General features: G+C 45.9%; 1 protein-coding gene across 2 annotated transcripts; it reads right to left on the reverse strand.

Moving 5' to 3' along the window:
* Positions 1-24,962: 24,962 nt before the first annotated feature.
* On the reverse strand, positions 24,963-91,552 carry BTBD16 (BTB (POZ) domain containing 16). Of its 2 annotated transcripts, none has more exons than XM_011930238.1 (16): positions 91,328-91,552; positions 87,737-87,796; positions 85,878-86,026; positions 78,275-78,348; positions 75,953-76,096; positions 73,741-73,830; positions 72,438-72,552; positions 65,812-65,881; positions 63,915-64,045; positions 55,709-55,828; positions 33,456-33,547; positions 31,748-31,830; positions 30,495-30,572; positions 28,122-28,220; positions 26,424-26,612; positions 24,963-25,105 (listed from the first exon to the last, which is right to left on the reverse strand). In XM_011930238.1, the coding sequence occupies exons 2-16, from the start codon at positions 87,746-87,748 to the stop codon at positions 25,037-25,039; spliced, it is 1,515 nt and encodes a 504-aa protein (XP_011785628.1). In that variant the 5' UTR covers positions 87,749-87,796; positions 91,328-91,552; the 3' UTR covers positions 24,963-25,036. The 2 variants fall into 2 exon arrangements, with proteins under 2 accessions (XP_011785628.1, XP_011785627.1); XM_011930237.1 differs by having other exon boundaries at positions 85,878-86,029; positions 91,328-91,522.
* Between the last annotated feature and the right edge of the window lie 16,933 nt (positions 91,553-108,485).

Genomic DNA, 108,485 nt, shown 5'->3' on the forward strand with positions numbered 1-108,485 from the left:
AAGCTCCGCCTCCCGGGTTTATGCCATTCTCCTGCCTCAGTCTCCTGAGAAGCTGGGACTACAGGCGCCCGCCACTGCGCCCGGCTAATTTTTTTGTATTTTCAGTAGAGACGGGGTTTCACCGTGTTTGCCAGGATGGTCTCCATCTCCTGACTTCGCCTCGGCCTCCCAAAGTGCTGGGATTATAGGCTTGAGCCACCGCGCCCGGCCAAAAAAATTCTTAAGACCCTACCCCAGACCAAGCTGAATCTCTGGTCACGTGGGACTGGAATTACTATTATTTTTTCCTTCTTTTCTTTTTGCTTTGTTTTGAGGTATAACTTAAATATAGTAAAGTCTACAACACTTAAGTGTAAAGCTCAATCAACTGTGTGTCCATCATCCAGGGTAAGATACAGCTCCAACACCCCAGAAGGCTTCCTGTAGCTCTAGCAGCCAGAGGTAACCACTATTCTGATTTCTATCTACATGGATTAGTTCTGTCTGTTCTTGAACTTCATATAATTGTCATTACACAGTATGTATTATACTCTTTCGGGTCTAACTTCTTTTGCTCAACATTGTGTCTATAAAATTTATCTTCGTCAATGTGTGTTGTATTGCTGTGTAATATTCTCTTTTGCACACAAAGCACAATTTGTCTATTTTCCAGTTGATGGACATTTAAATTTCCAGTTTTGGGCTATTATGAATAAAACTGCTATGAACATTTTTATGCAAGTCTTTGGTGGACAATTGTACTCTTTTCTCTTGGATATTGGGTGGAGTCACTGGGCTATATAGTAAGAGTACATTTAGCTTTATAAGAAGCAGTGAAACTGTTTTCCAGATTGGTCCACCAGTTTTACTCCAGCCAGCAGTGTGTGAGAGTTCCAGTTGTTCCATATTCTCGCCAGCTCTTGATACTGTCAACCTTTTTATTTTAACCTTTCTAGTAGATGTGTAATGGAATCTTACTGTGGCATCAGTTGTTTTAAAAGACCTTCAGATGATTCTAATGCACAGCCAGGGCTGGGACCCAAGGATCTTATCTGCCTCAGTTTACAGACAGGAAACTGAAGATAAGAGGAGAAAGAGTCAAAGTCAAACTCAGAGCTCCCCACTTCTGGTCCAGGAATCTTCCCATGATACCTCTCCCTGGATGCTTAGTATTCGTCTGCCTTCCTGTCAGAACAAGGACAGATCTGGGCCAGAAACCGAGCATGACTTAAGCATCTTAGCACCACTGAGGGGGAGAAGGAATTGGCAAAGCGCCTCAAGTTGGCTCCAGGGAGAGCATGTATGTGGTCTGAAGCACCACAGCCCAAAAGCAGAGAAACTCCAAGCCGCTGTCAGTACCTGGAGAAGCCTTGGAGACAGCAGTCAGCGTCCTAAGGGCAGCACCTGGCAAAGCCGAGCCCCTTATGAGTTCTCATCTCAGTCCTGCCAGCTCCTAGTCACCCAAACAGAAGCCTGATCACCACCTTTGACTCCTTCCAGTCTTCCTTCTCCATGTCCAGTGAGAGACCAAGTCCTGCCAATTCTGACTCCTAAACATCTTTTGAATCCATCAATCCTCTCTGTCTCCCTGTTCCTAACCTAGTCCAGGTCCTCCCATCTGTGCCTGGACTCCTGACCAGCCTCTTTCCAGAACAATCATTTTCCCATACAAACCTGACAGCGCCATCATCTTGCTTAAAAGCCTTCAGTGGCTCCCAGTTGCCTCGGAATAAAATCCGAGCTTCTCGCCACAACTCTCCCTGGGCCTCTAAGCCTTCAGACACTTTGTTTAAGCCTAACCCAACTGCCTGGGGCTCCCCACACCCCAGCTATTCCAGGTTCCCTGCCTTAAAAAAGAAAACAGTTTTATTGAAATATACTTGATATGCAATAAACTGGTGGACACATGGAAAGAGCATAGTTTGGTAAGATTTGACCTATAAATACACCTGTGAAAACATTGCCACACTCAAGACAATGAACAAGGCCAGGCGTGGTGGCTCACGCCTGTAATCCCAGCCCTTTGGAGGCCGAGGCAGATGGATCACTTGAGGTCAGGAGTTCGAGACCAGCCTGGCCAACATGATGAAACCCATCTCTACTAAAAATACAAAAATTAGCCAGACGTGGTGGTACACGCTTGTAATCCCAGCTACTTTCCTGGCCAACATGATGAAACCCCATCTCTACTAAAAATACAAAAATTAACCAGACCTGGTGGCATACGCTTGTAATCCCAGCTACTTGGGAGGCTGAGGCAGGAGGATCGCTTGAACCCAGGAGGTGGAAGTGGCAATGAGCCAAGATTGTGGCACTGCTCTCCAGCCTGGGTAACAGAGCAGGGCTCTGTCTCAAAAAAAAAAAAAAAAAGACAGTGAACACATCTGTCACCCCCAGAACTGCTCTCTGCCCCTTTATCATTCCCCCCGACTACCTCCTCCACCCCAACCACAACCACTGGTCTGCTTTTTGTTACTACAGTTTGCATGTTCTACAACTTTCTGTAAATGGACTCATACAGTACGTACTCTTTTATGTGTGGCTTCCTTGGCTCAGCCTAAGTATTTTGAGATTCCTCTGTGTTGCGTGTATGAGTTCATTCTTCTCTGTTGCTGGATAGTACTCCCTTGTGTGGATACACCACAGTTTGTTTATCCATTCACCTGCTGAAGGATATTGAGTTGTTTCCTCTCCTGTGTCTTTTTTCATGTTGCTTCCTCTGCGCAGAATGGGTTTTTCCTTCAGCGCCACCCCACCCCCTAACCTCCCACAAATAAAATCTGCCTACATTGGAACACAAACATTAACTCCAATCAAAACTCATTGACTCTAAGACATCTTTCTGAGCTTACAGAAGTGGCCCTCTGTCCTCTGCAACCCCACTGCTCCCCATTTTTAGACTGTAGTGTTATTTTCCCCAGGGGATCATGATTTCCTCAAGAGCAGGGACCATGTCTTAATTACCTCAATAGCATCAGCCCCTAGTACAGTGTCCAGGATGAGAGATGGGGCAGTAGGGGCGGGGGTCATCAAGGGATAGTGGTGTGGTGGATGAGCCTGGGGGCAAATCTGGCTTTCAGAAGGGAGGTTGGCAGAAATAAGGCAAGCCCCAGGCCTGGAAAAGGGCTAGAGACCCCTATGGACAGTCTGACAGGAAATCCAGTGGAACAAACTCAGCTTGAATGTGATGTGCAGTTGCCCAGGGCTCACTCCTGGTAGCAGCTCCAGGTGACTTAATTCCAAGCCCCTAGGCCTCACATCAGATGCTGAGCCCCATATGGCCCTGTGGAGATGGGCTTAAGAACCTGGGAGAATGGCGACCCTAGGTGGGGCATAAGTGAGCCCACCTACAAGGGACTGGCGGCTGGAGTCCTGGCATGGCCCTGAGCTCCATCGTGGGCACTGCTACATGGCCTTGATCTCTCCATTTCTGCCCGCTTTCCACTGGGGAATGTGGAGCTGCCCAGGAAGCTGATCAGAGGAGACCATTCTGGGATTCACTGTGGGATTCCTTCTCTGATTCCTCTTGTCCTTTCTCTTGTCAATTACATAAGCCCGTCAGTATAGTTCCCACTCCAGTATGGCAACCCAGCAGCACCACTCAGAAAACCTAATGTCCTGGTTCAATAGTTCTCCATCCATTTAGGCTTTTTGTCCCAAAGAGATGACTAGCACGTTGTTTAGGAAAACTGCTCTAAAAATATGAAAATGATTGATTTTTTTGCAAAGACCTAAATGATCACATCTCTGCAATCTAAGCTTTTTGACCCATGCTGCTGTTGTAAAGGGTGCTGTTGGTGCTGGACAAACCCGAGTTCAAATCTACTGCTTGCTGGCTTGTGGAACTTTGAGCCACTGGCTAAAGGGTTCCGAGCTTCAGTTTCCTCCTTGGGCAAATGATCCCTCTGCTGCATAGAAGTTGTGAAGATGGGACTTAGAACACAGTAAGTTCTCAATAAGTGGCTTTTATTATGGTGTCTGTTGGGCCATTAGAGAAGTCACACACCCACGCTTACCCAGGCCTATTCCTGGGTTCATCATCTTTACTTCCTAACAACAAATGAGCTTTTCTCTGGAAGCTCTCCTGGTTATCCTGAAATGCCCTTCTCTTAATTCTGGGGCCCACATGCTGCCTGCCAGACTGTTTGTTTTGGATGGAAGAGGCCAGCCAGGGAGTGGCGGGCCTGCCCATACGGTTCCTTGAAACAAAAGTTGCTCCCTGAGTCACTGCCGGGAGAAGCCACTGCATCCAGGCACCTACACAGACATGTTAGAGGTAGGATGGCCTGTGGGCAGGGCTGCTGGGTGTTGGCCAGGTGCACAGGCAGAGGGACAGGGACAGAGGGCAAAGGGTGCGGGTTTTATCCTGAAGAAATGGAGAGGGGATATTGAAGAGTTTTAACTAAGAGAGAGACACAGTCAGATTTGTGGATTACTTAAGTCCTCTGGACTCTTTGAGCCGTCTTTCTGGAAGGGAAGGCCCCACCTACATTCCATCTTCCTTTGCCCAACACAGGTGTCCTGCTCTAGCCAAACCCCTAAACAGATTCTGCACCTCTGCTTCATTCGGAGTGCTCTCCAGCTGGCAACATTCCCTAGTCCTTCAAGCCTGGCTTGGCTCTCCCTCCTTTATAAATCCTCCCCTGCCCCCCAGCACATGATCATCACCCCCTCCCCAGAACCCAGGGTTCCTTCCCATATACCCAGTGAACAGAGCCACTCAGAGCTTGCTACTCCAAGTGGCTAATTCTTGGAGCACACAATGCTGTGGAAAGAACAAAACCTTTGCATTCAGAAGACCTGAGTTCAAGTTCTAATTTTGTCCTTAGCCACCGTGTGGCCTCCAGCATCTCACAACCTCCCTGAGCCACACTCTCCTCATTTGCACAGTGGGGCAATATGATGCATCTCCCAGGATTGTGGTTTCACAGGAATACCAAAGCACTTTGTAAGTAGTGATGATAAACAGAAACTGGAAAAGACAGGGGCTAAAGAGTTAGGAGGCCCTGGGTTGGAACCTTAGCTCTGTCTCCTACTGGTTGACTGTCTCTAGACAGGTCATCCAGTTTCTCTGGCCTTACTTTCCTCTTCTGTAGGTGGGAAGCATAATACTTGCCTCTGGAATTAATGTGAAAATCAAATATGTTAAGAGGTTGGCACTGTACCTGGCACATAGTAATCTGGCAATGGATGTTAGTGCCCTTCCGTCCTTGCTCCCAAAAGACAGTGCTTTGGATATTGGAGTACATATGTGTCTATTGATTGCCTGGCTAGTTTAATTCCTGACTGACCAAATGAAAGGATGGATGGGTGGGTGGATGGAGGAATGGGGAGATGGGTGGATGGAGGGATGGATGAATGAGAAGATTGGTGGACAAATGAATGTCTAACTGAATAACTGAATGAATCAATGGATGGATGACCAAACTGATAGTTGAATAAAACCAAGGAGCAAAGTAGTACCTGAATGAATGAACAGTGAATGGAGAGAATGAGTCACTGAATGCAGGACAGGATAGACATGGTGGTAAATGACTGTGGCCCTGAGGCCGAGCCCCTCCGGCCTGGCCTTTGTGGTGTTTGTAAAGCACTAGTTACTGTCAAGGACCTCCTCCTGTGGCAGACAGATGTCCCTGCCAGGTAACCAGGGTAACGAAGTTCCTGAAGAGAAGCAGCTTCTGGTTTCTTTGAAAGTGCATCCGGGCCTATCTTGGTAACAAAGGCAAATATTCTGGGGCTATATGCACCAGAGGAAGTGCCCACTCCAAGCTGCCACTGGAGAAGAACATCAGCCCAGGTGCCCTCCCATCCTGAGATGGGGCTGTCCCTTTTGCAGCCACCAACCTCCTCTGGGAAAGAAAGGGCACCATTTGCTTCATTAGTGAAGATGCAACTAACATCAGCAAGCCAAGGAAGCACATTAGAATCCCAGGAAGAGGGAGTCTGGAGGTAGGGCATGGCCCTCATCCTACTGTCTGTGAGCCTGTGGGTTGGAGATGGCTCTGACAGACAGTTGGCATGTCTGCCAACTGAGGAGCCATTCCCAAGTGCTGTCTCTCATAGCCATGCTAGAAGGGAGGCAGCAAGGGAGTGCCAGCTTCTCTTTCCACCCCTATACATATAGGGAGCCCCCTCCATGGGAAAAGGTGTGCTCAAGCTTAGAGAGTGACAGCAGAGACTGGGCAATCCCCTTGAGTCTCCTGATGCCCCCATCTTCTCTACCGGCTCACAGGATAAAGCTGAGACCCAGTTCCAGTTCAATTAGAGCTTCCTATCAACTCATTGAACAGTCAGTCAGTTCTGCAAGCCTTGCACCTGCACCTGTTGCCTGATTCTCTCATCTAGATCCTTTTGCATCTTTGCACCTAGACTTTTACCACTTCTTTAAGGCAATGAGGACACTATGGACTTGTTATCTCTTCTTTGATGATGGACCCTCAGACAAGTGGAGCAAAACCAAAGTACTGTGTGGGCCACACTATTTTAGGTTCAGTTTTGCACATGTAGTTTCATTTAGAGCTTGGTACAACCCTGCCAGGTGTGTCCCATTTTACAGAGGAGGAAAGAGGAGCATATTATGCACCTAGGAAATGGAAGAGCTGGGACTCAAGATCTAGCATTTCCTGCCATGTCTACCATGACAATCTTAAAAGACACATAAGAGTGCTGGGCTTAACAGACACACACACACACACCACAGTTCAACTTAACATCATAATCCTGCACACACAAATTCCCCACTGGGAAAATCAAACAAATCCTTGCTCATCAAAATGAAGAAAAATGCCATCGAATTTGCATATGTTTATCTAATTAACCTGCATGAAAGGATCCTTCTATAATGTATTAAGAGTTGGTGATAACATTATGTAGCACGCTGGGGCTCAAAAAATTATGATTACATTATTAGTGTTGTTACTAGTTGGGAGTGTTAATATCCACCAGTCTAAAGAAATAGGAGGATCTCTATTGCCTGTTTTAAATTTGGGTTTTAAACTAAATTTAAGAATTGCTGGCTCAAGTGGGAGTTAGAAATTATCTGAGTTAATTAACTGAGGCATTCTCAACGGCATAGTAAAGAGGGGTGAGGGGACGATGCAGGTTAATTGCCTAAGAAATTAGTGGCCCTGATCAGTGACCAGGAAAGCAATTGGTGCTGTACTGGGCTCTTCAGAAAGGCTACCCCATAATGAAGGTGGCACATATAATGGCCCAAAGGGCAAATTGATGGTGACTTTTGAAGATACAACATAGACAATTTCAACAACACTCTATGCGCATGGGGGACAGAGTAAGTCTAGGAAAGTGCACTTCATGAAGACTCCAGGAGTATGTTCCAGAAGTATGACTCCCTTTGTTACCTCCTTGCCATCTGGCCATCAGAGGCAATTAGGCCATCTAGGTCAAGGAGGCACCAGATGACATTTACATGGATTGGACTTCCCTGCACCCAACTAAAGCCATCCTGCCTGCACAACCCCAGTTTTGAGTTCAAGCTCTGGCAGTTAGGGCACTGAAACAACATCCAGACCTTCCTCACCCTCCAGGTAAAGCTTGGCCAACAGCTTTCCTAGATATTATTATACAAGAGAAGGTTCTGTCTCCTTCCTTGGCTTTGGGCACATAAGGAAAAGCCCCCATTTAGTATCTTGACCCCTAGCTGCAATTAGATGTGCACTTCTACCCAACAAATATATTAAGTTCCAGGCATGTTTCTAGGTACTTGGGATAAAAACAAAGCCCTGAGTCCTCTTGCAGCTTCTGTTCTATCTGAATGGAGTAGGTGGGGCTGGGCTGGGAGGAACAGATAGTAAACAGTACACATGATAAGTGAGTACATGTCATGAACCATTGAAGGTGGCAAAGGCAAGAAGAGTAAAGCGGATTGGGGAGGCCAAGGAAGGGAGAGTGTGGCCAGGGCCGGCCTCATGGTGAAGGTGATGCTCATGCTCACAACTGGTGGAGCGGAGGGAATGAGCTTCACAAATGTCCACAGGAGAGCGCCCAGGCCGAGGCGTTTGCAGAAGAGCACCCCACCTGTGGCAGGAATATTTTAACCTCTAGGCACTAAAAAGCCAGTGCCTGGTCCTATGAGCCTTTCGACATGATTAAACGCTGAAGGAAAAAAAAAAAAATCTATTCGCTCCAAAATAAGAAATAACAACATTGGAATTAATACATATTTAATTAAATATTCACGCATAATTTTTTTTTTTTTTTTTTGAGATGGAGTTATGCTCCTGTTGCCCAGGCTGAAGTGCAGTGGTGCAATCTCAGCTCACTGCAACCTCCGCCTCCTGGGTTCAAGCAATTCTCCTGCCTCAGACTCCTGAGTAGCTGGGATTACAGGTGTCCACCATAATGCCTGGCTTCTGTTTTGCATTTTTAGTAGAGACTGGGTTTCACCATGTTGGCCAGGCTGCTCTCGAACTCCTGACCTCAGGCAATCCACCTGCCTTGGCCTCCCAAAGTGCTGGGATTACAGGCATGAGCCACCGTGCCCAGCCTAGATTTATTTCAATTCACAAAAAGTTCCCAAATATACAAGACTGCTAAGAAATCATGGCCACTTATACATTAAATATTTTTATGGCTAAATAATTCCAAAAGCAAAATTATAAAACATCCTTTCAAAATCAACAAGAGAATAGGTTAGCTGTAACATGGAAGGGGCTGAGTTTTCACATGTTTGCTGTGATATGAAGTGGATCCTCTGAAAAGCAACACCAGGTCCAAGAGGGTCCTGAAATAATAGTCCCATCTGTCAAGTCTGATGTTGCTTTGTTGACCAGAGTGATTCACTTTTCAGGCAGAAGTCACAACACAGTGTCACCCACCATGTGCAGGTTGGATTCTAGTGCACTGAGAGCCTGCCTGCCTGGGCTGTGGGAGTGCTGGGTTGATTTATTCCTTCTTTTGCATAAAATGTCAATTTCCCTGTGGAATCTCATTTTCCATTGCCTTCCCATGTGTCTTAGTCTGTTTTGTGTTGCTATAAGGGAATACCTGAGTATGGGTAATTTATTTTTAAAACAAGGTTTATTTGGCTCATGGTTCTGGAGGCCATACAAGGATCATGGTGCTGGCATCTGCTTGGCTTATTGTGGGGGCCTAGGAAGCTTCCAATCATGGTGGAAGGCAAAGGGGAAACAGGTATGTCACATGGTGAGAGAGGGAGCAAGAGGAAGGAGGAGAAGCCAGGCTCTGTTTAACAACCAGCTCTCACATGAGCTAAGAGAGCAATAACTCACTCATTACCATGGGGAGGGCACCAAGCCATTCACAAGGGATCTGCCCCCCTGACCCATACACCTCCCACTAGGCTCCATGTCCAACACTGGGATCACATTTCAACATGGAATTTGGAGGGGACAATATCCACACCATATCACCTTGTCATTTCTGAGCTGAGTCAGTACATCTCCAATTTTAAAAGTAAGTAAAATAATGTGGGGAGGAAGAAAAGTATCAGCTCTTTCTCCCACCCAGGGGATATCTAGGAATTCACAGGATTTGCTAATCGAAGAGAATCTACCTGGGCACTTGGTAAACACCTAATTTGCACCTGGCACGGGGCTAGCAACATAGTCCAAGAGGTATCAGAGCATTTGCTTTTGAGTCCTCATGCCGCAAAGCTGAGTATGGCTGTGTTGCATTTAGAGAGACTGGCCCTTTGCAAAGGGGTGATGGGAGGATGTCTGGAGTGGACAGTGGAGCTATCAGCAGGCTTTTCATCCACACCCCCTCAGGGCCGCCTCACCCAGGGAGTAACAATCCTATTCAGAGCACAGTCCTGCCTGTCTCTCCACCAGGGACTCCCAAAGTGTGAGCCAGGGACCAGCAGCCTGGACAACACCTGCTGCTCTGCTGAATGCAAATTCTCCCATCTCACCCAGACCTACTGAGTCAGAATTGCTGAGGTTGAGAGCCAGCAGTCTGTGTGATTACAAGCCCTCCAGGTAATTCTGATGCATGTTCAAGTCTGAGAACTATTGCTCTACATGACTTCTGTGGCTGAATTCTTGCTCTTACATAGTTTCAATGCACAGAGATTGCCTTTGACTCCAGGGAGCCCTGTGCCAGGGAATATTTTTCCAAAGCGTCCTGAATAGCCCCTTTTACGAACCTGGGAGGTGGCCTGATGCAGCAGATAAGGGTGCCCTGAAGCCAGATGGTCCCTGTTCAGATTCCAGCTGCCATGCACAAGTCTCACCTTATTGGCCGTGCCCTCTGGCTCTTTGAGGCCGGTTGCCTTATCTCTGAAGTGACAATGATAACAATGGCAACAACCAAATAGGGTAGCTGAAGATGACACCTTGGGAGCCAACCACATAGTAAACACGCAAGCTATCCTAGGTACCAATGACCTTTTTTTTTTTTTTTTTTTTGAGACGCTCTTGTCACCCAGGCTGGAGTGCAATGGTGCTATCTCAGCTCACTGCAACCTCCACCTCCCGGGTTCAAGTGATACTCCTGCCTCAGCCTCCCAAGTAGCTGGGATTACAGGCATGAGCCATCATGCCAAGCTAATTTTTGTATTTTTAGTAGAGATATGGTTTTGCCATGTTAGCCAGGGTGGTCTCAAACTCCTGACCTCAGGTGATCCACCTGCCTCAGCCTCCCAAAGTGTTGGGATTGCAGGCGTGAGCCACCATTCCTGGCCCTCCAATACCGTTTCTCAAATGGAGTCATCACGACTTTGAAGTCATGGCACAAGATTCATGCTAATCCTCGGAACTAATGTGGCAGTAACCACTCCTCTCACATGGGCCAGCTTCCCTGACAGGACTGGTGGAGGTTCCCACCCAACATGACCTCTGGTGTTCCCTCATGGCAGAAGTGTGGCTTCTCCCTTTTCTGACAGTCCTGGACAACCAAACAAGGCCTTCTCTGTCTGCTGCCAAGGAGACAGTGGCTTAGTGACCCTCTGTTTATTGGAGCTCGCTTTTTCCCTGTAGCAAGACCAGGGTGAATGGTAAAGCATCAGAGTGGCTTTTCTTTTTCCTTCTCTACTGAGAAAGTCTTTGGCTGCAGATTCATATACTAAAGAATAACTAACATTTGCAGGACTCTAGCCTTAAACAGGCAGTCTGTCCATGAATCTACACTGTGAGCTCCAAGTGTGTTCGCAGACTGGTACCAGTGCACAGACAGTTATTGTCCATGCTCAATGGGATAGCTGCAGAAATGGGGAGTAAGCATTTAGAAACCTTTACAGCATTGGGGTGTTGCCACACACAAATGCACCATGAATGAGGTTGTATTTTGTAAATCTTTGAGTTACTCATTTTTCTTTGTACGTTATACAAGTGTCCATCTAAGATGAACTAGGGGGAAGAAAATTGTTTCCTATCACACACAAGCATTACCCATGTAGGGCTTTGAGAGTCTCAGAGATCAAGAACAGTTGGGATTTTGTGGACTGACTTCCAGAAGAAGAAAACCTTGAATCAATGAAGACGTTCTCTGTCTTTTTCTTTCCCCTTTTCTTCCTCCTCCCACCTTGGTACCACAAATTTTATATCAGAATGATTCAAGATGGAAAACACAGTGGTGCTAAGATCTTCTTGTGAGATTTTCTTAAGCACTGGGTGACCCAGAAGGAACTTTCCAGAACACTCTTAACACTTGACTGCAGGAGTCAGGCCTGAGAAGGGAGGACAGGCAGGGCGGTGGCGGGGACAGAAGATGCAGTCTGTAACGATGCTACAAAAATGAGGCCAAGGAGGAGAAGGCAGGAAGAGAAAGACCCCAAAGGAGAAATCCCACTTGCTTCCTCCTCCCTCCCCCATCCCCAGTCTCTCCCACACCCTCAGGGAAGAGGAAGCTGTCACGTGGCAGAGGACCAGGTCAGTTTCTCCCATAGCTTTCCACTGAGCCTCCCTCAGGCCACTGCAATGGAAGAAGTGCTCTGTGGGCTTCCTGTGCTCTTTCCACATGGCTCATTTCTGAAATCTTCCAGCTCAGTGCACAGTGGACCTGGAGATGTGCCACATGTCTTTCAAGTCCCAGGCACCCGCCCTCCACCCTCAGTATGCTTGGGGCATCGACTAATTAATTCACTGAGATATGAGTGCTGTGACACCTTGTGCAGCCGTGTCAGAGCCAGGCGTTCCACAGGGGAAAAGGCAAAGTCCACGCTCTCCTGGAGTCATGATGAACAAGCCAGAAATGAGCAAGATCAATCTAGAGAGTGGCAAGAAGCAAGAAAATAAGATAGAGCAAAGACACAGGGCCAGAAGGAGAAGCCTCGTGGCATCTGACCTGCCACTTGCCATCAAGTTTCATGGCTCTCCAGGTGGATTCAGAATATGTGTTGCAGGTAGGGAGGAGTGATGAGAACTGGAAAGTATTTTTCCCAGAGAATCATACATGATTTCCTTACATAATGGGAGGTGTGGTCATGTCTGTGCTGGGGACTCAGGTCACTGGGTCCACTAGGGAACAGGTGTCCCGGAGAGAAACCTCGGTGGATGCCAAAGGCAGGCCCTGCAGTGGCCTGGGGGTCCCAAGGCCTTATCTGTGGGTGGGCACCAACACACATTAATCCAAATGCCAGTGGCTTTTGCTTAACCACCTGCAATGGTATCTTCAGGGGAGCACCGTATCTCTGGCTCAAACCTCTTGGTGATGCCTGCTGCCTGCAAGAGGATATTTCTTCACTGCCACCTGGACAGTGATCAAGATTGAGGTCTGCTAGTGGTCTTGAGATGTCTGTAGCCTTCAGGGTGTCAGAATACATCAGGTAGTGTCTATCCAGCTGTAGCCATGCCGTAAAGTGTGTAACAGAAATAGAACAAATGTCCCTGCCCCCTTCCACACCTCACCTGTCACTGGGCCCCAAAGCAGCACAGCTTGTACCCACAAGCTGTCAGAGTCCTTTGGAGAACTGTTCCTTAACCTCTGTCTATGCAGTGTCTCCTCACTGGGCTTGAGCTCATATCTGGGTGACCAGGCAGGGTCAGGCAGCAGGCATAGTCCTGCCTCACAGGCAGCACCCTGCAAATAAGCTCATGCAAATAGACACCTGCAGGCTGACAGGTTCCTGGCTTATCAGGCACACCCACCCCTTTGGGCCTCACCTGGCTCTGGCTACATTACAGGAGATTCTGCCATTTTCACAGGAGGACTTTACAAATCAGCCTGCATTCGTTTCCTGCAGCTGCTGTAACAAATCACAAACTTGATGGCTTAAAATAATACCAATGTATTCTCTTACAGTTCTGGAGGTCAGAAGTCTGAAATCAGTTTCACTTGGCTAAAGTCAAGGTCAGCAGGGCTGGTGCCTTCCAAGACTCCAGGGAAGAGTCTGTTCCTCTAGGGCCTGCGTGCATCCCCCAGCTTGTGACCACATCACTCCCGTCTCTGCTTCGGTAGTCTCATTGCCTTCTGCCTCTGTGAGGGCGTGCCTTCCTCTTATCGAGACCCCTTCAGTATACTGGGCCCACCTGGATAACCTAGGCTAATTTTCCCATCTTCAAATCCTTAACTTCATCACATTTGCAGCGCTCCATCTGTCACATAAGCTAACTTTCACAGGTTCTGGGGATTGGGGCATGGATGTCTTTGGGGCCATTATTCTGCCTATCACATGTCCCCATTCTGCCCCTCATTTAGTATTCACAATGGTTCTGTGAGGATGAGAAACTGAGGCTCAGAAAAAATAGACAATTTGCCAAAAGTCACCCAGCCAGAGAGTGGTAGGGAAGGAGGGGGTGGAATCTAGAGCTATAGGGTCTTAACTAAGTTGAACAGATTGTATAATAGAGTAAGAGAGAGTAAGGCAGCCACCATGTGAAAAGGGCCTGCCGCTTTTCCCTCCACAATTTCTGTGTCTCCAACATGCCCGAACAGGCCTTTGTTCCTACTTCTTTCTTTCAAGGGTTAAGAGTTGAGTGTTTGTCTGAGCACAGTGGGAACACCTGCAGACTGTCCTAGTTCAAGGAGTGACCCACATTGGAAGAAAAGAGCTAAGCAGGCCACAGCTGGGTCCAATTTTCCCTCCCTATCCCTGGCCTCTATGGCAGTCCAAGGGTTGCTTGCACAGTACACACTCATGTGGTTTCGTCAATGATTTTCTCAATTAACCCATGAGTTAATATACTTCCTGTTACTTACAGAGATGCCCCACATCCCAGGGACCGTCAGTCGTGACCCAACAGCCAGGAAAAGAAATAGGAACCTATCTCCCTGGCACTGAACCAGCAAAACAAAAGAGTCTTAGTGCAATATTCACTTGTTATTATACTAGCAAACCATTGATTCAATATTTAGTTGGTGTTGGAGGAGGACAACAAGCATTATTCATTTCGTGGGTATCTCAGAGGTACATACAGGAACAGTTGCACCTGCTTGGAATAAAATGTGCTCAGGCCACAGTAAGACATCGAGTGACTCATGTCTCTTCTTGGTGGAGCCAAGCAATTGGCTGTGCTGTGCAGTGATGCATAGATTCAAGAGAAGTTAATCACTGTGTTCAAGACTCACTGAACCCTTTCCGGTGGCTCAGGGCAGACAAATGACAAGCCCCCTGCTCCCGGCTGCAGTTCCATCTGTCTCTCAGAAGCCTGGCTTCCTGCTTACAATTCATGATGCTGCACCCAAAGTTTCTCTCTCCTTAAAGGAGTCCAGGAGTACATGATGCCCCTTTGGTTGGGTGAGAAATAAGTCCTGAGAAGGTGTCTCTGAGTGACCAAGAAACCAGGAAATTCTGCTAAGTGAAATAAAGGTTGAAGCTTCCTTTGCCTTAACTCACATCAGCTCTGTGCATGGATTGACCAGCCTCTCAAATGTATCAGTCAAGCATCCTTTACCACCTGCAACAGGGACAGAAAGCAGCAGCAAGGTTCCTCAGTGTTGGGAGGAAGATGAATTATCACACCCACATTAGAGACCAATTTTATACTATCAAATCAAAGCTGTATATGCTTTTAGACCCATCAATTTCATTAAAATATATTTAGAATATGCATATTTTAATAGATCATATTTGCATACTTAAAAAGAATTGTCTTAGTTTTCCAGTTAACAGTATATTCTGGAAATCTTGCCACTAAGTTGCTTCAACAAAAACTTTCTAATGATTGTCTAGTGTACAGATCTACCCTATTCTGTTTAATTCCTGCTGCTGGGGAACTAAAATCATGCTGATGCTTTGTATTACAAACAATGCTATAAGGAATGCCGCTGTACCTAAATCATGGGCTATTTTCTGGATTTTTATTTTATAAGTATAAATTACTAAAGTGGATTTGCTTAATTCAAAGGGTATGTATTGCAGTTAGCTCTTGCAGGGTAATAAAGCACCCCCAAACTTAGTGATTTAAAACAACAATTAACTACTTATGATGCTGAGGGTTGGCTGAAGAAATCCTTTGCAGAGTTTCTTCTGGAGTCACTCATGAGGCTGCATTCCACAGCAGGGCCGACTAGGCTGGAAGGTTTCCGATGGCCTTACTCACATGTGTGGCAACTGGGGCTGGTGGTTGGGTTGAGGTTCTCCTCCACATGGCCACGTACCCTCCAGCAGGTTAGCAGCGACCTGCACTACACGGTCCCAGGTCTCCAAGCGGCCAGAGCAGAAGCTGCAAGGCACATTGAGCTCCAAACTACTGAATGCTACCATGTTACTTCTGCCACACTCTATTGGCCAAAGCAAGCCGCAGGGCCAACCAGACTCAAAAGGACGTAGAAATAGACTCCATCTGTTGGTGGGTGGCACCACAAAGCCAAGGGGTGTGGACACTGGGAGGTGTGACTCACCGGGGCCATCATTATCATGATCTACCACAGTAATTAACATCCTAAGCTCTTTTCCAATATACTGCCACACTGACCTCAGAAAGGCAGTGCCAACTTCTACGGCCACCAGCCAGTGTCCTTTGGGAATGTGTTTCTTTAAACAAACTGGTACAACCACTTTGTGATATGTGATAGCAGAGGAGCTTTCTGCCCCAAGGGGCCAAAGGCACACCCCTCAATGGTAACTCAGGACCAGGGCAAGTTAAGGAATCATGCAGGGAAGTTAAGGGATTCTCCCTCCCTCTCTGGGATGGGGCAGGGGCTGAGCTCTACGTCTCCCCCAGCCTGTCCTCCTTGTGGAGTCCTGGTTAGGGAAAAGGAGTCAGGCTGTGGGAGCAGGGGAAAGCTCCCACCAGGGGATGTGGGGCATCTCCGTAAGCTGCAAATCTGCCTTTCTTCATGGCCCAGAACAGGTACCTATTGTGCACCCAACTTATCACCAGACACCTGCAAGTTGGCTCCCTGCAACCTTGCATTATCAGTATTGCACAAAGCCCTCTTCGGCACACAGCATAAGCATTATTCTATAAAATCTCCAGCCAGCCTTTGTTTCCTTGCAGTCAGCTCTTCTTCTGCTGGCCTGCCCATTGCCTTCTCACAACATAGTTTCATACTTTCTCTAGTAAATTTGCCTTTCATTCTCTACAACTGTCTTGGTAAATTCTTTTACCCCTGCACCACTGGCCCAGCTAGTCATTGCTCACCCACAACACATCTCACACCATGTTGACACCTGGCATTTTTGCCCAAGCTCCCCTTACCTCTGCTTGCAAACAGCATCTAGAATAACTTTTTCAAAACCCAGGTTTCATCGGGGTAGCCTCAGACTTGAAACTCTTGAATACTAGGTGCTCTTGAGAAACATACCAAAACCCAGGGATGTCCCAGCTGCCCACACCTCCAGCCTCTGCTGCTGGCTCTGCTGGTTCTGACCACTGGGGCCTTCTTCCATGTTTTTTAAAGGCACGAGGCTCACTTGCACACATTGTCTGGGCTTAAATCTTCTCCTGAGCCCCTAATTCCTCTTCTTTTTTTTTTCCCAAATAAACCCCAGTTTTATTGAGATAGAATTAATGTATCACACAATTCGTCCACTTAAGTGTACAGTTTAGTGGTTTTCAACATATTCACAGAGTTGTCTAATCATCACCATCGTTCCATTTTAAAACATTCTCATCACCTGAAATGGAAACCCTGTGCCCTTTAGTGACCATCCTCTTATCTTCCAGCCCTGAGCAACCACGAATCTACTTTCTGTCTGTAGACGTTCCTTCTCTGGACATTTCGTATGAATGGAGTTACATAATACGTGTTTTTTTGTGACTGCCTTCTTTCACTTAGCATGATCTTTTTAGGGTTTATCCACGTAGCACGTGCCAGTCCTACATTCCTTTTTAGGGCTGAGTAGTGTTCTATTGCATGGATAGACCACATTTTGTTTATCCATGCATCCACTGATGGACATTTATGTTGTTTCCACTTCTCTTTTTTTCTTTTTCTTTTTTTTTAATTTAAAAAAATTTATTAAAAACATGGTACATTTCACAAATTTGTATGTCATCCTTGTGCAGGCGTGATGCTAATCTCTATATCATTCCAATTTTAGTATATCTGCTACCAAAGTAAGAACTTTTTTTTTCTTTTTTTGTAAAGGGCGGTCTCATTCTGTCACCCAGGCTGGAGTCCAGTAGTGCGATCACGGGTCACTGCAGACTCCACTTCCTGGGCTCAAGTGATCCTCCCACCTCAGCCTCCCAAGCAGCTGGGACTATAGGCATGTGCCAACCCCCTTTCTACAGGCACCTCACCCTTTTTGCAGGCGCACGCCATTTCCCCTGGCTAATTTCCACTGTTTTGCCCATTGTGAATAACCCTGCTATGAACATTCATGTTCACGTTTCTGGGTGGGCATACGTGTTCATTTTCTCGGGGGTATGTAACTAGTGGTGAGAATTGCTGGGTCACATGGTACTGTACGTTAATTGTTTGAGGAGCCACCAGTCTTCCAAAGCAACTGCACCATTTCACCCTCCCACTAGCAGCATATGAGTAGTCGTTTCTCTACATCCTCACCTAAACCTGTTTCAATTCCCACTCCTACTTCAGCTCTCCGTGTAAGCATTGCTTCCCCTGGGAGGGCTTTCCTTGGGCCTGACCCCCACACCAGGATCCAGGTCAGCTTTCTTTGCTTTATGCTCTCTGGAAACTGTGCTCTTCAGGGCACCCAGGCATTCTTTAGTGCATATTCCACTAATAACTGTCTTTCCCCACACACTGTAGGCTCCAAGATGGCAGAGACTGTGTGTTTTGTTCGCCTTCGCAACCTCACCCAAAGCCTGGCCTGCAGCAGCTCCCTGTAAATCTATGGCGTGAGTAAAGTCAAGGAACAAAAGCACAAAGGTCACATGACTGATTCAAAGTCACAAAGCTCAAAGTCATGAGGGGCAGCCATAGGAGCCCTTTGTCCCACATCTGCCATGCCCACAGGGCAGCCACTAGCCATTGAGTCCGCTGAGCACTTGAAGGGTGGCTTGGCAGACTCTGGGCACACAGCCTGTGAGTTAGCGCTCCTCTGCAAGGAGGAGTTAAGAAACAACAAAAAGAAACATGACTAGAGTGACTAAGAGTGAAATATTAAATTTTATTCATTTTAATTTATTTAAATTTAAGTTGTTAGCGCAAGTAGAAGGAGCAAGATAAGAATAATATCAATACAGAGCTGAGCTCCACTTCCCCAGCATGGGAACCTTCTTTTTCTGCAGCACAGCTTTCTCCAGAAAGAAGTCTGAGGTGGCCTCAGGCTGAGCCTCAGGCATGGGCACGGCCTGCCACTGAGGCTCCACTCGTGGGGGGGCCTGGGAAGAGACTGAGAGGCTTGGAACCCTAGAGAGAGTCTGCAAAGCCAGGAAGCATCCAGTTCTGGTTTCATGTTGGGTGTTGTTGTTACCTTGCTTCTTCTACTTAAGCTTATGGCAATTTAAATTTAAATGAATTAAAATGAAATAAAATTGAAAACTCAGTTTCTCAGTTTGCTCCAGCCACATTTGAAGTGCTCAAAGGCCACGCATGGCTAATGGCTACCACATCAGATACCACATCGGATGCCACATTGGTTGCCACATCGGATGCCACATTGGATGCCACATCGGATGCCACGTTGGATGGAGCGGATATGGGACATTTCCATCGTTGTGGAAAGTTCTGTTGGCTGGTGCTGCCCTCAGGGTCTGTCTCACTGAGGTTTCTTCTGTCTCTCTCTCCTCCACAAGAACCTCTTTCCCCAGCTCTCAAGGCCTCAGGGCCCAGAGGCCCAATCCCTCACATCCTACACCTACCCCCATGTTCAAGCAGGGCCTGGGACTTCTGGTATCCAGGTCATCCCTGGGAAGCTCACTCGTCTCCCCAACAGCTTGGCCAACCCCAATCAGTAGCCTAGGCTTACAAGAGCAAGAACAAACTCTCTCCTCCCCGGAATTACAAGACACACTAGTCTCCAGGATGCAAAACCCTCTAAAGAGGGCAAGGAAAAAACCCTCTCTTACTCTTTCCAATTCATTCCCATTTTGATGAGCCCACAGGAAAATAAGACAGTTCCCTTCTCCAAATCCTCCTTCTTCTGGTTCACAGGCTCAACCACTCACATCTGTTTTTCCATATTCACAGAATTCGAGAATCTGCTGATTGCAGCCGGAAAAGACTGCAGAGAGCACCTGAGTCAACCTTTTCATTTTGCATGAAGGGAAGTAGGCCCAGAGAAAGAAAAGGAACTGGCCCAAGATCGCACAGCAACCATTTTGGCCTTCAACAAGTACTACCTGACTCCAAGCAATAAGGGTGAAACAATAAGGAACAAATTGCACAAAGCATGTATTATGTGGTAGGTGCTTTACAAATCACATCAACTTATTTAATTCTTATCATGAGTTTGATTGCCTATCTCAGATCAGTCTCTGAGGCTCAGAGAGGTTAGATGGCTTGCCTAAGACCACACAGCTGGTAAGGAGCAGGGCTGAGACTCGAACACAGGTCAGTTGTACTCTAAAACCCAAAATATTTGGTGTGTGTGCACCAAATGAGTCCAGGGCCATCTCCCCCTTTGAAGGGGAGGGACTAGGAGGTGAGCCAGAAAGGTGGGCATCGGGAGAGGTGAACAAGACATTTCAGACATGGTACATAAGATGTTTCGTTAACCACTGCTCATGGCCACTGCTTTGGGCATTGGGACTTTGGGCTTTAAAATTCAAATTCTCCCTTGAATCTCCACGAATTTCTCCCTTGTAAGAAAAGCTTGTAAAATTATCTTAGGAATTTTTGTCTCCAAACTAACACCTCTCAAGTTCAGAGATTTTATGATGTGCATACTGTGGATGTTTGGATAAACAGAGCCTCTCCCAGGATGTACAACTCACTTTCAACCACAAAGCAAGGGGACTCCCTGCTGTAAAATGAGTTTTTAGGTTGCAAATTTTTGCCACTAAAATTTTTGAGGTGGACCATGCCCCCTAGTGGAAAGGGGTGAACTGTGACTTGAATTATGGCTCACCCACAGGAGGGGCCTCATTACTAAGTTTTGTTTATTTCATATTCTAGGAAATTTGTTTTGCTTTGTTTCGAATCAGCCAGTGTGGTGAAGTCGATTCACAGGTTTTTTGTTATTGTTTGGATTTTGTTTTGGCACTGGGTAAGGAAGACAATTGGGTGTGTGGAGCACAGTAAGAAACCCTGCTGTGGAATTGACACACAGATCAGTTTCTGGGTGTGATCCACAGACACCCTGCATCAGCATCCCCCAGGAGGCCTGTTATAGTGCAGATTTCTGAGTGTCTCTCAGACTTCAAAATCAGCCTCTCTCAGCCGGGGCCCAGGATCTGCACGTGCACAAGGTCCCAGGTAATTCAGATGCATATTCAGTCCTAGAGCCATGGGGCTGGAACACCATCTGTGTACTGTTTCCCTCCATTACCACCTGCAAGGACACCTCCCCTCCATCCTTCCAGGCCTAGGTATGTGCCACTCTCCCACCCTCGCCCCCGCTCAAGGCCCCATCATAATCAAATGAGATATCATATGGGGCACACCCTGCACATCGCGGCCTGGCGTGCAGCAGATGCTCTGTGCACATTGCTTTTGAACAGATAGATGTTCAAGAAATATTTGAATTAAACACCCTAAAACATTTCCACTCTTCTCAGTGGGCCATCAGAGGAACTAGAAACAGACAGGCCTGTGGCCAGGCCTGAGCTGGACTCCCAGTTCTGCCACGCTGAGGAGCCTTGGATGAATAAATTTACTTTACTTTATCTGGGCCCAGACTGGAGTGCAGCGGCACAATCTTGGGTCACTGCAACCTCCAACTTCCTGGTTCAAGCGATCCTCCCACCTCAGCCTCCCAAGTAGCCAGGATCACAGGCACACATCACCACCCTCAGCTAATTTTTGTATTTTTAGTACAGTCAGGGTTTCACCATGTTGGCCAGGCTAGTCTTGAACTCCTAACCTCAAGTGATCCACCCACCTCAGCCTCCCAAAGTACTGGGATTACAGGTGTGAGCCACCATGGCCTGGCCTCAGTTTCCTTCTTATCAGACATGGAAAATACACCTACCTCATAGGGTTGGGAGGATTCAGCGAGATGGTGCTTAGTAAGCATTTTCCCACCAGAATCATTACTCCAGCTTGCTGGGGCTCCATTTCCCTCCTTGTACAATTAGGAGGTGGAAATGACATCACAGGGCCCCTCCCTGACACCCCAAGTCCTACTGCTTCTGGTACCTTCCTGTTGCCAGGTCAAGAGGAGGGGGAGGCAGCCCAAGCCTTCAGTCCTTCCCTGTCTTTTTGGGGTTGCCTTCCTCCTGCCACCCCAGCCCCGCCCCAGGTTTTAGGGCTGCCTTTCTCCTGCCCACCCCAGCCCCTCCCTAACATTCCCTGCTCTGCTTTACTGCTCACCTTACAGACACATTTTTGGCATCACTGCTTTGCAAGTTTCTCCCACTCTTGCAAACTCCTGGCGAATGAGTTTACATATTTCAAATACCTAACAGTTGTTTCCCCTAGAGACTGGGCAATCATTCATGTTTCAGAGACACTTCCAAACAACCTCTCCTCTCTTAGATATCTGCAGATTTGCTTGTCAGTGTTTTCAGTTCTTGTCATCCCTGTTATCCTAGAGAACTGTGGTAAAATGCCACAAGGTTGCATTTTTGCTTGAGCCCGTAACACCAAGCCCCCAGGCATCTGCACAGGGGCTGGTCCATAAAGGGGCCTTACGTACAGTGCTGCCTGCGGGGCTCACAGCCCTGAGAAGGAGGCAGAGGGGACAGTTTATGTCTCTCTTACAGATAAGAAAGTGACAGTCATGGAAGATAAGTGACAAGTGACTTTTCTGATGCCCCACAATTTGAAGGTGAAACAAAAACACCATCTCCTTCCTCCGCAAACACTGTGCTCCCTATTAAAGAAATCATCCTGTTATCCCGTTCAACCTCCCCCGCCTTCCCCGTTTTGTTTTGTTTTGTTTTGTTTTTAATTGAGACAGTGTTTTGCTCTGTTGCCCAGGCTGGAGTGCAGTGGCACAGCCACAGCTCACTGCAGCCTCAACTGCCTGGGCTCAAATGATCCTCCCACCTCAGCCTCCCAAGTAGCTGGGATTACAGCTGCGCACCACTATGCCTGGCTAAGTTTTGTATCTTTTGTAGAGATGGGGTTTCGCCATGTTGCCCAAGCTGGTCTTGAACTCCTGGGCTCAAGGGATCCACCTACCTCAGCATCCCAAAGTGTTGGGATTACAGGCATGAGCCACTACACCCTGCCATACTGTTTAGCTCTCTCAAGAGAATAACGAGGCTCTGAACTGCAAATCCCATTTTAAATGGAAAGAAAACCGTAAATGCACCTAAAATTCCTCCTGGAAAGTCGCCTGCCAAACATCTCAGTGACGGCAATCCCAGGCCGTTTGATTTTCTTCTTTGTATTTTCTCACTTTTCTGTGACATGTATTATTTCATTGAAGTAACATTTAGTTTTTAAAAAGTAAAAAAGTGAAACTATCATGTTATTTGAAAACAGACTACAGCTCCTGGTGAAAACCTGGATGAATCTCTTAAATGCGATGCTGAACAAAAGCATGCAGGCATGAAAGAGTGTGTGCTGTCAGATTGTTTGTAAGATATTCAAACTAAAGGGCCAAACTAATTCATGGAGATGGAAGTTGGTGTTGTATTCACCTTGGGGGGTCCACTGGGGGTGTCTGGGGTGCTGGTTATGTTTTTTTGTTTTTGATCTGGGTGCTGGTTACATGGGTGTGTTCACCTTATGACATTTCACCAAGCTGTGTCATAGATTTGTGTGTGTTGATTTTGGTCTTTTAAAACATTGAATTAAAATACTACTTATCTATATTACTGAGTATTTCGGTACCCCCTTGGGTTATATGCCCAAGCAAGTGCCTCACTTGCCTCATCCTAGACCCCGCCCCGCAGGGATGGGAAGAATCACTGAGGCCGTGTTATCCAATCATCCACCCCACTGAACCGCATCTGCCAACTCACCAAAACCCTTCACATTAGGGACTAACCTGGAAACATAAACTACTCTAGGGGTTTCAAACAGTATCAATATAATACAGAGAACTGGTTCCCAGATGAAGTAAAACTCAAGAAGCTAAACAGGGAATGAGGCGACCCAGGGACTGCAGCGAAGGAAGTCCCCACTGCCCCAAACTCTGGAGGGACACAGGGGTGAGGTGTTATCAGAACCAGAAGCAGGGACCTTTGATGGGTGCTGGAACCCTGGCAGGAGGCTGCAGGCACGAGCTGGGGCACGAGCTGGGCAGCGGAGGAAGGAGACACAGTTACTGCTGGAAAACGTCCTCTGAGCCCAGAGGGTACAAACTACCCAGGCCTCTCCTGTTCTCTGTCTTCCAAGCTCCCATCCCCACCTCCCGTTGACTGAACCAGGCCAGAAGCAAGCTGGTGAGGCAGCCTGGGAAACAGGGCTTGGGGAAGGGCGGGGAGAACCTGCCAACAGGCTCCCAACACCCAGTTCCTTTGCGCCTCCCTGCCAGGTCACACTGCACAGGTTTCTCTGCTGGGAAGGAGGCTCCCCCAGCTGTGTCTGACTCTAAGGTGATTATTAGACTAAACTTATCCACCTAATTGTCTGCATAGCGTCATCGACTCTCCATCACTTTTCCAAAGACAATGGGTAATACAGTGTGGTGGACACACCCTCAGGTGACCCCTTGTATAATTCTCTCCCCTTGGGTGTGGGTAGAACATGTGACTTACTTCTAGTCCAGAAAGTAGGGCAGAGGGGAGGGGCTGCCACTCCTATGAGTACCTTACGTTATATTAGATGCTGTCTTAGCAGACTAGAGTGAGAGATTCTTCTGCTGGCCTTGAAGAAGCAAATAGCCATGATTTGAAATGTCTATAGAGAGTCACACGGCAGGGAACTGCAGGGGGCCACTAGGGCCTGCGCAGCCTTCTCTCTACCCTGGTAGCAGCCGGGGCCCTTGGTCATACAGCTGCAAGAAAATGAATCTGCGAACAACCTGAACGCACTTGGACATGAATTCCCCTGGCCATCTCTTCAGATGAGAAGACAGCCTGCCTGCCACTAAACCGTAGTCTTATGAGGCCCTGAGTATAAGACCCAGTAAAGCTACGCCTGAATTCCTCAACCATGAAAACTGTGAAGTAATCAATGTGTTGTTTTAAGTCACTAAATTTGTGGTTCTTTGTGACACTGCAATAGAAAACAAATAAAGTGGGAAGGAAGGCTGTCTACTTCCCTCCTTCCAAACTGCAGAGCTTCAGTTTAAAAGGTGGGATAATAAATAAGTCACTCTGTACTTAAGAATCACTTCCGTCCCCTCCTACCTCTTATTCTGTCTGAGCCCAAACTGCCAGGGACAATTGGCAGGCATGTTGTTCTGTGTAGCAGACAGAGCTGCATCTAAGGGAAGTCCTCCACGCTCCTAGCTGCAGTCTGTTGCCGCCGCTGGTGCTTCCATGGTGCTGGGAGAGGGCAGAAAGTTAGGGCTGGACTCAGGGTGCTGTGGGGGCAGGGCTGGTAAATGCACTCTTGGGTCTGGCACGTTCCACCCTCAAATGATACAAATGTGGACAAAAGTTCGAATGAGACCATCACCAACTAGGAAAGGCAACGGAATGCTTGAGTGCTCCCTTTTATGTCATTTTATTTTCTTTTATGCAGACCAATGAGGGGGAAATCCCACAGATTCTTCTGGAAACTGTCAGGATGGTGGGAAGATGAATGCAAAACTTACATAGATTGGGATGCCCACAGTTTGGATTTTCAAGATCTAAAACATGAAACAAAACCAAGCGAATGTGACTTTTAGGATAAACACAATGGCCCCCCAGAAGGGGAAAGAGGAAGGCCTAACAGTTGTAGAAAATGCTGGCTCTCAACGATGGCTGCACATCAGAATAACTTGCAGAGGGTATTGGAAATAAACTGCCAATAAATTAGGAATAACTTAAACACAATAACGTGCACAAATCTGAAGAGGACAGCTTGATGGATTCTCACAAAGTAAATACTCCTGTGTAACCATCACCCTGATCAAGACAAATATTTCATCCCAGCACTTTGGGAGGCTGAGGCGGGCGGACCACGAGGTCAGGAGATCGAGACCATCCTGGCTAACAGGGTGAAACCCCGTCTCTACTAAAAAATACAAAAAATTAGCTGAGCGTGGTGGCGGGCGCCTGTAATCCCAGCTAATCAGGAGGCTGAGGCAGGAGAATGGTGTGAACCTAGGAGGCGGAGCTTGCAGTGAGCCGAGATCGTGCCACTGCACTCCAGCCTGGGTGACAGAGTGAGACTCCGTCTCAAAAAAAAAAAAACAAAGACAAATATTTCCAGCCCCACAGAAATCTCCTTCATGTTCTCTGTCAGTTAATTTCCCAGCTCCTCTCCCTTGCCCCTACAAAGAAAATTGTTACTGTGATTTCTAACATCATAGAAAATAACCTGGAAGCTTTTAAAAATACTGATACCCAGGCCCGACCCATGGAGTATCTATCTAGTCTGGTGATCTGGGTGGGGCTCTGGCCTTGGTAGTTATAAAGCCCCTAGGTGATTCTGATGTGCAGTCAGGACTGGGAATTACTCACTGGCTTGTAGCAAAGTCTTATTCTGGTGAGAAGCCAGGCGAGGCAGTGGATCTGCCTAGATGCTGGCAACCACCTACCGAGGTAGATGGGCCCTGTCCTTCCCCAGTGGGCCAGAGTGAGGCAGGTGAGTCTGGGCTGTGGATTTCAGGGAAATTAATGTGTCACTCACAGGCATCAGTGGAGGTAGTGATGGCAAATACGCTCCACGGAGCCTCCTCACTTAAAAAAAAGTACCCTTTGATGCTTATAAAATAGATCTAGTGTGACCCAAGTCAGGCAGTCTGATTTGGGTTATAGTTATCTATATCCATGATTTTTCATTCTAGAAGAGATTTCTCTTTAGCATTATTTGAGGCTGTGATAATCCTTAAGAAACTGAGCCAGATTTTCCAGGGATCTTCAGTGTAGAGCACTGGAGATTAGAAGCCAGTGATCCCCAAAAGGATGGGGGAGAGAAAGAGCAAAAAGGAAATAAAAGAAAAGGACAACATGAACACTTGCATGGCTTTTGCAGGATAGCTTGGTCAACCCAAACTTCTGTATGATCTGGTTTGTCCTGAACTCCTGCCACTTGCCGTCAACCAGGGCCTGGGCTCTGATCTCATACTTCACGAGGCGTGCCGCGCGCAGGCTGACGGGCTTGTGCTCATAGGCCACGAAGGGGGATTCCAGATCTGTGTGCTTTATTCTCTGCAAAGACAGTGACCCACCTCAGGTGGAACTGCAATCGGGGTGGTCCAGAGCGAGCGAAAGCCGGTGCCTGGCACATAGACACTGGTATATAATGTGTGCAGGCAGCAAGCGGGCATTTCCCAATTGGCACCATCTCCTAAAAGTTGCTGCTGCTGAGTGGGTTGTTATTTGAGCCCCTACCATACATAAACCAGTGGCTGATGGCCTGGGCTTTGGCCAATCTAGAAAAACACCATAAATCAAGCTTTATGATGGCTTTGCCAGAATTAAAAAACCAACATAGTACTCAATAAGGGCATTTGGACTGTTGTTGTCACATAATTCGTCTCTTCCACCCAGAAGAATTCATTGTGTAGGGAGATGCCTGAGTCAGTGGAGACCACTGAGGAGACCAAGAGCTGAGGCCCAAGAAAGAGAAATGACTTGCTCCAGGGCACATATGAGGTACTGGCAAAGCTGAGACTAAAACTCTGGTTTCTTCATTCATGCATTAATTCACTCATTTATCCATTCATTCATTCAGCCAGCCATTTAAAGCCCCTTTATATGGAAGCTGCAGTGAGCTGAGATTGCACCATTGCACTCCGGCCTGGGTGACAGAGCAAGACTCCATCTCAAAAAATAAAGAAAAATAAAAAAAAATGAAGCTCCTCTATGTTCTCGGTACTGTGATTGGCAGTAGTAATAAAAAGATTAATAAGGTATGGCCTCTCAAAAGCTTGCAGTTTAGAGAAGAGAGACTTGTAAGCAAATCTTAAGTGGAACACAGCGATCTTTCATCATAGTTGTCATTGTCATCATCATCATCTTCCTCATCTTCCCTAATGCACATGGTGCTTTGTGTGTCAAGCTTGCTCCAAGCCACCCTGCACAGATTAACACATTTGAACTCACAACAATCCGGTGAGGTATGTCCTGTTACCTTCTGTGTCTTAAAGGTAAGGAAACTGCACAGAGGAGAGTTCCTGGCACTTGCCCAGGTCCTATAGCACACAGGCCATTTGCCTGCGGACTCTCCATTCCTAAACATGACATTCTCCTGCCTCTCCTAAAGTCCAGCAGGAGCACTACGGAGAAGTCAAGCACCTTTCTGGGGTCCTGTCCATAGCCCACTTTGCAGCTAAACAAAATTACCCCCTCTCCCAGTTGGGGACACTACCGGTTATCTTCATGGGAGAATAACTGAATTGTTTGTATAAATTGAAGATGAAGTGAGCCCCAGTGTGGAGACAGAAGACTAGAATCTAATCCTGGCTTTACCAGTAGAGGCCATATAAACACAAAGACGCTCAGTTTTCAGATCCTCATCTGCTACATGGGCTACCAATACCTACTTCCCAAGGTGGTTGTAAAAATCAAATGACATCACATATACGAGCATGGTTAGCACTTACATTTCATGTCAATTAGTAATTAATGATGAATCAATTATTATTAATTCAACATGGATTGACTCTAACTCTAAAAGACTTTCAGAGACATAACTTTCGTGCACTCTATCCTTACCTGCATGTAAAAACTATAAGAGGTAGTATCATGTTTGAGTCCCGTTATCTTAAAGAAGAATCCATATACAGCAATCATTTTCGAATAAGTTGTGTTCTCCTAAATTGGGAAAGAGAAACAACAAAGTGAAGGGGGAAAAATACATAGTGTTCAAAGTGCCTCAGCCAGGTGCGGTGGCACACACCTGTAATCCCAGCACTTTGGGAGGCTGAGGCAGGCAGATTGTCTGAGGTCAGGAGTTCAAGACCAGCCTGGCCAATGTGGCAAAACCCCATCTCTACCAAAAATACCAAAAAAAAAAAAAAATTAGCTAGATGTGGTGGTGTGTGCCTGTAGTCCCAGCTACTCAGGAGGCTGAGGCAAGAGAATTGCTTGAATAGGGGAGGCAGAGGTTTCAGGGAGCGGAGATTGTATCACTGCACTCCAGCCTGGGTGATAGAGTAAGACTCTGTCTCCAAAAAAAAAAAGTCAAGAGGACATGGTAAAACAAAGTAAAGCAACAACAACAAACGTCACTCATTCAGCAACTGATTTGAAAGTGAAAATACAACGGCAATTTTAACGTAGAAAACGTGGAGAAAGTGAAACTGAAATCCTTGGTAGTAGTAATTACTGCTAACAATTTGGAATAAATTCACTCCAAACTGGATGGCAATTTCAACCTGAGTTTAAAAAAAATTATATACTACATATTAATGCTTTTAAGTGTAACTTATATTATTTTGAATGAAATATACATTTAACAACCATGCAAGAAGATACCACTGCCCAGTGAACCCTGGAGGCTACCTCTAGAACTATTGTTAAAGGAAAAGCCATCAGTGGCCCTTGAAGGTCAGCTTTGACTGATTCGTCTTATTCTTTAAAAATATTTCAGGTCTCCAATGAGATCACTTGGACTCGGGAAGGGGAATATCACAGACCGGGGCCTATTATGGGGAGGGGGGAGGGGAGAGGGATGGCATTGGGAGTTATACCTGATGTTAATGACGAGTTGATTGGTGCAGCACACCAACATGGCACAAGTATACATATGTAACAAACCTGCACATTGTGCACATGTACCATAGAACTTAAAGTATAATAAAAAAAAATTTCAGTTCTCACAATACTACAGAAAAAAATCACAAAGCAAAAAGGAAGAAGATACTTAGGCTGCACACAGCTCCAATTTAAAATTTCTTCTATTTTTATGTTTTTCCTCATATTTTTCCCTATATCTCCCTTTTCAGGTCCCTGGGAACCCATCAAGTTTGCAAAAGTTACAGTGTACCCCCAAAACCATGCCTCACCCCAACATTCACAGTCCCCTGGCTGCAATCCTGCTTGGCAAAAAAGGTTTGAGATCAGGTAATCAGTGTTTCTGGAGGGTTTAGACCCTCCTCTCCTTGGTCTCACTACAAACAGTTGGTACAGTTAGTAGAAGTTAGTAGTAGCCTTAGTAGTAACTACTGAACAGTGACAATATGATTTACTCTTCATGTTCCTTAGTGAGGTAAAGAATAGGTTAGGTATGTTCTTAGATGACCTGTGGTCTATAGACCTTTGAAACAGAGCATGTTGTTTCAATTTGACGGACCCAAGAGCCACTCATAGCACTTGCAGGAAGTCCTGGCTCTGTGATCTCCATCTGCCCACTTAGGCACGACATCTCTGCAACCAAAAGGCTGAGCCAGCCTCTCCAGGGATGACTCAGAGGGGACTCTCTGATGATACATTCAGCACCCCTTAGTTCTTGAAACATGAATTCTTTTGAGATCACTGCGGGGGTGCCTTGAAATAATCAAAGGAGATCAGCGATTTCTTGGAAAATTGTTTCCATCACAGGGAACCCAGCACGGAGCACAGCTACCAACCCCAACGCTCCCCTGGTCACTAAGTGCCAAGATGCCTTGCAATCAAGCTCCTGGACCCACTGCAGTTTTATTCTGAGATCTATCAAAATAGCTGCCCAGACTGAGTTCACCCCTATAAGCTGAAACATGGACTTGGCGTGGAGTCTCTTGTTGAGCCAGTTTGCAACTGTTGGTGTTTGTGGGAAATAGGATGACCAACCTTTCCCAGTTTGCCTTGGCCTTTCCTGGTTTTAGAATTAAAGTCCTACGTCCCAGGGCAACTCCTCCATCCCAGTACCACCAGGATCGTTGGTCCCCTTAGTGGGGTAATTATTAAACGGCCTGTCCCAGGCCCCTGCCTTGTGAATTTTATTTCCTGGGAGCTGATGACCATGCAGGAGAGACACCTGTGATTCTCTCTTCTGGTCCCCTGACCTTCCTACCAGGAGCCAGAAGTGATCGTGGCTGCCCTCCAAAGGTTCTTAACTAAGCACGAGAGAGACAGTTCTTCCCCTTGTTTGGGTGCAGTTCTCAGTACCTGGTTAAAAAGCAGCCCAAATCTCACAGCCTGGGTGTTAAGATCTTTCAGTTGGTCCATGTCGCCCCCATTCTCCAGCTGAAAGGAAAACGCACACAACTGACCACAGAGGGATCCTCTGGACGCGAGTGCCTGTCTTCATCTTCATGCCTCTTTCTTGATGCCTGCACCCCTCACCATATTTGAAAAAGAGTTTTGCCTCTAGACTTACATCCAGCCATTCATTCAGTTCACAGACATTTACTGAAAACCTACTGTGTCGGGTGCTGTGCCCAGTGCTTTCAGAGGATGCAAGGAGAAGACAGAAAAGTACCTGAGCAGTCTCACTGGGAAATAAAATGTGTACATGGGGCAGAGATGATCACGGTCACAAAATCAAGAGCAAGCAAGGCCCCTCATGGGAGGCTCCAAGGTGAGGGCTGGGGCGGCGAGGGGGTGGAATTCGAGAGGATGGCATTAGGAGCAGGGGACAAAAGGAAGGAGGTGGGCAGAGTCAGAGGACCAAGAGCGAGGTGGGGACTTCCCAAAATGTCTGCACAGACTGTCCCCTCTCTGTCACTCCTCTGCTGCCTTGTTAGAGCACGGTCCTGAGTTATGTCCCATAAAAGCACCTCCTTCCACTGAGTCAAGATCTATGGTGCGGGGAGCGCTGAGCACTGTGGCCTGCATATTACAATAGGTATTTGTTGAGCAGGATTGAATTTTAACTAGTGACTCATACTTCTTCAGAACTCACACACTGCCCCTCTTCATCTCTGAAAACGCGAGATTGAAAACACGTAAGAACTACAACAGTTTGCATGGACAATTCACAAAGGGGAAATGCCGCATAGAAAAACATTCATAGTCACCAGTAATAAAGGAAATGCATGTTAAAAAATGAGATGCCGTTGTTCCCTTCTCAATTAAGAAAAGTGATTAGCGATGTAAATGCTCTGTGTTGCTGAGGGTGCACAGAGAGACATGCTCATTTATTACTGGAGGAAGAGTAATTTGGTCCCAACATTGGTTCATCTGCACCAAGAACAAAAATGCGTATGAGGGGAGCTCAAACTACCCGGATTCCAAAGCTGGGTCTCCTCCCTTCTCTCCTTCCCAGGCCCTGCGCTCCCCTACTTTCCCTGGAGGACAATCCAGATATGTCCTGACCTCAGAGATCTAGAGGTTTCAAAAGTGAAACCCATCTCCAGAAAAGCAAAGTCAGAGAGGCAACATATTTCGACAACTGTGTTCTTGCAGAGCAGGCAACTCACTGCGTGGTAGTGGTTGGCTGTAATCCGGTTCAGCCACGACTCTGGGAAGAAGTTAATGTACCGCAGCACCTCCAGATCATTGCCTGGGAAGAAACACAAAGAGAATGGTTTTTAGTGTTATTCACACCAGAGCCTCAGAAGTCTCATTTACAGAAAGGAAAAGGAAGAAGTCAGGAGCTGAGGGAAGGGAAAGGGGTGGATGGTCTCCTTTAAGGTTTGACTGACAAAGTAGAAATAAAACATCTCAGAGTCACTGTGGTTATGTTCAGAGTCAATTACTTTTCTATTCCAAGTCAATTCTCTTTTAAAAACTTACAGAAATACCAGCCTGGCCAACATGGCGAAACTCCGTCACTACTAAAAGTGCAAAAATTAGCTGGGTGTGGCGACGCACGTCTTTAATCCCAGTTACTTGGGAGCCTGAGGCAGGAGAATCGCCTGAACCCAGGAGGCAGAGGTTGTAGTGAGCCGAGATTGCACCAGTGCACTCTAGCCTTGGGGGACAGAGTGAGACTCCATCACAAAAAAAAAAAAAAAAAAAAAAAAACCCACCTTATACAAATAATCATCCAAAAGAAACAACACATTCACTCCAAATTGGATGGCCATTTCAACTTCAGTTTATAAAAATGTCTATACTACACATTAATGTACAACTTAAGTGTAACTTATATTATTTTGAATGAAATATACTCTCAACAATCCTGCACGAAGATATTGCTGCCCAGTGAACCCTGGAAGGTACCTTGAGAACTATTGTTAAAGGAAAAGCCATCAGTGGCCCTCAAAGGTCAGCTTTGACTAGTCCTCCTTATTCTTTAAAGATATTTCAGTTCTCACAATATTATCGAAAAAATTACAAAGCAAAAAGGAAGAAGATATTTAAGTTGCACATAGCTCCAATTTAAAATTTCTATTTTTATTTTTTTCCCCATACTTTTCCCTAGATCTCCCTTCCCAGGTCCCTGGGGAAGAGTTAGTGTTCCCCCACAACCACGCCTCACCCCAACATTCACAGTCCCCTGACTGCAATCCTGCCTGGGAAATGAGGTTTGAGATCAGGTAATCAGTGCTTCTGGAGTGTTTAGAAGCAACTTGGACAAAAACTACCTAGCCCCATCAACCATTCCTGAATTCTAGAGCCACTTATTGTATCTGGGTAGCTGGAAATGGCTTTGAAAATGTTCTCAGATGTCCTTTCAGATGCAAAGATCTCACTGGGTGGCCTCCTGGACTGCCAAAAACATATTCCCCCACATTTCTTTCCTCTTTCCGAGTTACAGGTACCATCCCCTGTGCCCAGAGCATGAGGTTGAGGGAGCACAAATCCAGAGTTTTCTCCCAAACTGCAGAACAAGGGGCCTAGAAGTGAAGCATGTGAAGAGGTAGGACATACAATTAGATGCCAATAAAACAGCTCTTGGCAGCTGTACACTGCTTCACAATATATAAGCCCCTTTTAGCCATCATTGCATTTCATCAGAGCTCCAATTACCCTCATTTTACAGACAGGGAAAGTGAGACCAAGAAGCTACATGACTTTCGAGGCTGCATGACTTTCCCGACGTCACATAGCTTGGAAGTGACAATGCCACATTTCAGGTGATTCCCTTGGAAACATCAGGTGAGGTTCCCCCAGCAGTGGCTACGGGGTGGGCAGGTGGCCAGCAGCTTTCCTGTGGATGTGCTCCCCGGGACTGGGGCTTACCTTTGGTGATGCCGTGCAGACGCAAGCAGAGGAAGAGTGGCCTCAAGCTCTGTCCTATATCCCGGTCCAGAAAGCAACAGTTCTCGGGAAAGCTTAGCAGAGGCATAAAGAAGAATAACAGTCCTTCAGCAAACTGCTTTCTGGAATTAGCTTGGGCTAGGGAAAGCCATGTTGTAGAGACTAGTGGCTTCACCAGCCAGGGGGAGATGGAGCCTCAGTCTCTCTGGAGGGGTCAGGTATATGGAAGCAGATGGTGGCTTAGATGACATTTTATAAAGTCCAGCCCCAGAGATGGTAATGGAGACAAATGCTTATATTCTCCTCAGCATCTACCACAGAGTTCTGCGCATAGCAGGCACTCAATAAAAGTGTATTAAGTGACTGATGGGAACACATGTTACTTTACAGTTCTTACTTGAGTCTCACCAACTTCCTGTGGGGCAGACGGGGCAAGGATCGTGAGCTCCATTTTACAGATGGGAAAAAGAAGCTCAGCTCGGACTGGAACCCGGGACTCCTGACTCCCCCTGTACATACGCTGCCCTTCCAGTAAGCGACCAAATTAGGCGCTTCGTAAGTGCTTTCTGGTAAAATTTAAAAGAAGAGAATGGCTGTGTGGGGAACTAGTTTTAGCAGCTGGTTTCAGGATCAGTTCTGCTATACTCAGCGTTAATACCAAGCTCCAATTAACTTCCTCATGGAGCTGAAGGTCAGCGCCGGGTTGAGAAGATCCAGTTCTTTTTGAGAAGACACACACACACACAGACACACATTCCCTGCCCTTGTTTTGAAATAACTTACTTCACAAAAATGGTCACTTTTCATAAATGGGGACAACGGGAAACAATGTTTCCAAGTCCCTTTGGAAATGCAGTCACTCCCTCAAGGCAGAGCCTGCATAGGACCCACCCAGGGTACTTGTAGATTATTTTTCCGTAAATCAAGAGTGATGTCCAAGTCACATCCTGTCTCAGCTGGACAGAAGGCACCACTGACCCTGTGGTCCCCTCTGTCAGAGATGCCCGCCAGCTTTCCCGGAACCGTTTATTTTTATAAGATCTGGGAATTTCTGGGACCGCCCAACCGCTCCACGCCAGAGGTCCCAGAAGATAGGCCTAGGGGTGCAGAAAAGTTGTAGGCATAAAGACAAGTGAGTTCTGATTCGATTCAAGGGTTATTTACCAGCATCTACCCTGTGCCTGTCTCCGGAGGAGGACAGAGCAGCCATAAATAAAGTCAGACAGATGCTTTCAGGAGTGCAGAACTACTGGTTCTGGAGCCAGCCCTCCATTACCCAGGGTAAGTGGAGCCGGGCTGGTGGGTGCGGTGCCTGTGCCCTGAAAACACTGACATCTTCGTGAGATAAATAACACTGGCTCACTTCCTTTCCTCAGATGATCTGAGCCTCCTCCTTCTTCTGCTTCTTTTTCATCATGTCATGGAGGAACAGCTGAGGCGTCATCATGGCTGGGCAGCAGGTGCCAAGTGGCAAGAAGGGGCCAAGCTGACGCCATTCTCCTTAGCCCTGCCCAGTGCTCTGGGGACAAGCCAGCACCTATGGCCAGGGCTCCACAGCCGGGTGCTGCCCTAAGCAGTGGGCCCCTGCTGGAGCTGCAGCTTAGAAAACAGATTCAGCCCCAGAAAGGAAAGGACCCATCTGGAGGAAAGCATTGCCCCCCACCAGGAAGCTCCAGACGCCGGTTCTGCTGACGTGCTTGGCATGGCAAGGCTGCTGGCAGGGGCGAGAGGAACCGAGACCCTGATCCTCCCTTTCAGAGGCACTCAGACCCGCAGGCCATTCAGCCAGGGCCTCTCTGGACAGCCATCCTGTCCCAGAGGATTTGGAAACAGCTTTGTTGAGACAGCTGGTTGGACTTGATGACCCCTTGGGGCCTCTGGGAAGTGGCAAGGATACCCACTTTTGTGGCTGACATGGAAAGGCCATGAGTCATCTCATCACCCAACCAAGTTGGAGTCCCTGAGGCAGGCAGACCAGGGTCCAGTCCCAACCCAGCCAGTCACAGTCCTGTGACCGGGCCTCTCAGAGCGTCACTCTCCTCTATCAAGTGGGAGCAGCAGCCACAGGTGTTGCCTTGGGGAGGAGGGAGGAGTAAAGCTGACAGTGGGAAGGGCTTGGGCCAGCTGCTGGCACCCAGTGAGTCCTCAACGCCCATAAGCGCCACCATTGTCCTCCTGCCCCAGGGAAAGTGAATGGACTTAAGCAGGGTCAAATGCAGGGAATTGTTCTTGGCGGTATTCATCATCATTGCCACCCTCCAAATCACCCAAGTTATGGGCCACCTCAAAGAAAGAAAGTGGTGTCCTCAGCTTCTGATTTCCTGAAATCTCAAAGGATCTAAGGGTTGTGGTCCACCCTCAGAACTGATCAATATAACCTGGCTCTGGGAGCCTAGCAAGGTCCATTGTCTTGGAGCCAGTGTCCTACACAGGCCACTCAGGGCCAGTCCAGCACATTTTCCATTTTACTTGGCGCCACTTAACTGTCTGGGAGGAGGCACCTGTTCCTCTCTGGCCCAGTGGTGAGTGCCTTCACACGGTGTCATATAAGATGGGAGGGAGCAAGCAGCTGCTAAGTCTGGGGACTACTGTGCTTGGCTACGCTGGTGAACTCAAAGACTGGCATGATTTCTCTGGTACTGCGCTCTGTTTGTGCAAAGACCTCTTTCGGTTTAGTGCTTACTTTTTTGAGACAACTTCAGGCGATGGTCTATGCCTCCCAAAGTTCACTGAGAAACCCTGGGGCACAGTTCACAGTTCCTTGCTACTGAAGGACACATCCAGGTTGGCCCTGGGTTCTACTTGCCAGACCTTGGGGACAAATCTCCCATAGACTCAGAAAGACAGTGCCTGGGGACAAGTCTCCCTCTGATGGGTACATAATGTAATTTTAGAGGTGCTCTTAGCCACAACTTTCTCACTTCCTCTACCATGTCATCTGCTGGAGCCTTCCACCCTTCCTGTGAGTATCAGACCCACAGCCCTGATATTCCCAGCACTTCAGATTTTTAGCCTTAACATACATATATGCTACAGCATGATGAACCTGGGAGCAGTAAGCCAGGCGCAAGGGTGAATGCTGGATGATTCTACTCTATGAGGTATCTAGAGTCATCAAATTCATAGAGACAGAAAGTAGAACGGTAGCTGCCAGAGACTGGGGAAGGGGAATGGGAGTTGTTTCATGGGTGGAGTTTCAGTTTGGGAAGATGGAAAAGTTCTGGAGATGGCTGCATAACAATGTGAATAAACTTAATGCCACTGAACTGAACACGTAAGAATGGTTCAAATGGGAAAAATTTATGCTATGCATATTTTGCCCACTTTAAAAAAGACACGAGGGTTAAAAATGACTTTGCTTATTTGAGAAACACTTGAACTAACATATTAAATTTTAAGACGTTTGAAAAAAATACACATTTTAGGGCAATAACTCACAATGAGAAGAGAAAATGGCTTTTTTCCCCCTGCCCAAAATACAACTCAGCATAGAAGACTTGGGACTCTTCTGAAATCAAAGAACCAGGAAATGGAGGCTGGTAGCAGTGGCTCACGCCTGTAATCCCAGCACTTTGGGAGGCTGAGGTGGGCGAATCATCTGAGGTCAGGAGTTGGAGACCAGCCTGACCAACATGGTAAAACCCCGTCTCTACTAAAAACACAAAAATTAGCCAGGCGTGGTGGCAGACGCCTGCAATTCCAGCTACTTGGGAGGCTGAGGCAGGAGAACTGCTTGAACCTAGGAGGCAGAGGTTGCAGTGAGCTGAGACCGTGCCACTGCACTCCAGCCTGGGCGACACAGCGAGACTCCATCTCAAAAAAAAATATCTATCTATCTATCTATCTATCTATCTATCACCAGGAAATGGTCCTCTTGGCTCCTGACACTCAACTGTGGTAAATGAAACAATAATTCCTGCTGCCACCCCCACATCATAACCTACCAAAGGTCACCACATTTTAGGACCCCTGTCACATGCTGTCCTGGGCCTTTTCTTTGAGTCAGGGCTGACCCACCCATCAGTCCCTGTGAGTGCGTGTCATTACCTCCATGCACAGTGCTTACAGTGCTTGCCCAAAGTCTACAGGCAGTGAACGGCAGAGGTGGGGCTAAGACTCGGGGCTGACTTCTCCTAACATACATCTCATTTATTGCTTGTCTCTGCTCCTAGATTGCAAGCTCCATGATGACAGGGTTTGTGTCTGCATTGTTCATTGTTGTACTCTTGGTGTCTTTTACAGTGCCTGACACTTAGCTTGCAATATTTTGGGTGAATTAATTGGATGAACGACCTGGTCCCTGCCAAATCTCCAGCCTCATTTCCACCATCCCATCCCTCCATTCACCCACAACTTGCCTGCTAGGAATGCTAGTAGGGCCAGCCCTGGTGCACATACTCACACACACTTGCTGCACATACAGGTGTCTATGCTGCTATCTCAATGCCCATGTGGTCCTGTCTGCTGTCACTATGACCTACCAGCTTTTCACTGAGACTGAGTTCAATGTCCTTCTGTCTGTCAAGATGGTCCTGACCCTAGCACAAAGGGAAATCCTGTCTACTCACAACCACAGCTGCCCTTTTTGAGAACCTCCTACACTCAGACTCTTATACTTCTTCCATTCCTCCATGCTTATTGTTGAAGGTATGTTTTGGTGCTTCTGCTTCTCAATATGTCTGGAAAGCCAAGAAGCAATGTGGCAAAGGGGGAAAATTAGTAAGAACTAAGCATAATATTTAGGGACCCTGAGAACAATAGACACTCAGGTTCCAGAGATCCAAATTAAAGGGGAATAGAGTCATCACCTCTCAGAGCAAGAGAAGACACAAACAAGGCAAGAAGCACGAACGTCAGATAATGAGAAATCCTCTTGACCCAGAATACATCAACCTCCCTGCACAAGGCTTGGTTGAGCTATTCTAAAAGAGAACAATTTAATGGCCCTAATGTCCGTGACTCATGGGATATTTCAAAATTAATGTGCTGGTAAAGAGATCAGTGTTGACACACCAGGGTTGCCCAGTTTTATGCTAACTCTGGCTACACCTGCAAATGCCATTCATGAATCACAAGAGGCACATGGCCTCGCCCTCCCTGGGGACACAGCATCATAGCACATTTCCCTCAAGAAATCAGTGGGCTCAGGGCACCCAGGGTACAGGGCATGGCAGGGAAGCTCTCCTTGAAAGTTTCCCCCTGCGGTTCCCTTGGGAATGGTATATGGGGGAATGGGTGGGGGAAGGTGCTGTTGGGTTCGGCAGTGCACACCCATGCAGCCAGCACATGCTCTTGTTCTCTCCGCAAAGAGGAGCTAAGAGGAGGAATTCATCCAGTGCACAAGTGAGATCAGAGAAGGCTTTCTGGAACTGGCTTTGTCCAGCTCTGTAAAGGCTGGGTCAGCTTTGGGTAAGGTACAGGAAAGAACAGACTCAGCTGGAGAATCAGGGGAATCTAGAAGTTTGGATCATATGGGAATTGGCTTCATTGGCTACATTCAAATTAATTCCTCCTTCTGGTAAGGTGGAAGCTCATTGCCAGAATCTACCCTGCAGTGTCTGAGAGATACCTGTTTAGTGACTAATAAATCAGCTAAGGATTAGAATTACATGTCTGCTGATTTGCCCTTGACCCTAAGAGCTAAGAGTGTCAGAAGACCTTGAAGACCAAGGTCAACCCCAGCACCACCATCCGTTTGCAAAAGGAGCCTAAGTAAGCTCCTCATTATGCCTGGGCCTTAGCTTATTCAACTGCAAAATGAAAGGGTGAGACCAGGTGACTTCTAAGGGACCTTCCAGCATCAACCTTCTTTGAATTAATAAAGTGAGTAATTTACAAACTGACATGAACTGAATGCATTTTGTTGTCCTGTAGCTCCCAAACTGCCACTCATTTCAATTAGTACAATCATAAGAAGAGTTCCACACTATTCTCCTGCAGAAAGGTTTTTGGAGGTGGGAAGACATTTTCTACTTCTAATTATAGTGACCAATTTCACCTGATTGAGGACTGAATTCTCCACCCTTCTAGCAGTCATTCAGATCCAGCCCTGCCCCACATACCATAAAAGGACACATAAGAAGCAACAAGAAGCTACTTGTCAATCTCCTGCTGAACCTGAGCATACACAAAGCAACTGGAGAGTCATCCCTAGGCCCTGAGAAGACAGTTCCACTTGAAATGTAGCATACACACTGTAATGCCTAAGGCTGGAGGGAGAAAGTTGCAAACCAAGGTCAAATCCATACCCAGCAGGACTGAAACCATCCCATGTTTCGTGCACTTCAAGCTGTCACTCTGCAAACAGGACACTGTTTCAATTAAACACTGAAAAGCTGGCCAGAAAGTCACTATATTCCTTCTTACGGTGTGTACCTGACATGCAATGCAGAGTAGTTTTCAGAGTTAAAGTGAAATATTTCAGAGGTGAAAACCACCATTAAAGAACATTCAAAGCACCATTCATTCAGTACTTAGTCAACAGCTACTAACTACTAAAGATTGAGGACTGGGAGGGTAAAGTGAGTGAGACACAGTCCTTGCTGCAAATGGCCAGTGTGGGAGCCATGCTTAGGAATAGATAATCCCAATAATTATTTTATTCACAAGTGAGAAAGCTTACAGAGATGGGCATGCAATACTATGGAGCCCAGAGACTGGACATCTGAATCAGACCGTGGGGAGAGAGGGTGCTCCTGGCGGGTTTCCTTGGGGATAACTGAGCCAAGTGTGGAGGCACAGCAGATCCCTCTAGCAAGATGGCTTTTGAAATACACCATACACCTGAGCTCCTGATAAAGAACTGATCTCTTTAAATTCACCATAATTAATCCAAAATAAGATCATCTTCCACAGGTGCCATATTTTTGTATAAATCACCATGGATTCCAAACTGCAATGGGCTGCTTCTCCCATCTTCTCTCATCTCCCTTTCTAGCCAGGTGAACCAGATGAATGAATTAATTCTCTTGCTACCATATTTGTTCTTACAGACACTCTTTCCACTCCATCTTCTTGATATCACCAGAGCTCAGACCCTTTGCCCCTCATGGAGAGAGTGGCAACTGTTTCCAAGGCCTCCTCACTTTCTCCACCCACCTGTCCCCTACTAGAATGTCTGATAAAGCCGCCCCCACTCCTGACCCAATACACTATACACATGCAGATTATATCAAAATGCCTGGGATGCAGTTAAAGGAAACGTATAGCTCTAAATCAGAAAAGAAGACAGCCTGGAAATCAGATATCTAAACACCTATCTCAAGAGGTTAGAAAAAGAATATCAAATAATTCTTGAAGAAAGTAGAGGCCGGGCGGGGTGGCTCAAGCCTGTAATCCCAGCACTTTGGGAGGCCGAGATGGGCGGATCATGAGGTCAGGAGATCGAGACCATCCTGGCTAACACGGTGAAACCCCGTCTCTACTAAAAAATACAAAAAACTAGCTGGGTGAGGTGACGGGCGCCTGTAGTCCCAGCTACTCAGAAGGCTGAGGCAGGAGAACAGCGTAAACCCGGGAGGCGGAGCTTGCAGTGAGCTGAGATCCAGCCACTGCACTCCAGCCTGGGCGACAGAGTGAGACTCCGTCTCAAAAAAAAAAAAAAAAAAAAAGAAAGTAGAAGGAAAGAATGAAGAGAAAAATTAATGAAATAGAAAATATACAATTGAAAAATGTCAACAGGTGTGTCAAGTCAAAAGGTGTTTTTAAAAAAAAAATTAATAAAATAAACCTCTATCAATGCTGATCAAAGAAAGAAAGAAGAGAAATATACAAATTATCAATATCTGATAGGAAAAGAGGGCTATCACAACAAATTCTACAGACACTAAAAACATGATAAACATTTACCAAGTGGATTAAAGACTTAAATGTAAGGCCTAAAACTATAAAAATCCTAGAAGAAACCTACAAAATGTCTTTCTGGATATCAGTCTTTTCAGAGAATTTGTGATTGTCCTCAAAAGCAATTGCAATAAAAACAAAAATTGACAAGTGGGACCTAATTAAACTTAAGAGCTTCTGCCCAGCAAAAGAAATCATCAGCAGAGTAAACATAAAACCTATGCATCCAACAAAGGTGTAATACCCCAAATCTATAAGGAACTTAAACAAATCAACAAGCAAAAAACAACCCCATTAAAAAGTAGAAAAAGGACACGAGCAAATACTTTTCAAAAGGAGACATACAAGTGACCAAGAAACATATGCTAAAAGGCTTAACATCTCTGATCATCAGAAAAAGGCAAATCAAAACCACAATGAGATACCATCTTATACTAGCCAGAATGGCTATTATTAAAAAGTCAAAAAATAACAAATGTTCCCAAGGTTGTGGAGAAAAGGGAACACTTATACACTTTTGGTGGAATGTAAATTAGTTCAGCCACTGTGGAAAGCAGTTTGGAGATTTCTCAAGAACTGAAAATTGCACTATACCATTTGACCCAACAAGCCCATCACTGGGTATATACCCAAAGGAAAATAAATCATTCTACCAAGAAGACACATGCATACGTATGTTCATCACAGCACTATTCACAATAGCAAAGACATGGAATCCACCTAGGTGTTCACCAATAGTGGATTGGACAAAGAAAATGTAGTGCATGTACACCATGGAATCCCACACAGCCATTAAAAATATATATATTATGTTATTTGCAGCAACATGAATGCAGATAGAGACCATTATCCTAAGTGAATTAATGCAGAAACAGAAAACCAAATACCATATGTTCTCACTTATAAGTGAAAGCTAAACATTGGGTACACATGAACATAAATACGGGAATAATAGAAACTAAGGACTACTAGAGTGGGGAGCGAAGGAGACAAGGGCTGGAAAACTACCTATTGAATACTATGCTCAGTACTTGGGTGACAGGGTCAATTGTACCACACCTGAGCATCATGTAATATATCCATGTAACAGACTTGTACATGTACCCCCTAAATCTGAAATAAAAGTTGAAATTTTAAAAAATATACATAAAATACAATCATAAAGAATTTTAAAAATTTTTTACCAAGAGAGATCATATTGTGAGCCATGAAACAGGTCTCAATAATTTAAAAGAACTAAAATCATACGAAGTATTTTCTCTGATAACAATGAAATTAAGTTAGAAATCAGTAACAGGAAGATATCTTAAAAAATCCTCAAATATTTGCAAAACAAAGAACACAGTTCTAAATAATCCATAGATCAAAGAAGAACTCAAAGGGGAAATTAGAAAGTATTTTGAACTGAAGTTTAAAACACAACATATCAAAATTTCTGAGATACAGCTAAAGCAATAATTAGAGGGAAATTTATAGCACTAAACACTTAGAAAAAAGGTCTTAAACCAATGACTTAAGTTGCCACCTAGGAAACTAGGAAAAGAAGAGCAAACTAAACATTTGACAAAATAAAACATCTATTTCTGATAAAATTAATCACCAAACTAGAAATAAAAGGAACCTCCTCAACACGATAAAGGGTAATTATAAAAAACCTCTAGTTAAAATTTTATTTAATAATGAAAGATTAAATTCTTTCCTCCTGTAATCTAGAACAAGGCAAGAAGGTCCACTCTCACCACTTCTGTTCAACAATGTACTGAATATTCTATTCAGTGTAATAAGGCAAGAACAAAAACAGGCATATAGATACAAAGGAAGAAATAAAATTATCTTTGTTTACAGGTGACACCATTGCCTATGTAGATTCCTAAGGAATCTATAAAAAAAAGTTTCTAGAACTACAGTTGAGTTCTACTAAGGTTGCATAATACAAAGTCAATGTAAAAAATTAATTTTATATTTCTGCATATTAGCAAAGAACAATCAGAAATCAAAGTTAAAATAATACCTTTTACAATAGTGTTAATATGAAAGCCTTAGAGATAAATTTTCTAAACAATGTGCAAAACTACACGAAACATTTATGAAAGAAATTTAAAAGGACCTAAATGAATGGAAAGATACACCACATTCACGAATCAGAAGACTCAATCTTACTAAGATGTAAATTCTTCCCAAATTGGCCTGTACATTGAAGACAATCCTTATCAAAATTCCATGAGATTTTTCTACAAAAACTGTCAAGCTGACTTTAAAATTAATATGAAAGTTCAAAGAAGCTAGAGTAGTCAAAACAGCTTTGAAAACAATGAACAAAGCTAGAGAACTTACATTACCTTATGTCAAGACTTAGTAAAAATGAATTATCTAATCAAGATAATATATTAGTATAAAATAGGAATATGGTTTAAAGGAACAGAATATTGAGTCCCAAAATAAACACACACATATGGTTGATGTTTGACAAAGGTGCCAAAAGCAATTCAAAGGAAATAGGATAATTTTTCAACACATCGTTCTGAATAATTGGATATCTATATGCAAAACATGAACATTAACCCTTACCTCACATATATATATAACTTAATTCAAAAGTAATCATAAATATAAATGTGAGAGCTAAAACAATAAACCTCCCAGAAGAAAACAGAGGAAAAATCATAGTCATCTTGCTTTGGCAAGATTATTAAGTAGGACACAAAAGGAATGAACTGAAAAGAAAAAAAAGAGTCAACACATTAAACATCAAAATAAAAAACTTCTGATATTCAAACTACACTATTTTGAAAGTGAAAATATAAGTAAGAGATTTGGAGAAAATATCTATGAAATATATATCTGACAAAGGACTTGTATCCAGAATATATAAAGAATACTTACAATTCAATAATAAACAACCCGGTTTTAAAAATATGGGCCAAAGGTTTGAACAGATTTTTCATTAAAGAAGATAAATGAAGGACAAATAACCATATGAAACGATGCTCACCATCATTAGTCATTGGGGAAATGTAAATTAAAATCACAATGAGATACCATTACAAATGCATTAAATTGGCAAAAATTAAAAAGGTTGACCAAATGTTAGCAAGGATGTGGAGCAAATGAAATGCCCCCCTTTGGGAGGCCAAGGCAGGTGGATCTCCTGAGACCAGCCTAGCCAACATGGCAAACCCTGTCTCTACTAAATATACAAAAATTAGCTGGGCGTGTTGGCATGTGCCTGTAATCCCAGCTACTCAGAAGGCTGAGGCAGGAGAATCACTTGAACCTGGGAGGCAGAGGTTGCAGTGAGCTAAGATCATGCCACTGCACTCCAGCCTGGGCAACAGAGTGAGACTCTGTCTCAAAAACATAAAACAAAAACAAAAACAAAAAATAGTGCAACCACATTGGAAAACAGTTTGGCAGATTCTTAACAAGTTAAACATACACCTACCATTTTACCTAATCATTCTATTCCTAGGTATTTATTTACATAAAAGAAATGGAAGCATACTCTCCCATAAAGACTTGTACAGGAATATTTATAGCAACTTTATTTATGAAGTTACTGAAAACAACCCAAATGTCTATGAAAAGATGAACAGAAAAACAAATTTTGGTAATCCATGAATGGAATATCGCTCAGCAATAAACAAAAAGACCTACTGATACATGCAACAGCATGGACGAATCTCTGAATAATTATGATGCGTAAAAGAATCCAGAAAAAAAGGAGTACAGACTCCATGATTTATTTACATAACATTCTAGATACACAGTCAGACACCACTTAACAACATTTCAGTCAACAACAGACCACATGTAAGAGAGTGGTCCCAAAAGATTATAGTGGAACTGAAAGACAGGACTGAAAAAGTTCTATTGTCTAGTGATTCCATAGCACAACACATGTGTTTGTGGTGAGGCTGGTATAAAAAACACCCTATTGTGCTGCCTGTTGGACAAAAGTATAGTACATGCAATTATGTTTAGTACATAATACTTAATCATGAATAATAAATGACTGTTACTGGCTTATGTACTTACTATTAGATACTTTTAATCTTTATTGTGTAGTGTTCTCCTTCTATTTACATAAAAAAAAAAAAGTTCACAGCCTCAAGCAGGACCTTCAGGAGGTATTCCAGAAGAAGCCATTGTTATCATAGGCAATGACAGCTTCATAGGTGTCATTGTCCCTGAAGGCCTTCCAGTGGGACAAGATGTGGAGGTGGAAGACAGTGACATTAATGGTCCTGACCCCGTGTGGGCCTAGACCAATGCATGTGTTTGTGGCTTAGTTTTTAACAAAAAGTTTTAAAAAGTAAAAAATAAACATAAAATTTTAAAAAACAGGATAAGAGTTTATAGAACAGATTATCAAGAAAATATTTTTGTACAATTGTATAATGTGTTTGTGTTTTAAGCTAAGTGTTATTATGAAACAGTCAAGTTTTAAAAATTAAAAAAATTATAAAGTAAACACTTGTAGTAAGCTAAAGCTTATTCGTTATTGAAGAAATAACATTTCAGTGTAGCCTAAGTGCACAGCGTTTATAAAGTCTACAGCAGTCCAGGCGCGGTGGCTCACACCTTTAATCCCAGCACGCTGGGAGGCCAAGGCAGGTGGATCACCTGAGGTTGGGAGTTCGAGACCAGCCTGACCAACATGGAGAAACCCTGTCTCTACTAAAAATACAAAAAATTAGCCGGGCGTGCTAGCACATGCCTGTAATCCCAGCTACTCAGGAGGCTGAGGCAGGAGAATCACTTGAACCCGGGAGGCAGAGGTTGTGGTGAGCCGAGATTGTGCCGTTGCACTCCAGTCTAGGCAAAAAGAGTGAAACTCCGTTTCGGGGAAAAAAAAAAAAAAAAAAGTCTACAGTACTGCCCAGTAATGTCCTAGGCCTTCACATTCATGCACCACTCACTCACTCACTGACTCACCAGAGCAACTTCTAGTTCTGCAAGCTCCATGCATGGTAAGTGCCCTGTACGGGTGTACCTTTTTTTAATCTTTTACATCCTATTTTTACTGTACCTTTTCTATGTTTAGATACACGAATACTTACCATTGTGTTACAACTGCCTATGATATTCAGTACAGGAATATGCTGTGCAGGTTTGTAGTCCAGGAATGATACACTATACCATGTAGCCCAGGTGTGTAGTAGGCTATGCCATCTAGGTTTGTGTAAGCACACCCTGTGGTGTTTGCACAAGGATGAAATAGCCTAACAACGCGTGTCTCAGAACACATCCTAGCTGTTCAGTGACGCATGACTGTACAACATTCTAGAAAATGCAAACAAATCAAGAGTGATAGAAGCAGATCTGTGTTTGCCCACCAAGGGTGGTGGTGGGGCTGAAGCAAAGAGGACTAGCGGATTGTTTTGTTTTGTTTTGTTTTGTTTTTGAGTTGGAGTCTCACTCAGTCACCCAGGCTGGAGTGCAATGGTGTGATCTCGGCTCATTGCAACCTCCGTCTCTCAGGTTCAAAGTGATTCTCATGCCTCAGCCTCCCAAGTAGGTGGGATGACAGATGTGCGCCACCACGCCTGGCTAATTTTTGTATTTTTAGCAGACACAGGGTTTCACCATGTTGGGCAAGCTGGTCTGGAACTCCCAACCTCAGGGGATCCACCTGCCTCGGCCTCCCAAAGTGCTGGGATTACAGGGGTGAGCCACTGCACCCGGCCTACGAGCGGATCATTAAGTGTCATAAGGAAACCTTTAAGTGAGATGGATATTTTCATTATTTTGATGGTAATAATCATTTTTTGGGTACTTATGTACATCAGAACTCATCAAATTGAAACCTTAGCTATGTGCAGTTTATTGAACTCCAATTATTCCTCAAAAAATCTCTAAAAAGATAAAGTTTGTTAATTACTGGTGTCAATAAATTTAAAACAATTTAGATGAAAAGTACACATTCCTTGAAAAACAGACCATAACTAAAATTGACACAAAAAGACCCATAAAATCTGAATAATACTATATATATAAAGAAAATTCTATCTGTAAGTAAAAGTCTTCCAAACTCTGAAACCCAAACGGCTTCACTGATAAATTCTTCCAAATATTCAGGGAGACAAAACAGCAGTCTCTCCCAAACTCTTCCAGAAACCAGAAAAAGAGGGACTGCTTTGAAATTTATTTGATGAAACTAGCATAACCTCAATATTAATTAAAAGCTGGCAAGGATAAACCAAGAAAGGAAAATTTCAAGCTAATATCTCTCATGAATATAGAGGCGAAAATTCTAAACTGTCAGCAAATAGAATTCAGTGACACAAAAGAGGATAACATTGCTTAACCTAGTTGGTTTCATTCTAGGAATACACAGTTGGTTTACCATTAAAAAATAAATGAACAGTTCTATATCTTGATTGCAGTGCTGGTTATACAGGCATATCTATTTATCAAAGTCATCAAACTGTACGTTTAAAATGTACTTATTTTCCTGTAATTAAATCACACCTCAAAGTTTATTGCTTTGAAAAATCAATATATTTTACCACATTCACAGCAAAAAGGGAGAAAACTATACATCATTTTGAGAGAATCTGAAAACCATTTGGTAAAGTTGGTAAGATTCACTCATGATTTAAAAACTCTAGAAATAGAAGGGAATTTTCAAAATCTGATAAAGAGTATCTACACCAAACCCACAGCAAACAGCATACATAGATTGGGAATTACCGAAAGCTTTTTCCTTGAGACTGGGGAGAAAAAAAAGATATTCATTATCACTACGTCTACTCAACATGATACTGGAGATTCCACCTAGTGCAATAAGGGAAGAAAAATAAGTGAAAGACACAAGATTTGGGCCGGGCGCGGTGGCTCAAGCCTGTAATCCCAGCACTTTGGGAGGCCGAGATGGGCGGATCACGAGGTCAGGAGATCAAGACCATCCTGGCTAACACGGTGAAACCCCGTCTCTACTAAAAAAAATACAAAAACTAGCCGGGCGAGGTGGCAGGTGCCTGTAGTCCCAGCTACTCGGGAGGCTGAGGCAGGACAATGGCGGGAACCCGGGAGGCGGAGCTTGCAGTGAGCTGAGATCCGGCCACTGCACTCCAGCCTGGGCGACAGAGCCAGACTCCATCTCAAAAAAAAAAAAAAAAAAGACACAAGATTTGGAAAGAAAGAGATGAATCTAGCATTATTCTTTAAAAATCATAATTATATGTAGAAAACATACAAGAAAATGTACAGGCTATTATTAAAATTAATAAGAAAATCTATCAATATATGAACACAAAGTCAATATGCAAAACTATTGTATGTCTATGTATCAGCACTGAACAATTAGAATATAAAAATGTTTAAATGATACCATTTACAATAGAGTCAGCAAACATTATACACTTAGGAATAAATACAACAGAAAATGAGCAAGGCCTCTCTATACAATAAACTGTTAAATATTATTGAGAGAAATTTTATTTTTATTTTTAATTTTTTTTGTGACAGTGTCTCACTTTGCCATCTAGGCTGGAGTGCATTGGCACAATCACAGCTCACTGCAGGCTCAACTTCCCAGGCTCAAGTGATCCTCCTGCCTCAGCCTCTCAAGTATTTGGGACTACAGGAGTGTGCCACTATGCCCCGCTAATTTTTAAATTTTGTTTTGTAAAGAGGTCCCACTGCGTTGCCCAGGCTGGTCTCTAACTCCCAGCCTCAGGCCTCCCCAAAGTGCTGGAATTACTGGTGTGAGCCACTGAGCCTGGTCAAGAAATTTTAAAAGACAAACAAATGGAGATGTATACCATTTTCATGGATTACAAATCCCAGTATTCTAAAGAGGTCAATTTTCCCCAAATTGATCTACATATTCAACATCTTCCCAGTCAAAATCTCAGCATTTTTTTCTCTTGTCTTTTTTGGTGGAATTTGACAATCTGATTCTAATGTAAATATGTGAAAATCCGAAGGACCAAGAATGACCAAGGTAATCTTGGAGAAGAACAAAATTGGTGGATGTCTTATTCCATCTCAAGATTTATAACGAAACAGTAATTAAGAAAGTGTGGTATTGCTTCAAGGATAGACAAGACGAATGGCACAGAATAGAGATACTAAAAATGATGCATATGTCATACATATAGTTGCATGACACTAACACTTATAGCATGTAAAATATGTTGTGACAAAGGTGACACTGCAGAGCAGTGAGCAAAGCATGGCCTTTCCAGTAAACGGTGCTGGATCAATTGTGCATCCTTATAAAAAGAAGGACCGTGACCATGGCCCGTCCCTCACACTATACTCAAAAAAATACTTCTGGATGGACTCTAGATCTAAATGCAAGGTAAAACAATGGAGCTTCTAGAAGAAAATAGGAGAATATCCACATGGCACTGGAATAGGCAAAGATACTTAAATAGCACTAACTATAGGCCAGGCATGGTGGCTCAAGCCTGTAATCCCAGTACTTTGGGAGGCCGAGGCAGGCGGATGACAAGGTCAGGAGTCCCAGACCAGCCTGACCAACATCGTGAAACCCCATCTCTACTAAAAATACAAAAACTAGCCAGGTGTGGTGGCATGTGCCTGTAATCCCAGCTACTCAGGAGGCTGAGGGAACAGAATCATTTGAACCCGGGAGGCAGAGGTGGCAGTGAACTGAGATTGTACCATTATACTCCAGCTTGGGTGACAGAGTGAGACTCCATCTCAAAAGAAAAAAAAAATAGTACTAACTATAAAAGAAAGGCTTGATAAATTGGACTGCCTTAAAATTTAAAATTTTGTTCATCAAAAGAGCATTATGAGGCCAGGCACAGTGGCTCATGCCTGTAATCCCAGCACTTTGGGAGGCCAAGTCAGGCAGATCACCTGAGATCAGGAGTTTGAGACCAGCCTGGCCAACATGGTGAAACCCCGTCTCTACTAAAAATACAAAAGATTAGCCAGGTGTGATAGCACATGCCTGTAATCCCAGTTACTCGGGAGGCTGAGGCAGGAGAATCATTTGAACCCAAGAGGCAGAGTTTGCAGTGAGCCGAGATCACATCACTGCACTCCAGCCTGGGCAACAGAGTGAGACTCTGTCTCAACAACAACAAAAGGCCATTATGAAAGTGAGAAAGCCAGCCACAGAGAGAAGGTATTTGGAATTCATATATCCAACAAGGACATGGACCACAATGTAGCAGAACATAGAAAAGAACATGACCACCTAATAGAAAAGATGGGGTAAGGACTTGGACAGGCACCTCACTAAAGAAGATACCCAATGGCTAACAAATATATAAAGAAATGCTCAGCCTCATTAGCAGGGGAACATAAATTAAAAGGGAATAGGCCAGTTAGTTCCACTATCCATCCATTAGAAAAGTGAAAGACCAGCCGGAAGCGGTGGCTCACGCCTGTAATCCCAGCACTTTGGGAGGCTGAGGCGGGTGGATCACCTAAGGTTGGGAGTTCAAGACCAGCCTGGCCAACATAGTGAAACCCTGTCTCTACTAAAAATACAAAAATTAGCTGGGTGTGGTGGCGCATGCCTATAGTCCCAGCTACTCGGGAGGCTGAGGCAGGAGAATTGCTTGAACCTGGGAGGTGAAGGTTGCAGTGAGCTGAGACTATGCCACTGCACTCCAGCCTGGGAGACAGAGCGAGACTGCCTCAAAAAAAAAAAAAAAGAAAGAAAGAAAGAAAGAAAAGACAAGAAAAAGAAAAGTGAAAGACCAAATATACCTAGTATTGGCAAGGATATGGAAAAATCAGAATTCTCATGCACTGCTGGTTAGGGAATAAATTAGCACAGCCACTTTGCAAACTGTTTGGCAGCATTTACTAAAGTTGAACCTATTCATACCCTATGACGTAGTAATTCTATTCCTAGGTTTTTACCCAATAGAAGCACATAATTATGTGTACCACAAGACATGTACGTGGTTGTATATAGCAATACTATTCCTAGTGGCTGAACATGTCCATCAACATCTGAATAAATTGTGGTATAATCATATAATGAAATATCCTATGAGAATAAACAAGTTATTGCTACATGCAGCCACGTGGATGGATTTTACAGATACACTATTGTGTGAAAGAAGACAGACATTTAAAAGTGTATGCTGCATAATTCTATTTATACAAAGTTCAAGAAAAGGGAAAATGTATCGGCAGTAAAAGAGGTCAGGATACTGTTTACTTTTGGTGGAAGAGGTAGGGACTGAGATAAGGGCTTTAGAGACTGGCCATGTCCCCCGTTCTGGTCTGGGTGCTGGTTACACAGGTGTGTTCACTTTGTAGAAATTCACTGAGCTCTTTATTTAAGGTTCACGCACTTTTCTGCATTTTATGCCTTGATTTTAAAATGTTCTTTTAAAAAGTTGAAAATGTGCTTGTTTCTGCCCTTTCTCCGATTACAAGTTTTTACAGCTTTCCTGAACTTCTCAGACTACCAAGTGGAATGAAATGATGACTTTTCCTTCATGGATGAAGGCAACAGTTTTGCTTATATTTTTTATTTTTCCTACAAGGAGATGTTAAATTTAATTCTGGACAGCCTATTTGTTTTTCTAAACTAGCTATTGCCAGGAAAACAGGCTGTAGAATGTAGAGGGATGTGTGTGTGTGTGTGTGTGTGTGTGTATGCTTTAGGTGTGTGTAACTGTGATGCGTTTATGTGCATATAGGTGTGCGTTTGCAAGCCACACACATGACCGTGCGTGTGTGTTTATATTTCCTTCTTACACTGATATTCTTGGATAGCAACAAAAATAAACGAAGTCGTTTCTAAACATCTGGCTAGGCAAAGAAACTGCCCCTTCAATATTATGTCAATGTCTGAGGCACATAGCACATGTTCAAAAAATATTTGTTGAATGAATGAAAGAATGAAAAAAAAATTAATGAACAAAAGAAAATGGGAGAGTAGAAATGGCTTGGACGTATGTCTTTAATTTTGGGTATAGTTGTTGCTGGAGAAGTCAATTATTCAACTACGTTCCCTCCTAGCCTGTCTTCCGGACACTGCTGAGACAGATGAGGAAAGGGCGTCTGACTCATTTTACTCAGTTAATGGCTCTCGACCCTCCTTTCCGGATTCTGGGCCAGCCAAGGCCATGCCCGCAGTTGCTGCTCAGCTTCTTTCCTGGTAGGGTCAAGGGCCGGGTGAGCTAATATTTGTTCAGCTTGTCCCACTACTGACACGTTAGGAAAGTGCAGATCCATGTTGTGAGTTCCCATAATGTGACGGCCTCCACATGTCCTCCTCCCCATGAAGTAGATTGCTCTGTCATTTAAATGATTTTATCAATATTTGCAATTTTTAAAATTGGGCCAAATAGCTCCCTCTCTTCTCTCTCTTCTCATTTCCGAGTCTGTTTACTGTCTTCCCCGGGGTCTGCTCCTCTGCCTGTTTACTGTCTTCCCCGGGGTCTGCTCCTCTGTCTCACTTTGAAATGCTCCTGGCACATCCCTGTCAGCAACTACTGGAGCTTCCTTGATTAGCTGCTCCCTTTGCCCCTTCAAAGTTTGTAGCTCAACTCACCTGGTGAGGCAATGCTGACCCAGGCTATCTGTGACTCCCTGCAGTCTCCCTCCACCTCCGCAGGGAGCAGAGGTGCCTCAGGGCAGCCTGAGCCCTCCAGTCACCAGCCCTGCTAGGCCAGCAGCTACAAGGCCCCCCGCACTGTCGCTGGTCAGCCCTGGGGATCGTCGGCAGGGGATGGCAAACATGGAGCCAGGGCGCCACCAAGCCTGGCTCCTGCATCCAGGATAGACACCACTAATCTACTGCGACATTCTTCTTCTCAGAGCCTAGAGAAAAACTGAGAATCCTTCTTGGGCTAGTGCACTCAACGGGCACCACCCATCAATAGAAACAGAAATGTGTCTCCTATCTCTATGGTTTGAAGTTGCCACACACATGGCGTTCTCCGAATTTTCCATCAGCATTTAAGACCCACTTCTCTGAGAAGAACGGAGCTACAAAAAAATGGACCCAGCATGGTGGCTCATGCCTACAGTCCCAATGCTTTGGGAGGCTGAGGTGGGAGGATCACTTGAAGCCAGGAGTTCAAGACCAGCCTGGCCAACATGGTGAAACTCCACCCCTACTAAAAATATAAAAATTAGCTGGGCGCGGTGGTACATGCCTGTAGTCCCAGCTACTCGGGAGGCTGAGGCACTAGACTTGCTTGGACCCGGGAGGCAGAGGTTGCAGCAAGCTGAGATTGTGCCATTGTACTCCAGCCTCGGTGACAGGGTAAGACCCTGCCTCCAAAAAGAAAAAAACAACAACAAATGTACCCAGCACAGTGGCTCATGCCTGTAATCCCAGTGCTTTGGGAGGCCAAGGTGGGAGGACCACTTGAGACCAGGACTTTGAGACCAGCCTGCACAACAGAGTGACGCTGTTTCTACAAATAATAATTTTAAAAATTAGTCAGTTATGGTGACATGCTCTTGTAGTCCCAGCTACTCAGGAGGCTGAGGCAAGAGGATCGCTTGAACCTAGGAGTTTGAGGCTGCAGTGAGCTATGATCACCCCACCGCACTCCAACCTGGATGACAGAGCAAGATCCTGTCTCAAAAAAAAAAAAAAGAAGAAGAAAAAAATGTCTGATGGAGACTCATGGTCCAGCAAGGTGCCAGGCAAGATGGGACAAGAGAAAGGATCATAAGCCCTTTGTTGAAGCTGCTTATGGTGTCCCTGGGAGGGGCAGGACATACACATGAACTAAGGGGTTCATCAGGGGCTAGGAAGAGCAGCTCTGGTGGGAGGCCCCTGTCACGGATAGACAGAGACGAGGCAGAGCAGGCAGGGACTGGGGGAAGCAGGAGCAGTCAGAGCAGACCCCCAGGTGAAGGAGCCCAGGGCTCAGGAGATGCATTTAGGAGATGGAGGCCAATGACAAGGACACAACTGCGAGGTGCTACCACTCTGGGGCAGGAGATGAGCTGGGCAGGAGGAGAACCATCTGCAGTGCTAAAAGTGGGCCACAGGGTCCTCTGTGCTGACAGAGTGGGCCTGGACAGTGTGCAGGGGAGAGCATCCAAGCCCCACGCTTTCCCATCTTTTCTCCCAGTCTGACCCAAAGCTTACTGGAGAGAGGGGAGAGCCAAGCAGGGAAGGAGGGAGGTTGGGGAAGGGACACAGCAGGCTCTGGCTGTCTGGAGCCACCCCCCACTCTATATTGAGAGGACTCGGCCCCTGTTGAAAGATTTGTCATCAGTGCTTAGGTCGGGGCAATGACATGACTTGGAAAGAAGCAAATGGTTTCCAACAAAGAAAATTGTACAGGATCAGGGGGCTTGGGGAAATGCATGGTGATGCGAGCTCTGGGACAAATCAATGTCGATTCGAAAGGAAAATGGAAAAGCCCTAGTGGTGAGAAACACCCGTGTGCCTGCCACCCCGGGGAAGAGCTGTGGCGTCTCTGGCTCAGGAGTGCAAGCGAAGGCCTCGGAAACAGCAACTTTGGCAGGGGGCCCACACCTTGACTCCCTTCTCCTCACTTGCTTCTCCCACATTAAAAACACAGCTCTAATGAATCACCACATTCTAGCTCTTTTCCTATCTCCCAGTGCTAAGACGTTTCCAGTAGGAGAGCTGACCTGGAGCCAAACAGCAATTCCTCCTGGTGGTGCATGACTCATTGGAAAAAGTGTCTCATAGGCTATTAAAGGAGTGGGGGAGGGCGGGTAAAACATTTGGCTTCAAAGCAAATTATATGGAAACTAAACAAAGTACATGTAATTCCGACACTGAATACTGCTTTCCTCAAATAACAAGACAGAGGAAAAAATGGGCTCTTTAGTTAACGCAGTACACAGATGTTCCAGAAATGAATTAAATGCTTCAAAACAATGCAAATGAAACTTGGCTTAAAGGTCAATATGTGAATGCGTGTTTATCTGCTAAACTCACACATGCAAAAGAAATGAAGCATCTTTACTTCCTTAAACTCACCTCGTCACGCTTGGAAGCCCTCATTCCTGAGGATGTGGGGACCAGAAACATAAACCTAACAAGGTAATGCCACCAGTTACGTCCACAGGAAAAAAAAAAAAAAAAATGCGTTTTATTCAACCTAAGAAAGCTGATTTTTTTTCAAACGAAGTTTTAAAGGTCAGGTTAGTGTGGTCATTTTCCTGAACCGAGGAGTACCTTTTGGATCATGCCTATTACTGGACACAACAAGTTCCCAGAAGCATCTGATTATCTCACAGTACAACACCTACATGTTGTTTACTTTTCCAGGTAATTTTGTGGTTTGAAAGCATCCTATAATCTTAGACCCTATTTTTTTTTTTAAACTGCCCTCTGAATGATGCTATAAAAAATTTTATCACTGATGGTTTTCCCCCGTGATATTACGAGCAGTGTTTGTACATTTCAGTATTTGTGTATTTCATCAATCAACACTAAGTTATATTACCTCTTAAAAAATGTCATCACGGTTTCATGAGTTGGAATTGCCTGAATCTTGTAGTTTAGTTGCAAGAAGACCCACAAAAGCATTGTTTTCAGAAGACGGAATTCACTAAAGGTAAACAACCTGGCCAAAATAAAAAGATTGAGAAGACATTTTAGAAATAGCACAAAATCATGCTGCTTGTAAGAAACTGGTTAGAATGAGTTTGGGAATGAGGTGACACCACCTTTGAGTCGGAAGGTAGCCTCAGACACCGAGCAGGTAAACAGCTTACTCAAGGCCACTCAACTGGGAAATGGCGGAGCTAGGATTTGACTCTCAGCAGCCTGACACGTGGGCCTGTGTTTTCACCCACCCTCTGTGCCCCTGCAATATGATGATCATTATTTAATGAGCTCTTACTATGTGTCAGGTGTTCCCAAGATGTTTTCTGTAGATTCTTTCATTTAATCCCACACAACCATCCTGCAAAGTTAGTCCTTACTTTTATAGATGTAGAAATTGAGATTAACCCTATGTTTATTTAAAATTTTAGTATTTTGTTCATCATGGCATTTTTTGCATCAATTTTTTTATAATTTATTTTCATTTATTTTTGTAAATAGTGGTCTTTACCACTATTTTTTTCTTTTTTTTTTTATTAAAGTTCTAGGGTACATGTGCACAACGTGCAGGTTTGTTACATATGTATCCATGTGCCATGTTGGTGTGCTGCACCCATTAACTCGTCATTTACATTAGGTATATCTCCTAATGCTATCCCTCCCCCTCCCCCCTCCCCACAATAGGACCCGGTGTGTGATGTTCCCCTTCCTGTGTCCAAGTGATCTCATTGTTCAAGTCCCACCTATGAGTGAGAACATGCCATATTTGGTTTTCTGTTCTTGCGATAGTTTGCTGAGAATGATGGTTTTCAGCTGCATCCATGTCCCTACAAAGGACACGAACTCATCGTTTTTTATGGCTGCATAGTATTCCATGGTGTATATGTGCCACATTTTCTTAATCCAGTCTGTCACTTTTAATTCTAATATATTACAGTAAAATATGCTGCATCTTCTTGACTAAGTTTTTTTGGTGTTCCCTTAAATTTTGCACCAAGGTGCCTCACTCACTTCACTTGAGTTCTGGCCATGATTGAGGGCTGAAACCTGAGTAACTTATCCAAGGTCACACAATTCTGGGCTCAGACCTGGGTACAGGGCAGGTTAGAATCTCAGTTTCTCACCAAACTGGCTGTGGAACCTCCTGTGAGTTGCTTAATTGCCCTGCAGCTGCAATGTCCTCATCTGTGAAAGTGTGATCACAGCAGCTTCTCAGAGGAAAGTGGTGCAGAGCGGATGAGGTGAGTGTATGAGTTTCCTATCACTCCTATTACAAATTGTCACAAACCAAGTGGTTCAAAACAAAACGATTTATTTTCTCCTCATTCTGGAGGTCAGAAGTACCAAACAAGGTAATATCAAGTTATCAGCAGAGCTGTATTTCTTCTAGAGGCTCAAGGGAGAACTGTTTCCTTGCCTTTTCCAGCACCTAGAAGCCACCCACATTCCTTTGCTTATGGCCCCTTTCTCAGTCTTCAAGTCAGCAGTTCAGCATCTTCAAATCTCTCTATGGTTCTGACTCTTTGGTTTCCCTCTTCACATTTACATGGTCCTTGTGATCACGATGGGCCCACCCAGGTCATCCAGAATAAGCCCCTCATTTTAAAGCCAGCTGACACTATTAACAATAGCAAAGACATGGAATCAACCTATGTGCCCATCAATGGTGGACTGGATAAAGAAACTGTGGTACATATACACCATAAAATACTATACAGCCATAAAAAAGAACAAAGGCATGTCCTTTGCAGCAACACGGGTAGAGCTGGAGGCCATTATCCTAAGCAAATTGACACAGGAATAGAAAACTAAATACTGCATGTTCTCACTTATCAGTGGGAGCTTAAACATCGAGTACACATGGACACCATTAAGGGAACAATAGACACAGGGCCTACCTGACGGTGGGGGGTAGGAAGAGGGCGAGGATTGAAGAACTATGTATAGGGTTGTATTGTTCTGTTCTTGAATTGCTACAGAGAAATATCTGAGACTGGGTAATTGTAAAGAAAAGAGGTTTACTTGTCTCACAGTTCCATGGGCTGTACAGGAAGCATGATGCTGGCATCTGCTTGGCTTCTGGAGAGGCCTCAGGAAACTTACAATCTTGGCAGAAGATAAAGGAGGAGGAGGGTTTCACACAGCCAGAGCAAGAGCAGGAGAAGTCACACACTTTTAAATGACCAGATCTCAAGAGAACTCACTATCAGGAGAACAGCACCAAGAGGATAGTGCTAAGCCGTTAGTGAGAAATCCACCCCCAGGATCCAATCACCTCTTGCCAGGCCCCATCTCCAACACTGGGGATTACAATTCAACATGAGATTTGGTGGGGATACACATCCAAACTATATCAAGGATATTATACTGATCACCTGGGTGACAAAATTATCTGTACACCAAATCCCTGTGATATGCAATTTACTCATGTAACAACCTGCACATGTACCCCTGAACCTAGAATAAAAGTTGGAAAGAAAGAAAAGAATTAGCTGATTAGTGACCTTAGTTCTCATCTGCAGCCTTAGTTTCCTTTGCCATGCAACCTAACATATTCACAGGTCAGCGAGTGGGATGTGGACATCTGTGGGGCCATCATTCTACTGACTGCACACATACGAAGTGCTAAGTACAGTGCCTGGCACATCAAGACATGCTCAGCGGATGGAAGCTCTTATGGATACGTGGCAGAGTCAGTTCCTAGCTGCAGAGCCCGTGCAGTACCTGCTGCAGCATGAGGCCTCTCTTCCATAAACAAGCATTGCCAAAGAATAGCTGCTACCCCATAATGTCAGCTCTGTACGTACGGCTGTTTCCCAGCTCCCTTCTCTAGCAGCCTCTGATGGTTATCTATGGAGCCATTTCAACATTTCCTAAACCCGTTGACATTTTCAGTCTCTGACCATGGACGTAGCATCCTGGCCTTAAAATACATCACCACTTCCACACTCAACCACTGTATGTGGTTATGGTGGGTGGCATGAAAGACAAATTGTGACTCTAAAGGACAATGAAAATGTCACCCACCTCTCATGCTATTTCTGAACAGAGTAAAACTGTCTCTTTCCTCTCCTTTGGTTTTCAGGCCACCTACAAATGCATGGACTTTGACTCTGGCCAGACAGGACCAAGTTTGTCACCATGTGGGCAAATCATCATGAGGCCAGAAAGGGAGACTCTCTTCAGAGCCACTTGATATGATGTCCCCGTGAAGAACTTTGTCAGCCGGGCTGGCAAAGTGGTGTGACTTCCAGTGTAGACTCCACACCTGAGGTCCTCAAGCCCAGAAGGTCCTTTGAGGTCTTACTAAAGAGGGGCTAGCAGCGACACTGGGGAGTCCTTGGGAGCTCCCCGAATCAGAATCCTGGTTCTATTATTTATGAAGGATAATTATTAAAGTCAATTCCTCTGTCTTTAGGTCAATATCAGACCTGAAAGTATTTGTTTCTGCAACAGATAACCACACTAAAGACATTCATACACCTTTTCATTTACCTGAGAGCTCTGATGGCCTCAATCAAGACAGAACCCACAGGGACTTGAAACTTCCTCTATGGGCTGTACCATGTGTGTTTAATGCAGCCATTGGAATGTAAATAGTATTTGTTCTTTAGGGGAAAAAATGCTTTTGATAAGACACTGTCCTCTATTTTTTACTGAGAAAATTATATATCAACAATAAAAGCCCTCTTTTGCATGTAGACCATAGAGAAAATCATGACCACGCGAGTAAGATATGAACAAGGATGCCCACTGCTGCATCGTTTGTCACAGCAAACAAACAAACAAAACAAAACAAAAGGCCATTAGGAAGGGAGTGAAAAGAGATCGTTGTGCATTCATTCAACAGAACCCTGTACAATTAAAATTTTAAATGCTAATTAGATATGTAAATATCAACATGGAGAGAACACAGCACACAATGTCCGTGAATAAGTTGCAGAACGTTACAATCACGATGAGAATGTGTATTTCAAGTTTAAATCTTTTAAAGCAATATTATTTATGTGGTAAGAGTAAAATCACATAGATTAAATCTGCACGAGTTCCTAACAGTGGTTTGTCTTTAGGAGGGGAAGGAGGCAGAAAGTGAGGAAAGGAATAGGACTGGGAGGGGAACATAGGTGACTTCTGCTTCATTGGAAATGTTTGATTTCTCAATTTCAGGCAAAATATTAATATTCGTTCATTTGGGGAGATGAGTACAACTGCGTTTTGTATTATCATTCTACCTTTATACTTTTTTAACAGTAAAAATAACATCAATATTCTTATCGTTCTTGACCATCAATAAGGAAAAAGAAGGCCTCATGCAGATCACATCAGTGGGCTGGTAATGACCACAGGCTTTAGGCCACCAGACGTGGGTTCAAATCCCAACTCTCATGTTGCCTGAGGAGACCTTCAGCTGATCCCGTCATTTCCTATCATCTCTATTCCACAGGCAGGAAACGCCAATAACAGTATCCACCTCATTAGGCTGCTGTAGGAATCAGTCTGGATAACCCACTTGAGTATTTTGCATACAACAGTGCTTAATAATTGGTGGGTATTGTTAGTATTAACTAAAGAAGCATTGGATTCAAGAACTATTATATTTGAGATGGGTGCCCGGGGTGTCCCAGACACCCTTGGGAAACTTGTCCCATGCTAGAGGCAAGCCATGGGACAGATGCAACAAGGAGGACATGCGTAGCTCTTCTTAGGGAACTCCCGAGACCTCAAGACTTCTCGGGTTATAGGCGGGAAGTCAGGGAGAATTGGAAACACAGGGATGCAGTGCCCCTGGTTGCAAGGTAGTCTTTTGTCGAGGTGGGAGCTAGACAGTGCTCTGAGATCTCCATCCTCCTAAGTCCGTGAGGAGCTTGGCTTCCAGAAAAACAGAACTTGGAAGGAAAGTTTCTTAGAGTTAATAGAAACAGGGTAACCCAGTAGCGACCTCTAAAAAATTAACTGAAAACCAAATGCCAGGGAAATAAATTAAAACCAGAGGCTCAGGAGGTCAGGAAAACTGTTGCATATTTTACCCCAGGTGGTTTACAAAATGAAAAGCAAAACCTGAAGGAAGTTGAGCTCGAGGGACTTCAGATGGAGATAGCCGAATGGCCCAGAAGCTGCAGCATCTGCTAGGAAATGGATCGTTCCAAACACCTGTGACCACAAAGAGGGGACTGGACCCACAGCTGGAGGGCCAGATAAGTCAGGCCAAGGGCCACTCCACCCCTAACCTTGGAGTCTGCATTGCCACACATCCCACTCTGGGGCCACGTGACTCCTTGGGACCACTCGGTTCTCACTATGTCTTTTTAGTTGCTGGTAGCTTTGGCCTCCATGACCACCGACGGGGGGTGCAGCACACAGGGCAAGACGTGGACTTTGGAGCCAGTGGAGGCCCTGCCCTGCCCATCATTAGCCCTCTTATATCAGGGATGATAACTGTGCCCACCACATGGGGTGGTGGGGATAGAAAGGGACAGTGCACTTAGCACCCAACACACACCAAAATGTTTGCTCAAGAAAGATACATTCTGAAATAGCTGTGGGCCACGGTGCCAAATCCACCGGCCACTCACAAGCACCCTAACATGAGAAGCCCTAGCTGGTGAAACTTCTAACAAGACCCCTCTTCCTGAACCCTGTCTCCCACCTCTCTCAAGCTTTAACACAGGCAGCCACTGGAGATCAGCCTCAGAAGATGTGAGCAGAGGCTGGGAAGTGGTCAGCCTGGGCACGTGGCTGATGACAAGCCCGAAGCCACACAGGTCTCTTCTCCCATTCAGTGATAGCCCTGGACTGTCTGTGCAGACAGCTCCTGGGGAGGGGCCGGAGGAGTAGGACCCATTTTCCACATCAGTCATGTCTGCCAAGCTGGTGAGTCTAGACACTTGACACGTAATGCTCTTGACCTCTTTTCCTGCCCCGCGTACGTTTGTCAGGCTTATCCCACCACTAACCTTCTGGTTGTGGTCAGACATTTTTTTCTCCTTTCTTGGTTAATGCTGCCAGGGTGTGACAGCTCAGCCTTTCCAAGGGAGGGACAATGTTATGAAAAGTCTAGGGGATGCCATGTTTATCTTTTCTTCAACAATTGCGCAACCTTTGCTCTGCTGGGGAGTAGGGGAGCACCTAAGCAGGGAAAAGCAGAGAACACCACGAAATGACTTTAGGAGTGAGCCAGTGCCCTGGGCTGGCATGAGAGTGGGACTCCTGGAGGCTTCCTAGAGAATATGGTCTCCTTCCCTCTGTCCCAGAACTCTGGTCTACCTGCCTCACATCTCCGTAAATGTGAGGGCATTGCACACTACGTAGCCAATTCAGATCAACAGTAGAATAAATCTTTCCAAATCTAATTTCTGAAATCAGAACGCTTTCCATACATAAGCATGAGTAAACACTCATTTTCTAATATTCTACTAGGATTTTAAGCAGAATTTAGTTTTCACTTTTGAAATTTACTCAAAGGTAATAAAATTTTGGTAACTTGGAAATGGGTACCAAGATCCTTTTAAATAGAGTCCTAAAGAGATATGACAACTAAGTGGTCCTAAACAGCATTGAAGAAAGAAAAAATGCTATAAAAGGCAATATTGGGCAAATGACATTAAAGTATTACATCGATGTAAATTTCTTGAAGTTGATAACTGCACTATAATTACATTTTTCAAAAATTATTTTTCTTAGGAAATAAACACTGAAGCATGTGGAGTAAAGGAACTTAACAAACGCAACTTACCCCCAAATATTAATAGTTCAGAAAAAACAAGTGTATATGTAGATACACATAGAGATGCAGATGATATAGCAAGCAAGGCAGAACTTGAACTCTATGGTGATTGGCAGTACCAAGTGTAACTACATATTCTATGCATTATTGTGTATATATTCTATGCATAGACTAGAATATATATTCTATGCATTATAGCATATATTCTATGCATTATATATTGTATATATTCTATGCATTATTCTTGCAAGTTTTAAGTTTGAAATTATTTTCAAATAAAAATGTTTAAGAGACTAATACAAAATAGAAAGTTCTTTTGACTTAGTAACTTCACTTCTAGGAATTTAATGTGGGAAAAGAATGTGAGATAAAGATAAATGTTGAAGGGTGTTCACCCGTGTGCTATTTATATTGGCAAAATATTGGAAATAACCTAAAAAGCCCGGCATTGGGAAACATCTCCATGAATTTCTGTAAGGGAGAAGGAGCCTGGCAGGGGACAGGCATTTCAGGCAGGAGGATGGGCATGAACGAAGGCCTGGTATAGGGAGGTGTTCAGCAGGGAAGTTTCAGGAGGGGGACACGTGGCTGCACTTAAGCTGTGTGAGTTGAAGAAGCCAAGTCACCAGAGGCAAAGGCTGTTGGCTAGAGACGCAATTAGAAGGGGGTCCAGACCAGAAGCAAGACATTAGAGGTCACCTTGGTCCAAAATAAGACACACTGGACCTCCGATCTTGGGCTGAGGCTGCTACCGGTGGAGAAAGGCCCATAGCGCTGGACTTCATTTGGAAGGAGAAATGACCTCGAGGTTGGGGTGTGGTCACAGTGGCATCCAGGACTATCAAGGCTCTAGCTTGATCCGCTAGTCAGATGGTGGAGGAACACTGGAGGCAGGGTTGGGGTGCAGGAAAGGGCAGGGGCACCGAGAGATGGGTTTTAATCTTAATTGTCAGAGAGATCAAGCAGGTGGTCAGATACGTGGGTGTAGAGTTATTCAGCAGAGAAGTCAGCGCTGGAGATGTAAACTGATTTAAGGTGAGAGATTTTATTTTCTGTAATGAATGTGCATTAATGTTGTCAGGATTTTTTCCTAAAAATTACTTAGGTAATTAAGTCTTTCATTTTTCGCACCCAGGCGAAAATACCTGAGATAGCAGGTACTGAGAGGGTCCCTACCCACAAGAAGGAGCATGAAGGGAGCCCCTTCTCCAGCCCCACACACAGCACCCTGAGTTCCAGCCCCAGCCAAGGCCCAGCTGTCCCGGAGGGCAGGAAGCTTAAGAGTGGGTGCAGCCTCCCCCAGAGCATCTCCCTCTCCAGGCTGGCCTCTACTTTCTCCCATTCCCCCATCAGGGGCCGCACCCTGGGAGCCAGCTCTGACCTGGGGGACTTCAGCACTTTGTGGAGCAGGTCCTGCGGGATTTTGCGGAGGTGGATCTGCGTCCCCACTAGAGGAACCAAGTTCATTTCCAGCCACTTCTCGCAGGCGGTGGTGAGCTGCTCTTCCTTGTACTAAGACAAGAAAAACCAGTTGATGAAGGAAGTCCTGAGCTCTTCGCGCCCTCTACTGGCCTGCGATGACCCTACACGTGTGCTCAGAAGGAGGGTCTCTGCAGACGTGCTCAAACCTTTTCTGCAAAATAGCTGGAAACCATCATTCTCAGCAAACTATCACAAGAACAGAAAACCAAACACCGCATGTTCTCACTCACAGGTGGGAATTGAACGATGAGATCACTTGGACACAGGAAGGGGAACATCACACACCCGGGCCTGTTGCGGGGTGGTGGGAGGGGAGAGGGATAGCATTAGGAGATATACCTAATGCAAATCACGAGTTAACGGGTACAGCGCACCAACATGGCACATGTATACGTGTGTAACAAACCTGCACGTTGTGCATATGTACACTAGAACTTAAAGTATAATAAAAAAGAAAAGGCCAGGCGCGGTGGCTCACGCCTGTAATCCCAGCACTTTGGGAGGCCGAGGCGAGCGGATCACGAGGTCAGGAGATCGAGACTATCCTGGCTAACACGGTGAAACCCCGTCTCTACTAAAAATACAAAAAATTAGCCGGGTGTTGTGGCGGGCGCCTGTAGTCCCAGCTACTCGGGAGGCTGAGGCCGGAGAATGGCGTAAACCTGGGAGGCGGAGATTGCAGTGATCCCAGATTGCGCCACTGCACTCCAGCCTGTGCAACAGAGCGAGACTCTGTCTCAAAAATAAAGCAAAATAAAATAATAAAATAAAATAAAATAGAAAAAATACATGAATTACAGCGTATACCTTTTCTAAGTGTTTTCTATGCTCAAGGCGCTGCCCTCAGTTGATTTAAATCAATCCTCACTGAAAACCTGTTATCCCTATGTCACTGATGGGGAAACTGACACTCCCAGGTTCCTGTTCTTGCCTGTGGTCACACAACTTGTAAGCGGCAGAGCCGGATGCAAACGCAGGCAGCCTGACCATAGGCCTTGCCACTGGCTCAAGTCAGTGGCCGATCATGGAGGGCCCCAGGGGTGTTCCCCGCGGGAGCTCTGAGGCTATGATGTGAACACCCCCAAAAAGCAAGAATTAAAGGGCAGTGAAAGTGGAAAAGGCTTCCCAGAGCCAGGGACCTTGAGAGAGTTCTAGTACATCTCAAATAGCTTCAGGGCCTGGGGTCCTTCTGCAGCCCAAGCGTTGCTGAGAAATGCTGACCAGGATGCAGATGCCACCACAAGTAACCTTGGAATGACCACTGGGGCGAAGGGGAGGACGCAACGATAGGAGAACTGTGGCCTGCTGACTGGTATCCCCCCAGGTCACTGATGGCCATACAGAGAGAGCTGGAGTCAGGAGGCCTGGGGTTCGGACCCAGCTGGCTCCCCTGGGCAGGTTGCTGCCCTCCTCGGCTCTGTTTTCTCCTCTGAGAATGAGGTTGGATTCTATCATTTATTACCAACCCTGACACACTGATTAGATCCAGGTGAGTCCAGACCTCACAGCTCCAACAAGAATGTCCTGGAAGCTCTTCTGCTGTTTCAGTGAGAAAGGCTATGCTGCTTCTTCCTCCATCTAAGATTAAAGTCTTTCTATTTTTTTGGTGTTAAAACATCCTTTTACAAATAAAATGATGTTTTAAAAAAAATGTGTTCATGTGGCAAAATAAAATCTTTGGTGACTTCAAATCAATATTCTGGGGGGAAGTAGGCCTGGTAGGTAAAATCCCAGCATGTGGGCTGCTCCTGAAGGCCCCCTCAAGGGGCGATGTGCCCTGTCTGCGTTGTTCTCACCTTGCAGCCGGCCTTGTAGAAGCTATTGATGGTGCTCGGCATGAGTCTGGTTATCATCACATCCACGCACCTGGAGAGAGAGAACTGCAGTTTCTGGAGGAACCCCACACTGCTTTTGGAGAAGTGGGAAGTCCCAGAGGTTCTTATTCAACTCCAGGACAGCAGCAGACTTTTGCACGGAAGGGAGCCTCACTTTAGGGATATGGACATTTGGCCAGAGGACAAGATCAACATGGCTTGTTAGAAATAGCTCTGGGCCTGGGAGATGAGGCCAGAGATCAAATCCTTCAAGAGAAAACAAAGTAACCCTATAGCAGGGAACAAGGATTATTGCTCAAAGCTGAAGTGCCACCAGGTGCTGAGTTAAGGTTTGATTTTAGCCAACACAGGCATCTGGTCATCCCCCTGCCTGAGGATTGTCTTCCTGTACAGACCCTTATGGTGCCACCAGAGGGGCCTCAAGTCCCATTCCTCTCTGCCCACAAATGGAATCAAGGAGCAGCTTTCAGATGAAGGTCTCTGTGAGCTCATGACCAGGACCCGTCAATTTGGCTCACCCACCCATGAAGGATCTATTCGCTGAGCACATACCGTGTGCTAGGCACCCAGAGAGGTCCTTGGTGTGCAAAGAACAAAACTGATGGGCCATTGAGGTGACATGTTAAGTCAGCTTTCAAACAGATAACCACATTTGACAGTCATGTTAAGGATTAAAAAGTTAAAGAACAAGGTGTGATGGGAAGGCAGAAAATGGAGACTTCAGCCTAGTGTGGTTGAATCAGAAAAGTGACCAGAAGTCAGAAGAGAGGCACTTAAAACCTGAAAGAGGAGGACAAAGAATTGGCCAGGCCAGGGATTGGAAGACCAGCATTGCAAACAAAGGAAACAGCATGTGCAAAGGCCCTGGGGCAGAAGCAGTTGTCACACTTTGAGGGAATGTTGGGGCTGGCATAGCTGCAGTGCTGTGAGTTTAACACTGCTCCACACTGTCCCTCTTTGACTACTGTCATTCATCTGAGCTCAGCTCCAGCATCACCTCCTCTTGGAAGTCTCACTAATTGCTCCTCTCCACATACTCCCTTAGCTTTGATTTCCATGACTTCCTTCTTCTACCTGGTTCCTTGCCTGTCTCCAAGAAGGGCATGAGCTAGGGTGGGATGGAGTGTGGTGGTAGATGTGCTACGTGGCAGGTAGGGTCACAGACATTTCAGTGACTGAACTTTCACAGCTAATATTAACCTCTCTGCAGCAAAATTGCCTTGAAGCATGTTCACTTCATTGAACAGGGCACCAGAGAGTAGCCACTGGGATCTCATACTGAAGCACAACCTTGAACTCATCATAACTCAGTGGTTGCCCTAAACTCAGTTGAGATACACACTGCTCATGGGCAGAGGCCTAAAGGATATCCAGTACCTCTTGCACTTATTCTAAAACGTATCCTTCCATAAGGCCAGACCAGAAGGCAGCTGGGGTCTCATTGCCCCCAACAACCACATCCCTGAAGTAGCTTTTACTGAGTTGCATTTTGGTGTGACGCTTTTGCCAACATCAAGAAAAAAAAAACATTATAAGATGTATTGTTGTATTTACTCTACAGATATTGTTGAGGACATTGATCATTAGGTTGCTCGGGGTCATCTGCTGAAGACATCCACCGTTTTAATACTAATAGTAGCTGTACTTCTCCCAAGTGAATTGCTTTTTAAGCTTTTGTCTGGTTTTTATCTAATATCACTGATCAAGTTTCCCTTTTTATCTGCCACTAGCAAGTTCAGAGCTAAATGTATGGCCCATCTTAGGAAGAGTGTGGGTTATTACAGTTAGTATACAATGGTAGCCTGTCTTTTTCTTCCTCCTTAAAAAAACAAACAAACAAACAATTTGGTGTTCTGTGGCTTCATTTCATGTATTCATGGGAGTCACTCAAAGCCTTTACTAGAACAAGGTAAGAAATGATAAATGAATAAATAATCTGGTCATGGCCAAGGCACTCTACCCCCTTGTGTGCTAGGATCGGCCCTTCAGACAGGGAGACTGACTCTACCCATTAGGAGGTGTCCTGAGTACTGGTGAAACCTGTGCTGAGTAAACATGAGGTGCTGCTGTCATCTCCTGGGCATTTTGCCTTTTAAGACTGCTGAGTCCTGTCAATCCTGTATCTTGGCTGTCTCTTGAGCACGCCCCTCCTCTCGTTCCCACTTCCCCTGCCTATTTCAGACCCTCCTGGTCTCTCGGCTGAGCCTCTGCATAGCCTCTCAACAGCCAGCCTCCCTGCCCTGCAGCTTCCCACATATCTACCACATCCTTCACACAGCAGGGGCTCAGCCTAAAGCACAGAGGCTCTGCCACTCTCCCCTCCCAAGCCCAGGCTCCCCGCTCTGCTGACTGAACCAAGACCTGCTCATGTGGCTACAGGATCCTGCACGACCTGGGCTCATCCAAACCTCCAGCCATTGCAACTGCACTGGGTCTCAGTGGCCAGGCTCATCCCAGTTTAATGCTGCTCCGCCCTGTCCCCTCTCTCTCCCCCATTGACTGCTGTAATTCTTGCAAGCTCAGGTCCAGCACCACCTCCTCCTGGAAGTCACCCTGATTGCTCCTCCCCACATACTGCCTTAGTTTTGATGTCCATGCCTTCCTTCTTCTACCTGGTTCCTTACCTCCCTCCACCTCCCATGAAACAACAGACTGCCGGGAAGCAACCCTCCCCATCCACATCCATCCTGAGTGCCAGCTCTGTGCTGACCTGTGCTGCTGGTTCTGGAAATGCCAGCAGGGACAGATGGAGGCCCTTTTCTCCTGGAGCTCACGGCCTTACCGTTCAGCAGAGGGGGAAGCCCAAGGTGTGACGAGGCTGAACAGGCGGCTCGGGCCGCACCCGCATTGGGCACAGGAGCCTTTAGGTGCTAGCTTTTGTCTGTTGAAACCTACAGGGAGCACTAACCGGGCTTGGAGTTGCAGAGGAGAAACGAGTGCCCCAGGAGACTGACACCTTCTCTTACGCTTCCCCTTCCTCGCGGTCAAACCCACTGCCTGTGCTGGACTGGAATGATCAGACTTCCCAGACCAAAGGAAGCAAAGCAAGCCACCCAGGCTCGCCTCTGGGCTCAGGGAGGTGGGGGTTTTCACTTCCGGAAATTCTAAGGGACCAGGAAGTTGCCCACAGAGGAAGCTGAGCCCTGCATGGAGGCAAGGAAATGCCCCTCTGGCCCTGTGAGCCTGGAGGAGCCCAAGTGACAACCAGGGAGGTGCTCCGTGTGTGTGTGTGAGCATGTGTGTGCATATGCATGCATGCACGTATGTGCTGGGACATGCATGTGACAGCCATAATCCCAGCTGTGATTCCAGCCCAAGTGCCAATGAAGATATTGACATGAGAGTCAAAGGAACATCACCCAGTGGAAGCTGTGTGCACACACTGCATCCCTTCAAGATGGGAGGCCTCAGGTATGTATGATTCAGAATCAAGCAGTCATCTGGCAATTTCCCATGGCGTGGGAGCTCAGCTGAGATAACCTGTGAGGTCTCATTCAGCACGTGAACATTGTGATGCTATCAGAGTGACCTGGGGCGCTTCTGTTACACAGAAACACAAACACACATGTATCCAATGATGCCACACCCTGTCAACTGCGCCATCAGCCTCTCAAAGGCAGGCAAGACTCAGCCCAACTGTGTGCAGGCCCGCCCTGGCCTCTGACCTGGAATCCCAGCCCCACCACAATTATCTGGAGAATCTTGGGCAGGTCCCATCAGCTTCAGGCAAGCCTATGTTTGCTCATCAGTGGAATGAAAGGTTTGGCTCATTAGCTGCAAAGCCCTTCCTGCTCTGGCATTCAAAACAAGGTGGAGGGAGGGGAAAGGAGGATGAAGAAGCTGACGTTCTTGGTTCATCTCTGGATAAGCCAGGGCGAGAGTTCTGAAGGTGAGATGCGGCTTCCAGTCTGCTCCTACGGTAGGGCAGCTGAGGCTTGGAGACAGAAGGTGGCCAGAGGCCCCACTTCAAGAGGGAAGCTGCCCTGCCAGCACTCAGGTCAGAGATAACTTCCTGGACCGCACCAGGAAATAGCTGCTCAGAAATTCTCTGTGTAAAGGAGCTTAGATTTCATAGTTACACATCACAAGACTATGCTGGGCTGACAGTGGGAGATTTATACAATGGAAGGGGCATAGACATCTCAGGAAAACCTAGACTTTTCACCCCACCACCTTCAGGGTCAAGGCCAGATTCCTTAGATGGCTCTAAGATGCTACACCAGTTGGCTCTGCCTGCAACTACTCATCTCCCATCTACCACGGCCACCTAACCCCACAGTCTGACCATGCCGACACACAGGAGTGCCTCTTCAAGACTCCGGGCCCTTCTCAATGTGTGTCCCCTGCAGAGAGGTCCAGGCACCTGCGTTCCCAACGAGGCTGCCAGATGCTCCAGATCGAAGGCCTGGACCCAGTCATTTCAGGAGTCCCCAGAATGAGGCACCAGATCAAAAACATTCGTGGGGTTGAATCTGACTATGTGAACTCTACAAAAAACGAATTGAAACCTGTAAGATCCCCAGGAGAGATCTCCCCTCTGCAGAGTAGCTAATGTCTTCTCTTGGCTTGGACGGTATCCTCATTCATTCCTTCACTCACTCAGAAAAAGAGACTGAGGTTTAAGAAGTAAACAAAACAGGCAGAACACCTCCTGCCCGAATCTCTTCTTTATACTGAATTGCATCAGGAATGAGGGGGAAAAAAAGCCACAAGATACCACCTCTGTCTTCAGGACACCAATGCCGTAGGCACACATCCCCGAAAAAGCCCAGGAGAGGAGACAAAATATTCCAGAGAAATGAATCCCATGAATGACTTTCCACTTGGTTCACTTACCCTTTCACAAGCATTAACGGAACGGAGGAATATTACAGGACACACAGAAAGGGAGGAGAAAATCTAAGAAATGCTCTTTCTTCTTATAGATACGAATTTTGCTTGAACTTAATAATACATAGCACAAAATTTTCCAGTTAGGAATTCCCAAACTTCATTCCATCCACCTTTATTCACTTCTGGTGTCTTGGAGACGGTTGGACAGGAGACTTTAGAGGGCAGGGATCCTGCCCATCTGGTCCCTCACTGTCTCCTTGGCCTCCCAGAGAAGCCCAAGGAATCGTCCTTGAGGCAGATGAATGAATGAGTGTAGGTGTCAGTGAGTAAACTGACAAGTGGGTGACCCTAAGCAAACCTCTCCTGACTAAATGCCATCGAAGGGAGGGTCAGAACCACAAATGAGCAAGTGACAACATCACCACCTCGCCTGAGCGAAGTGGAATAGTACAGTGTTAGAGGTTCAGGTTCCGGGGCCCGCTGACCTTCGAGTCCTGGCTTCTCTACCTGGCAGCTGTGTGGCCTTGGCCAAGTTACTTACTTCCCAAAGTCCCAGTTTTCTCATCTGTAAAATGAGCGTAGTAATAGTCCTACCTCCTAGGGTTGCCTGGAAGAGGAAATGAGGTCATCCCTGCAAAGAGCTGAGAACTGAAAGGCAAACACTCCATCCCAAAGCCCTCTGTGCTGACATCCCCTACTCCCCAACAAAGTCCTGGGAAGTAGATGGGACAAATGTTATAAGCCACATTTTATGTCAGAGACCACCAAGGTACATGGAGACCAAGGGGCACCTTATTGTAGAACTGAGCACAGACCCTGCACGGACCCAGGTTGCTTTTGGCTTTGCAGGAAAAGCCCAACGCAAACTGGGAGCTCTGATCTCACCCCATCAGGGTGCGTTTCCTCGGTTGCTTGGAGGCAGGCAGAAACACCAAGCAATGTCTGTTACCCTCTCATGCTCATGATTTCTGCATCCATGAGCCCAGGCAACCCTTGTCAGGATGAGGAAGCTTTCACATTCAATGCCAACCCACTTTGAATGCCTCCTGGCCCCCCACCACCTCCTCCCCACACCGACACACCCTGATGAACCCTCCTGCTGGGCAGCCCAGGTGGGCCAGCGGGGTCTGAATGTCCAAAAGAGAGGCTATGCCTAAAATGGGCAGGGGCATTGTTGGGCAATTTTAACTTTGATCTTTGCATTTTCCTCTCTTCCAAAAGACCTACAATGACCGTATTTAACATTTATAACAATAAAAATATTATTTACAAGAAAAAACAAGACTATCTCAAATGAGCAGGAAAAACGAGGACTGACAGTGATGGGAAAGTCAGCGTACCCTCCAATTGCCAGCTTCTGTGTATGTGTATGACTTGAAGGAGAAAGTTTTTTCTTTTTTTAGCCAACAATGAAAAGAGGTGAAACTGATAAGCAAGCCTGGTTTGAGGGCTACTAGGAAGTCACTGTGTATACGCATGAAGTCTCTCCCAGTGGCAGAAATCCCCCCATTTGCATTTCATTCCTGCGAGTTGAGAATCGTTTGGTTAAAACTAGTATGTTGCTGCAGAGATGGCCCACCTGTTATTGTGAATGAATGTCTCAGTTCCTTTCCAGGCTCAAGGCCATGCTTGGCACAAAGACACCTGAGGTGTCTTAGCCCAGTGAAGAGGAATGTTCTACCAAATGGGCCAGGAATTGCCCTTCCGATTTCCCCCAGGCCTGGCCCTGCCCGAAGTCAGCCTTGTTTCCTTACCTTTGAAACAGGCCACTGAACTGGAGGATGTGGGCGGAAGCCAGCACCCCCAGTACATCTTCCAAGTTAATCTCCACCTCACTCATGTAGAGGTTCTTCAGGGCCGTGGCGAAGGCTGGGGAGGCACAGACAAGAGAGCCGTCAGCATGGGGCTCTGCACACAGGACACCACCCAGGGCCCTCCCTCACTACTGCAGCTGGGCAGGCAGAGGTGCCCTTAGAGAAAATGCACCATCTCTGACCTGGATGCAGGCACCACCCGGAAGCTGACGATCTATGCTACCAGCCTTACCAAAGGAGTTGAGGCTGAAGCTAAAGAAAGTGGAGCTTCTGCTGAAAGGATCCTCCTTTAAGCCTGTTCTCAGGGGTGAGACCATCTTGGGTTCTCTCCTAACCTGGGGTCTGTGGCCTGTGCAGGAATGTGACTGCCCAAATATGTGCAGAATGTTGTGTGCAAGTCATGCATTTTTTTTTTTTCTGGAGACAACATATATCTTACAGCAGATTCTCCTTGGAGTCTGGGGACTTCCAAAAAGGTTAAAGACTCTTGGAAAGAGCTAGAATAATTGGATGGTTCAGGAACTGAACTGCATGGCTAGGGGCCAGATGGACTTGGCTGATTCACCATCAGAGTGTCCTCTGGTGACAAATGGCCCAACTAGTGCTGAAGTTTCCTCACCAAGCGATTCCTAAACAAGTGCCATCACATGGCCTCCCAAAGTGCTGGGATTACAAATGTGAACCACCGTGCCCAGCCCATAGATGCATTTTTAAATACCTGTTTATTTTGAAATAGTTTAAGACTTATAAGAAGTTGCAAAAACAAGAGTGACAGGGGCAACAAAGAAGTCTACCCCTGAGTGGCTGTGAGGGGATGGGGAGTGAGCCCAAGTTGGGGGAGGTAGGGGGTGGTCCTTGGCAGGAAGAGGCAGGTGAAGTGCTATTTGGGAGCAAGGCTGGGCCTGATGGCTTCCCTGGGTGAGTGTGAGCCTAGAGCGGCAACTCCTCTTGCACTGGGTCTGTGTCTGAGAAGCCGCTATCTTTTTCCAGTCTCTGCATCCTCCATACCCTTTCTCGATGACAAGAACCTCTCTTTAGTAGCATTCCACCTTCTTCCATTTCCCCAAGTCACCCTAGCCTTCTCGCCCCTTCTTTCTTTGCACGTTCAGGCCTTTTGAATAAGAAAGCACTGAACATGGTCTACTGTTGGTTTGTTTTGCTTTGCTGTTGCTTGTTCCTTTTTAAATCTGGGAGGACCATTTTTTCAATGGCATTCTCAGAATATAGACGGGTATATACATACCGACTTTAGTGACCTGTGGGTCATTGATCTTCAAGGAAATGATCATCCTCTTTGCAGGAGATTTTTCTTTGGTCTTCTTAGGTGATTGAGCTAGTAAAGGAAATGAGAGGATGATGGCTGGAGGTGATAACCATGGTGAAGACACAGTGGGAGGCACCCACCACCCTCCAGCATGACTACACGGCCTCCCATCTGCTCATGCCAGCCTGCCATCCATCCCATGGCAGGGAGTAAATGGGAGGATGCACGTGAGTGCCTGGCACACAGCAGACATGCAGGAGATGGCGGTTAATATTATCATGTGTCACGGTATTTGTCATGCTTTCCCATCATTTTGGGTTTGTCTGTCCCCTCAGATGGTAAGCTCCTAGCACAATGCCTGGCATAAGCTAAGCATTCCACATAGGAAGGAAGGAAGAGAAGAAGGAAGAGAGGGAGGGAGGGAGGGAGGGAATCACTTATGTCAGAGTAAGTGAAAGACAGAAGTTCAATATTCCCTCCAGGTTGAGTAAAACTCCCAAATCGGAGAAGATATCAGTAATTTGTTCACACTCTTCTCCAAGGTTCTCCAAAGCCAAGGTGGTTAGTTTGTTTTCGGCAAGTGGGCCACTTCCTTCTTGGATTCCCCGCTAGAGAATAAACACGTCCTCTCCAGGACAGCTGCTCCTCCACTCTCCATGGAAGGAAATCAAGCAGCTGGAGAGCCGGTGCATCTCTGCAGAGTCCAGCACTCCAGTGTCTGGCCAGAAGTTTCAGGATAGCAACACAGATGATCTCAAGAACATGCAAGTGATAACTGTGAGATAGGTATGCAAACCACCACTGTGAGATATGTTCGCTTTTAAAGGCACATGAAGAACTGTGACTGTTGCTATTGAAAGACGTGAATCCCAGGGCTTGATCGGTCCGTGGAGCTTGCGAGGAGACGCTGGAGTCGCGACAGTCCAGGCCACTGGGGTTTCATCTGCACCTTCCCTCTTGTCTCCCAGCCAGGTGCAGCCTCTAGCAGGAAGGCTTGGATCAGAGCGGCTGCCTTAGCAGGGCCAAATATTTTCATTTTAGGGACCCATTCTAGACACGGTAAAGACCGTAATGTTAATGATTCCATGTCCGCTTCCAAATGCTCCTGCTTTTCCATGAACTCACTGTCTGGCTCACCAGAGCCTTTCACAGATGGTCTGGTGAATGTTTTGACTTGGGTACAGGGGAGATGGAAGAGCCCAGTCTGGCTCTTGAAAACACTGGGACAAAGGCTTCAGAAGAGCACAGAGGCTCATGAGCCAGCACCGAGGTTGCTGCAGTTCTGCAGAGCCCAGCTGGCTCTCACTGCCTGCACCGCGGGGAAGGGCTGAGTCAGATTCCCGCAGGCAGCGGGGCTCTCCCTCCAGGCTCAGGCTCGCGGGGGCGGAATGACTGGGGGCTCCGGCTGCCTGTCTGACTCTAGAATAACAGGGCTTTGCTGTCATGTCTTGGAAATGAAAGCCCATCATGACTGGTATGCTGGCTGGCTGTGGGGGCCTCGAATTTTCCATGGCACCTGCTTATGAGTCAGCCCGAGGGGATGCCAACCTGTAGCCCAAAGCAGCAGCTGGCAGTGCAGATGGAGACAACTTAGAGACCAGGTGAGAGGAGGCTGGGGTGGTCAGGACTGGAAAAGGAGACAAAGAAGTGGCCTACATTCTTTTTGGAATGAGGTAAAAGAGAGATGAGAAGAGAAGAGGAAAGAAAAGCAAAGACAACAACAAAATAGATGCACACATGTGGGCCTTGAATTAGCATACTTAGGGCCAAATAAGCCACAGATATCAGAACTCCACCTTCCTTCCAAAAACTTCTTCAGAAAGTTCCCCACAGCCCATTTTTCCTTCTCAAAGAAGTAGGTAGAGTCTCTGTGTCTGGGCTGGCCAGACAAGACTCGGGTTATTTCAAGGATAATAACTGGCACGTACTGAGTGCTTGCTGTGTGCCAGGCCTTGTTCTAGAACCTCACACCTAGTACCTCCTCTACTCTTCAAAGCCGCATCCTAAGAACTATTATCCCCATTTTACAGTTGAAGAAACTGAGGCTGTCACGAGATGAGATAACACCGTGGAGCCTTGCTCTTGACTGCTAGAGTGACTGTGGTCTCAAAACAGATAACCACGTTCCAAGCTGGGACCCTCAAGCTAGAGGGCACTGGGGCTCCAGCACTGGGCACCAGAGAGGAAGTACCTCGCAGAAGCTCCTCCAGCTCCCTCAGGGGGTATGTGGTGCCCTGCGTCAGGGCTTTCAGGTAGAGCTTGGCCAAGGTCTCAGACTGAAAAAGCTGGGGCTGATGGAGTTCCCATTTGAAGCCCAGGCACTCGAGAATCACATCTGAGGAGAGAAAATGATGCTGAGCAAACACATCAATAACGTCCCCACCCAAAGATGCATCAGCTTCCTCTCCCCCAACTCCTCTGCTCGGTGGATCATTAAGCAGATGAAGCAGGCAAGCAGCCTCCCCAGGCATCTCAGAAAGGAAGTGGTGACGTGTGGGCCTTGGGGGCCGAGTGGCTTTGAGGGGGACACTGAAGGAGTCTTACGAGGTCACCCAGGACATGCCACATGTCCAGGACAGCTGTCGGCTAACAGCTGTAGGACTTCAGAGGCACTCGCGCTGCCCTCCAATGTGGGGAATCAGGAAAAGCTTTGTGGAACAGGGACATTGTCTGGGGCACTCTTGGGGGGCCAAGGCAACAAGAACGTTCTGGCTTCCCCTACGACAGTGTTTCTCAGCCCTGACATTGTAAACATTTTGGGCCAGATACATGCCTGTTGGGGAGCTGTCCCGTGCACGGTGGATGCCCAGTAGCAGCCCTGGCATCTACTTACTGCATGCCAGTAGCACTCCCTCCTCAGCGGTGACAACCAAAAATGTTTCCAGATATTGCCAAGTGTCCCCAGTGAAGCCAAATCACCCCCCAGTTCCCTGTTGAGAACTACTGCACTATGAGTACCAAAGCATGACCCATCTGAAATGTAATAGCAGGCCTACCAAAGAGGATAGGATTCTCGTGACCCTCCCTTGACAATAAAAGAAGGCTCTTTCCAAACTGTAGAAGACTTTATTCGGGGCATCTAACCTGAGGATAAAATCAGTGATCACTAAAAGAAGAGGCTTTTTGATAGAGGAGGGCAGAGGGCGAAACCGAGGATGCCAGGCCAGGTGAGGCTCGAGAGGCCATGGGGAGAGGACTCTGCATGGCTCAGCTCCTGTGTTGTTAGTACAGAGCTGGGGGAAGGAGAGGTGCCTAAAACCCTCGATCTGAGTGCCAGATAGGACCTGAAGGGCCACTAGCCCCATCTATGTATTTCTTGGTTTTGCCATTAGTTTTACAGTGTGACCTTGGGTACCTGATTCTTCTTCCTGTTATTATTATTGTTATTCACCAATATTATGATATTGTTCGGTGTTGGGGTTCAGGGGGTTTGCATCTCAAATATTACATCGCCTTAGGTGGTCTGGTTATGCTGAGTTAGAAGAAGTCTCAGCCCATTAGGGTGATTATAGGCAGGGGCAGAATTGTGGATACAACATATTCACTCACTGGATGTCAATTTCCACTTTCAGGATGGCCAATGCATGGCAGCCATCACTAATCAATCCAGAGCTCTTTCTCTCATGCCAGGAGATGGTCTTAGACTACTTCTCCTGTTCAGAGTTGAAGGTGAGAAAAGAATTTGTTAGCCTCTCTTTGGAAAGGAGGCTGGCTCTGATCCCAGGCAGCCACACCATGCAGTAGGCTTTATCCAAAAAAAAAAAAAAATGCTGCTTTAAGAAGCTGTCCAGCCTCCTCATGAGGCTCAATGAACCTTTTTCTAGCAAAAAAGAACCTATCCTGATTCTTGATCCTGCCTCAGAAAAGTCGTCTTGAACAAGTGCAGCTGTGAACGTCCAAGTCATGACTGGTTAGAGCCCAAAGAGATGAAGAACAGCTGCTTTATGCTTGCTGCACTCCATTTAGTCTTTCAATAAAAAGACTACTTTTTTTTTTTGTTTGAGATGGAGTCTTGCTCTGTCACCCAGGCTAGAGCTCACTGCAACCTTCCAACCTCCTCTTCCTGGGGTAAGTGATTCTCCTGCCTCAGTGTCCTGAGTAGCTGGGATTACATGTGCATGCCACCACGCCTAGCTAATTTTTGTATTTTTAGTAGAGATGGGGTTTTACCATGTTCGCCAGGCTGGTCTCAAACTCCTGACCTCAAGTGATTCACTCACCTGGGCCTCCCTGCTGGGATCACAGGTGTGAGCTATTTATTGACACCAACACATTTGTCTTTATCACAGCGAGGAGCATATGAAAATGTGTTTACCAAGCTTGGTTTCACTCACTGCACATTTGACAAATATTTATAGGGCACCTATTATTTCTCAGACACTGGGAAGTGGATAAGAATCACAACTTATGGACTAGTGCCCTGGCTTATGGGCTGATTTTCTTCCGTAAAGACCGTAAGATGCCCCTGAAGTCAGTAACATTCTGACTTAATCCACGGAGAACACAAACTCACCTGCTTCCGCACTTTGGATGTCCTTGTTCTTGAAATTCTCACAGAAAAACTTCTGAATTTGTGGAATGTATAACCTCAAGGGAAAATGCAAACATAAAATCCAGGAGTTAATACTGACATTTTTCTCCAACTACAACATGCATTATTCTAGTATAAACTTCCTTAAAGCACCCATTGATCAAGCTACTCATATCTCGCCCTTTGGAAGAGTTTCCTCAGGTCACCATTTGTCTGCCGATCTGAAAACCTGTAGGCTTTCTGATAGCTGGCTTATAATGCTGATTCCTGTTTTCAGTTTGTGGGTAGGGCTTACTGAGGGGGTATTTGAGGTTGTACTTGGCTGCCTGAATGACACCTTATTCAGTGTCTAAAACATTATCTGGCATATAGTAGACACTCAGTAATATCTGCTGGGAGAAAAGAATAGAGGTTTCTGCTCATTTCTGGGATGTTAATTCACCAACGATTTTGTTTAGAGGTCATACAGGTCCCACTCTCAGTCTGTCCAAAAACTAAACTTAGCATCTACCCCAAATCCTACCCTGCTCACTCAGATTCTCATTTCAGGAAATGGCACTACCAGCCTGCAGTTGCCCAAGCCAGCATGCCGAGTGTTGTTACATCTCATCACTTGCCTGGATATTTTGAATTTGTCCATCTCTCTTTGCTGTTCTTGCTATCGCCTTCCTCCAAGCCCCTATGATCTCCCTCCAGTCACTGCCAAAGTCTCCCAGCCTCCAACCCTGCTCTACTCGGATGCCTGACTCCCACAAAATGCAAATTTGGTCTTGTCTCTTTCCTGCTGAGAATCCTCCAGTGTTTCCCCATTGCTCTTGGGGGAAAGTCCAAACTCCTTCGCATGGCTAACCAGCTCCTGCATATTTCTGCAGCCTGGTCCGTCAACGGTCCCCACTCCAGCCCTTCTCAGCAGCCTGTACCTGGACCTGCCAACTGCTGCTTTCGTCTCTTGCATGCACTACTCCCTCTCCCAAATGCTCTCCTCCTTGCCTTTCCCCTTGCTAAGCTCCTACTCATTCTTCAGAATGAGCTTCATTACTGTTTTCTCTAGGGATGCTGGGCCAGTGGCTTTCCCCCTGCCCGTCCTGGGATTTTCCCCTTAAAACTCCTTCTGGAGTGTCTTGTGGCTGCCTGTTTACTTGTGTATCCTCTGCAAGACAGACTGGGCATGTGTTTATTGCTATGACCCTGGCACAAGCCATCATGCAGGTGCTCAGCAAATATTCATTAAATGAATCCATGACCACATAGATAAACACCATGGACTCATCATGCTAAGTTAGGAAGTGAAACAAAATTTGAGTCACATATTCACAGTTTAAAGACAGTCATCCCAGAAAGCCAGCCAGCCAAGAGACGTTTGTGACCACAGCTGGTCTGTGTCATGCAGTGTCAACTTCACCATGCTGTCGCCAACAATCCCAGGAGACCCTGTGGGCCAGGGTGCATGCAGGAAGCATGGGTGGGAGCCTGTGTCCAGAATATTACCAACTACGTGCTGCCCTTCCAAGGGGGGAGGGTGGCTGCCAATGACTCAGCCTAAGGCAGGCAGTGGGAGCTGGACTTGCTTATTCAACAGAAGCAGTGGAGATCTGATCCAAGCCACCCTCGCTTCCTCCCTCGATCCTCCTCGTGGCTTGGGTGACACGTCTGGAAAGAGCTGGCCAGAGTCAAGAGTTCAGACCGTGATCTCAAAATGGAGCCATGGACTTTGGAAAATATGGCGCAAGGTCCATGAACTCAACTACCCTCACAAACATCAGTGTCATCAGCTGAGCCAAGGGATGCCAGGAAACAGAGGTGAGCACACTGCCTTCTCCTGGGTGTGAGGGCTGCTTGTCAAGATATACCAACCATCATGTAGGTTCTGCCATTCCCAAGGGCTGCAGTTTATTTTAGGATCACTGGAAAAGTGAACGGAACACATGGCATCTGTGAGTTGTCTCACTGTTTGGGACTAAGTGGTCCGAGGTGAACTCCCATTGCAACGCCTGGTGCAGGGATGCTGGGAACGTGCTGTTAGTGGAGCTCATGTTTCCAAGTCATGACCATGATGGAGAAAGGCAGAGGGGAAGAAGGGGAAGTAAGTTTCTCATGGACATACGGACTTCCTGGAGCAAACTATCCAAAGGTCAAAACGCCAATTTGATGAATTAGGAAGAGTGATATAGACCTGGGGCTGGACCGCAGTCCTTCCATTTTCTGCCTCTTGGTCTCAGAGGAAGGGAAGAGTGAAAGAGTGAATGTTTGGAATGCCTGGCACGGACTTGCCTTCGGTTAACATTCTCTCTTTCATTGTCTCTGTGAAAGGTGTCAAAATAAAAATGGAGTTATGATGCCTTAAAAACCCTGATGGAGCCTGGCATGGTATCATGCTCCTGTAGTCCCAGGTACACGCAAAGCTGAGGCAAGAGGATCACTTCAGCCCAGGAGTTCGAGGCTGCAGTGAGCTGTGATGATGCCTGTGAATAGCCATTGCATTCTAGCCTGGGCAACTGGGCAAGACCGCGTCTCTAAATCTCTTTTAAAAAACAAAATGGCTGGGCACAGTGGCTCACGCCTGTAATCCCAGCACTTTGGGAGGCCGAGGCAGGTGGATCACGAGGTCAGGAGATCGAGACCGTCCTGGCTAACATGGTGAAACCCTGTCTCTACTAAAAAAACGCAAATAATTAGCCAGACGTGGCGGCGGGTGCCTATAGTCCCGGCTACTTGGGAGGCTGAGGCAGGAGAATGGTGTGAACCTGGGAGGCGGAGCTTGCAGTGAGCTGAGATCGCGCCACTGCACTCCAGCCTGGGCGACTGAGCGAGACTCCGTCTCAAAAAAAAAAAAAAAAATCCACTTGACAAATAGAGGTGGGGAAGGCCAGGAAGGGAGAATTATCACACACGAATGCCTGATAATAAGAACTATCACAAAAGACTCTGCAAAACCTACAACTGCACACAAAGGCCATCATAACCTCACACACAAAAAAGTGCAAGGACATCTGCCTAGCAGCTCAAACTGTTGTCACCCTTGTTATGGATCCTGGTAGCCAGGGATAATTATCTCAGAGCAATGATGTAATCCTCCTCACTTTTCCTTTAAAAACCTTTGTCTTGCCAGGCATGGTGGCTCATGTCTGTAATCCCAACACTTTGGGAGGCTGAGGCAGGAGCATCGCTGGAGCCCGGGAGTTCAAGACCAGCCTGGGCAACATAGAGAGACTCCCATCTGTACAAAACATTAAATAAAAAATTTAGCATGTGGTGGCCATGTCTGTGGTCCCAGCTACTTGGGAGGCTGAAACAGGAGGATCAATTGAGTCTGGGAGGTTGAGGCTGCAGTGAGCTGTGACTGCACTACTACACTCCAGCCTGGGCAACAAAGCAAAACCACGTCTCAAAACAAAAAAAAAAAAAAACTTTTGTTTTCCTTTACTTCCCTGAATACGCACGTAGTTTATGGTGGCACTGGTATTCCATTGCAATGCCTGTTCCGGAATAAACATCAACTACTTTTAGAGAGACTTCCTGTCCTCTCTGTTTGTTATTTAGGTTAACACCTCTATAACATGGGTCACTGGTCTCTAGTCCCACTATCCCAGAACTGCTCTCTGGTTAAAAATAAAATAAAATAAAAATATAGGGGTCCCTTCTTCCCATCCTCACCTTTTAAGCATGACCTCCTCCCACCCTTGAATAGACTTGGCATTGCGGGCAGAAAGGGAGAAAACCACCAGGCAGCTTCACCAGCTGGGGACAGGGAGGGCTCTGGGTCTTTCCTAGAGCCACAATCCCCTAAGCCTTTGTGGGGTGGGGGTGCCCCCTCCCCAGTCTGGCCTGAGTCACACCCCCCACGCTGGATCTCTGGGTTTCCATGACAGCACGCATCCATACATGCCAGTGGACCCCAGGGACACACTTGACACATGTGCATTGAGTGTATATGTGCCATACACTTTTCTAAGCTCGTTACGTGAATTATGTCATGTAATTCTCACAGCAACCCTGTAAGACAGCATCCCCGATTTGCACCTAAACTAAGGCACGAAAAGATTAGGGTGCTTGCAAGGAAGTTAACATTTCCTCCTCTCAGTTTCCTCTCCCACACTCAGTGCCACAGAGCCTGCAAAAGGTCCAAGGCAAGAAGACCAGCAGCCTGAAGATCAGCTCCTCTGAGTGGCTGACCAGGAACTCCCTGCATCATGAAAACCCACAGACACGGCTGAAGGAAGTGTTGGCCAGCTGGACACAATGACATACCCAAAACAGACAGGAAAGTGGGAGCCTGCTCCCTCCGCTTTCCACCATGAATGACCCTTTCCATAACTCAAGAAATACAGATTGGTCCAGCTCCTGTCCAAGCAGACAGCACCCCCAGGTGGGAAAAGCAGCAATGACACCATCCATGACATGAACACAGCTTGCCAGGTGGGGCAGAAACAGTCATGCAGTGCTTTGGGGGACAAAATGTATGTTTCATGGAGCATTCCAGGCCCTTACTGACAGTGGAGTTTGCCATCTGAGAGTTGCCTGATGCCTGAAGGTTCACAAGAGTTACCAGGAAAAAGCCTTTCATGTTATTATCTAAATTAAACACAACCTTTTTTCTTTCTAAGAAGTTTCTCATAATCACATGGAAAAAATTCCTATTGTGAAGACAAAGAAAAGGTAGGGGTGTGTGTGTGTGTGCGTGTGTGTGTGTGTGTGTGTGTCTTTCTCTTTTTTTTTTTTTTTTTAAGAGACAAATCTCGCCCTCTCTCCCAGGCTGGAGTGAAACGGCACAATCAGAGCTCACTTCATACAGCCTCTATCTCCTTGGCTCAAGTGATCCCCCCACCTCAATCTCCCAAGTAGCTGGGACTGCAGGTCCACACCACCATCCCTGGCTAATTTTAAAATTTTTTGTAAAGACGGGGTCTCACCATGCTGCCCCAGGCTGGGCTCAAATTCCTGGCCTCAAGCTATCCTCCCACCTTGGCCTCCCAAAACACTAGGATGACAAGTATGAGCCACCATGCCCAGACACGTTTGGTTTATTACAGCACATCAGTTTCTCCCACACTCAGTAGACTGCACCAGTGACTTCAATTCTTCATCCCTCCCTCTGTCCAAACCTTTTACCTCCACATTGCAAAATTTCTCTCCGTAAGGAAATAGAGTGTGTTTTCTGTCCCTTGACTGGGAGTTTGGCCACGTGACTTGCCTCAGTTCATGGGGCCTAGTGGATGTGAAACGGTGGAAGGTTTGAAAGTCACATGTGCTCCTGGGCGTACTCTCGTGCCCTCTGCTGTCACCATGATAAGCCTGTGCCCAGGCTAGCCCACTGTCTCAGGAGGAGGACAAGAGGCTCACGGAACAGAGCCCAAGTGCCCTGGCAGAACCGATCCTGGATCAGCTGAGCACCAGATGCATGGCTGTAGACTTGCCCAGAACACCTGAGAGTATCTGCTGCCTCTGGACATGCAGCTTCCCAACATCACAAAGCAGAGGGTCAGATGTGTAAAAACTTCTCCCTGGAAGACCGGTTCCTCTGCCCCTGTTGTGCTGGAGGAAGGTGTTGTCCTGGAGGAAGGAACTGGGGAAGGTACAAGGAGGCAGAGTGAAATAAAGGAGGTGTTGACTGGCAGAGCACAGAGCTGAGACACCCCAAGATGAAATAACTGGGATTAATTACTAAAATGCTGCTCAGGCAATAAAGAAAATAATTCTGTTTACTAAGCATCTACTATTTGCCGGGAAAAGTGCTAAGCATTTTCAATAGATGGCTTCATTTAATCCTCAAGATGACTCTTCATCTTGAAGAAGGTGCTATATAACCATTTTAGAGATGAGGAAACTGAGGCCCAAAGAGGGTTAGCCACTGACTAAAGGTCACAGAATTAGTAAGTGAAGAAGTGGAGATTCCAACGCTGTTGATAGACTGCTGTTAACAGTCCAAATGCCCAGCACCAAATGCCATTTCTGCATCCCACCCCTCAGGCCACTGCCTCCAGTTTAGCTCAGTAACTCCTAGGGACTTAGTTCCTGCTGCCCAGACCCTCTCATCAGCTTTTGGGATCACTTTGTATGTATTCCTAGGCCTAGCTCCAGCACCTGCATCCCTGGCCTAGGCCTGGCACTAAGGAACTCAGCAACGGAACAGGGTTGGCCAGTGGCTCTAGAGAGGGAAGATTTGGCTACTCGCTGAACAAAGATTGAGCAGGCAGTTCTTCTGTGCCAGGTGCTGCCCTAGGAGTACAGTCCATGCTCACTTCGATTTGGCTGTGAGGTCACAAGACAGATGCTGCCAGCCTAGGGATGGTAGTGGCATCAAGCCAGGTCCACGGCACCAGGGAAATGAGGTGTGCCTTCTGCAATAGGGGTGGTACAAATTGCATATTTGTTTCCTCCAAACCTCGTGTAGAAATTTGATCCCCGGCCGGGCGCGGTGGCTCACGCCTGTAATCCCAGCACTTTGGGAGGCCGAGACGGGTGGATCACGAGGTCAGGAGATCGAGACCATCCTAGCTAACACAGTGAAACCCCGTCTCTACTAAAAAATACAAAAAACTAGCCAGGCGAGGTGGCGGGTGCCTGTAGTCCCAGCTACTCAGGAGGCTGAGGCAGGAGAATGGCGTGAACCCAGGAGGCGGAGCTTGCAGTGAGCTGAGATGGCACCACTGCACTCCAGCCTGGGCGACAGAGCAAGACTCTGTCTCAAAAAAAAAAAAAAAAAAAAATTTGATCCCCAATGTTGGAGGTGGGGCCTAATGAGAGGTATTTTTGTCATAAGGGCAGATCCCTCATGAATAGATTAATACCATCCCTCAGGGGTGAGTTCTCACTCTCTTAGTTCCCACAAGAGCTGGTTGTTAACAAAAGTCTGGGACCTCCCCTCTCTCCTCTCTGGTGCTTCCTTGTTTGCCATATGATCTCTGCACCCTCGGCTCCTCTTCGCCTTCCGCCATGAGTACAAGCAGCCTGTGGCCCTCACCAGAAGCTGAGCAGATGCTGGCGCCACGCTTCTTATACAGCCTGCAGAAACTTGAGCCAACTAAACCTCTTTTCTTTATAAATTTCTGATCCTCAGGTATTTCTTTACAGTAACAGAAACAGACTAAGGCAAGGGTCCAGCTCTGTGTTTCCAGGAGAGGCAAGAGAGAACTCATCACATGGGGAAGTGAGGGGTCTAGCCTGCTGCTCGGAATACTATGAGATTGAGAGAGGATCAGTTGATTGGCTGAAAATGGACATTCACAAGCTGTCTAAACACTGGGCCAGGACTAACTAAGTTCTGTTTGTCAAAAAACCAGTTGGTTCCTGGATGATAAACTCAGAATCCTGTTTGGGTTCAAAGTTCCCAATGGGAAGAAAAATCGTAAAAAAAAAAAAAAAAAAATCTTCAATCTTTCTCTGCCCTTATGTCACCACCCACATTCTCAGAGGTAGTAGTCACTTATGACCCTGTCCGTGCCTGAAAGCTGGCTCCAGAGGGAGCCTTCCTGGCAGATGTGCCCTTGACAGCCACTCCAGCCAATCAGAGTGGCCCGGTCATCAGGCACCTCCCCTCCCAGGAATGATGGGCCATTCCTTCCCACAAATCTTTAAGTCTTCTTACCTGTCTGGGTTCCTCAGAGCTTCCTCAAAGTCTATGCTCAGAGCCTTGCACATCTGGGAAAGTGAGAGCAGGTCCCCAGTAAAAGGCTGTTTGGGGAAACGCCACCGGTTGGTTGAGCCAGCGATCCGGCGTTCCAGCCGAGCTTTGTGCTGCTTGGTAATCAAAGAAAGAGAAAACATCTTTTTTTCTAACTTCACATAAATGCCAGATTTTCCAAACTGTACAGCAGGAAGGAAATCAAGACAAATTTTACAGTGCTGGTTAATTTTTGAACATGGCTAATGTTTCTCACGAGACATCTTAAGGTAAAGATGTTGTATTCCATAGACCAAGGATCTCAAGCTACAAAGTAATTTGGAATTTAGGATCTAAGACAAGAGGTGTCAGAGGGCAAGAGGTCCGGGAGAAACATTGTTTTTTGCAGGTAGCTCTCTGAAGAATCCACAAGCAGGGATAATATCATGCTTTAAGTACTGTCCTTTGAGTACCTATCCTAACTTGTCATACAGAGTGATATTAAATTGTGGAGATCTTGGGCAAGGAAATTTTTTTAATGGTGGTAAAATATACAAAACATAAAATTTTATCTATTTTACAGTGTACAATTTGGTGGCATTTAGTACATTTAAAATGTTATGCAACCATTACCACTACCTAATTCCAGCACAGTTTCATTACCCCCAAAAGAAATTCCATACCTATTAAACTGTCACTCCCTGTTCCTGCATCCCCAGCCCCTGACAACCACTAATCTGCTTTCTAAGATTAGCCCCTGTGTTCTGATTTTATGTTTTCACCTGTTCTGGGTATTGCATAGAAGTGGAATCACACAATATGTGGCCTTTTGTGGATGGCATCTTTCACATAACATAATGTTTTCAAGGTTCATCCATGTATTGGTACTTCATTCCTCTTTAAGGCTGAATAATATTCCATTGTGTAAATATTCCACATGTTGCTTATTCCTTCATCGGTTGATGAACACTTGGGTTGTTTATACCTTTTGGCTATTGTAAAGCGTGCTGTGAGTATTCATGGACAAGATTTTGTTTGAACACCTGTCCTTTTATTATTTTGGTTATATACCCAGGAGCAGAACTGCTGAGTCTTTGGGCAGGGGCTTTTACTTAGACATTTTCTTGAGGCTCCAGGGGAAATTCAGCAATTTACATAAAAGAGAAGGACGATACCCAGTATGGATGTAAACCTTAGACTGAAGGCCCAAAGCAATCTAGCAAGGAAAAAAGCACCAGGAAGGACCCACAGGAATGGATGTCATTGATCCCAAGCCAACCAGGGCACCAATGGAGAGGTGGCGAGACCATGGGCCACGGACTAGAGCATCTGAGTTCAAATCTTGTTATTGCTACTTTCTAGTTGTGTGACCTTGAGCAAGTTATTTAACATTCTGAGGCTCTCAGGTCTCATGTGTAAAATGGGAATAACGGGTGGTGGCGGTGACCGTAATGGTCATCATGACAATGATGGTGAGGATGGCGGCGGTGGGGATTGTGGGGATATCATCTTGTTTCCAGTGTTGCAAAAAGTAAAAAGTAGAATAAAGTTTGGGAAATACGCCTTAGTATAGTGCCTAGAAGATGGTGGATGATTAAAAACTATGGAATCTGAGTCTAGATATAGTGCTGCTGTCACGTGAGAAGTAAAATATCGTCAGCTCAGACCACAAGCCTGCTCTCGGGAGGGCTGCTGCCTGGACACACTCTTTCCAGCCGAGTCAGCCAATAATGTTTAAGGTCGTCGGTGGTGCAGGACCCAGCCCCTTGTGGAAATCTGTCAAAATGATCATAACCAAGTGCTTCTTCTCATCACCTACCTTCTTGAGAAACTGATCTACTTACCGTGTTCGACATTATCGTGAATGAAAGTGGAGCTTACACAGGAGAGAAAAGATAAGCAACCTAGAAGACAAAAGAGGTAAAGGTGAAATTTTCCATACTTTTCAAAATATTATGGAGGAGATTGGCCTAAAGAATCTATATTTTGCCACAGGAACAATAACGAATAAGCCTCGAATGTGTGTTTTTTATCGATCAAGAGAATATCTTGCTGTTGCTGTTTTTTGTTTGTTTGTTAGTTTTTTTGTAAGCAGATGAGTAGACAGATAGATCTTCGCTGTTGTTCTGGGAAAGTGGCTCAGATCAAGCAAAACAGAAGATAATCCTTTGCCAAAGCGAGGAAGACCAAAAGATAGCTATAAGTAGGCTGATCACATAATTGATCATTCAGACCAGGGGACTAAAGGGATGATATTAATGATTAGGCCTAGACAATGGCTGTAGGCCAGGGCTGCCCTGGAGTCCTATAGACTGATGGTCACCCTGGCTTACAGGTCATGAAAGAGGAAGAGTGGAAGGACTTTCCAGCTATCTCTGAACATTATCAGGGCAGTTGGGTTACAAGCAACAGAAACTCATTTGATTATGGAGTTGGGGGGAGGTTAAGATAGATTGGAAGGATGGTGATGAGAGGAGGGTCTCATAGACTCAAAAGGAAACTGGAGAACTTTCTGGGAAAGAACAGGAAGCAGCTGCAGGGACCTGGGTGGCACGCACCAGCAGTTGGTGGCTGTTGTTGTCAGGCGCTGCCTCTAGCATGAGTCGGCTCTCCCACAGTCCATCTGTGCAGGGTTCTTCTGTTCAATCCAGATTCTCAGCAAGAGGCCCCAACTGGCCTGGCTTAGCTCAGGGGCCCACTCTTTGGCCCCTGAGGGCAGACACCTTGACTAATCCTCCCAAGAAGAATGTGCACTGGTGACTGGGTAGTTCCCCAGAGCAACATCAGAGAAGAGAAGAAGTGGGCGAGCTGGTAAAACCAGCAGAAGCCATGGAACTTGATGACCAAGAACCTCAGTTGACCTCCCCTTTGCTTCCCAAATAGCACTTCACCTGCATCACAGTCATGGCTATGTTCATCCATTCACCAACAAGCATTTCCTGTGCAGTCGCCATACGGAAAGAGGTGTTAGCCGTTTCTGAGAGACAGCGGTCAGCACAATGCACATGATCCTTGCCTCACAGAATTTCTATTCCACTTGGGCAGACAGGCTTTTCTTTGCCTTTTAATTGCCTTAATTGGACTTTTTAATTGCAAAAGTATTAATAATATATGCTTGTTGTAACAAGTGAACCAATACAATGACAGGAAAGAAAAATTTAACATAGCTGCATAATATTACTTTTTCTACTTTTGAGACAGGGTCTTGCTCTGCTGCCCAGGCTGGAGTGCAGTGGTGTGATAAAGGCTCACTGCAGCCTCGAATCTGCTGGGCTCAAGTGATCCTCCCACTTCAGCCTCCCCAGTAGCTGGGACTACAGGCGTCCACTACCACACCTGGCTAATTTTTTAATTTTTCTAGAGCCAGGGTTGCCCAGACTGATCTATATTGCCCAGACTTGTCTTGAACTCCTGATATCAATCAATTTTCCTTCCTTGGCCTCCCAGAGTACCAGGATTATAGGCATGAGCCACTGTGCCTGGCTCCATAATATTTCATACAGTGAATGCATCATTATTTATTAAAATAGTCCTCTGTCAAGTCATTGAGGTTATTTCCTACATTTTATTCCCATAATAAGAACAATGGGAACAATATGCATATACATTATTATGGCAGTTTGCATACATGTGTGTATGCATATATCTATACATGTTACCTATATCTCTATCTGTATATATATGTGTGTGTGTATGTGTGTGTGTGTATATGTATGTATATCTTTGTGTTATTATTTTTATTTCTATGAAATAGTCTTCTAAGTGGTACAGTTACGTCGGAGATCTGTATCTTCAATTGAAATAGTTAATACCAATTCATTTGCCCCAAAATTGCAGCAATTAACATTCCTATCACCAATTTATAAGCGGTGGTGTTTTTTTCACAACATCTCCAGTACTAGGTACTATCATCATATTTATTTTTGCCAAACTGGGGAGTGTCGGATGGTTTTAGATTCTTGTTTTAATTTGAACTTTCCTGGCTACCAGTGGGGTTGAGCATTCTTTTATCTATGTATTGGCCCTTTACTTTTTCTTTTCTGAAAACCACCTAATCATAGGCTTTCCACATTTTTCTACTGGGTTCCTGTAGTTTCCTGAGCATTTTTTAAGGAGTTCTCTATGTACTGGGGACACTAACATTGTGTCTGCCATACATGTTGCAGAAGTGTATCATTTGTCTTTTGACTTTGTTTATGGTAAACACATTGTTTCATTAGGTATGAAAATATGTCGTGTGTGTGTGTGTGTGTGTGTGTGTGTGTGTGTGTGTGTGTGTGTATTTCCTTTGCCAATCTCTAATTTGAAAACATATCTGGGGGCCAGGCCCGGTGGCTTATCCCTGCAATCCCAGCACTTTGGGAGGCCGAGGCAGATGGATCACCTGAGGTCCGGAGTTCAAGACCAGCCTAACCAACACGATGAAACCTTGTCTCTACTAAAAATACAAAATAAGCTGGGCATGGTGGCGCATGCCTGTAATCTCAGCTACTTGGGAGGCTGAGGCAGGAGAATCACTTTAACTTGGGAGGTAGAGGTTGCAGTGAGCCAAACTAGCACCATTGCACTCCAGCCTGGGCAACAAGAGTGAAACTCCATCTCAAGGAAAAAAAAAAAGAAAGAAAGAAAGAAAAAGAAACATGTCTGGATACAAACATGGCCCTGGTGTTTGTACTGACCTGCCGGTGTCCTCATTTGCTATTGCGTCCATGTATGCATGTGTGTTAAGAGTATCTTTGTCTGTTCAAGTAGATTTCAAGGTACACTTCGGTTTAGAGCAATGTATATTTTCCTTGATGGCTGAGTTTCCACCTTGCGTGAGGAGGCTTCTCCCACCTCAGGTAACACATACATGCTTTTCTGATCCTTTTACCTCACAGGAGCCAGGATGATGAACTCCTCAGCTTAAAACCCTTCACCAGCTTCCCACTGCCCTAGACATAGACCCCCGAATCCTCAACATGGCCTAAAGGAATCTGAGAAGAGAGAAGAGGGTTCCATTCTAAAGCAGACCCGGGCAGTACAGAATAAATCCCACACAGGACTCGCTATGCCCACGGAGCACCACTTCAGTTACAGAGAGAGGCAGGCTGGGGTTTGCACTCAGCTACCCAAAGCTCCTGCTTTATTAGATCAATATCTAAGAACTTTTTTAGCTGATCTTGAAATCCAGGGACATCTCAACGGCCTGGAAATGTGTTCTTTTTTCATCCCACCAGCCAATCTGCCCCTTCATGTGTTTTGAGAGCCTGTGCCGAGGTCCCTGCAGGTGGGCAGGAGCTACCTACAATGGTCTCTCGGCTCCCAGACCCCTCCTGATTCCCCAAACTCTCTTCCTGCCAAGTAGACCAGAGGGACCCAAGTCTAAGCAGCACCTGTCCCTAAGACACCCTTCTTGGTCTCTGAAGTGGCTGAAAAGTACCCATCGTACTTACCGTTCTCAAGCCCTCTTGCCCACCACAGGCGTGTTCACAGCAGAAGCTTGCTGAGTGGAGGAACTCGCATCACAGTGGCCTCTGAGTTACAGGAGAGCTGGGCGCTGGGCGCCTTCTGAGCCTGAAGCCCGGGAGTGCTCATCACATCTGGGGCCCACCCTTTTCTTCTTATGGGCCAAGGTGCTTTGACAGGGGGAGCTTGCCTTTGGTTTCCTGGGTGGTTGTGAGCACCACGGCAACAGCAGGGAAGGTTCCAAGCACTTCCTGTTCCAGGGCCGGGTTTCAGCTCAGGCTGGGGCTGTGTCCAAGGCCTGGCTGATGGGGAGAAGATGTGAGTGATGGCATCTCAGAGACCAATGTGGGTGCCAAGTGCCTCCATTCCTGTTCCTCCTGGGGCAACCCAGGACAGAGCCTCAGTGAGAGTCAACCCCCAAATCCTCAGGCTTCATCTGTAAAAGGAGGAGATTAGACTGGAAACTTCTCAGATCCCTCCCAGCTCTGGCATTCTGGGCTGCTCTGTTTCTAGTGTTTTCTGGGTTTTGACAAAAATATTTCAATAAAAATGGAGGGTTCCGCATTATTAAAAGCTATGCCTAATGAGGTACTTTGTTGATTATGATGTTTAATGCTGCTCTGTCTGGGAGCTAAGGACTGTCTCAAAGTCAAGGACAAGACCAAGAGCCTTCAAGCTGGCATCCAGAGTGAAGACGTTTGGATTTTTTGTTTTGTTTTGTTTTGTTTTGTTTTGAGATGGAGTCTCACTCTATCGCCCAGGCTGGAGTGCAGCGGTGTGATCTTGGCTCACTGCAACCTCCGCCTCTTAGATTCACCGGGTTCAAGCAATTCTCTTGCCTCAGCCTTCTGAATAGCTAGGATGACAGGTGCCCGCCACCACATCAGGCTAATTTTTGTATTTTTAGTAGAGACGGGGCTTCACCATGTTGGCCAGGCTGGTCTCGAACTCCTCAGGTGATCTGCCCACCTCGGCCTCCCAAAGTGCTGAGATTACAGGTGTGAGTCACCGCGCCCGGCCCTGAGTACAATCTTGCAGTGTCCTCAGCAACTTGGCCTGTGAGGCCCATGACCCGAACTAGGGGATGGGGAGGTGGAAGCCACATGGGTCAGGGCCACGTGGGTCACCACGGGTCCATCAGAGGCCTGGACCTCCACCCCAGGGATCACAGAAATCCCTAGTTACAGTAACAGGAACCCGGAGGCAGTGCAGCTTGTAAGACCTGACGCCAGCCTCTCCTAGGTCACATACATCCTAAAGTAAAACAGGAAAGTAGCTGTGCTGTCTCCTGTGGCTGTGATCTAGAAACTATGAAACACTCTATAAATGGGAGGTGCCCCTGAATTTATCTCCCCCTCAGCCCTCAAATCCTGTGATTCTACCCTTCCCAACACCGTATTCTGCTTTGCAGAGAAGCTGATCACTGTGGAACGTTCTGTGAGTGGCTTACCCATCTCTGCATCCCCAGAGCCCTGCAACCAAACTTGGACTTTAGAAAGTGCTCCATAGACATCTCTAGAATTGGGTAATTGGATGTACCACTCCGTAACCAGCACTCTGCCTGCGCACATGCTTGAGTGCCACATGCATACGTGCGCACATGTGGTTATGTATGCATAGGTATGTCTGCTTCTGTGTTTGGGTATGAACATGGCCCTGGTGTTTGTACCCACCTGCCTATGTCCTCATTTGCAATTGCATCCATGTATGCATGTGTGTTAAGAGCATCTTTTGGCTGTTCTAGTAGCTTCCAGAGGTACACTTCAGCTTAGAGCAATGTCTCTTGGTTGTGCACTGGATTTCAAGAGGTTTCGTGGTAGTATACAACTGATCCCAGCAACTGCCACCTGGTTGGAGAAGCAGCTGATTGTCAGGTTTCTGGTGTTTAGTAGAAGCAGCAGCAGCTGGTGCTGCAGTCAGGATTTGAGGTGGGGTCCAAAGGAATCTACTGCTGCTCACCTCTCAGTGTAGCTCTTCTGGCGATCGGGAGGTAGGGCGGGACGTGCACAGTAAGAAAACCGGTGGGAGAATAATGTAGGCGACAAGGGGCTGAAGACACAGGCATGTCTTGGGGAGGGGGGTTAGGAGCCCCGGTTCAGGGTCTGCCCACCATCCCTAGACCCTCAGGGGCAGCACGAGACAGGAAGCAGGCCTCTAACAGCTGCTGCAGGAGCCTCAGGAGCCAGAGGCAAAGGCTGCAGTCCTGAGCCAGGTGTGGGCCTCCCTCAGGCTTGAAAAACAAACACTTGTTAGTTTATTTTCCTGTTACAAATGCAATGCATCTATAGGCATAAATTCAGAGGCAAAAATTTTTAACAATAAAAATCATTTGCATTCCACAGCCAAATTCAGCATCATTAATAGTACATCAACATTTTGTATGTATGCACACATTTTTGAAAATGCGGTCCTACTGTACTTACTCTTTAACCTGAGTTGTTCGCTAAGTGTTAGATGTTTCTGCCTGCATTTTTGTGCATGACTGTTAATGGCAACACTGTGCTTTGTTTTTGTTTTTGTTTTTGCTTTTTTTGAGATGAAATCTCACTCTTGTCCCCTAGGCTGGAGTGCAATGGTGCAATCTCGGCTCAATGCAACTTCCGCCTCCTGGGTTCAAGCATTTATCCTGCCTCAGCCTCCCCAGTAGCTGGGATTACAGGCGCCTGCCACCACACTCAGCTAATTTTTATATTTTTAGTAGAGACGAGGTTTCACCATGGATGCTGTGCTTCTTGATGCAGAGGCAGATGGGGACTAGGGTAACCAACCCCTTCTGCTGGACATGCGGCAGCTGGAGGTACAGCCCACCCCTCAGGCTGAGCTCCCTTCTGGGGCAGTGACAGAGGCTCATCTGGGCACTCATGCACAGGCATGCACACACAGCCGCTGTGCACCTTCTCTCTTCCCTGACCATCGTGTTGCCCTCCACTCCCCCTCAGGTCTGGTCCATGGCTTCCCTCCTAGCCCAGTGCCAAGAACATGGGGGCGGAGACGGGCTGAACAGAAGTCTGTGTACAAACAGACAGATTTCCTCTCTCTACACGGCTCCTTTCCCTCCACCCCAAACTTTTCCCTGCTAACTGTCCCTGGAATGTGGGGCCCCATGTAAGATTTCAATTAACAAGTTTGAAAGACATTACCCTGGACCAGCTTGACATCCCATCTGCTCCATCATGGGCCAACCTAGGGATGCCCTCCAGGTATCACTTCAGGGGTGCAGTTGAGAGCGGGCTCCCTCTAGTGGCCACTCTGGGGAAGCGTCCCAGGATGCCACGCTCCCAGCAGTCCTAGGCAGAACCCTGGCCTTTGTTGAATCCATCGCTTTCTGCAGGGTCCAGCTCAAGGATCCAAGGCCTTCAGCTCACCCCTAGAACTCTCAACACACACATCCCCTACAGATCTCCCAGGAGCTGAGCTATTGCCCAAAGTCAAAGACAGCAAACACAAATAAATGGAAACAGCCTCCAGCATGTTTCCCTGAGAGCTCTTTCCTGGTGGTGTCAGTAACTGAGCCCCTTGGGCCCAGCCTATGAAGCAGCCAATGAGCTGGAAATCCGAAGAGCAGAGGTCTTCAGTGTCTCAGACATCAAACCTCACTGAGCACTGCCCTTAGCTGGAACCCCATTATGCCAAAATCTCCTATGTCACAGTCAGGGGGATTATGAAGGGAAATCCATCTTCTTCCTGCACACTCGGGCATGGGGAGCTTATTACCTTGCCAGAGAGCCCATTTCAGCCCACTCCATCCAGTCACCCATATGGAGAGGTGGTGGAGCACACGGAAAAGAACACCCAGTTCTGACCTGGTTCTGACTGGCTAGCTGTGTGACCCTAGGCACATCCTTTACCTCTATTGAGGAAAAGAGAAAATCCGGAGCCTCAGGGGCCTGCAAGATTGGAGATTCTGTGCCTGAGAGCCCCAGTGCACCCAGCCAGGGTACAGGCTGCTCTGGGAGTGCTACCTCCAGACCAGCCCCTGGTGGAGGCCTTGCATGAGCCAAAAGACAGACAGACCATGGCCGGGTGTAGCAGCTCACACCTGTAATCCCAGCACTTTGGGAGGCTGAGGTGGGCAGATCGCCTGAGGTCGGGAGTTTGAGATGAGCCTGACCAACATGGAGAAACCCCGTCTCTACTAAAAATACAAAATTAGCCGGGTGTGGTGGTGAGCACCTGTAATCCCAGCTACTCAGGAGGCTGAGGCAAGAGAATCGCTTGAGCCCAGGAGGTGGAGGTAATCCCAGCACTTTGGGAGACTGAGGCGGGTGGATTTCTTGAGGTCAGGGGTTCAAGACCAGCCTGGCCAACATGGTGAAACCCCGTCTCTACTAAAAATACAAAAATTAGCTGGGCATGGTGACGTGCGCCTGTAATTCCAGCTACTCAGGAGACTAAGGCAGGAGAATCACTTGAACCCCAGAGGCAGAGGATGTAGTGAGCCGAGATCATGCCATTGTACTCCAGCCTGGGTGACAGAGCCAGACTCTATCTCAAAAAGAAAGAAAGAACGAACAAGATTGGGTCAGAACTGGCCATGAACTTGCTGTGGAACCTTGAGGAAGTCCTCTCTTTGGCTCTGGCTTCCAATTTTCTCATCTGCCAAAAAAAGTTCAGCTAAAACAACTCCTCTGCTCCATCCACTGTTGATCCTCTTTTCCAAGATGTTCTGGAGTGTGGTGACGCCAATGCAGCTGGCCTAGGGCTGCTTCATTCACTCACTTAGACAAGGTCTGAATGTCAAGATTGTATTGAGTGCTGGAGATAAACTGGGGACAAAGAGAAGGATGTGCACTACCTTTGCAGCCTCTGATGTTATTTGCTTAAAATTGTTCTTTAATACTGGACTTACATTTCTACATAACATTTTTATTATGATGTTTTTAAAGTAAATTTATTTTATCAACGAAGTAACATATTTAGTATGCTGGTTTATTTGGAATATACATTAAAATAACTACATAACTTAAAAAAGGTCGTACATGAGCTGCCCCTGAAAATCACCTTCCATGCCTGGGCACCTTACTTTTGGAAGTTTAACATCTGCTGTAAGGCTCACAGTGTAGTCAAGTCAGTGAGCTGCGGGAATTCATAGGAGAGGCAATCAACCGCATTAACCTGCTTTGTCATTCTGATGCTTTGACATCTGGGGCCTTGCTCACTCTGGAGGGACTGCCCCTCCCAGGGCTAGCTATTAATAATTCCTAGAGTTAGTAAAGGACTCCTACAAGCATGCCTTTCATATACAAACCAAGTAAGCTAGAGCCTATACCCCAACCACCTCCCTTATCAAGCTGTCAAACTCAGGGCCGCTATCCACTTGCCCTAATCACCCAGGGTCAAGTACTACCAGATGAGAGGCTATCCCTATACCCCGGAGCCCACTGAAATTATTCAAACTCACCAATTCTAAACCTGATTACACTGCTTCCCTCATTTCTTCCCATGGGATCCACAATAAAGGCTCTTGCCCATGTTTTCCCCTCACCCCTTATGTCTCCTAACCTTACTGCTTCCTTGTGTGCCCTTGTGCCCAGTGGTGGGGTATGCCCCCTCCTCTTGAGAATTGTAACAAACTACTCAAAGGCAATTATCTCCTTATCTATTGGCCTCGCCATATCTCAATCATAACAAAATAATAATAAAACCCATATTTTTAAACACTGACCCAGGCCCAAGGGTTCAAGGAGGACTCCCTGGAGAAAGTGACATAACAGAATAGAAGTTAGCTGAAAGACAAAATGATGGGGATAAGGGTGAATGTCCCAGGCAGAGAGAACAGCATGTGCTAGGCTGGAGTGGAGAAATAAGGAGCCACTGAAGGAATGGCCCATACAGTCTGATTGCAGTGCAGGGTGAGAACGGAGGAAGGAGGAAGGAAGAGGAGAAGTGGCTCAATATCCCAGGGCTCATAGAGGCCAAGGAGTCTGAGTTTTATGTAGTCCTATCTCTTTTGATCTCCAAGTTAGTTTTTCAAATAAACCCAAAAGACAGTCCATGAACTCTCCAGATTCTGCCATTGAGAGTCCGGCCCTGAGAGCGCAGAAGCCCTGCCCGGCTGGTCACCACCAACCTGGGGAGGTACCACTGGTCCACTGACCACCCAAGGGAAACAAACAAAGATGAGGAAGAACAAGGCCACTCCAACGCATCTAACAACATACACCCTAGGTGAGCCCCGCTGTGGCTTCTATCCATTGAACAAGCAGAATGCTTTCTATAGTCCACAAATGCAGTGGAGGAGTCCAGTCCAGACTTGAAGGCAGCACCACCAACTAGACTAAAGAATGGATGTGAGGACCCACCACATGTGCTTGGGAGCATCCTCACCCCTGTACCTCATCTCCCCACCACCTTCTGCTTGGAATTCCTTGTAAAGAAAACACTTCTCCAGGGATTGTAAAGGATGTGGGCCTTTCTGTCATGAAGACTTGGGATTGAATCCCGGCTGCCTCGTTTCCTGATTGACCTGAGCAAGTCTTCTAACTTTTCTGAGCCTATTTCCTTCTTGTAAAATAAAAATAGTTTTCATTCACTAGATCATTTCAAGACTAAAAAGAGATAGCACTAACCTGAGTGAGCCATTGTGGGTGCTCAAATGTTAATATCTTTCCTCCTTCCAACAGTCCTTGTGCATACACACACTTTGACCCTGCCCATACACATCTCCACCCTGCTTTGTTCAATTTTTTCTAGTGAGAACATTGTGGAAAACAAAGAGGCTTTGCTCAGGATCTGGGCAAGATGGCAGAATAGGAAGCTCCTGATCTTGTTCCCCGACAGGGAAACTAACTTGACAACATACAGCTCAAAAAGCCTTTTGAGATCCCAGAAATGAGTTAAGAAGTTGTTGTACCCCCATGCAAGCTCAAAGCAAAGAATAACCACAATGAAACAGGCAAGAAAAACATTTCATACAAAAACAAGATAGCCCTTCCCCAAAGCCAGCACAACTTGGCGCAATCTGGAGCAAAAACCTCATGATTTCTCCACTGGGAAAGAAAAAGAGGACTGGAATATGCACTCAACATTTCAGCTTTTTGGCACAATGCCCACAGAACTAGTTTCTGTCTCATGTTTCTTGGAGCAATGATGAGGAATTGGCATATTTTGGATGCCTGGGTGTCACTGAGAACAAAAGAGAGCTCAGTGTCTTGTCGCAGTCCCACAGAACCTGCAGCACTACCAACAGACATTATAAGGAACAAGAGCCTACAAGCTCCTAAAAATAAACCAGCAAACCTTTCTATTTGGGAAGTTATACACACAAGCCCAGAGAAGATGCATACTCAGAAAATGTTTGTGAGGTCCTCAGAATCACTGGCTGAACTGATTGGTAAAGGTTTTTCCCTGTAGGATGCTGGTCTATAAAGACGGGAGGAGAGACTGCTGTGATTGTTGTTTTTCAAATGAGCAAATCACAGCAAAAAATAGAATAAAAACAAAACCCCACAGCACATGAAACAGGAAAACATAATCCAATCAAATAAATGCCAATCAAATAAATCAAATAAATCCAATCAAATAAATCCAAAAACTGCCCCTAGAAAATGGAGATCTATGAGTTACCTGACAAGGAAATAAATATAATCATCTTAAAGAAGCTCAGTGTGCTACAAGAGAACAAAAAGAGACAAATGAACAAAATCACGAAAATAATGTATAAACAAAATGAAAATAGCAAAGAAATAGAAACTTAAAAAAAAAAACAAAATGAAATTCTGGAACTGAAGAATACAATAACTGAAATTTTAAAAAATCAGTAAAGGGATTCAACAGCATACTTGATCAAACAAAAGTAAGAATCAGGGGAACTTGAAGAGATGTTATTTGAAATTATCAAGTTGGCGGGGGGAAGAAGCAATGAAGAAAAGTAAAGAAAATCTAAGAGACACATGTACCCCATCAAGCAGACCAATACACATATTACAAGAGCTTCGGAAAGAGAAGAGAGAAAAGGGAAGAGAGCTTATTTGAAGAAATAGTAACTGAAAACTTCACAAATGCGAGGAAGAAAATGGACATCCACATTCAAGAAGCTTACAGGATTCCAACTAGACTAAACCCAAAGAGGCTCACACAAAGATATATCAAAATCAAACTGTTAAAACTAAAAGACAAAGAAATAATCATGCAACAACAAAAGAAAAGCAACTCATAATGTACAAGAGAGCAATTATAAGATTATCACAGATTTCTCAGCAGAAACATTATAGGCTAGAAAGGAGTGGAATGATATATTCAAAGTGCTGAAAGAAGAAAACTGCCAACCAAGAATACTATATCTGACAAAAACTTTTTCTTTTAATCAAAAATGAAGGTGAAATAAAGACCTTCCTAGATAAACCAAAACTGAAGAAGTTCATCACTACTAGACTTGTCTTACAAGAATTGCTAAGGGGAGTTTTCAAGTTAAAATGAAAAAACAATAGATAATATGAAAACAAACAAGAATAGAAAGCTCTCTAGAAAAACTAAATACATATACAAATTCAGAATCCTGTAATACTGTAATTGTTGTGTAAATCACTTAATTCTTATACAGAATTTAGAAGATAAAAAGCTTAAAAATAACTATAAATAGAAAACTATGTTATGTTGGGCATGGTAATTCATGCCTGTAAACCCAGCACTTTGGGAGGCTGAGGCAGAAGGATTGCTTGAGCCCAGGAGTTTGAGACCAGCCTGAGCAACATAGTGAGATTTCATCTCTGTAAAAAAAAAAAAAAACAAACAAAATTAGCCAGGCATGATGGCATGCACCTGTGGTCCCAGCTACTCAGCAGGCTGAGGTGGGAAGATCACTTGAGCCCCAGAGGTTGAGGCTGAGGTCCTCAGAATCACCGGCTGAAATGATTGGTAAAGACGAGATTATGCCACTGCATTCCAGCCTGGGTGACAGAGCTCTCCCCACTCCCCACCCCCCGCAAAAAACCAAACCTATGTTAATGATTACAAAATATGAAAAGATATAATTTGTGATACTGAGGGCATCTAACTTGAAAAGGAGGAAGTATAATTATCTCTGTTCACAGATAACATGAACTTATATTTAGAAAACTAAAGATTCCAAAGATGCTGATAGAACTAATAAATGAATTCAGTAAAGCTGCAGGCTACAAAATCAACACAAAAAAACCAGTTGCATTTCCATGCAATAACAGTGAACAATTAAATAGAAAACTAAGACAACAATCCCACCTATGATGGCATCAAAATAAACTTAACCAAAGAGAAAGACTTGTACACTAAATACTCCAAAACATTGCTGAGAGAATTTAAAGAAGACAAAAATAAATGGAAAGAAAACCCACTTCATGGATTGGAAAACTTAATAACATTAAAAGTAACCTGCAGATTTAATGCAATCCTATGAAAATCTCAAAGGCATATTTTGTAGAAATAGAAAAAAAGAATCAGGCCAGGCACGGTGGCTCACGCCTGTAATCCCAGCACTTTGGGAGGCTGAGGTGGGTGGATCAGGAAGGAGGTCAGGAGATCAAGACCATCCTGGCTAACATGGTGAAACCCCATCTCTACTAAAAATACAAAAAACTAGCTGGGCTTGGTGGCAGGCACCTGTAGTCCCAGATACCCAGGTGGCTGAGGCAGAATGGTGTGAACCCGGGAGGTGGAGCGTGCAGTGAGCCGAGATTGTGCCACTGCACTCTGGCCTGGGCGACAGAGCAAGGCCCTGTCTCAAAAAAAAAAAGAAAAAAAAAAAAAAAAAAAAAAAACAAGAAACTTAAAATTCATATGGGATCTCAAAGGACCCCAAGTAGCCAAAACAATCTTGAGAAGGAAAAACAAAACTAGTGGCCTTACCCTTCCTGATTTCCAAGCATATTACAAAGCTATAGTAATCAAAACAGTATGGTACTAGCATAAAGATAGACATATAGGTCAATGGAACAGAATAGAGTGCCCCAAAATAAAACTACACATATATGGTCAAATCATCTTCAACAAAGATGGCAAGGCTACAAAATGGGGAAACAAATGGTGTTTGAAAAATTGGATATCTACATGCCAAAAATGAAGTTGGACCCTTACTTTACACTATATACAAAAATTAACTCAAAATGGATTAAAAACCTAAATATATAAAACCTGAAAACTGTGAAACTCCTAGAAAAAACATAGGGAAAAACTTTTCTTTCCTTTTTTTTTTTTTTTTTTGAGGCAAGGTCTCTGTAACTCAGGCTGGAGTACAGTGATACAATCATAGCTCACTGCAGCCTCAAACTCCTGGATTCGAGCAATCTTACTGCTTCAGCCTCCTGAGTTGCTAGGACTACATGTGCACACCACTACACCCTGCTAATTAAAAATTTTTTTTGTAGAGACAAGGTTTTGCTATGTTGCTCAGGCTGGGAAAATCTTCAGGCCAGGCACAGTGTTTCACGTCTGTAATCCCAGCAATTTAGGAGTCCAAGGTGGGCGGATCACCTGAGGTCAGGAGTTTGATACCAGCCTGGCCAACATGACAAAACTCCGTCTCTATAAAAATATAAAAATTAGCCAGGCGTGGTGGCAGGTGCCTGTAATCCCAGGAGACTTGCTTGAACCCAGGAGGAAGAGCTTACAGTGAGCCAAGATCGTGCCACTGCATTCCAGCCTGGGTGACAAGAGTGAGACTCCAACTCAAAAAAGAAAAAAAAAAAAACCATAAAACTTCATTACATTTGAATGGCAATGATGTCTTGGATGTGATGCCAAAAGGACAGACAACAAAATCAAGAATAGACAAATGACACTACATCAAACTTTAAAACTTTTGCTCTGCAAAGGAAACAACCAACAGGGTAAAAAGGTAATGCATAGAATGGCAGAAAACATTTACAAACAAATTTTTAATAAGGATATGTACTCCTGATTAGGAGTTAATATTCAGAATATATAAAGAACTCCTACGACTTAACAATAACAAAACAAACAACCTGATTTTAAACTCAGCAAAGGACCTGGATAGACACTTCTCCAAAGAAATACAAATGGCCAAGCAGCATGTGAAAAGATGCTCAATAACCTGAATCATCAGGAAAATACAAATCCAAATTACAATAAGCTATCACCACACACCTGTTAGGGTGGCCACTATCAAAACAAACCAACAGAGAATAAGTGTTGGTGGGGATGTTGAAAAACTGGAATCCTTGTGCACTCTTGGTGGGGATATAAAATAGTGCAGTTGCTATGGAAAACAGTATGGTGGTTCCTCAAAAAATTAAAAATAGAACTAGCAGATGATCCAACAACCCTGCTGGGTATACATCCAAAAGTACTGAAACTGGGATCTTGAAGAGATATTTACATTCTCATGTTCATTGCAGCATTATTCATAACAGCTAAGCAGTAGAAGCAACCCAAATGTCCACTGATGGATGAGTGGATATAGAAAACACAGTGTGTATACATACAATGGAATACTATTCAGCCTTTAAAAAGAAGGAAAGTCTGTCATAATGCTTCAATATGGATGAACCTTAAGGACATTTTGTTAAGCAAAATAAAGTCAGTCCCAAAATGACAAATAATGCCTGATTCCACTTAACGTGAAGTATCTAGTGTAGTCAAACTGTTAGAAGCAGAAAGTAGAATGGTGGTTGGTGGTGGGGAGAGAAAAAGGGGGTTGTTCAATGCATAGAGAATTGTGGCTTTGTAAGATGATAAAGTTCTAGAGATCTGTTGCACGACAATGTGCACTTAGGGTAAGGTACAGTGGCTCACGCCTATAATCCCACCACTTTGGGAGGCCAAGGCGGGAGGATTGCTTGAGGCCAGGAGTTTGAGACCAGCCCTGGCAACGTAGCCAGACCCTGTCTCTACAAAAAATAAAAGATTTAGCTCGGCATTTTGGCACACACCTGTAGTCCCAGCTACTCAGGAAGCTGAAGTGGGAGGATCACTTGAGCCCAGGAGGTCGAGGTTGCAGGGAGCCCTGATGGTCCCACTGCACTCCAGAGTGGTAAAGCAAGACCCTTTCTCAAAAAAAAAGAAAAAAAGCATGTAGTTAATCCTGTACTGTACACTTAAAAACAGTTAAGATGGTAAATTTTATGTTTAACCTTAATAAAAAAAAGAGACAATGTTAGAAGAAACAGTAATTTGAAATGTTGAAATTCACATTTCAAAAAAAAAAAAAAAAAAGAGGAAGAAACCTCAGTACCTTACCAGGGCCAAGGAGCAGATGAAAGGAGCAACCACCAGCAAGCCAGGCAGTTCTTGCTGTCCCCGTCGCCTCCCTCGCCTGTCCCATGCACAGCACTGGTGGCTTCTCTCTCCCAGGTCAGCAGCCTGGAATGGGGAGGTGTCTACAGGGGGATGTTCCCTGGCATGGCCCTTGGGCCCCTCAGATCTTACACCCAAGGGGCTGAGAAAAGGAATCCCTAAGATCCCCTGGTCCCGGCCCTGCCGTCCTCAGTGCCCACCCCTGTCTTTCCTAGCTCCCTCTCCACTCATATCCACTCCCTGTCCTCACAAGGTAATCTTCGTATCACAACAAAGCTACCTTTAATTTGAGAGCCCCGAGGAAATGCTGAGCCAGGAAAAAAAAAGTTAGAAGCTCAAGATTTCAGCTGACTTAGCAAACCGAAGTTCCTAAGAATGCTGAGAATCCCAAAGCTGCTGGGGCACGGCGGGGAGGGGGAAGCCTCGAATGGGGTCAGGTGCCTGCTCTTGAGCTCCCACTCAGCAAAGCAAAATAATATAAACAGTTCTCAGCTGCCATCCCGAGGGCGCACACGTGCATGAGAGAAAATAAGTGCAGGGGAAAAAGCAACTCATCTGAGCCCATGTGGGTCCTGGGGCCAGACACACCTCACAATGGCCTTGAGGTTAAGTAGGAATCCTCACCGTGGGCCCAGAGACAGTGTGACCTATCCCGGTCACAGTTAGAAGGTGGTGGAACTGAGATCCGCAGCCCAATGCTTCACCAGGGGCTGGTGCAGCCTCTGAGGTGAGCTTTCCTCTCCACCTTCCAGTCAGATCGTCCACGGGGGAGTGGTGAAGAGGGTGCAGTCATCACCCCAACCCTCTCTCGTGGAGGCCTCCCCCATCTCATATCCCCGCGCACCTTGACACAGCCCTTTAGGGTTTCAAAAGAGAAGCCGGTTGAATAGAAACACACACTGCTCAGGGCCCACTGCAAAGCGTGCTAACAAGATGGGTGAGCTGACGCACGCCACTTCCTGGAGCATCCTAGGAACGGAGCCGCAGCCTGGGTGATGCTGGGGTAGCGAGGCAGCCAAGCATGGAGGTGGGCCTGAGGCCAAGCCTGGGATTCTGGGATTTAGTTTTCCATTCGTTTGTGTGGGCTATAATTGCACACAGTGCAAGCCTGATCCAACCTCCACGTCTCCATCCACAAAGGCACCTACGTGCAGCCCCTGGGTAGGAGGAGGACTGAGGCAAACCCCCTCTCCCTATGGAGGAATCTTTCTATAGCTTGGTCCCTGCCCCCAGGACATGAGGCAGGCCTGGCCAAACCCCTCGGGGCCAAGAGAGCTGGCCTACTTCTCCCGAGTCCCAGGCCACAAAGGCTCTTACCACTTCTTTGCCAAGTCCCTATAATCTTCATTGTCACGATCATCTCCACCATTGATGAAGCTTTACCATGTGCCCAGCAGCTGCGATCATCTTCTCTAACCTTCTTAGTAGTTGCACAGAATGGGCATTGTCAGACCCATGACATAGGTCTCCAGCTACAGGAATGATCTATTATATTCTGGGGCCACTGGCTTCTCAGCCTGAGTCACTCTTATCCAGAGGGACATAAGCTCTGTTAAGACACAGTTCTGCAGGGGAATTGGCTGCTTCCCTGAGTTTATCTGCTCTGGGCACTGTAATTTTGATGGCAGTCAGGCAGGGTCTGTTCAGTTCAGACACTTACCTGTAACAGCAAATAGAAACGTTCTTTTACTGGAGGCTTTGTAGACAGCACAACAAATTAGTTGAGAACAAGTGTAATCACAGCATGGAGGGAAAACAATAAACATTTTCTCGTAGTTATATTATTTACTCCAACCACTATTCTGGATGTCTCTTCCCTCCTCCTCGTTAGGCTGGGCTGACAGGCAGAAAGAGTGCAGCCCAGGGGCTGGATCACACACTCCAAAATGTACAGACTACTGAGAGGGGAGCGAAAGGGCCATCTATCAGTACAGCCTTAGAGGAAGGCTATTTGGCAACAAGCTTCCCAAACTTTAAAAATGTGCAAACCCTTTGAGAAAGAGAAAAGCAGCCCCTGGCATCCAGGGGGTAAACCATTTCACAAAACATCAGCACCAGACAGGCCACTTGGACTGCAGTGAATTAAAAAAGAAAAACCAGCCCACTCCGCAAATGTCTGCAGCCACACTGGCCATCATCCAAACCACAAAAAGGACCAACTCTCTCTCTCAATTCTGGCTAATATGCATGACTGTTGCTTCTCTACCACTTGCAGCTTTCTCTTACTCTAGTCCTCTCTTCTTGTAGGTCAGATTTATCGAGGCACCCAGTCTTAGAATTGCCAGACCAAAGCCCAGCTTCCTGAAATCCTCCCTGGAAAGACTAACCCAAGTCCGAATCCTATGCCTGCAGCCTTCCTAAGACCCTCCAACCGAGATGCTCAGGGCTTCCTCTGGCGTGTGCCTGGCTCACTTTTGCAATGAGCAATAAACCCAACTTGCTCAGCCACTGGTCCCAGTGGTCTCTGGCTGGAGTGCAGTGACATCTTTAACCCAGGTGATCCACTCTTAGGAATTTGACCTAAAGAATACTTACATTCATAAATATATGTAAGGACACTCATGTGGCATGCATAATGATACAAAAACATGGACACAATATAAATGCTCATCAGTACGGCAGGCAGGGTTGGTTAAACACATTTTGGCACATGGAATGCTATGCAGCCTTCAAAATGACAAAGAGCTATATTCATTGATATAAAAAGTTTACCATAACATGATGGTCACATTATAGTATTAGAGGAAAAAGTTCCCAAAACTGTATGCAGGATCACCACAGGTGGCTGCACACGGTGGTACTGGGTGGCACTTCTAAAAATACAAACAGGCCGGGCGCGGTGGCTCACGCCTGTAATCCCAGCACTTTGGGAGGCCAAGGCGGGCAGATCACGAGGTCAGGAGATCGATACCATCCTGGCTAACACAGTGAAACCCCGTCTCTACTAAAAACACAAAAAAATTAGCCGGGCGTGGTGTCGGGCACCTGTAGTCTCAGCTACTCGGGAGGCCGAGACAGGAGAATGGCATGAACCCGGGAGGCGGAGCTTGCAGTGAGCCGAGATCGCACCACTGCACTCCAGCCTGGGCGACAGAGCAAGATTCCATCTCAAAAAAAAAAAAAAAGAAATACAAACAACAAATAAGATATTTTATAGATGGAGAAAAAGGCCATAAAATGTACAAACATTAACAGTTTCTTGGTTTGGGGGTTATAAGGTTTTTTTCTTACCTGTTTTCTAATCTTTTTCACAATGGAAATGTTTTACTTAATGAGAAATAAGTTTCCAAGAGATAGAAGCTGGGTATTTCTGAGAACGTAGTCGAGGTCAGAATCTGGAGTGAGGCCAGAGCAGGGGTTTGGCCTAGAGAAGCGAGCACCTGGGTAAGGGGTCATGGCTGGGCCCTGGAACGTGCTGTGACCAGGAGGCTGGACCAAGCAAAGGATGTTGGCAGTGGGAAAGAGGCAGTCCCCTGCCCTGGCTTAGGGTGACTGGCAGGTGAGGGTCTCAGTGGCACCAGAGGCAGGCTCTGCTGGATAGATTGGGAAAGTGTAGCAGAAAGAAAACAAAGGATCTCAGAGCACAAAAGACACCATGCATCCCCGCACCCCAGAGCAGCCTGCCAGGCCAACAGCACATGTGTGGTCCTCTCTCCTTGGAGCTGTCTGACACAGCCGAACTTCATCCACCTTGTAAATCACAGAAAACACTCCCCACCCTGGCCCCAAAAAGCTGAGGCTGCCTAAGGCCTGTCCTGTTATGGGTGGGGGTTGTCCCCCTGTGAGAGGAGTAGCCTGTAGCCACCGTGCCGAGGCAGAGAGAGTTGAGCTCTGGGCCATCAGGGGCTCTCGTCTGCCTTCCAAGTTTACAGCCCACACCATACATCCCATTGACACACATGTAACCAAAAACACATGTCTACATCCTAATCCCTCCTACCTGTGAATGCGACCTTATTTGGAAACAGGGTCTTTGCAGATGTAACTGAGGATCTTGAGATGAGATCATCTTTGATTGGGGATGGCCTAAATCCAATGCTGGTGTTCTTATAAGAAAGGAGGGAAATCGCAAACACAGCAAGAAGGTCACGTGAAGACAGAGGCAGAGATTGGGGTGCTGCAGCTACACACCAAGTGACACCAAGGAGAGCCAGCAGCCACCAGTTGCTGGAAGAGGAATGCGACAGATTCCTACAGAGCCTCTTGGGGGAACCCACCCCACTAACACTTTGATTTTGGGCTTCTGGCTTCCAGAACTGAGAATAAATTTTGCCATTTGAAGCTGCAGATGTTTGCAGTGATTTGTTAACGACAGCCCTAGGAAACGATTGCACCTTTTTATTATTATTATAAGTTCTAGGGTACATGTGCACAACATGCTGGTTTGTTACATATGTATATATGTGCCATGTTGGTGTGCTGCACCCATTAACTCGTCATTTACTTTAGGTATATCTCCTAATGCTATCCCTTCCCCATACCCCCTCCCCACAATAGGACCCGGTGTGTGATGTTCCCCTTCCTGTGTCCAAGTGATCTCATTGTTCAAGTCCCACCTATGAGTGAGAACATGTGGTTTTTGGTTTTCTGTTCTTGCAATAGTTTGCTGAGAATGATGGTTTTCAGCTGCATCCATATCCCTACAAAGGGCACGAACTCATCCCTTTGTATGGCTGCATAGTATTCCATGGTGTGTATGTGCCACATTTTCTTAATCCAGTCTGTCACTGATGGACATTTCAGTTGATTCCAAGTCTTTGCTATCATGAATAGTGCTGCAATAAACATACGTGTGCATGTATCTTTATAGCGGCATGATTTATAATCCTTTGGGTATATACCCAGTAACGGGATGGCTGGGTCAAATGGTATTTCTAGTTCTAGATCCTTGAGGAATCACCACACTGTCTTCCACAA

Source organism: Colobus angolensis, unplaced genomic scaffold, assembly GCF_000951035.1.
Source record: "Colobus angolensis palliatus isolate OR3802 unplaced genomic scaffold, Cang.pa_1.0 Scaffold85, whole genome shotgun sequence".
Taxonomy (NCBI): Eukaryota; Metazoa; Chordata; class Mammalia; order Primates; family Cercopithecidae; genus Colobus; species Colobus angolensis.

Coding starts and splice junctions, on each gene's coding strand:
- BTBD16 (XM_011930237.1), bottom strand. Junction 76,097..78,274: donor CATCCAAAGTGCGGAAGCAG/GTGAGTTTGTGT, acceptor TTCTCTCCTCAG/ATGTGATTCTCGAGTGCCTG. Junction 25,106..26,423: donor AGCTATCCTGCAAAAGCCAT/GCAAGTGTTCAT, acceptor TTCATGTTTTAG/ATCTTGAAAATCCAAACTGT.